General features: G+C 37.0%; 5 protein-coding genes across 5 annotated transcripts; 3 read left to right on the top strand and 2 right to left on the bottom strand.

The window, feature by feature from the left end:
• The first annotated feature begins 5670 nt into the window (after positions 1–5670).
• Positions 5671–45463, top strand: LOC137401470 (NEDD4-binding protein 1-like). The gene is made up of 19 exons (XM_068087824.1): positions 5671–5787; positions 11578–11784; positions 14147–14324; positions 15917–16077; positions 18566–18652; positions 19211–19259; positions 20307–20411; positions 23458–23555; positions 25729–25914; positions 27598–27690; positions 28801–28941; positions 30867–30969; positions 31408–31542; positions 36717–36996; positions 39552–39686; positions 41090–41206; positions 42781–42990; positions 43628–43661; positions 44435–45463. Exons 2-19 carry the CDS (start codon positions 11593–11595, stop codon positions 44654–44656), a joined length of 2526 nt encoding a protein of 841 aa, XP_067943925.1. The 5' UTR covers positions 5671–5787; positions 11578–11592; the 3' UTR covers positions 44657–45463.
• Positions 9713–10843, top strand: LOC137402561 (uncharacterized). The gene has a single exon (XM_068089064.1). The coding sequence runs from the start codon at positions 9719–9721 to the stop codon at positions 10841–10843; it is 1125 nt and encodes a 374-aa protein (XP_067945165.1). The 5' UTR covers positions 9713–9718.
• Positions 45464–58874: 13411 nt separating the features above from the next.
• Positions 58875–76316, bottom strand: LOC137402560 (uncharacterized). The gene is made up of 9 exons (XM_068089063.1): positions 76219–76316; positions 75545–75749; positions 73509–73767; positions 71700–71899; positions 69376–69530; positions 68384–68543; positions 62913–63125; positions 62021–62126; positions 58875–59111 (listed from the first exon to the last, which is right to left on the bottom strand). The coding sequence occupies exons 1-9, from the start codon at positions 76314–76316 to the stop codon at positions 58918–58920; spliced, it is 1590 nt and encodes a 529-aa protein (XP_067945164.1). The 3' UTR covers positions 58875–58917.
• LOC137401860 (mucin-6-like) lies at positions 60094–61609 on the top strand. The gene is made up of 2 exons (XM_068088335.1): positions 60094–61479; positions 61571–61609. Exons 1-2 carry the CDS (start codon positions 60094–60096, stop codon positions 61607–61609), a joined length of 1425 nt encoding a protein of 474 aa, XP_067944436.1.
• A 6668-nt stretch (positions 76317–82984) lies between the features above and the next one.
• LOC137402559 (E3 ubiquitin-protein ligase SH3RF1-like) lies at positions 82985–100412 on the bottom strand. Its single transcript, XM_068089062.1, has 6 exons — positions 100257–100412; positions 99372–99480; positions 97095–97304; positions 94171–94271; positions 84424–84531; positions 82985–83005 (listed from the first exon to the last, which is right to left on the bottom strand). The coding sequence occupies exons 1-6, from the start codon at positions 100410–100412 to the stop codon at positions 82985–82987; spliced, it is 705 nt and encodes a 234-aa protein (XP_067945163.1).
• Positions 100413–106406: the final 5994 nt, after the last annotated feature.

Genomic DNA, 106406 nt, shown 5'->3' with positions numbered 1-106406 from the left:
CTTGTATGTTAATTTGCTCGCATGTTGGTGCAATTTATTTATATATAGAACAATTAAATATATATTGATTGGTTTCCATACTCTAAAAATGCAAATAAAACACTCAACAAGATATTGTAACAGAAAGAACATGTTGGTTATTGTCCTAACTTACCACATGCTTTCAAAAAGCAACAACTAAAAATAATGCAAGGAAATGTGATGAATTAAAATGTAAAATTAAATACATACAATCGCAGCTACTACTAGCATTTGCCAGAGAGGGAGATATAAGTTATCCTTCATTACAACAGTTGACTTTGATAAATTTGGATTTTATCAATGTCTTAAAAGACAAACTTAGAGGCAAACATAAAAGCAAACTCGTATTTTTAACTTAACGTAATTAAAATTTCTTCGGCGTTCATAGTTTGAAGTTTCTCGCCGGTTAGCTAATTTTTCCTTTGTTTCACTTTCACGACTAGCCAGCCGTTTTAAGATAAACCTATCTAAGGACGTTTGCCTTTGTCGCCCTTTCAACATGTTGCAATTAGGACGAACACAGGTGTCATCACAAAGGGTTAATGCACGACCACTAGCCAACTTGTCCGAATGTCTACTTTTATAGTTTTGATAGATAAGCACCGGCCTTTTCACATAGCATCATTTCAGTACGCTGTCACCGGCCAATTGTTTATCTTTTATCCAATGCCTGAGCAGTCTCTCCATCAGCGGTCGTGAAGATCGCTGTGCCGTTTATAAAGTATGGTTAGTCCTTTTGCGAACTAAATGCCATGAATATAATCCTTCTGTTTGATAATTGTGGATGTATTTCTGTCAAATTGCTGAGCTAGCTCAATCACGCATACACATTTCGCATATTTTTCAATAATTTTCCGTTTAATATCAACTGTTATCATTTGCTTTTTCTTTGCATTATCTTTCATTTTACTGGCAAACTTTCGGTCAACGCACAGTACTTTTAATTCACATAATTTTGCACTGAAAATCGCGCACAAAAAACACGGTACAAAAGTATAACCTGAGCAGTTGAAAAATACAGAGTGATGCTGTTCTCATAAAACACCTCGGGCATACTTGGCAACTGACTCACGTGTTCGTATCTCAAACATGGCTCATATGTTAGTGCTAACACTTGCTTAAAAGCTGGCTCGTATCTCAAGTTTCTCGTACGTTGGAGCACTCGTAAGTTGAAGTATTACTGTATACTAAAAGAAATTTAAAGTAAAATAAAAAATGCTGGAAAACCACTCTGACTAGGAGTGCTATAGATGTCAAGGCAAAAGGTGACTTGCAGTTGATAAAAACCTGTCTAACAAAATGGAGGAAGAATATTATGATAAAATGCTAATAAATAATGAGAGTGGTGATTTAGAAAGGGCTGTATTTTATGAGCTGCTAAGTGAATGAAACGCCAGCACTCCAGCCATCCTATTGGAGCCAACAAATGAAAAAGAATCTCTGAATTTGTTTCATAATCTCCAAGATATGGACAAGTGAAACGGTGTAAACAATGCAGAGGTTACTGCGGTAGACAAATCTTTGAAGGAAAGTTGTTGAGAGAAATCAGTCCATAGCACCATAGCAAACTGACCTCAACTACTTGTTCAATCTTTCAGAGGATGAGAAGCGCCAAGGCCATTAGAAGGCCAATTAGAAGCGCCAACCGCTGCGTAAAATTTCAAAACTCTCGATTTAAAAAATTTAAACTATCAGGAGAAAACAAGCTTAGCATCAAATAAAAAAAGGTATGGAAAGTGTTCCAATTTAATAAGGTAACCTAATGTAAGATAAGGTTGCCCAATAGGTAACAAGCAGCAGTGTTAAAGAAATAAACATGGCAACTCCGAAATCACTATTTTCAGACAATAGTAAGCCTAATGTACAGCACAATGATTTAGCCTTATGCAGTCAATTGTTGCATTCTCGTTCTGTATGTAAATTTCAAATGCCATCAAATAGTTGGTCCACTACTTTTAACAATAATGTGCAAGTCTTCAGACAGCTGCTGGAAACTGTGGTCATTTTTTTAAGTCAAGTCAGGTCAAAAAATGCACTCATGTTTGAACCAATTATGATAGAAACAGCTCTTCGAATAACCTGAAATTTATGATTCTGACAAGAAAAGACTGCTTAACAATATAGTGTTAGCAGTTTGTTTTACCTGAACATGGTTAAGTAGGACCTACATGTTAATTGTACTCTTAACATCCCAAACTAACACTTTGTTAAGTGTGAGCCACTAAACGAATTTGAATTAAAATTCCCTTAAGAATTTGTGCATATTTATCTTCCAGTGTACTTTGGGGTCACCCAGACCCCAAGCATCACACCCAAATATGCTCACTGGCCCAATACAGTAGACACGTTCACACCATTCACATTATAGGTAAGTTATAAGAACAATACAATACATGTAAATTGCCTAATCTGTTCCTGCAAAAGGAACAACTTGACTTAACTATTTTAATTTGTGTGCTGTACCGTAACTGCAGCACTATTGGCTTGCATCGACAACTTTTCTCCTTTTTATGATCAATCCCACTGGTTTTATAGACCATGATTGCGATAATTTTACAACAAGTTGATGGACACTGCACATTTTCGACGTTCATTTACGATTTTCTTATTTTTTCTAAACAGCAAAGTCTATTCTGCAAAGTAAGACTAATAACAAATATTTTTTACCTTTACAATAAGGCAAAACAACTAAATATTTTATTACAAAAAGTGGTTCTACCTGGCCGTCGTCTATCTGTATCCAGAAAGGTCAAGGTTAGGATATAAGATCACTTTCGACGATACTCCAACTTGTGACATTCAGATTGGTAGACCGACGCTATAACACCTGCACCAATCGATCGCCTTTGTATTTATGAACAATTGCACAGCTATCCTACTCTCCTTTTTGTCGACTCATTTAACGATCTATTACGATGAACTAGAATGTCGCGAATGTTATATATAACGCTATACATGCAGTGGTTTTTCTTCTGCAAGTGCGATGAGATAAACTAACATTAAAATCGAATTCAAAAACTCACCCGATTTGACACTTTACCTTACATGTATATGGAAGTTTTTACGTAGTAGGAAGCAAAAACTTCTCATAAATCTTTTACGTTATCTGGAATTTACATTATCGGAGGTACACGTTATAGGAGCCTCTACTGTAGTTTTCAGTTTAATTTTCAAGATATGAGTTTTGACTATGCTCTGAGTTAAGGTACCCATTGATAATTATATATGGCATTATTATCTATATTAGATGGTATTTGCTTATGAACATAGGTTTTTGACTATACATAAATTCAACTAGTTCTACTTGGTGCAAGATTGAGCACAAACATGTGATGCCTCCAGTAAAGAACCCAGTCTGCCATCAATACAATGCAATCGTATGTGGAGGTAACAAACATATAATAGTAGTCAACATTGTATGCAGAATCTATATCCCACCAATTGTCACTGTCTGTGTGTCCAATGCACCTGCGTAAACGCTAGGTGGTTCCAGAGTATTTGGCTAATTTCATCCAAACCACACGTATATGCTTTGTGCCTTCCAGCAAATGCAAAAGGTATTTGGTTTCAAAACCCTGTCTGGTTTCTACGCACCTTAAACACCCTCCTGCAGGTAATTTGTTTAAAAAAGAAAGAAATCCTGGGCATCACCAACCTTATTGCATATAATATAACATGTCATACTAGGTAAAAGGCACACATATAAATACATCAACTTAAAATGGCTTCATTTTGTTAAAACATTATTTGATTGTTGCAGTAGCCTGCTGTATGACCAAATGTTGGGCAGAATAATTGCTAATAAGTGTTAAATGTTGGTACCAGGATGTGAACTATTGCTATAATAGAGTTTGCCTTGATTCATAGAGCTACTTTATTATCAGCTGCTGCTGGTAAAGCTGTACACTTAAACTTATGTCTAAGTTATGACTGCTGCTCCAGGTTGAGTATTTCGAGTCATAGACCTATTAACTGTACCTATTAACTACAGTTAGTAGGTCTATGATTTTGAGTATACTAACAGTTATTTGCTTTTTATTGGTTAATATAGGTACAAAGTCCTTACCAAATAATTGGGTGATTATGGCATTTAATAAATACTTGAAGGAATAAAGTGACAAACAAATACATATTTGTTAAACAAGGCAAAAGTTGTCAAAACACAAGTACTAGCTTAAGCGTGATTCAGCATTCAAGTTTGTTCGATTAAGCTTGAGTAGGTCACACGTGTACTGTAATAGTGTTTATGACGACTGAGATAGCTAAAGGAAGCACATCTAATCCCATACTATTCTAGAGAAATTATTACTGTAAGAGATGTATGGTTAATTATTTTGTTTGGATATACATGATGAGATATAGACTCTTTTTTCTTTAAGCACATACACATTGGGCTATATATGAGGTCAAGTTTGTTATGGTGCGTTTGGAGTCATGACTGACTGAGAAGCACACCAAGGCCTCCTACTAATGTTTTTTCATGTAACAGCATACACCTTTAAGCAGTAACTTTATTGTGAGCCCATGATCTCAGCAGTGTGGCTAATTTTGTTGAATATCACGAAATTACGTTTAGCAATTGGTTTTTGCTGCCAGTGCCTACGCCTATCGTTGAATGTGTCATAATAATTTGTGCCATCGACTTGTTTAAGCAGGTCTTTGTTTCATTGATAAACTTAATAAACAAACGAGGATACAACACACTGACCTGGGCGACGTAAATAATTATTTTAGTTAAATGTACAGTTATTACATGGTTTGCAAAACCCATAAGGGCAAAATGAGGTTAAATGATAATTGAAGGTTAAACACAATATTCTATATAGCCTAGAATAAATACTATTCAATTTTGCACGAAATTCAGTGAATATCTCGACAAAGAGGGCAATTCGAAAATAAGAAAAACATAGCGCTATCTATTTTTAAAAGGCTTTAAAATTTAAGTGCAGTAGCCATTCTGTTACAAATGGCCACAAATGAATTTGCTTTGGCTGGGAATTTATCCAGTAAGGATAATATAGTACAGGCACACTGCGAGTACAGCGTGGTTATCTTGAATATAGGTAGTCTGCCCAATCTGCGACAAGGAGGCTAGTACACAGGCTATCTCTGACCAGGCTATTTATTGGGAATTGACTAAGGTCAATAAAGCTCTCCGCTAAAGCTAGTACGTACTTAGGGTACGTATATGAATTTAAATAACTGGTCAGTTGAGCGACAGTCACTAGGGCGACCATCAATAAAGTGCCTGATGCTTCGGCAACACTTTTGGTTTAAAAGGCGAGAACTTCAAACGGAAAAGTGACACAGCAAACAGAAGAGCAACAATTTCAAACTAAAAACGTTAAGTAGGTTTGTTAGTTTAAGCTTAGTGTTAAAAATAGAAAACCTAGTACATGTATTATAACTGGCAAGTTCATGATTAATCTTTCAGTTCGTAGTTGTCGCATTTTTTCACCGTGTCGCTTTTCCGTTTAAATTTGTCGCCTTTTCATTCTAAAGTGGCTTTTAAGCGTCTGTCGCCCTATCACCTTTCGCCTAACTATCTATAAACCGTAAATTTCATCGTTGCGATGTGCGCTGGACCGCGGGCTACAACGTCATTTTGGAAACTTTACAACGAGTTTTCGAAATTATGTGATTCTAACAGTTGTAACTCCCACAGAAAACCAGCTTAGTAATAAAACTATGCGTGCTATAATTACTTATACATTCCCAAAAATCTACCGTACACGAAAATATCGCTATTAAAAACACTGCAGTCAGGTTTGTTGTTGAATATTTTGCAATATCCGCTATCAATTTGATCTTGACTATCTCCACTACATTAACTAGACTAATTCCGTGTAAAAACCCATCAACTTCCCTTACGTCATCTCTTTCACCAAGTTTGACCTCCACTTTTTAAACATATATGGAAGTGTGTTAAATAGCTGGTGTGCTTATCATACAATGATAAGCATCTATGAACATTGTGTATTACTGATTTGTTATAGGGCCTATTCAATTTAATCCCTGATGTTCTCTACGTGTATTAAGTAAGTATTGATCATCTTTCTAACATTAATGAATAAAATCCGCGCAATCATCACACATATCCAAATAAAAACCTACAAACTCAGTAGGAAAGATACAAAATTTCTGCAGCAGAAAGAAATCTTATGATGCCATGTTATTGTAACTAACAATGTTACTTAACAATTGTAAAGTAACAATTGTTAAGTAACAATGGGGCCATGTTGTTTGATTAATTAAACAAATTAAATTTTGCTCACTTTTTTTAGGTAATACATTGTAGAAAAAAGACGATGTGATTAGTCAAGAAAACGATTTCTGGTTTGTATAGTATGTACTTTGTGTTCCCAGGTCTAAAAAAGCCCTCATAGTTGTAACAGTTTTTAGTTTACAAACTTATATATTTACTTGTTACCATGGTGATGACATACACATGCTCAGTGAGGTATTTCCTGTATAGATTGCATATACATGTTCATTACTCACATCCGGCATTCTTGGTTTTGGCTTACTAAAAAACAGACGTATTGTTTCTCTTGTATCCTGGACTAAAATAAATGCTACTTGAACAATAATTCTAACTAAACTAATATATACAAAACACGATATGGCGTCGTAGGCGATGAACATTGCTTTGTTGGATGTATAGCTGGACTGAATACTACTTGAAGTGAGATTGTTGGAGTTTGAATAGGCCCGTTGTTTTTCAGCGTGTTTGTGCTGAATTGTGACTGACTTTTGGTGTTAGTCTGGTTTGGTGTCTTATTCAACAACATTATGGGTGACTTCAAGGTGTCTGCTCCGAAAGAGATGGATTTTTCTGCACCGCAGAGCTGGCCGGAATGGAAGAGGAGATTTTTGAGATATCGCAGTGCTTCTGGACTGAATGAAAGGAATGCTCAGCGTCAGGTAGACATGCTGCTGTACTGTATGGGCGAGGAGGCGGAGAGTATATATGGTCAGCTGAATGCGCCCTCCCCGTGTGGCTAATCCAGATGCCGGTATTGCAGCTGAGGACGCAGATCGTACGTTGTTTGATAGAACTGTGGAAGCTTTGGATAATTACTTCACTCCTCGTGATAATCACTTGCATTACGCAGTGCTGCTGGGTTCCCGAGTTCAACTTCCTGATGAGAGTAATGAGGAATTCATAAGGAACGTGCATGAACTGGCTGTGAAATGTAGCAATTGGGATGATAGACACCGACAGGATATGTTACGCACTCGACTTTTGGCAGGTATGAAGGATAAGGAGTTGAGTCGTGAGCTACAGTTACGTGCAGACATAACGCTTGAGCAGATAAAGCAGCAAAAGGCTGAACTAGATGGTGTTTGTTCAGTACAACCAGTAGGCTCGTTTCCATATAAGCCTAGAAACTATACACCGCAAAGCCAAAATAATGCAGCAGCTAATCACATGATCACAGATTGTTCATTCTGTGGCTATGATCATGTCAAAGGTAGATGCCCTGCTTTTAATAAGACATGTAACGGTTGTCACTTATGAGGGCATTTAAAAAAAAAGTGTACTGGTCTGAAGAAGAGTAATGCTACAACTCAGAGAGTGTCATTTCTACAAGCGGGTGATGGTGACGTTAGCTCAGATGATGACATGACGTTCAACGTGCACACACTGGATATGGCTGATGTCAGAACTAATGGTGTCCTTCATGAGAACAAGTGGCTACTGACAGTAAACATTCTAGATCATGAAGTGAGAACAAAGGTCGATACTGGTGCCCAAGTTAGTACTATGGCCATTTCCCTCTTCACTAAACTAGGAGGTAAGAAAGTTACTAGAACCAATACTAAGCTAACTGGGTACGGTAACAAAGAGATCACTGTAGTTGTTAGAGTAAAACTAGATGTGCAGCTACAAGATGGTAAAACCGCACTGGTCAAATTTTATGTCACCGATGATGATAATCAAACATTATTGGGCATGCCGGCTATCAAAGATTTAGGATTGTTGTCTAATGTTAAAGTTGTTGACCAAGTGAATGAAGTGCTAGGTGGCGAGTTCTCTGATGTTTTCACTGGTCTAGGAAAGGTGGGTGAACCAGTTACTTTAGAACTCAAACATGATGCTAAACCAAGGGCTGCACCTCCTTGTGTTGTACCCCACTGACTCAAACAACAACTAAAACGAGAACTAGATAAACTACTAGGTGAGGGTGTGATAGTAAAGGGTATATCACCAACAGAGTGGCTATCACCACTGGTACTGGTGAATAAACCTAATGGTGAGTTACGGCTAGTGTTAGATCCGCAGTACTTGAATACACAACTAGTAAGAGCTCAATGTGCAATACCGACCACCACTGAGATATTTTCAAGTATGTCTGGCTCGAAATATTTCACCACTACAGATGTCAAATCTTCGTTCTATCAGATTCCGCTTGATGAGCAGTCCTCTAAGCTATTGAGTTTTTTCACTCCATTTGGGAAGTTCAGATTTGTAAGACTTGGTATGGCTATCTGTAACGCCACAGAGATATTTCACCAGAGAATGGTTGACAGTTTCGCCGATATGCCATTCGTGAAGGTCTATGTAGATGATGTTGTCATCTACGCTCCATCGAAAGAGCTGCATGACAGGTTTCTGAGACAATTCCTACAGAGGTGTCGAGAGATTGGGTTGACTTTGAATCCTGATAAGACTGTGATTTGTAAGGACTCTGTGTCATATCTTGGTCATGAGTTAACAGCTGAGGGTATAAAACCTAGTCATTCAAAAGTCGAGGCTATCAAGGATATGGTTGCTCCGGTTGATAAGCAAGGTGTTCAGAGGTATCTTGGCTTTGTTAACTATCTTGCTAAGTTCATTCCAAATCTGAGTGAGCATGCTAAGCCTCTCCGAGATCTGTGTAAGAAGAATGTGCAGTTCATCTGGGAGGAGGCCCACATTCAGGCATTTGAAAAGCTCAAGAGCCTGATTATACATGCCCCTCCTCTGGCATATTACTCAGGAGGCGAGGTGACCCTGAGTACTGACGCATCATCGCACAGTATCGGCTCTGTAGTACTAGAAGATGGTAAACCCATCGATTTTGCTGCTAAGTCCCTGACAGAATGTCAATCAAGGTATAGTCAGATTGAGAAGGAGTTGCTTGCAGTGGTCTTCGCTTGTGAGAGATTCAAATATTACTGCCTTGGTCAGAAACGAGTGGTTGTTGAGACTGACCATCTCCCTCTGATTGGTCTTATGTCTAAGGATATCAATCAATTATCTCCAAGGTTAGCTGCCATGCGGATAAAACTGCTGGGCTATTCTATAGAGCTGTTGTACAAGCCTGGTCAATATATGGTCCTGGCAGACACATTAAGTCGATCATGTCCAGAGGGCGCGAACAGCTATGATGACCTGGGTGTAGATCCTCTCAGATCTGTGTGTTCTGTTGTAATTCGTAGTGATGGAGTTATGGACAAGTATCAAAACGCTACTTCTCAGGATGAGGAGTTGCAGGTAGTGCTAGAGTATGTAAGGAATGGTTGGCCCACACACAAAAAGTCGTGTGGTGCTCGTGGTCTGGCTTTCTGGAATCTGCGTAATCATCTCTGTGAACTGGATGGATTGTTGTTCTATGGTGAGAGATTGGTCATTCCTACACAGTTGAGGAATGATGTGTTGAACCAGCTGCATATGGCTCATCAAGGAGTCATGAAGACTCTACAGAAAGCTATGCAGTCTGTGTTCTGGCCTGGCCTCAGGCGTCGCATAGAGGACAAATGTCAGTCTTGTCAGGCGTGCCTCAAATCGGAAGGCTGTCAAAAGAAGGAGCCATTGCCTTTTCCTATTCCCAACACGCCATTTGAGATGATCGGTGTAGATTTGTTTCATCTGAATGGAAGTGATTATCTTCTGTTAGTTGACTATTTGTCAAAGTGGCCTGTAGTGAAACATTTGCCTAAGAGTACAAGTAGTGGTGTCGTTATCAAGTGCTTGAGAGAGATATTCGCTGATTTCGGTCAGGCAGATGTTATTGTATCGGACAACGGTCCTCAGTTTTCTGGTGATGAGTTCAAGAGATTCTGTACTGAGTTGAAAATATCTCATCAAGCAAGTTCACCTCTGCATCCATCAGGTAATGGTCAATCCGAGAGGACTATTGGTACAGTGAAATCAATGATGGCTAAGTGTGCAGATGAAGGTACTGATTGGTTAGGTGGTCTGGTAACGATACGTAATACACCAGTATGTGATAGCCTACCATCTCCGGCTGAGCTGCTTCAAGGTAGGCTGTTGAGAGATTCAATGCCAGTATCTACTGAGAGATACAAAGTCAACAGTTATGATTTGGAGCATGTTAGAAACAAGTTGGGTAGTATGAAGAGTTCTGATAAGTATTATCACGATAGACGGGCAGGTAGCGAGAAATCTCCCCTCGAACCAGAACAGTCCGTGTATTTCAGAGCTGCGTCAGGTGAGTGGAAACCAGGACGGATAATTGACATAGCAGGGGATCGCAGTTACCATTTATCGACAGGTAGTTGTACCGTAAGACGTAACCGTAAAGACATAAGGGTATCACAGCTTCCTGCGCCGCAGAATCAGAGTTATACCCTGGCTGACCATTTCCCAGAACAGGCTGAGAATCTTTGTACCCAGGCAAAAAAAAAACAGCCTAAGATAGTTCTCTATCAGCCTCAAACGACACTGTACCCATTCCCAACAACCCGCCAGAATCTCCACGTTCGTTACCATTATCTGAGCCAGCCTCTGATAGCAGTGTCCCGGACCAAACCCCTAGACGTGTTCTGCCTCCCCGGAATAGAAAACTCCCCTCTCGATACGCTGACTATCTGATGTTCTAACCAACTTAGAAGTCCAAACCAGTGACATTGTTACATGTTCACGTCATATTTCATACCATTGTACTTACCAATGATTTTGTGTTTGCTTTAATATTTCCATGGAAAAGGAGATGTAACAGTTTTTAGTTTACAAACTTATATATTTACTTGTTACCATGGTGATGACATACACATGCTCAGTGAGGTATTTCCTGTATAGATTGCATATACTTGTTCATTACTCACATCCGGCATTCTTGGTTTTGGCTTACTAAAAAACAGACATATTGTTTCTCTTGTATCCTGGACTAAAATAAATGCTACTTGGACAATAATTCTAACTAAACTAATATATACAAAACACGATAATAGTTTTATAAGAAGCTGAATTATTTTGTTGGCAATTTTTTACTCTATCACGCACAGTGACTCAATTTGTTCTTTAATAAGCATAATAAGCATTTTGAACAATCTCGACATGACTAGGGTTTTTCATGCTCATTTTTATTCAGTGGTATTTCCAATCTGCTCAGATTTTTACTGGAAGTTTTCATAACCAACTCAGACTGCTAAAATTTGCCTAAAATTTCTAACTCTTTCAAATGCCTTATGCACGGCTCTGTTTTTGATTCGGATGAATTCAAATTTTCAAATAAATTTTAAAAACTTGTATTTGCTGATCTATTAGGTTGTCTATTTTGGCTGCTTCAGTTGTTAGCATGGTAAGGCGGACACTCATATTTGTAGAGCGAACAACTGCCAATGGCTAGCACATCACAGCTGACACTAGAATCTATTCATGTTAACAAAGCAGTGAATGCACTGTTTGCAAGAAAAGATTCTATATCTATCAGATTTTCAGTCCAGCTTAATATAGAAAGACCAACAAAATCTCAAGGTGATGGCTGCTGGGTTAATATCTCAGGAGATCGTAACAAAGTCCAAGAGGCAAAGGTTTGTTTAAAATAGCACGTATGTAAAATTTGATTAAAATTGATTAAGATTCATTAAAATTGTCATTTTAATCAACCGTCATTGTTGTACTGTACTGCCACACAATACAGAACCATCAACGTTCCCAACCATCAACCATCATCAAGTTTCTCAACCATCAACCCTGGCTTCAAACACGGCTCTTACTTAACGATATATAGAGATATATAGACTATTATAGTAAAGGGTACTAATGTATAGTATAGAGATACTCTTATAAGTATGTTTACTCTCCTCAGAGCAACAAGAACGAAAACGATATTTTAAAGACTAGCCATATGATTTTCATTATGCTAATTGATCACGAAAATTCGCACCTAGTTGCGATTTACGCTCTATGGAATTATAATGTAATATGAGGCAAAAACTTTAAAGGTTGACTTGCAACAAAATTCACATTACAGTTATTTGGTATCATAAAATTTACCATGCCTTACTCTGTTGTGTTGTAAGTGCAAAATATATGGAAATGTGATTACAAGCTCTTAAAAGCTCAAAAACGAACAGTTAATCGCAGCCACACGAGACCGCCGTTTGGATTCGCTTTCCAAACGGCTCAAATTGGACGTAGTTGTTACAGGATGGTTTCTGTTTACACTTTCATGCAACCTCATTCGTCGAAATGTTTTCACAAATATACTTCACGCATTCAATAAAACCATGTCTATTGTTTTTACGCGTCTGTTTTATCGTCATTGTAATGCTGTCACTTTTAGCACTGATATCTTATAACTTACCGTAAAAAATCGTTAAACTTTTTAACCTTAGCTTGAAGGAGTGCATACCATTGTCTGATAATCATGACGAGCCTGTTGGTTATCTGTGATAATCGAAAAGAGCTGCAAAAATTATTTGCGAAGTATTGGGTCACGTGATCAGATTACGACTTGACGATTGAATAATGCCGAAAGAAAACTGTAAAGTAGCGAGCATCTATATTTGATACGGGGTCTTCGGTAAAACCCGAAGTGTTTGTCATAAACTAGTGCTATGATAAGTTTTACATTAAGCTTTTTATTGGCCAATTCACGTGAGAACATACGTGACAAGACGATAACCAAACTGGAATGACTACGTCAGATAAATAAACAGATTCCAATCTACGGCGGCTTTTCGTTTTTCAGCTTTCAAGAGCTGGCAATCACATTTCCACGTATTTGACACCTACAACACAACAGAGTAAGACATGGTGAATCTTTTGATACCAAATAACTGTAATGTGAATTTTGTTGCAAGTCAACCGTTAACATAAATTTTTTACGTTAACTGGAGTTTATGTTACGGGTGTATAAGAGGTTTACGTTATAGGAGCGTCTACTCTAGTGTATGGCAATAGTGTGAGTCCATATTTAACGTGAGCCAAGGGGAATCTCACACAGAATCTCACACAGCTAAACATCACAGTGTGAGGCTCAGCAGTTATATTTGCATATAAAGTAACATCACAAGGGATTTCATGCCCATGCTTCTACTGAATGCTATGATCATTTTGAAAATGGCTGTTCTTTACAAAACATATATATTGGTTTCTACATCCGCCTTGAGACATAAGCGAAAAGACATCAGTGATGATCTCAGAACGTCTTCACCTGTACAGCGCATTTTAACAGCATTTTGTCTGCAGCTTATCATGAGAATTGAACGAGCATTGAAAAAATAAAATTGAAAATTAATAAAGCATCCGAGGTATATATAATAACTAACCGAATGCCCGGCGTTGCATGGGTATTAAAAGACAGCTTATAAACAGTGGCAGGTAATGTAGTTGTCTGCCGCTTGCCATTAGCCTGGCACACTGCCAAGGACTAATTTGAGTAAGCTACTATCCGTATTGCCAAACTTACTAATAAGAGCCGTGACAGCAAGCATTAGTGACGTTGTGTAATGCAGAGTGCTATGCGTATTTTAACCGAGGTAATGACTCATATCGCCTAATGATTCCATTGTATCTAGCATAGCTCAATTGGTTAGATTTTTGCCTGGTGGATGAGAGGTTCTGAGATCAAATCCAGTATGAAGCAGATCTTTCATTCTTAGATTTCAATACCTATAGCTGGACAGACCGAACGACGACAGACTAAGATTTATATATATATATATAGATAGGTACTATATAATTATATAGTAATATATAATATACAATATTATATATAATATTGTATATACTATTATAATAATGTACAAGTAATATTTATCTCTGCATCTAGCGAGTAATTTTTGAGTGGATACATTATCCAAGCAATCTAAGTATCTCATTACTGACCTGCTGAGATGTGTCAAACTGGATCTAGACATGTATCATTTGCTGATGTCTAAATTTCAGACTTACATAAAATGCCTATGTGATCCGGAGGATATAGGTACAGCCCACTACCCTGGTGATCTACATGGATTTCTCTCAGACAGGTCCCTAGTGTGTAACCTTGAGCAGGAGTATAAGGTCATCATAGAGTTCAAGGATGGTGAGAAGGAGGATGACCCAGGGGAAGCAATCATCAAGGGTTAGCAAACCTATCTTTCAAATCCATCTTAGTAGACTGTCGCATTAGTTATCTTCAAACACTTCTAATCGCTTCATTTGGCACTAAAATTAGTTACAATTAATGTTGTGAGTTCTCAATGGCAACCGTGTTCTGGGTTTCCTGCGCTGCTGATGGAGAAATCTCAAGCCATGTATCCCAGCTCATCCGGAGTTGTCTGCTCCTAAATGTTCTTGAGCCAATCTTCAAATATTGTCAGTAGACCTGCACATGCTCTCACTCTTTCTTCTTCACTCATGCATCCTTGGCTACTTTATTCTCCAATTGTGATCGCTAACTTGTCATGTTCTTGAAATCTATTTTAATAGTAGAACAATTGACTAGAGTTAGTTTGTATCACATTCAAACAATGCTGACCGAAAATCCTCTTTCCAAATAGCCTTTATTTGACGAAAGATATTTTTATTCCTTTTTATTCATATTAATAAGGTTTTCATTGTTTAAATTCATTCCTCAATTCATTTAAACAAATTGTTTAAATTTCTGTTCATGTGAACTCGGTCTATGGTAATGATCATAGATTTATCTCTAACCACACCATGTTACATTCAGGGGTAAGATGTTGGGCTTTTTTAAATTTTTTTGGTCTGCACAAAACATTTTCTTCATGATATGAAGTTTGAAAGTTACAGTCGTTTGACAAAGTTTGAAAACCTACACAAAACACTTTTCTCATGATATGAAGTTTGAAAGTTAGAATGGCAAGTGTTGTTATGTGTTAAATACAAATAAAGTTTCTGTCCAAAGACTTTTATATTTTACTGGGTAACGTCGGGCATCCACCTAGTATCTATATATATATTATATAAAGTATATTTAAACTGTTCTAGAGCAGTGTGAAGTATAAAAATTGCTTGTTTAAATCTTGGAAATTTGGCTAAAGCAGCTTTTCGAGCTAACAACAAGCCAAGACAGCTGGTTTTCTTTGCTCAGACCACATAACATGTTTTCTTCAGTGAGGAAAGTTTCTTTTGTAACAACTTCACAAAAAGAGGACTGCTCTGTTTTTTAATGTTTTATCCTAAATTAACCAGTCAAAGTGCAAGTTTAAGTGTATTTATGTGACATTTTCATGATAAATAGGGAAAGATGATGCTGCTCAAGAAAAAAATGTGTTTTCTGCTTTTGCTGACATGGGTTACAATCTAGGACATTTGTATTGATAGAATTTCTGAACAAAATTTGTGTGTAGCCATTTTCTGACCGAGTTCTGATCATTTTGTAGCAATTTCTTTTAGTTATTCAATTTTTTATTATTACCATCATTTCATTTGTTTGTTTTATGTTTTAACTCGAAGACAATTATGCTACCGTGATAAGAGGGAACATCAGGTGGAGGGTATGCATAGTCATCATTTCAAACACTTCGAACAAGACATGTAGCTTTTTCAGAATATTTCATCCTTTGGTATCATCAGTTTATAAAGTTTACTTACCCATTTTTGTTGTGGAAGAAGATTGCAGTTTTTTTACAGTTTTATTGGCATGAATAGTATCCTGCCTCCTGATTTAGTCACATAGGCATAGCGTGAATGAGCTTTTACTTTACGCAGGAGAAACGCTGTCTGTCGCTTTGGCCTTGTCAGCCATTGAAGATCTTATAGCTAGCAATCAGCCTAAGAATGATCTCTCTGCCGTTGGCTCTAGTTCTCGCTCCTACTCTGACGAGACTAGCAACAAGTTGAACCACAGTCTAAAAGATATGTCAGATAAGGTAAGTACAGTTAGAGGATGACATTTATTGGTTAGTGCTTTAGATTTATGATTACTAAGAAGTAGTGGATATTTTGATGCAGGTACACTGTACATGGGCCTGGTAATAAAAGCTGGCTTGGATGTAGCAGGTACAGATGACGATTTAAGTGCAGCTGTCAATGCTAGTGAATGTTATTAGTTAAATGGTACATTAGAAGGTTGCAGTATGATAATTCGCGCAGTAATGACATGTGCCATAGCAATGACATGTGCCATAGCAATGACATGTGCCATAGCAATGACATGTGCCATAGCAATGAAAGGTGGCATAGTAGCGAAAAGTGTCACGATGACAGGTGTCATAATGACAGGTGTCATAACGGCAGATATCATAGTGATGAAATGTGTCATAGTAATGACAGCTGTCATTATAATAAAAAATGATTTGGCAATAAGAGGTAGCTAGACCTAAACCTAAGCACACGCTAGACCACACAGAGTGCTAGTTCTAACAAATGATTTTAATATTAGCCTAATATGACAGGGTTGAACCTCACAAGATATCAGTTTATAAATTTACTCTAGGTGAATGTCTGGCATTGCACGGGTATATGCTACACATTCATTAAATAAAATTTAAAACAGTTTATAGACAACGTAGACCAGCAACGTAGTTGTTATTGAGTAAGTTTCTTTACCCAATGAATTTGAGTAACTTACCGTAAGCTGTTCTAAATCTTTACTATAATAAGAGCCGTGTCTGAACCGTAGCTAAGGCTAGTCTGGCCTGCTCTGAAGCAAGCCAGCTTGCTTATAATTGTCACCTTGCGCTAGTAAGCTAATGCTGCATTCACATCAGCCGATTTGCAAACTGAGTTGTGGCCGATCTTTGAACTATTTTGTGGGATTTTATCAGATTTTTGTTATCCACATTGAGCCGAGTTTGAACCAAAAGAGTGTGATTTTATTTGCAGGGTCAGATGACTTTAGTTGATGTATTTTTAGTGAGTCATGTTCTGCATTTTGTTGCCTGTTTCCTACTGTTTTTTGTGGAAGTTTTTATCAAATTTTCTAATTATTTTGCACTGCCTAGCTCATCACTAGCGATGCGTAACTATAGGGAGGACGATCTTTTGCTAACATCATCTCAACTCATCAATAATGGTGGATAAATATAGGGAGGGCGATCTTTTGCTAACATAATATGCTTCAACTATTATAGCATTTCACATAATAATTGAAGCATCTGCTTCAATTATCATGACATCGCTGTAATAATTCCATTGATAGGGGCGTTGTCAATCTTCAGGGGTGTTATCAATGGAATTATTACTTGCGGTTGAAGCTATGACAAAAAACATGCACGAATGTGAGGACAAATATGGTGTTCTCTTTAAATGACAATGAGTGACCCGCTGTGAAAGTGATTTGATTGGCTACTCAAATTAAAAATTGGCCATCGATCAGGCACTGCCCGGTAAAATTTCTTTCCAGACAAAATCGGTCTCGGGCTCATTGGCTCTGTTCACGAAATGTGATTTTCAGTCAGTGGGAACGAAATTTGGGCAGAGAATCGGCCTGACATCGGCTGGTGTGAACTAAACTTAACATAGTAGGGGTACTAGTAATAACAATGGATATTTTTGCAAGCGCTACATAAGTATGTGCGTAATTATCTAGGATAATCGCAAGGTCAGCCTACTATAGTGGTTGAGCGTATCTGTCTGTAAAGTCAAAGGTTCCGAGTCCGAATCGACTGCGATGCAGATTTTCCATTCCTAAATTTTAGTCGTTATACACACATACAGACTCTGAGATTGATATATATATATATATATATATATATATACACATGTATATATATAGACTAGCTGAATGGCCTGCGTCGCCGGGGTAATAAAAAAGGCTTAGCACCGTAAATTTATTTGCATTTAACATATTATAACAGTTACCATTCAAACTTTCAAATTTCATATGAGAGATGTGCTTCGTGCACTTCAAATAACCTAGGAGAAAAAATAAAACAGCTGCAAAGGTTTTAAAATTTTTATAAACAACTCTAACCTTCAAACTTGAAATGACTAGCTGTGCCTCCCGGGTATTAAAAATCAGCTTATAAACAATAATAAGTGATGAGAGTTGCCTACCACTTGCTATTAGCCTGGCACATTGTCAATGGAAAAGAGTATTACAAATCAGCTTATAAACAATGAGAAGCGATGAGAGTTGCCTACCATTTGCTATTAGCCTGGCACATCGCCAATGGAAAATTCCAGTAAGCTTGCTGATACGCGCTAGGCTTGTAATGCCGGTACGCCATGACCGTTGCGTCAGCGTTGTCCAGCTACAGTTATTCTAATATTAGCTATAGCTGGACATACTGAAGGACAGACTTTTACATTTATATATATATAGATGTACAGGTAACCATTCTACCAATTTTACTATCTCACTTACATATGTGCTGCTATGACCCGCTGATAGTTCTGTAAAACTGCTTTTACCAGGGAGGTATCAAACTTGAGAATGAAGAAGTGGCTCACTACTCTGATGTCATGAAAAAGCTAGTTTTGTCATGGGCTGCAGGTGCTTCCGTGAGTATTCTCACCTTTTGCATGGGCTACAGGCATGCGCATACTTGTCAGTATTCCTTGTCATGGGAAGCAGGTGCTTTTGGGAGTATTCTTACTTTGGTACAGATCAGCAGGTCTTCATGTATTTAATGATGTCTTACGCTGCAGGTTTTTTTGTTTATCCATCATTTTGGAGCGTATTTGTGTGATTGAGTGCAGAAGCAAGACCTTGCTTCAGATAAACCCAATTGTTTAGTTAATATGTCGATGATCACAGTTTGTAGTAAATCAAAATAAATTCTTTCACACGAACCTGTAGACAGTAACAAGAGCTATTATTGATAATCCTGCCTGTAGTGTGTTGTTGGATATTTTTACTTCTGCTGCATTCTATGCCTTTTATGACAGTTTTATCTATAAAATATATGTGATAAGATAGAAGATAAAGAATTAGCCAAACATTCCCAGACGTATGCCCCTAGTTGATTTAGCATGTTAGACTAATGCTACCAGTAACTACCATGCTTTGAGACTATATTTGTTGTAGAGTATGAATGTCTATGCTTGTGTGTTGTACAGGGGGAGCAAGAGATCATAGACTTAGAGGCTCTAAACTCGGATTCAGAAGGTTTGTCCTTATGTGTTATGAAATTATCATAGACCTCTGAATGAAATTGTATTTCCATCTCATGTGACTCACTTACGACATATGGAAACTACAAACTATTTTGGTTTATTTATTAAATTTTTTGGCTACAGAAAGCCTTAATAACGGATGTATATCGTTCATTCTGCCCAAAATCCTTTATAGCAGCGCGAATATGTGACTGCATAAGCATTGATTATGGATCACGGCCTTATCAGATCAACCTTATATTTTGCCACAGTAAATTTTGGATCTTAGGCTATCATTTTGCAAAAAAATGGACCAGTTAGTTTATTTCACTCTGGATTCACAGTAGAATATCGCGATTTCTAAATTCTTCATCTTTCGGTTTAGGATGGATGAAAAAAGAAAAATGGAGAATGGTGGTCTGCGTTTTAGTCAAACTGAAAAACTGATAGTGTTTTTTGTTGCAGTCGGTTTCACTGAACTAAAAAAAATATTAAACGTGGTTTTTGTTTGTCAAATGCTTTGATTTCCTATGCACTACTTTCTGCTAGTTCCAAAAAACTTTAGCTTAAAGCTCTATGACAAAAACAGCAAAAATACCAAGTGTATATCAGCAAAAGATTTTTAAGCATAAATTAATTCCGTTAGAGCGATCAAAAAATTTGGCAGTGAACGCGGTTTGATGTCAGAAGAGTAGATGTGTTTTTATTGTTTACGCCGTTAGTTCACCGGAAATAAATGTTTCTTCTGTCTTCGCCATGTTTGTTAGTTTGCAGGTTAACATCCCTATTATATTGTTTGATAAGTACAGTTCTTTTGCTTTGCTCACAAATGAAGGATTAGTTCTTTTATAAACTGCTCCCTTTGAAACTAACAGGTCGTAGGGTTGAATTATCAGAGAACACGTTTAGGTATGTCACGGGCGCAACATCAGCGGTAATGGAGTAACAAATAAGCTCCTCTCAAGGAAAGGGATATCTGCTGTATCTTTTACTTCTTTCTCAAATTATACATCTGTCAATCGTTGAATTGATTGATGCCAGCTCTGTTATGGCATTCTAGAAAGTGCTTCGCTGACTGGGCCATCTGCCTCAAATTTCAAGTCGACTAATTCTCATGTGAAAGTAGAGCCAATCACTGCTCTTCCCCATACAAGTAAAAGATCAGGTAAGGCATTGACTCATCCCTGGTTGTTTGTTTGGGTACACAGACTGCATGTACAGAGGCTGCATGTACACAGGTTGCATGTACACAGGCTGCATGTGCATGGTCACTCCAAAAAACATTTGCGTATTTGTCAGTCTAAAAATAAGTAGGTAGTTATATTCGAGTGAGACTACAACTCATGGAAACATACTTGTATAAAGAACCATATAGAAACCGCTCCTTGATTTAACTTATTGAGTAGCCATATGAAAAGCATTACAATTGTTATCGTTTGTTTATATTCCTTCAACTACTGGAATAATCTGAAAAAAATATTATGTTTTAGAGCCGGAAAAGATAGCTTCATAGTTTGTACAATGTTAGTCGTTATCGTATCCCTCTGTCGTTATGAAAATAACTTTCATTGCGGTTCTTTTCAACAACTTCACATTTTAATATTAGTGCATCATAAAATGGCTGTAAGTTTTGTACAATACTAGCTGTGCCTCTCGGCATTGCCCGGGTGTTAAAAATCAGCTTATAAACAATGAGAAGTGATGAGATTCGCTTACCATTTGCTGGCAGGCAACTCTCCAGCAAGTGGCAGGCCATTGCCAAGTGGCCTGGCACATTGCCAATGGAAAATTCCACTAACCTAGTTAGTAAGCTTCAAATGCTGGTAGGCAATGACATTGCGTCAGCATTGTTGCCCAGCTAGGCTATTCTAATAATAGCTATAGCCAGAATGCAGACAAACATACGACACACGGACATACTTTGAGAAATATATATATATAGATTAGTGCATCATAAAATGGTTGTAAATCATGTGCAATATTAGTGCATCATAAAAATGGGTGTAAATCATATGCAATATTAGTGCATCATAAAATGGTTATAAATCATGTGCAATATGAGTGCATCATAAAAGGGTTGTAAGTCATGTACAATATTAGTACATCATAAAATGGTTGTAAGTCATATGCAATATTAGTACATTATAAAATGGCTGTAAATCATGTGCAATATTAGTGCATCATAAAATGGTTGTAAGTCATGTGCAATATTAGTGCATCATAAAATGGGTGGAAGTCATGTGCAATATTAGTGCACCATAAAATGGGTGTAAATCATGTGCAATATTAGTGCATGAAAAAAGGGTTGTAAGTCATGTGCAATATTAGGGCATCATAAAATGGTTGTAAGTCATATGCAATATTAGTGCATTATAAAATGGCTGTAAATCATGTGCAATATTAGTGCATCCTAAAATGGGTGTAAGTCATGTGCAATATTAGTGCTTCATAAAATGGGTGTAAGTCATGTGCAATATTAGTGCATCATAAAATGGTTGTAAGTCATGGGCATTATTAGTGCATCATAAAATGGGTGTAAATCATATGCAAGATTAGTGCATCATAAAATGGGTGTAAGTCATGTGCAGTATTAGTGCATCATAAAATGGTTGTAAGTCATGTGCAGTATTAGTGTATTACTTATATTACTTTGTTTGGTTCCTTCTCAAGCAATGATAAATTTTTTAGATACATGTAATTCAAATCTAAAATTATTAACTGGAACAGTTTTTTGGTTAATGGCCATTGAGACTGCAATTATCATTTGGGAAAATCACTTTATTCTATGCTAAAGAGCACATCAGAGATAAACATTTACTTTTAGTAATTTCACATGCGAGTCCCAGGGCATTTCGGTCAGTTTAGCATTTGATTAGCACGCACAAAAAACCAGGCTCTAATCATATACAATGTGTGAAGAATTATGTGTAAATAATAATATTGTGTGTAGTGCAGTCCTTCATGGGTAAAACTGTATTCTTGGTCTGTCTGTTTGGTTTTACCCTGTTCGCTAGTTTTACTGTACTCGCTGCGATATATTGACCTCAATGTTCTGGCTAGATTTGATACAAGTTTAACCAGGTTGGTTTATTGCATTGTCAGTTTAAGGCAAGATCACACCGTAAAGACATGAAACGGACAAAAATTGTTGACTTCATCGACCATTCTTCATCAACCATATCATATTTACTTGTTAACAACACCTATAGGAACCAAGCTTTAAATGGGTCTCTGTTGGAGCTCTCTTGTTGTAAGGATTCTATTTTTATCACTGTCATCAAGCAGCTTGTTGCTAGGGTACTTTTATATCAATAGGCTCTGCGCTTCACATTCATGTCTTGGAGACGAGACTGACATTACTATACGTAATGAATTAAAGGCCCCCCCAGCAGTGCAGAGAACACTCTAAAGTCACATAGTAACAATGAAGTGTACTATATTGTTGTACAACGTATTTACTCTATGTTTTCATTTGTAAGCAAATCTGATGTCAATCAGTTAACAGTGTGAAGCTGCCTGCCGTCAGGGCAACTATAATGAAGCAAATTTTGGAAAAAGCTGGATTGTTCAATTAGTTTAGATAGTTTTTGATTTACCAGTGAAATTGATTTTAATTTTTCATCACTGGTCGATCAGCAATTGGCCAACCAACTTATCTGTTAAAATTCAGATGACTTTTGTTCAACTTTTAGGCAATTATTTTGCTATGATAACCAATCAGATATGACTCCAATTATCAGAATTTCATTTAATCACAAACAACAAATGACTACACTCTAATTATTTCCTCGCGAGAAGGCTTTTATCGTTTAATTTTTTTTACAAAAATTGCCGGTCCGATTCCAAGTTGCTCGGTTGGGAGTTTTCAGTATGTTGGCTTCTCTGCTGTTTCATGTCTATAAAAAGTGATTATTAGTACCAGTCAACATCCTCATCCATTTTCTTACACATTCTTTTGCTAAACACAAACCCTTATCTTTAGTCAAGCATCTCATAATCTTTACTATAACAGTTGAATTCATTTGTCCTTCACCGTTGGAGGGAAAAAAGACTGCAAAAAGACTAACTTTGGGTTCAGTTCAGAGTTTCTTTGCATTATTTCATTTCACACAGTAACTTGATTTTGATTTTCGCTGTCACCTTCTATGTCGATTAGCCATTGATTAGCCTCAGAGTTGCTAGAGTTAGTTATCGTACTGTGTGTCCCTCAGGTGCAGCTTATGTTGACCTGACAGCCCCCGTTGACAAAGTCGAGTGGAGTGATAATGATGATGACTCGGTGCTATGTGTCAGAGCTCAGCAAGCTATAGTAAGTTTCCTTGCTACGTTTATTATGATGCTGACATGTTCTCACATATTTTATTTTTATTAGGCTTTGCCTCGTTATACGAATGACTATGGAGTTGATGCAATGTTGAAAATAAATTTTGATTTACAATATCAAGTCAATTTGCACTAGATATTTCCTTACCAGAATTGAGAAAGAAAAGTTACATCTCAGCAAGCAATTTATGTAAATGTGTATCAATTATTTATGAATATATATATATAGGGCCTAATATATATCATATATTTACGTATATCATTGTACAAGAGCTTTAGAGGTTGAAATGTATTTGTATGTTTAAGCTCAGTATAACATTGATTAGCTATAAATATGTCCACATGTACATGTGCATTTGATGCTATACATTGCACGCTCATTCTTTGTTTTATTCAGTAACGCGCATATCTAATTGGGAGTTGCCTACTCTAAACAAGAGAAACAACTTTTAAAACGTAGATGAGTGTTCATCCCATAGCTTGAATCTTAATTAAAGGTTGACTTGCAACAAAATTCACATTACGGTTATTTGATATCAACAGATTCACCATGTCTTAATCTGGTGTGTGGAAGGTACAAAATATGTGGAAATGTGATTACAAGTTCTTTAAAGCTCAAAAATGAATAGTTAATCGCAGCCATCACGGAAACACCATAGATTGGAATCTATTTCCAAAACGGCCCAAATAGGACGTAGTTGAACACGATGGCTTCTGTTTACGCTTTCATGCAACCTCATTCGTCGAAATATTTTCACATATATACTTCGCGTGTTCAATAAAACCATGTCTATTGTCCTTACACGTCTTTTTCGTCATAATTGTAAAACTGTTATTTGAGCACTGTTATGTGCAAAACCTACCGTAAAAATTTGTTTAACTTTTTAACCTTAGCTCAAAGGAGTGCATTTCATCTCTGATGAACATGAGGAGCCTGTTGGTCACCTGCGATAGTCGAAAAATGCTGCAGAAACTGTTCGCGCGATTTGGCAGAAAGTATGGGTCTCATGATCAGATTATGACTACATGTAGATGATTAGACCAGGCTATAACGATACTGTGAAGTAGCGAGCATTTATATTTGATACGGCTTTCCGGTAGAACTCGAAGTGTTTGTTATAAATTAGTGCTATGAGACGTGTTATATCGAGCCTTTTATTGGCCTTTAGTTTCATGTGATAACATCACTTGTCAAAACAATAATCAAATTGTTGGAGTATGTCAGCCAAATAAAGAGATTCCAAACTACAGCGTTTTTGTGATGGCTGTGATTAACTGTTCCTTTTTTAGCTTTCAAGAGCTTGTACTCACATTTCCACATATTTTGCACCTACAACACAGCAGAGTAAGACATGTTGAACCTTTTGATACCAAATAACTGTAATGTGAATTTGGTTGCAAGTCAACCTTTAAACGAAACTAAATGATGAACAAAATTCGATAGTGTAATTTGCCATAATGAAAAGTACTGAGATAAATTTTTATCTGACAAAAACATCTTATATGGCAGGCAATTTCGTTATCATCGGCTAATTTAAATAATTAGCCAATGACAAATTGGCTAATTTGAGTAACTTAAGCTAGCAACATAAGCTTGTCTAAATTTTTACTATAATAAGAGCCGTGAAGCTTGCTTGTAATCATTACGTTTGACATTATACATTATGATCTCTCTCGCATTCATGATTTTCAATCGTGCCAGTAATAAATATGACCACAATTATTCCATTGTATACCAATGTAGCGGCTTGGCCTAGTGGATGGAATGTTTGCCTGCAGGTCTGGAGGAAAACTTTGTTGCCAGAACTGGACACACAAATGACCAACAGACAAATGACAAACACTGAAATTTATAGATAAAATTCAAGCTATGAACATTTGGTACATAATAACTTATAAATAATAGTAACATAATAACTAATATATATATATATATATATATATATATATATGTACTTCAAGTAAAGAGATGATGTAACCATAAGTTTATGCCATGTAAATGGTATGCAAGCTAAAACTTCACTAGTCTTGTGAGGTATTAGTTGTCAGATTCTCCATAAAATTCAGTACACTACCCAGACAATTAACAGAAGGCTAGATTTGGAAATGTTTTATCTTCTTTAATAGCTGTTTCTATTTGCGATTTTACTAAATCGTAGTCAGGGGCCTCAAGGAAGGGATCAAGTCAGAGTGGGCCGAGCTATGTTTCCACCCCATCCTCTAGTAGCCCCTCCTACCCACGCTCTACTAACTATGACAGGATAACAAGGTCTAAAAGCAGTCCCACAACAGATATATCAACCATAACATTGGATGATGACACATCCGATATCACAGAACTCGAGGTTGGTGAGCTGATGTGATGAGGGTTGTGACATGTTATGATTCGGATGTGCATCTTGACATGTCATGATTCAGATGTGCATCTTAACATGTCATGATTCAGATGTTCATCCCGACATTACATGATTCAGATGTGCATCTTGACATGTCATGGTTCAGATGTTCATCCCGACATGTCATGACTCAGATGTGCATCTTGACATGTCATGATTCAGATGTGCATCTTGACATGTCATGATTCAGGTGTGCATCTTGACATGTCATGATTCAGATGTGCATCTTGACATGTCATGATTCAGATGTTCATTCCGACATGTCATGACTCAGATGTGCATCTTGACATGTCATGATTCAGATGTGCATCTTGACATGTCATGATTCAGATGTGCATCTTAACATGTCATGATTCAGATGTTCATCCCGACATTACATGATTCAGATGTGCATCTTGACATGTCATGATTCAGATGTTCATCCCGACATGTCATGACACATATGCGCATCTTGACATGTCATGATTCAGATGTGCATCTTGACATGTCATGATTCAGGTGTGCATCTTGACATGTCATGATTCAGATGTGCATCTTGACATGTCATGATTCAGATGTGCATCCTTACATGTACTTTACATAAAATCTTTACTTGAAGCATCTTGACATGAAATTGAGAAGATTCAATTGCTGGCAATGGAGTCTTCTTTTTAGTTTTGTGTTTCGATGTGACGATGCTTTTGCTCCAGACAACCTTTTATTTCATTTGGAAACATTAAAGTATTTGAATTTTTTAGAATTCTATTAATTAAGCAAATTTGGCGGTGGGTGTTGATATTACTAAAAGTAAATTAGTGTTGAAACGTCTCAGGAAAACTGATTTTAGTAAAAATACTAGCTGTATTGAGATGTCAGCTCCGCCTCATCAATTTTCCAACACAACATTTGATTATATGAGCATCTATTTTTGACAAGCTTTTGTGTTTACCTACATTACATTCACGTACAACACTCGTTGTTATAAATTAGCTGTGGATCCTTTGTAAAGGATAGAGCTTTCAAATTGTTTCACCTGTTTTACTGTTCAGTGCTGCTGCAAATAGAGTTCCTCAAGCACATAATTTTATTTTGTGTGTCAAAATACCCACAAGTAGTAGTATTTCAGATCAGCAATACAAGTACAGGTGAGCTCCCATATCTTTAACTGTATGACATTATACATACAGTCACATTATACATACATTCACGATGTCTCATCATGAGTCGTAACATATAGATAGGTTATTTTATGAAAGTTTCTTTGTGAGGAAGACAGGTTTTAAAATTTCAAAACCAAGTCTTGCAGCAAACAATAGATAAACTATTTAAATCACCAATCAGCATTTTAATATTTATGAAATCTCAAGACATATTATATCACCTTGCAACGACCTTCCATCATCAGGTCGTCATAGGTTCCGGAGAGGCACTTCGGCAATCAAACAGTTGGATTTGTGTTCTTTTGGTTCTGTTAGAGCAGTATTCCTACCATAGAGAACTAGTCTAGTTCGTCTTCTAGAATGTTCTATAATTGTTTTAAAGTCTTCGTTACAGCTTCTCCAATATTTAGCTTGGAAATGTATAAAGATTGGTAGTTAAAGTTCAAGGGATTGAACATACATCTGTGGAACAGAAACCAACTTTGTGTTGTAGAAATTTGCTTCTCCTCAACCAGTTTCTGGCCTGGAGAACAAGTTAGTTGGAATGGCCAAGTCCAAGGGGTACGATGAGATAGAGATAGCAATGGTGAGACATATCCTAATATATTGGCTCTGTATGCATCCCATTTGTACATCCATTGAAACGCTTATTGCAATAAATATTTCTACACACTTATCACCTGCAGCTCCGCTATTCCATCTGAGGTTTAATAACTCCGTGTTTTCGTTACAATTTGAGGCTAAGGATATAATATAAATGCTCTACTCATAGTAGCCGGTTTCTATTTATATCTTTTCAAGGCTTTTGGTTTTCAAGCAATAATCTATGTAGTTCTAGAAACTCTGATCATAAAAACTTGCTTGATACTGTCACACTGAAGAAACGATGCAGTTGGGATTTGAGTGTTTGATAAAAAATTTCCAGGTTTTGGGTTTCACACTCACGACATTAAGATTACAATACCAACACACAACCATCTTCGCTAAACTAGCCACCCTGTGGATTTGTAGAACTTTTGCTATAATAAGAGTGATATTCCGTTACATTAAAAATTTTTGTGGAAGGAAAGTGTTATAAGATCAGACTGACAGAGCTCCACGCACTATATACGGCTTATTTAATGTGCACACTTCAAGCAATGCTAAGCTCAATTGGTAATCCTGGAACTTTCATTTTCCGTTTTAAATGAGCCACGATATATCTGTTTAGAAACTTAAAAATTCGCCTGCGCTTAACTTACTCACAAATGCACCAATTACCCTGCAGTGTCGGTTAGTGATGAGCCAATCACCCTGCAGTGTCGGTTAGTGATGAGCCAATCACACTGCAGTGTCGGTTAGTGATGAGCCAATCACCCTGCAGTGTCGGTTAGTGATGAGCCAATCACCCTGCAGTGTCGGTTAGTGATGAGCCAATCACCCTGCAGTGTCGGTTAGTGATGAGCCAATCACACTGCAGTGTCGGTTAGTGATGAGCCAATCACACTGCAGTGTCGGTTAGTGATGAGCCAATCACACTGCAGTGTCGGTTAGTGATGAGCCAATCACACTGCAGTGTCGGTTAGTGATGAGCCAATCACACTGCAGTGTCAGTTAGTGATGAGCCAATCACACTGCAGTGTCGGTTAGTGATGAGCCAATCACACTGCAGTGTCAGTTAGTGATGAGCCAATCACACTGTAGATCGTGATTACAGGCACTGAGTGAGTGTGGGGCTGAGCTGCATGAAAGAAAGTTTGTCTCACTCCTGAATGCGATACGGGATAGAAGACCTTCTACTTCTACCTCCAGCGCTAAACAGGAGGCTAAACCCACCCCAGCTAGAAGAAACATTGCGGTTTGTAGCGCCCGATTAGGGCAACGATGTCATCACTTGGACAGTTTCAACTCTGTCAATTTGTTTATAGCCTCGTTTCAAGTCTTTACTTTCACCTTTAAATTTATCATTAAAATTACATTCCTGACCCAAGAATCACAGAGAAGCTGAGAATTTTATTGTTACTATATCACGGCGTCCTACAAATTTTATAATCTGCAGACGCAGAAACTTTTAGTGTGATTTTAAAGTACCAGCAGTAAACACGAAGATCTCTTTTCAGTCCTGATAGCATAAAATTGCTGAATTTTATTAATGTTTTTATCACAGTGTCGCTGATGGTTCAAGGAGTGTCAATGGTATGATGACGTGATCGATCATTGCTATTATATTGTACTCAAGTACCCCTTGTTTGTTGTACAGTCACACCTCTACATATGAGCTTAATGCGTTCTGAGACTAAGATCGTATGTCAGTTTTCTTGTATCTCAATGCAATATCTCCTATTTAAAATAATTAAATACAAATAAAGTCGTTCCCATGCTATAAAAAAAAACTAAAAACAGTATATTACGATGGAATTATTTCAAGACAGACTTAGCGGCTAACGGTGGTTTAAAAGAGACTAAACAGCGACGCTTTCGGTACACTAGATGTTTATGACGTAACATAGCGTAAACTTTAAATTTAACTTAAATGAATTTAGTTTACTAAACGCAAACTTCAAGCTAAGTTCTGATCTTTTACAAATCTTAACTCTTATTTTGCATTAGTTTTAATTTTTGTATTACCGTATCTTTTTTCTGGTTTGTCGCTTTTTGTCTCGCTTTCACTATAACTTTTAGCTTGCCTTTTTGAAACTTTTAAAACTGATTCAATGAGAAAGACCGAGCGATGTTTTACTGAAGGCGGCTTTTTTTATACTAAGCCACTTAGTGGTCGCATCGAAAACCAGCTTGTATCTCAAAGTTGATTCGCGTCTGGAGGCAGAAACTAGCTGGAAATTTTGCTTGTATTTCGATTTTCTCATATTTTGGGGCTCTCGTATGTCAAGGTACGACTGTACTTGGATTAATTTTTTATTTTATCACAAAATGAAAATTATGCGTTCTATGAACATTACTCCTCCCTCTGTGATTCTGGTACAAAACCATTGAGTGACACTCATAAGATTTGCTCCTAAATAATGAGGGAAGTTAAGGATGAAAAAGTTCAGTTAAAGCTCTCTTGAAGTTTCCTAGTTCACCAAAATTGATTTAATAGGGAAGAGGGGTTATTCAATTTAATTTAAGAGAGGTTAATTTAAGAGGGGTTATTCAGTATCTGCATGGGAAAAAAGTGTGAGATAATTAAACATCTTTCTTTTCATCATATTTTTGCATACATGCCGTGCGTCTCCTCGGATCACTTATCCATGGCAGCGCACTGGTGACATGCTATATTACCAACTTCTTGCTTGGCTCAAGAAGTCATTCTTGTCACATTGGAGTTATCTCCTTTGTCGATATGCAAATTGTGAGAAGTACATTTACAATGTCCAAAGAACTTTATGTTCGTTTTCACACAATGAAAAATTTTGAGTTTTTTGTTTTGAAATTCAGCAGGTATTTACTGTTCGAGTTTCAGGAAGTTTATTTCTTAGAATTGAGGTATTATGGTCACTCGGTTGAATTTTGTCACATGACACATTGGATTTTGTCATCACAGCCGCTTAGGAAATTCTTGCTGTTTTTACATTTGACTTGAAAATACTTATTCTGAAGTATGATGCAGCTACTATGTCTAGACAGACAGGAGGTAATCAGCGTGCAATGGTTACCCTGAGGAGATGGTAAGTTCTGACTCTAGTTTTAATTCAATCTGTTCATATATTAATGACTGTCTCTTGACAACCTGCTACTCCTGGTCATTTTTCTGAGCTCATTTTCTGTTGTCACTTCTGACAGATGGAGAGTATAAACAAGAGACAGATACAACCGAGCTCCCCGACTTCTAAAGCGGTCATGCCGACAGAGAAACGTGTCAAAACAGTACCTTCCGTTCCTGCTGGTATGCATCTCCGTTCGCTAATTTAAATTAGTTTATGGAAAAAATTGAAAATGAAAATAACTTGCATAATTTTGTAAAGGTTTGGTGGTAAGTGGGATGTCTCAATCCTTTCTCAACCTTACAGCACTGTCGGCATATTTTAGACTGTGGCCAGACTTAGTGTTCCAGGTACGTTTGCAAGTGCATAGTATCTGTATGTATGTTTATATATTTTTATACTATCAGGGTAGATATATACAGTAGGCACTCCTACAACATAAATTACAGATAATGTAAAGAATTTAAAAGAAAGAAATAAAGTTTTCGCTTCGCAATGCGTAAACAATCCCATACAACGTAGAGTGTCAAGCCAGGCAAGTTTTCCAGTTGGATTTTAATGGGAACATATTTTGCCGTACTTGCCGCAAAACTAAATTCATGTTTTCATTTTTCATGTAGCTTCTCCTCGATCAGCACCATTATCATCTTTTATTCAACACCAACAGCCCATTGAGCGATATACACAGGGTGTACATCCACAACCCAGTCACTATAATGCTTTGACAAATAACGGGAGTATGGCAACAGTAGCAGGTGAGTGTTAGGTTTAACAGTCTTCATTTGCTTTCTGACAGCAGTCACTCCATATGTCCGTTACTGTTCGCCTCACCTGCCTATCACTATCAGATATTCTACCAGCAACAGAGATTTCCATAAGCCGTGGTCACACGATGGCCGAACCGACTTAGGTTTAGTCCGGTTCGGAAGTTGGTTCGGTTCGGCTAAGCCATATGTCACACGGCATCCGAAGTCACTTTACTTCCTAGATACCATATGCATGGAGACAGGACACTGTTTCATTTGTGGTTTTTATGTGTTTGAGCTAAATATTTCTATTGTAAACAAAAAATCTTTGGGGAACAATTATTAATTATAATTACGCAGCAGATTTATCAGAAGATCGTTCAGCTGCTTAAAACAAATCACTCTATACAAAGATTTTGCCAACCCTTCCCATCACCAAAATTATATTTTTTATTAACATTTGAATGTTTTTCTATGCTGAGTACGTAACAAACAAAAACAGTCTTTTTCATAATTATATGGTTTTACATAAATAAATCAGTCAACGATTCTTTATTAGGATGAGTATGACACATTACTTCTACATATCTACTTTTATTCTACACGAAAGAAAACCACAACCATTCTCTTACATTTATGCAACCCAATCACAAGCTACATTGTGCCTGAGTAAAGCCCAGCAAAATCCTTTTACAATATACCGTCATATGACAATGGATGACGTCTCTTAATTATTTTACTTATTTACCACTGAATTCCATATAGTTTTGTGCTCTCATTTCATTCGAAATGAAAAACCAAATATTGTAAATGACGCCATATTTTTTGATGTAGTCCGGGTGAGCCTTGTCGTAAATTGCTTTATGGTGTTTTATGAATGAAGTAAAAAGATCATCCCATATCTTTAACTTTGCTCACACACGTAAAGAAAATTTGACGCGTGCTCGCTAGAATTTTAATCAGCCAATAAGATTTGGCCACGAAATTACGAGCAGGACCGAAATGGTTCGTTTCGGCCAGAAATATCTTCGGCCGAACAGTTTACAACTGACACCGACATCATTTTGTGTCGTTTAGTTCATTTCGGCTCTCGTGTGGCCACCCCTTTATGCAGTCATACCTTGATGTATCCATGTCCCAACATATAAAAAATTTGAGATAACAAGGAAAATTTATTCAACTAAATTTAAAGTTCATGTTGTGCTACCCAGCGTCACAAAAGTGTAGCGCACCAAATGTGTTACTGTCAAGTCTCTTTCACACCACCATTAGCTGCTACTTCTGTCTCGAAGGTAGAAACTCCATACAGGGATGTTCAGAATAGTGTTACATTTTATTGCAGGTCACTAAACAGATACTTGTTATTCTGCGAGTGTAGGTGTTGAGTTACAGCAATTAAAACATGTTTTTCCATCGTGATATCCTACGTTTAGGCGTTTTTCTTTTTTGGGTTGGAACTGATTAATTTATTTCTGTTTAGTTATTTTATAGAAGAGTAATTTATTTGCAATTGAGGAGATTTGAGATACGAGCTCATTTTTGGAACACTTAAAGCTCGGATGTTAAGGTAGTGTCAGAAATCGAAAATTCTGGTAGCTTTTCGATAATTCTGATGAGGTTGATTGTCTTGGCATTTGAGGCAAAAACCATCAGAACTTGTTGACGCTATACACTGAGCTGTTGCCAATCTCTCATTGACGATGGGATGTCTGCAAATTCGTCAAATCGGAAGATAATTTGCTTGGAAATATAGCTTTTTGTTGATTGTACAGTTTTTCACTGCGCTGGTGCCGACCTTTTCCTAGGCTTGAATCCTCTAACATAGAAAAATTGTTTTTACTAAAAGCGATGGTCGTTCATGTGAATTTTGAAATAGTAACTGTGTAGCAAGTAGTAAAAATTCTGTTGCTGTTTTTTAATATAGAGGGATATTAATATTATTAATAATATATAAAATTCTGATCTTGTTTCTTGGCTGAATTGGTGCTAAAAACATACGAAATGTGAATTAAAAAGTGACCGCAAACCGAAAGTGAGTTTACTTTAACAGGTACTGTTTTGAACATTAGATCGCTAGTCTTGGGAAAATCAAAAAGTGTATCTCCAAATCGTTGAAACGGCAGGGTGCGAGTTCATCGGCAGGGGACAACTCTAAATCCATTCGAAGCATGGAAACCCAGTGAAAAACTCTTCATCGGAAAGCATGCTGCGATGTGATGTATTCTCATAGCATGTGATTTCGTTGTTTATTTGACATGATATGCTTTCATAGTCTCTTCGTAACTTGCTGTAAAGTTGCTCCTTACTCACTAATCTTCAATGTATTCATTTGTACCTATACAAGCAGTGTCGATAAATATTTGTACCCATGCAAGCAGTGTCGATAAATATTTGTATCCATACAAGCAGTGTCGATAAGTATTTGTACCCATACAAGCAGTGTCGATAAATATTTGTACCCATACAAGAAGTGTCGATAAATATATGTATCCATACAAGCAGTGTCAATAAATATTTGTACCCATGCAAGCAGTGTCGATAAATATTTGTACCCATGCAAGCAATGTCGATAAATATTTGTATCCATACAAGCAGTGCCAATAAATATTTGTACCCATACAAGCAGTGTCGATAAATATTTGTACCCATGCAAGCAGTGTCGATAAATATTTGTACCCATACAAGCAGTGTCGATAAATATTTGTACCCATGCAAGCAGTGTCGATAAATATTTGTACCCATGCAAGCAGTGTCGATAAATGTTTGTATCCATACAAGCAGTGTCGATAAATATTTGTACTCATACAAGCAGTGTCGATAAATATTTGTACCCATACAAGCAGTGTCGATAAATATTTGTACCCATACAAGCAGTGTTGATAAATATTTGTACCCATACAAGCAGTGTCGATAAATATTTGTACCCATACAAGCAGTGTCGATAAATATTTGTATCCATACAAGCAGTGTCGATAAATATTTGTACCCATACAAGCAGTGTCGATAAATATTTGTACCCATACAAGCAGTGTCGATAAATATTTGTACCCATGCAAGCAGTGTCGATAAATATTTGTATCCATACAAGCAGTGTCAATAAATATTTGTACCCATGCAAGCAGTGTCGATAAATATTTGTACCCATACAAGCAGTGTCGATAAATATTTGTACCCATGCAAGCAGTGTCGATAAATATTTGTATCCATACAAGTAGTGTCGATAAATATTTGTACCCATACAAGCAGTGTCGATAAATATTTGTACCCATACAAGCAGTGTCGATAAATATTTGTACCCATACAAGCAGTGTCGATAAATATTTGTATCCATACAAGCAGTGTCGATAAATATTTGTACCCATACAAGCAGTGTCGATAAATATTTGTACCCATACAAGCAGTGTCGATAAATATTTGTATCCATACAAGCAGTGTCGATAAATATTTGTACCCATACAAGCAGTGTCGATAAATATTTGTACCCATACAAGAAGTGTCGATAAATTTTTTGTACCCATACAAGCAGTGTCGATAAATATTTGTACCCATGCAAGCAGTGTCGATAAATATTTGTACCCATACAAGCAGTCTCGATAAATATTTGTACCCATGCAAGTAGTGTCGATAAACATTTGTATCCATACAAGCAGTGTCAATAAATATTTGTACCCATACAAGCAGTGTTGATAAATATTTGTACCCATGCAAGCAGTGTCGATAAATATTTGTACCCATGCAAGCGGTGTCGATAAACATTTGTATCCATACAAGCAGTGTCAATAAATATTTGTACCCATACAAGCAGTGTCGATAAATATTTGTACCCATGCAAGCAGTGTCGATAAATATTTGTATCCATACAAGCAATGTCAATAAATATTTGTACCCATACAAGCAGTGTCGATAAATATTTGTACCCATGCAAGCAGTGTCGATAAATATTTGTATCCATACAAGCAGTGTCAATAAATATTTGTACCCATGCAAGCAGTGTCGATAAATATTTGTACCCATACAAGCAGTGTCGATAAATATTTGTACCCATACAAGCAGTGTCGATAAATATTTGTACCCATACAAGCAGTGTCGATAAATATTTGTACCCATACAAGCAGTGTCGATAAATATTTGTACCCATGCAAGCAGTGTCGATAAATATTTGTATCCATGCAAGCAGTGTCGATAAATATTTGTACCCATACAAGCAGTGTCGATAAATATTTGTATCCATACAAGCAGTGTCGATAAATATTTGTACCCATGCAAGCAGTGTCGATAAATATTTGTACCCATACAAGCAGTGTCGATAAATTTTTTGTACCCATACAAGCAGTGTCGATAAATATTTGTACCCATACAAGCAGTGTCGATAAATATTTGTATCCATACAAGCAGTATCGATAAATATTTGTACCCATACAAGCAGTGTCGATAAATATTTGTACCCATACAAGCAGTGTCGATAAATATTTGTATCCATACAAGCAGTGTCGATAAATATTTGTATCCATACAAGCAGTGTCGATAAATATTTGTACCCATACAAGCAGTGTCGATAAATATTTGTATCCATACAAGCAGTGTCGATGAATATTTTCAGAGCTGTAATTATCACTGGGAAAATCTTGGTAAAAACCCAGAAAAATTGGGTAACTTGAAACATTTTACATTTTGATTTATATGCAATGGAATCTGTTTACTTAACCCTTGAACTGCCATAAAATAAAGTCATTGATATTTTAACTAATTTAAAATGTGGTCTGTAACTATGATAACAAAGAATTTTGCTTTTTACATTTGATGACACAGCAGGTTATATAGCTAAATTATTCTGGAATTATTGTCTTTTTACTGAGTAATTAGTAACGGTGCATTCAAACCTATTTTATTCTCATTTTATTTTTAACATAATTATTATCATTTCTCACAATCATCAGCCTTGTTCACTGCAGCAACAAGGAGCCTTGCGAAACCTTGTTTGAATTCCATCAAAATTCCTTCCTTTGAACTCCTTTCAGTGCTGAGCAATCGGTGATTTCCGAGTGTAGTGAATCATTTTTGACAAACATAGCAAGCCTTTTATCATATGTATCATAAGATATTCAAAATTAATTAAAATATGAGAGTTATATACTTTTCTCCACCCGAGTATGCTGCAATAGTTGGATTTTCCCTCTGTTTAGGACCATCTCATTCACAAGCTCAGCGAATGCCATACAATAGCCAGCCAGTGAACCCTCCAGTTACGTATAATCAGCTCTCTATGCCCAACTACAATCCGGCAATTATTGGCCAGAGACCAGCTCATCCCGCAGAGATGATGGGAGCTGGTCAGTACAGACCACAACTTAATCAGCAGCCTCCAGTCCAGCAGCAATTTGAGTCACTTCCTCCGGAACTACCCAACAAGCCACCTCTTCAAACCCGAATGGTTGTGCTCGACGGATCAAATATTGCTTTTGCGTATGTTATTAATAATCTTGTACTACAGTGAAACCTCTACTTATGAAAAACTCTACATATGAGTTTTTTAGTTACAAAAGTCAATTTTTCAAAAGAAAATATTGCTTGGTCTTTAGAAATATATTTCTAAATACCAAAAGTCTGGATGACCTTTGACCTTTCATATTTGGGTCCGTTTTGTTTGTGTCGTATCTTGCCCAGTTGCTTCTCGTGGTAATGGCACATCTCACTCAGTTTCATTGGCTATCGAAGGTCAGTGAATGATAAGTGGTTCATTTTCGTTTGTTGTACGATTTGGAGTGTACATACAAAGTACGACGATTCTTGTTTCTAGCAATTAAAGTTTTGTGTGTTCTGTGTAATGGCATAGTTTTTCAGTTTTATGTAAATACGTCTTCATACTTACGTTCTTAAAAACATTTAATCTGAATGAAAAAAACTAAAACAACAATACAACACCCATCTCTTTTGACCGTCGTCATCCCACTTTGTGCGGTCTTTGCTCGTCAAACTGTTCCAAGTTTTTATTTGTAATTTCTTTTCCATGCATAGTTTTTCTACTTATTTTGTAGTAATATATTTTTAACTATTTTCAGTTCAGATTTTTACCATTGCATGTCTTTTTATTTATGTAAATGTTAGACGAGTTTTATGAAGGCTTTGAATGGATTAGGGCATTTTTATGACATAGCTAGATGAATGCCCGGCATTGCTCGGGTAATAAGAGTGTTTGCCCAGAACATTTTATTTCTTTTAACATATAACAACAATTACCTTTCTGGCTTTCAAACTTCATATCATAAGAAAAATGTTTTGTGCAGTTTAAATTAATTAAGAGAAAAAATAAAACAACTGTAAAGGTTTTCAAACTTTGTCAAACAACTGTAACTTTCAAACTTCATATTATGAGGCAAATGTTTTGTGCAGGTCAAATAAATTAAGAAACAACATAAACCAACTATTAAAGTGTTTAAATGTAAATGTGAAGTAAGCATGCAATAGCTAAATTAAGTCTGTTTTGCTACGATTACATTAAAAGATGATTTGGTAATGATGCAATTAATACAAACTGAGAAAACAAAATAAAAATCCTGAATATGTTGTATTAATAATAATAATTTTTGCATAGAAGTGTGTGTCTGTGTGTGGTGTGTGTGTATGTGGTGGGTGTGGTGTGTGTGTATGTGGTGGGTGTGGTGTGTGTGTATGTGGTGTGTGTGTGTGTATGTGGTGTGTGTGTATGTATGTGGTGTGTGTGTGTGGTGTGTGTGTATGTATGTGGTGTGTGTATGTATGTGGTGTGTGTGTGTTGTGTGTGTGTATGTGTTGTGTGTGTATGTATGTGGTGTGTGTGTGTGTATGTGGTGTGTGTGTGCGTGTGTATGTATGTGGTGTGTGTGTGTGTGTGTGTGTGTGTGTATGTATGTGGTGTGTGTGTGTGTATATATATATAAAACAAGGCTACTGTTCTAGCAGACACTATCCATCGAAACTTCGAATACGACGATACTGGTACCTCTTGATACTGGTGCCTCTCGATAATGGTACAAATATAAAAATGAGATATCAGACTGTCTTTGTCTGGTACTTTGTCTGACCGAACAGAGAGAGAATGTAGAGGCTATTCCTACTCGAGATAATACAATTGACCGCGTAAAAAATGTTTCCCTTTACCGATTTAGCAATCAAGCCTCATGAAAACTCAGAAGTAGAAGTGTAACCCACATTTGATCAAATTTGACAAAAGTTACAAATTATAAAAATAAGTAATGGCAGCAAAAATTAGTTTTTAAACAGTTTCTAAAAATAACATATGCAAAAGGTAAGATAAATTAATAATCAAAAGTGCACATTAGGTGTGCACTTTTGCGCTGCATGCATGTGCGTACAGTGCACACTATATGATAAGTGAAACATATTTATAAGGTCTGTATAGCTCAGTGGTTAAGCCCCTGGATTGGAAGGTTGGGGTTGTAATCACCGTGAGTTCAAATACAGCAAGCAGTGAGCTTTTAATCCTAGATTTTAATAGCTATAGCTGGACATACACTAACAGAAACACACACGCACTAACATTGAGAATTATAGATATATATATAGATAGGCTCGTACTTTTGAAATGTTCTACTTACAAAACGGCTTTTGAAACGCATTAATTAAATAAGTAGAGGTTACACTGCATTTCAAGTGATGTCTGTCACAGCAGCTTGTTTGCAGTACACTATAGCAGCTTGTTTGCAGTACACTATAGCAGCTTGTTTGCAGTACACTATAGCAACTTGTTTGCAGTACACTATAGCAGCTTGTTTGCAGTACACTATAGCAGCTTGTTTGCAGTACACTATAGCAGCTTGTTTGCAGTACACTATAGCAGCTTGTTTGCACTACCGAGCTTTGTGCAGCACTAGTAGCAGCACGAAGTAGCAGTACTACTCCATAGCAGCTTGTTTGTAGTACATCATAGCAGCTTGTTTGCAGTACACCATAGCAGCTTGTGTTTTGGGTAAATCTTTACTCCGTTCGGTTGAAGGTAATTTTTATATTGCACTTTTTAGTCACGGTAAGAAATTCTATGGGCATGAAAAGTTCTTCTCATCACAGGGAATCCTTTTGGCTATCAACTATTTACGAAGTACGTATGGCGCTACTTCTGAGAATATCAAAGCAATCGTGCCCAACTTTAGACGAAGGTATGTATATTTAGATGTAGAGGCATCCTTTCGTGTTTTGGGAGATAATTTTGTACAAGTTGATCAAATATATAAGGTTATTGTTCGAGATAAACCAACCTTTGACCCTAATGCGTCCCTGAATGACTGTGGAGCAAAATTTAGTTCTCTGAGCTCCTTGATTGATTATCGGTGATTATGTTATTGATTATCAGTTATGGATTGTCAAATATTGATTATCAGATATTGATTATCGGCTATTGACTATCAGATATTTTTTATTAAAACATCTAAAGATGAGTAACCTGATCGAATCATTACATGATTATTTGCCTAAGCTGACTAGGAGATGAATATTGTGTCGTCAAAATCAGACTGGTTTTCAGTTGCTCAGGTTTTAAAATAGTATTTTATAAATACCAAAGCACTAAAAAACATAAACAATACATGAGATACAATTGCACTACTCGGAATAATTACTGTATATCCTCGCATATAAGCTGACCATGAAAAAAATAGTATTAAAACAGTGAATTTATACAAATTCGTACATAGCTTCTTCAATAAATTGTAACACCCCGTATGCACCTATCTCAGCCAAAGGTTACTGAAGATAATTAAGGTAAATGATAATCGTTATTGTTATGTTCTCATTTTTATTAACAACGGTAAAATTCTTCTACTTTGCTAGTAGCCCCTAGAACTATTAGTACGGGCCCGTAGGTGCTAGGGACTACTAGTACGGGCCCGTAGGTGCCAGGGACCCCTAAGTTTGGTTAATGTGTTTGTTTTAAACTCAGGTTATGTGAGAGGATATATGGTAATAGCAGGACTATGTACACCTAGTGTTCGGCGTTTCTGCACCAATTTTGTTTCTTTTCCCTTGTCTGAAATTGAAAAATATAAATCACAGCTTAACTCAACACAATCATCTTCATTTAACATCTAAATAGCTCATACTTTGACATACGAGCATGTATGTCAATTCACTAGTATCTCAAATCAATTCTTCCTATATAAAATAACTAAATACAAATTAATCCGTCTCCATTCTCTAAAAAAGTCACCTAAAATGTGATAGTACAAATGGAAAACATGTTTTTAGTTTTTCTGATTCACCACCTACGCTCACAAGTAACAAATAACTGTCTGTTGGTTGTGAACTGCTTGTTATTAAAACTAGGGATTTTTAGTAGTCGTATGGCAGGGGTCAACAGTAATTGTATGGCAGGGTCCGCTGTAATCGTATGGGAGGTGTCAACTGTAATTGTATGGCGGGAGTCCACTGTAATTGTATGGCGGTGGACCACTGTATTTGTATGTTCAATATCAAACCTAGTTTTGTTGCAGCGAATGTCTTGGAATCCTATTCAAGCCTTTTTGTGGATATTGTTTTTGACCGGGGCCGTTGACTCTTATTTTAGTGACAGAATGACAAAAGACCCGCAACTTCTAGATCAAATGGAGACTTCGCAGTACTTAGTTTTTTCTCCCTGTAAGACGATGCCTGGAGGGAAAAAGATAGTGCCATATGATGACAGGTTGGCTGATCGTACACATATGAGCTAAATCATTGCTATCGGCTCCGCAGCATAACCTGTGGTAGCAACATAGCCTGTGGTAGCAACATAGTCTTTGGTAGCAACATAACCTGTCGTTGCAACGTAGCCTGTGGTAGCAACATAGTCTATGATAACAACATAGTCTATGATAACAACATAACCTGTGGTAGCAACATAGTCTATGATAACAACATAGTCTATGATAACAACATAACCTGTGGTAGCAACATAGTCTATGATAACAACATAGTCTATGATAACAACATAACCTGTGGTAGCAACATAGTCTATGATAACAACATAGTCTATGATAACAACATAGCCTGTGGTAGCAACATAGTCTATGATAACAACATAACCTGTAATAATGGGATGATTCTTTAAAGTTTAAACACTAAAATTGTGCATGGTGGATTACAGTGGTGGATTACAGTGGTGGATTGCAGTGGTGGATTACAGTGGTGGATTACAGTGGTAGATCACAGTGGTGGATTAGTGGTAGATTACAGTGGTGGATTACAGTGGTGAAGTGCAGTGGTGGAGTTCGGTGGTGAAGTGCGGTGGTGAAGTGTGGTGGTGGATTGCGGTGGTGGAGTTCGGTGGTGGATTACAGTGGTGGATCACAGTGGTGAAGTGCAGTGGTGGAGTTCAGTGGTGAAGTGTGGTGGTGGAGTGCGGTGGTAGGGTGCAGTGGTTGGGTGCGGTGGTGAATTACGGTGGTGGAGTGCGGTGGTGGAGTGCGGTGGTGGATTGCGGTGGTGGAGTTCGGTGGTGAAGTGCGGTGGTTAAGTGCGGCGGTGGGGTGCGGTGGTGGATCGCGGTGGTGGATTACAGATTGTAGAATAGAGAATTTCATGAACTTCTAGTACAGTCATCTTTCGTGTACTGCGAGAGTTGTTCCCAAAATAACCCATGATAAGTGAAATCTGTGAAGTATTCAGCTTTATTATTTTACAGTGCAATACTGTGCTATAGAATAAAATCATAAATCAAAACCCGTTTTAAGGCCCAAAATTTGTTCAGAAAACAATTTTAATATTTCTGCTGTCGTCCTTATATTATTTTCCTTTTCTGTAGAATGAACTGAAGATTAATTTATTCTGTAATGGTGCCCTACAGCCGCGTAACTTTTACCGTCTTTTAGCATGTTTAGAAGTGTAACTTATTCTTCAATAGTTAGCATCCTCTTCGGCCTCTATAGCGCATCCAGAGAAATCTTTGTTGGTGCAAAACGTTTCTTTGACATTGTGGCCTTTGTCTCGGAGAAACTGCGAAAAAAAAAACAAGATGGTACAACATCAATATTTTACTTCTAGACAACAGTAAAGCCCCTAAGCTAATCAGGATTCAGAGCACAGTGCACTGTAAAAGATCCGCGAAGCGGCGAAAGATATAGCGCTATAGAGCAAAGATTGACTGTATTACAGAGGGTGAAACTCACATGTTGGTGTGAATACTGTATATGATTAGAATAGCAGCAGGCAGCAGTGAGCTTTCTATCACTGCTGTATTCGTTTTCCTCAATTGTGAAATCTTTGCATTCTTCTTCACAGGTTTATCCTTGATCTCGCTGTGGCGACTAACGGAGTTGTCCTCTCTAATGATAAATATGCAGATCTTCTAACCGAGCAGGGGGGAAAGTACTTGGATGTTATCAACAACAGAGTGATTATGTTTATGTTTGTTAATGACTTGTTCATGATACCAGAGGACCCAATGGGCAGAAATGGACCATCACTTGACCAGCTCCTTCGACTACCCGGGTAACTAGGGACCGAATACTTGCATAGTAATTCTTTGAAAATGGTTTTGAATAGATTTTAATGGGTTATCCCCTATGGAGGGCTCATACGTAAATCGAAGCCTGATACCTGCGTCAAATTCATGGGAAGACAATAAAGAGAATGACCTATTGCCTTTTGGGATAAAATTCATTTTTAGCAAAAAATATCTTGTAAATATTTTCAGTTCCATATTTCATGATACCTTGTTTTGCTTCAATTTTTCTCTAATTAAATTAGGGTTATATTAGGTGTTCAGAGTGAGTGACGTTTTGCTTTCTAAATCTTCAATGATTTTGGAGAACGTTAAGAATGGCTGTAACATAAGGGTGAATTTTTAGAAGGTGCAGTGAGCAATGCTTATGCAATGTTTTGCTTGTCAAGTTTTTGCGCATCTCAATCAGGTTTTCTCATACGATTCTCAACTCGAAAACTACTCGAAAGAAGTTTAATGTGACATTTTTAGATTTGTAGCTTTTATTTTTATGAAAATATTTCAGCGCATAGAGTATTTATCTGACTGCTTACTTTGTACTTATAGCCAGTGCTTTGGTATTTATTGCCTATTCTCAGCGCTCTCTTCTATGTAGTTCTACCAACTGCCTTTCTGTTTCAACAGGCAAAAAGCAATATCCAAGCCAGCCAAACGGACAGTAAGTTGCGTTACATTTGTTTATCTCTACGTGTATGAACTAGTCACCTCCTGCCATCATGATATGCCACCCGGAGAGTGCGCCACTTTCCTTGCTGTGTTATATCGTTGATTAGCTGAATAACAGGACTTGTGCTGTAGTGCCTGTGTTATAAATGCACATGAGATAGGTGTCTATGTTTTTTTGTCAAACGACATATAAATCTGGTGTCTGATCAAGTCGTCAGGGTTGAGCGCACTTTTCACATTTTCACAAAGATCTATGGAGATGACATTGGCGCCGTGATAGATCCATTGTTTTAATAAGAGTAAGAACTTATATCAGATGACAGAGTAATTTTATTAGCCGATAATCAGCTTGCCCAAGTACTTACATAATGGTCTGTTTTTAATAATATGTGTGAATCTTCATATGTGTGATCGCTGTCTACTTCCTATTTCATAGGAAGTAGACAGCTGTCTCTAATGTGGTTCCCTAGCAACATACAATACCTGGCCAATCACAGGCTAGAGCGATAAGTACCCGCAGATCAGTTGATTGCTACAACATGCCTAGCCTAATGTTGGAGAGGCAAGCATTTTAGATGTCTTGATTTGAATGGGATGTCATCTGACACAGTTTCAAACTCTGTTGTATATGCATGTAACTTTTAATACAATACATGTATAGTAATTGCAGCGTAAACTTTATTTGCATACATATGTGTACAATTCTATAGTTTCTTTAGTATTAATATTTACCTGAAGTATAAGCTTGTATTCTTTTCTCTGTAGGTAATAGAGCCGATCAGTGTGCAGCCTCAGCCAAACCACAACCGATTCACTCCATTGTCTGTGACCTCACTTCTTGCTGAGGAACGAACACAGTCTGAGACATCTGCGTTAAAGACACAACTCCTCGAAATGTTTCCGAGGAAGGCACGGGACATTCAGCAACTCCTCAGTCGTCATCCGCATGAAAAAACTGCAGACATATTTGTCGATAAACTCGTGTAGATATATTTTACAGTCTCATCGACTGCTAATGTGTATTTACCGGTTGAACACATTTATTGATTTCAGAACTTATTCTAACAGGTTTTCCAATCTTAGAAAGTTGGTAAATCTTAAAAAATCCTGATATATTTTTGTAGCAAATATTTTTCGAAGTAATATGTTCAAAATTTGAAGTCAAAATGTATTTTATCATAAGCAATGATTTGTATTTAACTGATGTAGATAGCTTATTTGCTCTCATTTTTGGGATTTTGTAGCATGATAAGCTGGAATATTAAAACAATTGTTTGAGACAAAAACAAGAAGCAAATAGCAACTTTCATTATCCCAGAAGTTCTGTTTTGTAAATCTTTTCAAGCAATTAGATTGTATCATTATGATTTGTCTCATCCTACAACACGTTATGATAACTCCTTTGGTTTGATTCAAAAGCTCAAACATTAAGGTACTCTTGAAACTGGCTAACATTCACAATTCACCGCCAAGCTTTAGATTTTCATTTCCTAAGGTAATACATCATACAGTCATTAATCTGTATCTTTGCTTTCAATCTTTGTTGAGGTTCTGTCATATTCAGGTGTAACCATTTTGTGGTAGTTCTGTGTAATAGCGGGAACATTGCTTCAGCATACTAACTGTAAGGTATACGGTGTGAGCATGAAGGTTTCTCTAGCTTTTGTAAATATATCCTTTCTAATGGCTCATTCTGTAAAAGTTTTATGCTGTCAGTGTTGTGATTCAACAAAGTTGCATTTTAGAACTAAAGGTGCAAATATATTGGATCACGCAAAGACCTCAACCTTTATGTTGTCTTTGGCTAGTCACATGTGTCTGTTCCGTATGACTCTCATGCCCCCAACTATGAAAACTGACTTACAACTGAGAATTACAAGTAAAGTTTGTGACTTATTCACCGAATTGCTCTTAGACATTAAGTTTTGGACACCTGGATTGATTCTCTTGATACACCTTGATACCCTGTGTGAAAGGCACGCAGGATTTTTAGAATGTGTCTTAAACCTGGAAGCAATTGTGGTCGAATACCTTTCCTACTGCCACCTTTGGTAACTCAAACCACTGACCTACCGATCATAAGTTGAGTCACTAACCACGAATTTTATCTATAGCATTAGATTTATAGCCGACGTTTAGAAAATAACCCTATTAGCATAATCTGTACCATTCTTTTTGGCTGTGTATATGTGTTCAGTATCTATAAATCCTGTCGGTATACATTGTCTATACAGACTGTCTATATATGCTGCCTACACATACACAGTTTACATACATGAATTACACTGTCAGCAAGAGCCATCTACGCACTTCCATACGCATCATCCATACAAACTGCCTATATATACCGTCAGCACGTGTCGCCGGTATGAGCAGGTATTCTTTATTGTCAAAACTTGTTTGTCCTATTATGACTTAATTCTCACCCAACCTTTCAAGGAAAGAAATTTTGAACCTATGACACATCAGTTCAGGTACCTTTTTCAGCCATGCATAACAAGTTATGCCACATCTGCGAAGATATTATTATAGCGATGTTCAGGTTTTTGATTCCATCACTTACCAGTTTATGCAATAGATTGTGAAAGAAGACTGTGCATACCTGTGCTTATTTGGGGAAAGGTCACATTTGTGGGTGAGTCTGTCGGGGTATGGGTCCGTATTGTCCTAGTGTAGCATTGTCTATCCATAATCATCAAATTCTGTCAGTGCTGTTGCAGCTTGATGACTGCGCAAACTTACCCCAGTTGTGGTTTCATCTCTACTTAGTGATGTAACAGTTTAGAAAGCTAAACAATGGTTTAGTCTCAAGCCTTCTTACCGCCAAAATAGCTGCTGGGCTTACTCTTTGCATCTGTTACATTTTACTCTGCCCAAGATGGATAAAAATTTATTGTTAACACTCTCCTAGGTAGGTGACAGAGCTACTTTATACCCAACCATTAATATACGGCAATCTGTTTATGCCTGTTTATCTAATGCTTATTATAACTAGAATTATTCCTGATTCTGCATTATTATATACTTGTATCTTTGTTTGGCATTGTAGTTTCACCATGATATTCACTACACCATTAATTATCAGCAAATAAATGAAATACACTGCACCGTTCATAACATCAGTTGCAACATTCCACTGCATCATATTATTATCGAAAGGAGTTTTACAGATTTAGGTTGGGCTCAGTGATGTAGTGCTACCCTAACCCTACCTACCTAAGTTATGGTTAGAAAATTTGTGTGTTTTTCAAGTATAACTATAATTAGGGTTAAAAAGATTTTCGACTTTGCCAATTCTCAAGGTATATGATAGCTCTATTTCATTGATTAAAGTACACTAATGTCATTATAGTCAACATTCAATGGCCATTCAATATAAAAGCAGCATACAGTACAATACAGTGATGTAATGTTCATGTAACTTGACAAGATTGTGATCCTAATTGGTTGTCTACAACAAAGGCTGAGATCAGATTACAACAAACCAATGGCAGTCAGCATTTGTACTAAAGGACCATGGTCAAAGGCATTGATCCCAATTGGATGTCTCAATAAACAAATGACGGCAACCAATGGCAGCATATCTTATCAAGGACAAAGGTCAAGGCATTGAGGCTAATTTTATAATTACACCAATGACAGCAAACTAAAAGCAGCAGTTCAGATATGAGATATGCCAGCAACTTTCCTTATCCAGCAGCAATTGTAATTTTTCTTTGTTGTGAGAACGCCTCCCAAATCCTGCTGCCTGTAGACAATAGATGGCAAGAGAAAATCTCCAAATCCCCGGCCGCCAAAGCCCTGTAGGCTTTGGTGGGCGGGGCTTCGCCCTGGACCCCACTGGGGGATTACAGCACCCCCAGCTGTTCCAACCGCCACTACGTGGCGGTGGAGTCGCGTTTCGACTCTTGGTCGCCTACATCCACTTATGTTTACGTCTCAATTTTACAGTTATGGTTAAAAAAAGGTTAGCACTACATCACTGGTTGAGCTGTAGGTAAGTCTTCATCACTGAACTGCGCCTCACCTCTAATTACGTGTAACATTATTAGGCCATTCTATAGTGCTTTTTATTGACACCATTTTTAAAACTTACATTTCTGTGAAAGAAAACTCACCAAATGTAATGTTTGCAGCAAGGCTTTCATGGAAACACCTGGGCACCAAAACAAAATACGCTTATGTGTTATCAATTTGTGACACTGACTTTGACAGCTTATACTTGTCTGACTAACCTCCTTTATTCGACCTAAGCTTGATATCTAACATAAGCACAATGACCTCTCTCAAAGGCACCCTGCTTCAAGTCGGTTAACATTACAAAATTGACTCATCCCTGATGCGTTACACCTGTTCCAAGACGCCCTTGAAAATGACTTAGGATGTGCCAAGATGAGTGTTTAAATCTATTTTATATGAAATGCATTTCTCTTTTCTAACCTTTGATTACTGGCTAAATCTTTTCTTAAGAAATTATATTAGATCGGAGAAGACATTACAACTCAAACATAGTGAGGGCTGATGTTCACATTGACTTTTCACAAATGAATTTATGAGAGCCTTGACAAGATAAGTCATTAAATTTGAAATTGTCATTAGTCCAGCTTGCAACACAATCTTCATTACTTGATAGAAAGGTAGGCTCTTCGTTGGCCCAAGGTAGGGTGTCTATAGGAGCCTTTGTCTTGCCCTCCCATTGCCAGTTATCACCATGTCTTCTTCCACCGACCCAAAGATTGTTGTCTTTCCAAGCTGCAGAAAAAATAAAAATGCAAAATAGTTTCCTGATTATTTTTATACAAAAGTCTGGATACGCCTAGCCAAAATTACTGAGGTCTATCGGAACTTGAGTCAGACAACTCCAAAGTGTTTGCTACTATTTACTACTGCTGACTCAAATATGACTTGCTGAACTTTTATGCATATACATGGATTTTACAGACAGTACAATAGTAGTGCTACACCCAGTTATAGTACCTTTGTTTGTATCCGAATATACAAGGACCTGAAGCTCTAGTACCTTTGTTTATATCCTAATATACAAGGACCTGAAGCTCTAGTACCTTTGTTTATATCCTAATATACAATGACCTGAAGCTCTAGTACCTTTGTTTATATCCTAATATACAAGGACCTGAAGCTCTAGTACCTTTGTTTATATCCTAATATACAATGACCTGAAGCTCTATTACCTTTGTTTATATCCTAATATACAAGGACCTGAAGCTCTAGTACCTTTGTTTATATCCTAATATACAACGACCTGAAGCTTTAGTACCTTTGTTTATATCCTAATATACAAGGACCTAAAGCTCTAGTACCTTTGTTTATATCCTAATATACAACGACCTGAAGCTCTAGTACCTTTGTTTATATCCTAATATACAAGGACCTGAAGCTCTAGTACCTTTGTTTATATCCTAATATACAACGACCTGAAGCTCTAGTACCTTTGTTTATATCCTAATATACAAGGACCTAAAGTTCTAGTACCTTTGTTTATATCCTAATATACAACGACCTGAAGCTCTAGTACCTTTGTTTGTATCCTAATATTCAAGGACCTAAAGTTCTAATACCTTTGTTTATATCCTAATATACAAGGATCTAAAGTTCTAGTACTTTTGTTTGTATCCTAATATACAAGGACCCGAAACTCTAGTACCTTTGTTTGTATCTTAATATACAAGGACCTGAAGCTCTAGTACCTTTGTTTGTATCCTAATATACAAGGACCTAAAGTTCTAGAACTTTTGTTTGTATCCTAATATACAAGGACCCGAAACTCTAGTAACTTTGTTTGTATCTTAATATACAACGACCTGAAGCTCTAGTACCTTTGTTTATATCCTAATATAAAACGACTTGAAGTTCTAGTGCCTTTGTTTATATCCTAATATACAAGGACCTGAAGCTCTAGTACCTTTGTTTGTATCCTAATATACGACGACCTGAAGCTCTAGTACCTTTCTTTATATCCTAATATACAAGGACCTGAAGTTCTAGTACCTTTCTTTATATCCTAATATACAAGGACCCGAAACTCTAGTACCTTTCTTTATATCCTAATATACAACGACCTGAAGCTCTAGTACCTTTGTTTATATCCTAATATACAAGGACCTGAAGCTCTAGTACTCTTGTTTGGATCCTAATATACAAGTAGGTGAAGTTCTGGTACCTTTGTTTGTATCCGAATATACAAGGATCTATCGTTCTATTATCTTTGATTGTATCCTAATATACAAGGATCTAAAGTTCTATTACCTTTGTTCAACTTGCGGAGGTTGATGAGCCAGAAAGCAGACTCTAGTGTCTCAAAAGTAGCCAGGTTCTCTCCGCTGACAAAGCAGTGATTGTACGCATCTTGCCATTTCTTTGCTATGGTCACCAGTCTAATGCATGTGTTGGAATACGGGTTACGGATGTAATTCCCTGGGCATTCTACAGCTAGAATAAATGGAAAAGACACTTAAAATTTTATTGAATGGTTGCTCACAGATACATTCCCCCTCAATTGCAGCTCATAATTACTGTAGCTACCGGCTGCCAAGATCATAAACTTGTAAAATCAATATAAAAAATAGAAACACTCTTCTAGTGTCTGTAGTATTTTTTAAAATGTTTGGTTTTTAATGATATGAATAGAAAACAATTCCAAAAACTATTGAAGCTTTTCATCAGAACGACATTTAAAAAGTAAGAAATAAAAAGCATACCAGAACAATGTAGCATTTATCTCTAGCTGGAACTGGATCTGATCTAAACTCTACCAAGCAATGCAGATTGAGCAAGAACTATTAATTTTGCAAATAACCAATAATAGTCATTTGGTTTACAACGGAACCAATACTGATATGTCATAATTTACATATTACTTATTGTAATATGTAACTAACTAAATTTAGAGAATAAATTTAGAAAATTAATTATATTATTAAAATTTGGAGAATATTAAAAATATAAAGAATTATTAAATTTAGAAAACAAATATTACTAGTTTGTAACCTACATGTATTTTTACTATAATAAGAGCTGCATCCATCTGTTCTATGCCATGATTGGAGGTTTGGGAAAGTCCCCCTATATGCTTCATGTAGGATTACAACCGGCAACATGCAGCTTTACCACATCTTTAACTAAGCAAGATTTTAGAATTACTGTGCCTCTATGTAGTCTCTGTGTTCTATTGGCGCAGCTGATGACTTTTACTTGTACTCATAATAGAACACCTAGCTATATTTTAACAAGTATCTTTTACAATACCTTTAGGTTTCTCTGGCTGGCAGACTTGGCATATGTTACCTAAAAAATCAATCACCAAACATATTAACAGCTCTCACCACAGTTTGATCTAATCTCATCACAGCTTGACCTATTCTCACCACAGTTTGACCTATTCTCATCACAGCTTGACCTATTCTCATCACAGCTTGACCTATTCTCATCACAGTTTTACCTATTCTCCATACAGCTTAACCTATTATCATCACAGCTTGACCTAGTCTCACCACAGCTTGACCTATTCTCATCACAGCTTGACCTATTCTCACCACAGTTTGACCTATTCTCATCACAGCCTGACCTATTGTCATCACACTTTGACCTATTCTCACCACAGTTTGACCTAATCAAATAAGTTCCTTCTCCAATAAAATGAACTATATTTCATATGAGAGAACCAACTTTGTCATTCTCTGAACTTTTCATTAATAAATCTCATTGTTTGAATCTAATAAATCTCATTCCCATTGTAGCTGTCTGATTTAGTTTTGTTTAGCCAGCAGCTGCTATAAACTATATCTTCGCTGGCCCCTAAACTCAGTTCTTAGCAAATGCTTGGCTTCTAATAGTTGTTACAAGCTCCATCTGAAAATACTCTTCACAGAAGGTCACTACAGAGCACCATTTCGTTGGTTCAATCCAACAGATTGTTTTTCGAACAAACTGCAAAATTTTACTTTTTCCAATTTTTTATAGCTAGATTTCCATGCTAATCAAGAATTTTAACAAGTTTAAAATTTGTTTTTTCAAGATTGGTAAATTATCTAGTTTTATATCTTGCACCAAATTAATTTAAAGTATTACATATCATTTTTAATATATAATATTATATATATATTTACACACGTATATAACTTGTAGTCAGCATTAGTTGAAATAATTTGAGATTTGCTGGCTGATCTTTTAACATGCTCAACCTTAGTTGGTACATGTACTTAGTGTACGCATTCTCTATATAACCATAACTTCTGTACTTAGTGTACGCATTCTCTATATAACCATAACTTCTGTACTTAGTGTACGCATTCTCTATATAACCATAACTTTTGTACTTAGTGTACGCATTCTCTATATAACCATAACTTCTGTACTTAGTGTACGCATTCTCTATATAACCATAACTTCTGTACTTAGTGTACGCATCCTCTATATAACCATAACTTCTGTACTTAATGTACGCATTCTCTATTTAACCATAACTTCTGTACTTAGTGTACGCATTCTCTATACAACCATAAATTCTGTACTTAATGTACGCATTCTCTATAAAACCATAACTTCTGTACTTAGTGTACGCATTCTCTATATAACCATAACTTCTGCGAGTTCACATAGACTGGTAATCTTATATGTCATTGTATTTATCTGTGTTGACATAAAGGGCTCTAGATAACAAGCTTTTCCTCATGTTTAAATACAATATCAAAAATAAATAAAAGAAATTGACATACTGCACCTCAAAACTAATAAATAATATCAGATATCAGATCAGCATAGGATAAATACCAGCTGACAGTTTACATATTCAGAAAATGCTAATAAATTAAACAACAGGGTCAGTTATAAAAAAGTGACAGCGTTTAATTCTGAAGTTACAGTCAAGCGCAAAGCAGTTTTATACAAGTTCACCAATATAATTTCAAATAAACTATTGCTTGTACTAGGTTACATTCTTAATACTTTCTCACAGTTTTAATTTTTTGGCTAAAACTAATTGTACGGATATTTATTATTTAGAATAGATTTATAGCATCGAAATGACAAAGTAACGAGCATGATAATCAGCACAAGAACAATACTGCGGCAGCAATATCAATGCTGTCACAAGGACAATACTGTGGCAGCAATATCAATGCTGTCACAAGGACAATACTGCGGCAGCAATATCAATGCTGTCACAAGGAAAATACTGTAGCAGCAATATCAATGCTGTCACAAAGACAATACTGTGGCAGCAATATCAATGCTGTCACAAGGACAATACTGTGGCAGCAGTATCAACGCTGTCACAAGGACAATACTGTGGCAGCAATGTCAATGCTGTCACAAGGACAATAGTGTGGCAGCAATATCAATGCTGTCACAAGGACAATACTGCGGCAGCAATATCAATGCTGTCACAAGGAAAATACTGTAGCAGCAATATCAATGCTGTCACAAAGACAATACTGTGGCAGCAATATCAATGCTGTCACAAGGACAATACTGTGGCAGCAGTATCAACGCTGTCACAAGGACAATACTGTGGCAGCAATGTCAATGCTATCACAAGGACAATACTGTGGCAGCAATATCAATGCTGTCACAAGGACAATAGTGCGGCAGCAATATCAATGCTGTCACAAGGACAATAGTGCGGCAGCAGTATCAATGCTGTCACAAGGACAATAGAGCGGCAGCAGTATCAATGCTGTCACAAGGACAATACTGCGGCAGCAGTATCAATGCTGTCACAAGGACAATACTGTGGCAGCAATATCAATGCTGTCACACGGACAATAGTGTGGCAGCAATATCAATGCTGTCACAAGGACAATACTGCAGCAGCAATATCAATGCTGTCACAAGGAAAATACTGTAGCAGCAATATCAATGCTGTCACAAAGACAATACTGTGGCAGCAATATCAATGCTGTCACAAGGACAATAGTGTGGCAGCAATATCAATGCTGTCACAAGGAAAATACTGTAGCAGCAATATCAATGCTGTCACAAAGACAATACTGTGGCAGCAATATCAATGCTGTCACAAGGACAATAGTGCGGCAGCAATATCAATGCTGTCACAAGGACAATAGTGCGGCAGCAGTATCAATGCTGTCACAAGGACAATAGAGCGGCAGCAGTATCAATGCTGTCACAAGGACAATACTGTGGCAGCAGTATCAATGCTGTCACAAGGACAATACTGTGGCAGCAATATCAATGCTGTCACAAGGACAATACTGTGGCAGCAGTATCAATGCTGTCACAAGGACAATACTGTGGCAGCAATATCAATGCTGTCACAAGGACAATAGTGTGGCAGCAATATCAATGCTGTCACAAGGACAATACTGCGGCAGCAATATCAATGCTGTCACAAGGAAAATACTGTAGCAGCAATATCAATGCTGTCACAAAGACAATACTGTGGCAGCAATATCAATGCTGTCACAAGGACAATACTGTGGCAGCAGTATCAACGCTGTCACAAGGACAATACTGTGGCAGCAATGTCAATGCTGTCACAAGGACAATAGAGCGGCAGCAGTATCAATGCTGTCACAAGGACAATACTGCGGCAGCAGTATCAATGCTGTCACAAAGACAATACTGTGGCAGCAGTATCAATGCTGTCACAAGCAGCCTAGCACACATATTTAGTAAAAACTAAAAATCAACATCTAGTCTGTTTAAATATTTACAGTAAGTTAAAATATACAATACACACTATACCAAGTTAGACAATTGAAATATTTTTTAAAAATATATAAAAATTGTGTTTGCATATTTGTTATAGTCCTTAATTCAAACTGTGAGAATATGCCTTGATACAACATATTATGTCATATTACCTCTGACATCATATATCTATATGACCAGAGCTCTGCATTAACAACACTCACCGACAGCTCCCAATTGTATTTCTTGTTGGGAGATTATGAGCATTTTTGTATTACTTTATTGGCAATAAATTCATTTCAAACAGAACTTTTTTCCAAATCATGCCATACAACAATCATAAAACAAAATGAAAATAAAAGGGCAACAGTTAGCCACTAAAATGAATTATATGGTTTGACATGAAGTTTTTAAAACACCTTTTTCTGCTAAGAGAGTTGATAGTAGGCAGAAGACTGTTAAAAAAGCTAGCGATGATATTTGGACGTTTATGCTAATCTACATACAGCATTTCATTAAAGACTAAAGATTTTAAAAATGAATAAAATCAGATTCTAATTTTTCTGTAGATCATTTTTACGAATAAGAACTGCGCTGCCTACTGAAGAGACACGTTCAATAAGCAGGTAGCCTAATATAAGTGTAGGATGACCTGTTGCTTACCGTATGGATAATCATGGAAGTTAACAGGACTGATGACTTCTCGTTTGCTGGCATCGCTCCCCTCACTCCTTTCTAATTTTGGCTAAAGCATCAAGAGAAAGTTATAAAAGTTGAGAAAGTGGTCTTTGCTGCAGGCTATTTTTGCATAAATTACTCCAATTAGATTTAGAGCTTGGTATATAGTCCGGTACAGTTTCATGTATGAACCACTAGTTACAGTATATAGCAACCTTTATACTATATCGTCTTCTACCATGGTCACACTGATATGTTGTACTTTTATCATATTGTTTACAGATAACAGTGGGATATAGGAAGGTTTGTCAAAAAAGAATTTGAATTCTGGAACATCTGACAACTTATGCAACACTGAAAGAAAATTGAAAACAACTTTGATCAAACATTCCTAAGATTTTTAACACGTTTTAGCTTTGTTAAATTTTTATTGCTTTTAGAAAACAAAACTTTAAAAAATATTCACAATATAATATTTTTAAACACAATGTTGCATTTTATAGCAAATAGAGAAAAGGCACTCACCTAGAAACACTTATCAAAACATTAACTATGTGCTTGCAACCAAAAAACTTTCAAAATTAAGTGTTTTTTGACAACAAATAAAAAGATGGCAATCATTACTATAATAATAGCTATACCTGTCAGTCTGACCAAAGCCACCCTTAGAGATTAAGAAAAATAATTGATTTCAATATGATTTAAACTCACGACAACTAGCTTGCTAGACCGACACTTTACCACCTGAACCACCTGATTACCCAGAGGCATTCAAGAATACTTGTACGTATATTTATTACACCTGATGATCTGTCACGGCACACCAAGCTGTCAGTTTAATAGTAAAGTACCAGAAAATAAAAGCTGAAAGGGAATTTGTTACCAAATGAAGCGTTTCTGCCAGACAAGTAGACAAAACAGTCAGAGAGAAGAGAAGCAAAACTTGCATTATCAGTTTGTGAAGATCGTCAAGACTGGCTGTGTTGAATGATCTGTGACAAGTTACAGCAAGTGGCTGGGTTGACACTCAACAAAAAGGTGTGCTTAAGTTGCATATCTGATTGGCTATTCTGATTCAATGTGATTGAATGATTGGTCAGAAGTGGCCTGAGCACCAACTTGAAACGATTATAGAACATTACAATCACCATTTGACTTTTGACTTCAAATGCAACCAATTCAACTGCATGCAATCAAAGCTCCATACAAAATTGATTCATTCATACTTACAGCAGAAAGGGATATTTCTCTTACAGAAATCTTTTCTAAGACTTGTGTACTATTGATGAAGTATTCCAGCTCATCACTCTTCTACCAATCAAATCACACAATTTTTGAACATAACACATAATCACAAACTTGCTCTTTCTGTACTTGCGTTACAGGTTTGAAAATTCTGTGAAAACTATGCCGAGAATATTTGTTTTTATTTTTCCATACATGATAAACATTGTTTTCTATTCCGTGGCACCAGCGTACTTCATCCACCATCATATGTTTCAGCTCATGACTTTTCTGTTACTACAACCTTCAATTCACTATCCCTATTCCTCCGCATAGCTATTAGATTACTAACTTTCAAAACATTTTTGTTCAACTCAACCAATAATTTTTGATGTCTGACTTTTCATTTTTTGTTTCTGTTCTCATGTAATAAAAATCATCATTTTCTTGATGACTACCAATAAAAATTTATTCCATTCAAGATCTGCTTTGTGAGTTAAAGCAGATATTTTGAAGCAGATACTCGCAGTAAAACACAACATATTTGGTTGAATTTGTTTTTCATTCCATATTACAGGTTAAAACAAATACATCATAAAAAACCAAATCATAAATAAATAAATCACCATAGATAACCTTAGAGACAGGCAAGAATAATAGTAGGCTGTGCGCCGAATAGATTAGAAGTTATAATCGGCGCAAGAGATACATTGAAATCTCTAATTGAACACCACCTCTATTTGAACGCCATCTCCGATTGACCGCCACTATAGAGAAAGGGTGGAACAATAGAGCGTCATAGCATTCGACTAGAGGACTTACGGTACGTGTCATAATTTAATAGTATTTAAACTAGGAAAAGTTTAATCTAACTGTGTATATAACTTTGCATTTTTATTGTTTCAAAGTTTTATGAAGTTTATTTCTAAATTTAACCAGCCTTTTCACTTTCACATCCAAATAGAGTAATTGTTCCAAGTACACTTATTTATCAAAGGTTAAACCTGCCGCCTGCAGAACACTAATTGTCCGCACTCTGTTGCTGCCTAAAATGTTGCATCTTGTAATTGGTAAACAAAGAATAGTGTATGTGTGTGTCGGAGTTGAGATGCCTATCTCAAGTAGTATAATAGGCGTAATCATAAAACAAAATGGCCCATTGTTTACCAAAGTACCTTTTGGCATTCTCACAAAATAGCAAGGTATAGAAGAAGTAATATTTGTCGTATGTATCAGCAACAGCTGTCACGTAACAACAGCTGTCACCTAGCAGCAACCATAATTTAATAAAAGAGACTAATATTTAATAGATTATAGATGGTGTCAAATCAAATACTAAAATAGCTCATATTTATAGGCAGTTTTATATAGAAGACTTATAGAGAACAGCTTTAGAATTCGGCGCTAAAACTTGACAAATGTATAAACACAAATAGCTGTAATTTTCCATCGGTTTTCCATATAAGGTTTTCTAACTAAGACCAGGAAGAATACCGAATAGTTTAACAGAGAAACCAATTTAACCACTTGTTTATTAGACCATGTAGGTAACACACTTCTATGGATATTAGACCACGTAGGTAACACACTTCTATGGATATTAGACCACATAGGTAACACACTTCTATGGATATTAGACCACAGGTAACACACTTCTATGGATATTAGACCACGTAGGTAACACACTTCTATGGATATTAGACCACGTAGGTAACACACTTCTATGGATATTAGACCACCTAGGTAACACACTGCTATGGATATTAAACCACGTAGGTAACACACTCCTATGGATATTAAACCACGTAGGTAACACACTTCTATGGATATTAGACCAAGTAGGTAACACCCTTCTATAGATATTAGACCACCTAGGTAACACACTGCTATGGATATTAAACCACATAAGTAACACACCGCTATGGATATTAGACCAAGTAGGTAACACACTTCTATAGATATTAGACCACGTAGGTAACACATTTCTATAGATATTAGACCCCCTAGGTAACACACTGCTATGGATATTAGACCACATAGGTACCACACTCCTATGGATATTAGACCCCGTAGGTAACACACTTTTATGGATTGCTGGAACTAGCTGTGATTTCAAAACAGAGCAACTGGCATGCATCTGTTTATGTAAAAAGACTTGCTCCATGTTAGTGCAATTCTTATATTAAAATAATACATAAAATATCATCACTAAAATAAATTAAATAAATACACTTGTTATAATAATATAGTGAATTGCATAGCATGCAGTAAAGAACCAATACAGCGATTGAAAGCAAAAGACAGTGTGTAAAACGAAGTACATGTGCAAACAACACAAACTGAAGAGCCCTTCAGGAAGTGATGACACGAAATGAAAACTTCAAGAACAAAGCTTTAGTTCTATCAAGTAGTTTAGAAATACTAGATGAACAGTTTAGTTTATACCATTAGTCTGGCAGAAGGCAGCAGTTTTAATAGTAACTCTATAAATTTACTCCACAAACTACTCAAGGTAACACAACTTCTTTGAGTTTGTTAAGTTTTTAGTAGTTGTTCTACTAACAATTGTTCGCTAATTGTTGGTACTCAGACTATGTACCAGTCGTATGATCATATATATGTTCATACAGGAGACTATGATCGTATACATGAAGAGGAGTGGTATTTGTAGCCAGCCTTTATGCAGATGAGAGAATCTCCAGAAAGTGGGCAGCAGAAAAGAGGTCAAACCTATCGACTAGGTTGCTCTTGTTACCCTCAACACCAGCTTCAAAGCCTTTGTCATAACTCGGTGCTACGTATCTTACCGGTTCAATGTCATTTTTGTCACAGTAACGTGTAGTACCTGCGAACTTAACCACTGCGCTTTGACCTAAAATCAAAGCAGAAGGTAGGTAAGTATTACATGCTATCAAAATGCTGATTTACCAAACCAAAAACTGCATCCTTAAAGGCCTGATGCAACAGCGTAAAGCAAATATTTCTAGTTTTCATGATGGTAATAGTTAGCTAAATTTGTATAAATACCACTTTGTAGAATGGTACTACAGTACTACTGTAGTGGCACAGCTGATATCACTGAATACCACAGTGGTACTACTATAGGTATACACATGAGTAGACAACTCTCTATACATCAGGCTTATTCAATTATATACTGTTCAAACATAACTACCTGCAGTCTATATCCAAAGATTAATTTGTAACATCAGCATGTTGACCAACATGCTGATGAAACCTATGAAACTAAGATTAATATGATGATACATTTTATTTTAAATATAAAGTTTGCAAAAAATAGAAGCTAAATGTAGCAAAATTTTTTTTACTAGAATTAGTGATTTTACAACCCCACATAGCCTGCTACTAAAATCTTATGGGTAAAAGTTTAACAATATGCGAAGGAAATTTTACGGCACCACACCGATCTCCCCAACCACACCTTTCCGGCACCACACCAACCTCACCAACCACACCTTTACGGCACCACACCAATCTCACCAACCACACCTTTACGGCACCACACCAATCTCACCAACCACACCTTTACGGCACCACACCAATCTCACCAACCACACCTTTCCGGTGCCACACCAATCTCACCAACCACACCTTTACGGCACCACACCAATCTCACCAACCACACCTTTACGGCACCACACCAACCTCACCAACCACACCTTTCCGGCGCCACACCAACCTCACCAACCACACCTTTACAGCACCACACCAATCTCACCAACCACACCTTTCCGGTGCCACACCAACCTCACCAACCACACCTTTACGGCACCACACCAATCTCACCAACCACACCTTTACGGCACCACACCAACCTCACCAACCACACCTTTATGGCACCACACCAATCTCCCCAACCACACCTTTCCGGCACCACACCAATCCCACCAACCACACCTTTACGGCACCACACCAACCTCACCAACCACACCTTTACGGCACCACACCAATCTCACCAACCACACCTTTACGGCACCACACCAACCTCACCAACCACACCTTTATGGCACCACACCAATCTCCCCAACCACACCTTTCCGGCACCACACCAATCCCACCAACCACACCTTTACGGCACCACACCAACCTCACCAACCACACCTTTACGGCACCACACCAATCTCACCAACCACACCTTTACGGCACCACACCAACCTCACCAACCACACCTTTCCGGCGCCACACCAACCTCACCAACCACACCTTTACAGCACCACACCAATCTCACCAACCACACCTTTCCAGTGCCACACCAACCTCACCAACCACACCTTTACGGCACCACACCAATCTCACCAACCACACCTTTACGGCACCACACCAACCTCACCAACCACACCTTTATGGCACCACACCAATCTCCCCAACCACACCTTTCCGGCACCACACCAATCCCACCAACCACACCTTTACGGCACCACACCAACCTCACCAACCACACCTTTACGGCACCACACCAATCTCACCAACCACACCTTTACGGCACCACACCAACCTCACCAACCACACCTTTATGGCACCACACCAATCTCCCCAACCACACCTTTCCGGCACCACACCAATCCCACCAACCACACCTTTACAGCACCACACCAATCTCACCAACCACACCTTTCCGGTGCCACACCAACCTCACCAACCACACCTTTACGGCACCACACCAATCTCACCAACCACACCTTTACGGCACCACACCAACCTCACCAACCACACCTTTATGGCACCACACCAATCTCCCCAACCACACCTTTCCGGCACCACACCAATCCCACCAACCACACCTTTACGGCACCACACCAATCCCACCAACCACACCTTTCCGGTGCCACACCAACCTCACCAACCACACCTTTACGGCACCACACCAATCTCACCAACCACACCTTTCCGGCGCCACACCAACCTCACCAACCACACCTTTATGGCGCCACACCAACCTCACCAACCACACCTTTACGGCACCACACCAATCTCACCAACCACACCTTTACGGCACCACACCAATCTCACCAACCACACCTTTCCGGCGCCACACCAACCTCACCAACCACACCTTTATGGCGCCACACCAACCTCACCAACCACACCTTTACGACACCACACCAACCTCACCAACCACACCTTTACGGCACCACACCAATCTCACCAACCACACCTCTCCGGCACCACACCAATCTCACCAACCACACCTTTACGGCACCACACCAATCTCAGATCAAGTGCCCAGTGATAATCAAATATATGTATGTATTTGTATACAAGCCATATTCAAAGCAGCACATATATATATTGAAGGGGCTTCTTTTATAGGCACTCTGGCGAAGCAAGCTCTGCCCTCCGTTTCCTTAGCGCTTCCCTGCTTGATTCTATACATCTTTTGTTTTTATCTTACTCATGCTTCAAGGTTTTACCTAGGTAGATATTGTGTTTATAATTTATGGTTGACGAGCATTGGTATAAAGACATTAAGGGTTGTCTGCTCGCACTATGCTACATATGAGTCAAAGTTGTCTGTTTTTACGTTGTCACAAAGGAAGTCGCTAATTTCAAAAACTTTTTTATGTACTGCTTTGAGGTTTCTTTCTAGAAATGATGCCTATTACAAAATATTATTAATGTTTGTTTAAAATCTATTGACTAATTGTTACCCTTTTTGCTTCTTTTATGTCATTATTTAGAAAATATTTTGGTTTGAAAGGAAATTATAGCTAATAAAAAATATATAATCAAATGGAAACATCACTTATCATGTTTTCTTACTATAGGACCAGTCAGGATCATAATCTTCAATGTACTTGAACTCTCCGACCTCCTCATGAGTCATCCTCCCTCCGTAATCCTCAGCGCAGTCCACTGACAGCTTCATCTGGGTGAATATAAAATGATTAACATACAAATCTCTACAAAATTTAAATATCAAAAAAGGGTAAGGAATTACAAAATATGATGAGAGAGCAACCAAGTTTTGCTGGTGCACCGATTCACATGAATATTTCGAATGTAATTTTCGACTCAAAAATAACCACAGACAACCTTGGACTATGAGCATATCCTTTATGAAACGATCTGTAAGGTTGTTACACCTCGACCCACCTGTAAAGTGCTCTAAAAACATGTACTGCTGAACACTCCACCACATAGTGTGGAGTGTTCAGCAGTACATGCTTTCTTCTGTCAACCGATGTAACAAAATTGATTTCAAATGCTATTGTTAGTATTCAACACCAGATTTATCAATAATAAATGTTAGTCACTGTTATATTTATATCAGGGCTTTTTGATAGATTCAACATTCAACAGCTTCAACATCTCAGCTTTATAAGATGAAAACACAGTTTTGCCATATCTATGTGATTACCAGTCTGACAATAAAAAGCCGTTTACTTTACTCGCTGTTACATGGTGTATGTGTGTCTGATTGAAGACTCTCATCGACATACATGTAACTACTAAAATGATTGATTTTAATATTTGTTGGTTTATAATGTAATTACCAGATTGATTGATTTTAATTGTTTGCTAGTTTGAGGATGTTGTACAATTTTCAGATGAACCCTGAAGTACCACCGATAGTTTCCAACTAACGTTGAGTCTTCAGTCTCTAAGACTGATCAACTATAGAGAACTCAACCTGCCCTCTGCTGCTGCTTACCTGAACTTTCTCTCCCTCTTCCAATCTTAACACTGGTTCCAGATCACACGCAGCACCAATCCAGTCCTTGCACTCTGGAAACTTGACTGCGATTGTCTCACATCCTTCTCTTCCAGTCACAGTTACAACCGATCCAACAGAACTCCGGTTTATCCCTCCCCAACCTCTAGATGGCCTTGGGATGGATCTCCGAACTCGAACCTTCTGGCCAGGCTGCCAAAATTAAACAGTCAATGAACTCTGTTATTAATTTATTTTAAGGCTCAGCTATCACAGTTTCTCAAGTCTTAGGAGCTTACGTGGGCTAAAATACTATAGCTGTATGCTATATTACAGTCATGGCTGCATTGCCAATTTTTATCGCAGAAGACATAGATAATTTGAACACAGCTCCCTGAGCTAAAGTGACCTCTCATGGAGTTTGTTACCCTTTATTGAAATACTGCAGCAGATCTTGTGTAACCCAGTTTGTTCCTTAAAGAGGTTGTATAAAACGCACACTAAAATCGTGAAGCTATGAAACGGCCAATAAACTGTTACCAATCTATTTATAACTTCACCTAGCAGTCATTTCCAGAACCTTCGAGTGCTGAAACCAGCAAAAGTATTTTGCTCTTATGATAGATGAAAAAGTAGCATTATTAGTAGCCTAGTATCGATGTGGCGGCTGATGTGTTTGGCAACAGCTTCTGATGGCATGTCGCTGTTTGTTCAGACAAGAGAATTGCAGAATCAGACAGTGCAGCACCTGCACTTCATTGGCTAACTCTCGCCAAACCACAACGAGTTTTCTTTTTTTTTAAAGTTGCTCCAATTGTTAAAACATCTTTTTATAGGTGAAGCGATGCTAATGTCACCTGTATTTTACACTGTCTTCGGGCAAATAGACATTAATGCCATCCACCTCAGCATTTTACTCAACAGTTTTCCATGAGAAAACTATTGAGTAAAATGTATCAGACAGCGTTAAACAAGGAGCTATTTCGATTATAAAATATTAGCGTGGTCCTGTTATTAAGTATTTTGATAGTGTCGCTATCAAAGTTTTAAAGAAAAAAATCGTAAAGCTTTGGAGTTAGAAAACGGACGAAACGTTTTTAATTTTTAAAGAAGTTCATAACGTTTTTAAATTTGAATACGCCATAAAAATGGCTGCTATTACATACGATGTTCCTGAAGAGTATTCTCATCGTTTATCAAAACCTTTTAAAATCTTCATATAAGATTGTAAACCAAATTATGGATGAATCTGAAAACATTAGAAATGATTTAGACCTTAGTGATTTAAATCAGAGTGTAGTTCTGGTGATTGTAACGATCGATCTTCCCAAATACACCGTCACTAAAATCATGGCAACCACTACAGCAACAAAGAAAAGAATTAATTGTTATTGATGTAACCGAGTCATTATTATTAGTATTTTGAGGAAACTTTTCTACTTTTCTATTACGGCTTCATAAAGATCAAAACATGTCAAAGTGGCAGTCAAATAGAGGTGGTGCTCAATTAAAGGGTGGCGGCTCTATTTTTCAGACCTTCTTCTATAGTGGTGTTCCATTAAAGGTGGCGTTCAAATAAAGGCAGCATTTAAATAGAGGTTTTACGGTAGTTTTTCTACATGATGATCTCTCATGGCACACAGGACCATCAGTGGAATAGTTATAATAAAAGGATATCAGTATGCATAATCTGTCTGCGCAGAGACTAAGGCTATGCTTACTCTCACCTGCGGGTAGCATTTCCGTTTTTGTCATTAGATGCTTAGCGGTTGCGCATACCTACAATGTTTCAGACCCGTGATTTTCAATCCATGCGCTGCGGCACACTAGCGTGTCATGGAAGATCGTGAAAATCGTGTGTCGTAGAAAATGATCACCCTGCGTTGTATATTGTACTTTTCAAATTTCATCTATACATGTATTATCATCAGCCGTTTCCATCTATCCGTTCGTTATTTCAGTCAAAAAGCACAGAGATTTAGTATATCTAAGCTGCCTGACCATCCATTACATTCCTACTTTCTCAGAAAAACCACAACACCTGATACCGGACACCAACACATTGACAATTTACATTATAGAACATCTTTATGGCAAAAGAGCTTTTTTTCAATACACGTAATATACATGTACTTTACTATTTTTTGTTTTTGTCTCATGATTTAATTTGATTTATAGAGCATTGACCTGTGTAAATAAAGTTAGCAACTATCTACAAGATATCTTTTCTATATATTTGCACAATTATTCTGACATTTTACTATTTTAACCTTGCTTCCATTCTCAACCAGATATGTTTGGTTCTCAAGATTGCCTGTGATAAAAACTACAAACAGAGAAAGACTGAGAGCTGTTAAGCTTTTCTCCCTACCATTCCTATTGCTGCTAGGATACCCCTAATGCGTTCATCAAAACAGACCCAGGTTTCTCACTAAAGGATCAAATACATACATTGAAAAACTTATTAATTATATTTATGGTTCGCATTAGAGTGTCATTCTGTGTCATTTGGTTGGCGGTGTACACCAAGATTTTGTAAATGTGAAAAAAACATTAAAAATCCCTGCTGCAGATGACCAGTTTATACAAGAGTTTAGCATGAGCATATTCAATTAATTGCTCACAAATTAGCCAATAAGTAAGGAATTGATATTTAGTGTGGTTCTGCTTCCATTAAGCAAAGGCCGTCAGTATACCACTGTAGGCTTACATAACATTCATACAGTTTAATTAATCAGTAGCTCATGTGCTTTGGAGTTGTGCGAGTCTCCAGAAGATTAACTAGAGATGCTGCACTGTACGTTGATAGCGGCTCAGCCCAATAACCAATCGTTTCTTCTTTCTCACAAAATGCTGTTCAAGTTTATGATAACAAGTACACTCCGTTTTAAACTACTTGTCTATAAAATAAATTATAAATTGTAACGTTATAGTAAAATGTTATAACTTCTGTCATATTTTATGTAATAAACATTTGAGCTGAAACATATAATACAACAAGCTGAGGCAAAAAACACAAATAATTGCTGGGTTTTCATTCTTTGAACGGATTTGGAGTTGCTTCCACTCTGAATCATAGAAACGGTAAAATCCAAATGGATTCTCCGTCATTTTACTTCGCAGAATTAGTGCGAAGGCAATCGCTACGGGACTACTATTCGACGTCACAAAAATGCTCACTGCGGATGAATCTCTCACACAACATCAATAATACCCAGTAAAGCTCTCCCCAGTAGAGCTAAAAAATTCAGTGCATCTCATCACACCAATGCGCGAGTATATTCCAACTACTGCTGCCAACAATAATTGCTCATACGACAATGATGAGATAATTACCGTTTTATTTATTTTACTACCTTATGCATTAAATAACTTAACCTACTAACTGTACAGATTCACACTGCACTAGTGCTGACCTCTTCATAGGCTTAAGTTTTCTAGCATAAAAAAAGTTTTTCTTACTAAAAGTGATTGTCATTTATGCGACCTTCGAAGTAATAACTGTATAGCGTGTAGTAAATTCTGTGGCTTTTTTGTAATATAGAAGAATATTAATATTATTATTAATAAAGAGAAATCTGATCAGATTTGCTGGCTGAATTGGTGCTACAAATGTACAAAGTGTGAATTGAAAAGTGACCGTGACCCGAAAGTGAGTTTACTTTAACAGGTTTTGTCTTGAGGAGTACACCGCTAGTCTTGGAAAAATCAAAAGGTGCAACCGCAAATCGTTGAAAGGCAGGGTGCAAGTTCGTCAGCAGAGGTCAACTCTGAATCAATCGAAGCATGGAAACCCAGTAAATATGAACTGCAGTCATTATTAACACTTGGTAATGCAGGCTCTGTTTTTCCAGCAAGTTGCATGATTACATAGATAATGAACCTCAATTACACTGTGATTATTATAATAGCCAGTCATTGTAACTTATTACTTTTTATTATTTCAATATTGTTAACATTATAATCTATATATATAAATCCTAGTGTCTGTGATTTGGTCCGTGATTCAGTCCGTGGTTCGGTCCGTGGTTCGGGCTGTGATTCAGTCTGTGATTCGGTCCGTGATTCGGTCTGTCTTGCTAAAGCTAATAAAATCTTGGAATGAAGAATCCGTATCGCAAAAGATTTGATCCCCTACCTATCATTCACCAGGCGATGAACTATCCCATTGAGCTACGCGAGATGCTTGGATTTTTGGGGTGATATAAGTCACTAGATAGGTACGCATAGTGACTGCGTTATGTCATAACGTCACTAAAGCTTGCTCTCACTGCTCTTATTAGTAAATTCAGCAATACGGATACTAGCATGCTCAAATTAGCCATTGGCAATGTGCCAGGCTAATGGCAACTCGCTGGCAACTGCATTACCCGCCACTGTTTATAAGCTGTTTTTAATACCTGTGCAATGCTGGGTATTCCGCTAGTATTACAACAATAATTACAATTATCGTTTGTTATATATTATCGGTTCTACTTTACATATAGTTACTGCTCTCACTACCTACAACATAACAGTCATGGCAGACAACAGTGTATACTAATTTAGTCTTGGGTAAATTTTGAGGCTGCATTTGCAGTGCCATTTGTTCATTTGAATGTAAGATACTTGTTTACCAGAACTACCCGCGCTTAAAAGAGTATGTACGGATAATGTGAACTAAAGCTACTGGAGAAACTGGAAACTGTTAAACTACGTTTAGACGCTCAAATGAGACACTGTTTCATTTCTTACATCTTACAGCGCTGCAAGTGATTTTATGTGCAGAAGTCAGCAGAGCTAATTTTAAAGCTAAACCAGACCTGTGAAACAAAGTTAAACACAGACCTGTGAAAAAAAAACTCTAGCTAGGGTACACCAGTTCAAACTGCCCAGCGCCCTCCGTCAGGGCTCATAGCTTTGCAAGTTGATGATTTTTAGAATCTTAGTATTGCGCCTGCTGTTCCTTTTGTTATGCTTGGTGAGTTTTAAAATAAAAATGTTCATTTGGCTCTATGAGATAAGTAAATATGATAAAATTGATTGATGAACAAATGCATTTTCATAGCTTACATGTAGGTCATGTTTTCAATTGCGAAAAAAATGATAGAAAATAGTGCTAATGGCATCTGGTAGCCTGTAACAACTGAAGCAGTGTGCTAATCGGTATAACAGTTCAGTTAGGAACGTGTTATGTTTTAGAGTTATGTTACCTTAACTTTTGGAAATTCTATCACATGATGTTTGCAGTGCGTTTGTGATCGTATGAGTGATTATTTTTAGCTTGAGTAGAGAAGTTTAAAATATTTCGGTCAAGGATTTTGCTATTATATTTTCTCCTTGAAGTTCTTCGTAAATAAGAATAATAAAGACTAATATTGTCTCAAACACATTAAACCTTGAGAACTGAAATACTAAAGAGCTCTAACTACCAACTGGCGCATACACAATATTCACATAAATAATTTGCAGACATTAAAAGCCAAACTTACCATAAAAGGGCAGCCATCAACTAGGTCAACCTCCGTATAATCCCGGAGACAGACCCAACCATAAGAATCTTTAGGGAACTCAGCTGAGATTCTGTAGACCCACTTCCTTTGGAAAAATGTGAAATCTTGCTGTAGTTTAACTTGAGTCAGCACTCCAACTCTGGAAAACAGATGAATGAATAAGTTTGTCAAACAATAAATTTTTTTAAATGGATTTCATGGGCGCTTGGATTTACTAAAAGCGATCTAAATCTTGTATTTGTTTCATTTATTTTTCGATATAAAACTGGACAAGAATAATTAGCAACCACAGTGTGGGATTCGAACAGGCGCTAAAAGATTTATGCCGAATTGTACACACATTCTAGTATACATTCTAGTATGTCTTGTCTATTCTATCCTTCCACTAACACAATACGTAAAGATAGTCACCTGTTGATGTTGAATATCAAACGCTCGTTTATTTGCTAGCAATTTAACAACAAAATACTGTAGATACTCTACGAACATGTTTTTAGAAACGAGCCAGCTACGGTACATGGCGTTTAGCCATGGGACCAAAAACGAGATACCAACTGAAGGTGCCTTGGAGACGGACACCCTTTAAAGCAATTGTTTCCAAAAAGCAAGAGGAGCCACATCTACAACAACCTAAAATACTACAGTAACACTAACAAAGCTACAAGACTCCCTAAAACTGAGTAGTTTACCTGGTGAGCACACAACTCCAGATTTGGAATATAATAGAACTATTTATTTCCTAATCAACCTATGGTACTACCATTGGCCACCAGTGACCCTTTTGGTAGTTGAATACCAACCCTTTGTTCTCAAGTAAGCTCTCTAGACCTCAGCAGCTCTCTTACTAGCCCTCACAACATAACCATCAGCAACTAAATATGACTAACTGAAACTATTATAATTGAAGAACAAGTAATGTTACCCAGATTCAATTGTTTCCAGCATTATGAGCTGTACTGAAGAGGTCTTACCTGCCTTCTAAAGCATCTTCTGAGCAATCGCTCTTTGCTGTAGAATTGAACTTCACTTTATCTCCAATTATTGGCAGGCGGCGCTTGGTAAGTGCTTTTTCAAGGAACTTTGATGGGCTTTTCCAGTTGGTACACTCAGGGAAGTGAGCCAAATACTAGACAGAAATATTCATTAATAAATTAGGACCCTACAGATGAAGAAAAACTGGTGCTTCCAGTTAATGAAGTAACTATGACAACCACAAAACAGATTTGCAGGTGTCAGATTACTAGAACGTTTCAATGGTTCGCTGAGACAATGTTTACATAACCACAATAATTGCTGACTTCAGATGATGACAGCGTCATCAAGTTTTGCTTTTATCAGAAAGTAAACACAAAAATAAATAATAAATATAAAGAATATAAAAACACAGAATAAAATATTCAGCTCGCTTAAAATTTGTGGCTTATTATAAAAGTTGCTTGCTTTAGCCATGACATACATTACCAGGGCTGTATCCTCCTATACTGCAGCTACTGCCATGGCAGTACCATTTTTTGAGGCTCAAAATCCCGGAATTCACGTCATCATGCTTGGTTTTAACTTTTAACACTTTGGCTGGGGAAACGGCCAAACTGTCGTTTATCAGTTGTGTGGGGAAACGGCATTTATGTCGCTTTTAGTATAAAGCTGCCGTCTCATAACGTTAAACAAAGGATATGAATGCTAGTAAGTTTTAAATATCATCAACAAGATATTAGTCGATAAATTGAAATATGAAACGATTATCCGAAAGGTGTTGCTTTGTGCTAATGAAATCGCGCCTCCTCGGAAAAGAATCAAAGCTGGAAATACCAATCAACATCGGCTCGACTTTCAAAACGGTAAAATAAAATATTATTTGATTCTCCGATTGTAAGTGATTTTTGGTGTGATAAGAATAACAATAATTCAGATGATGGAAGTGATGTAAAACTTTTTAGACTTTTATAATACTTGGAATTTACAGAGAAAAACGATCGTTGGGGTAGCTCGCACGGCAACATTATAGCGTTGGACTCTACCAAAAGGAATGCTTCCAAGCATTTCATGCAGAGACAATTGTACATGGTTGTATTTTTTGTAGTGTAGTAGATATGTAAATGAATGTTTATGTACAAAAGATTTTGTTCATAGAAATAAATTAAGTTTGAGCTATGCATGTAACATGCATAGCTCAAACTTAAATCTACTACTACTCGCTCAGTATTATAGACTATAGTATAAGTACAGTATTTTTAACATGGTGCTCTATTAGCTCTACTTTTTAACTCTACAATATTATTTAATTAAATTATTTCATAGAAGACTACTCATCTCCTACACCATTCAGCATTGTACCCGGTGATAATTCTACCTCATGCTTGCTGTGGCCAACCCCTATAGCAGCTCCTATTCACATTATATTTTTAATAAGCTTTGTTAAAGACAATCTCAATAAACAGTTTTATATTTATAAAACTGGATTATAATGTCAAATTTTCTGTTAGAACATGTGCCCCATCAGGAGCCAAGTGTGCTAGATTTGCACCATTTTGAATAGTTATACTAAAAATTTTCCCGGGGGAGAACCCCCGAAAACCCCTCCCCCACCAAGAGGGCGCTCGGTACCCCTCTTGAACTCTCCCTGCAGTACCATTTTCAAACAGGCGGATACTGCCCTGTACATTACATACACTAAGTACTGAGTTATTGCTCTATAGTACAACTTACCTCTATTGTTTATTTTATTTTATCATGTTGGCAAATAATGACAAACTCAACAAGATTAATGTCTACAAAGTTTAAAGATGAACGTGGGCAAAATTTTATTACATTTCATCAGAAGTATCGTAATTTTTTATAATTTGTGATTGTTTTCCATGTTTGAGGTTATCTGACTACCAGGATGTTTCAAAATTAAAATCGACAACATTTGATCATGGTTAAAATGCTTCGAAAAAAAATGTGCTAAATGACATCACTAATTGCTATTATTGCTATAGTTGAGATTGGCTACAGAGTTCAAGTAGAAGCATTACGTATCTCTATTTTTTTGATCTCTTTGCTACTATAGACGACATAACTGCACTATCGCTTGATCTATGCGCTTTAATTATGAACAAGTTTTGTCGATTTTAATTTTGAAACATCCTGGCTGTCAGATAATCTCGAACAGCTAAAACCATCGCAAATAATAGAAAATTACCAATAATTTTCAATAAGATCTACCAATATTTTGTGCAAGTTCACCTTTAAGAGTGCCTAAATTCAGTCTAACGTTCTTATTTTAGTTTTCAAGGTTCACGAAGGTTTCAGGTACCGTCTTTTTTTTTAAATGAGGCATCCACCACAATGGTATGATAGGGTTGGGTAAATCCTCAAGCTCGATGCCATAGAACACTCCAATGCTCTTGTGGGACACTTTCTCTTTTAGGAATGCCTTCATATCTTTCCAACAATCAACTTTTAATGCTAGTCTCACAGAGTCTCCTTGCCAAAGGTGTGTATCTCCTTCCATGTCTGTAACAAAGATGAGATATAATGACATATGCTTTCACTCAATCTTGAGTTTTCTTCCTTAAGTTGAACCAGATGAAGTCTTTATATGCTATTTAGTTGCTATAATTTGCTAGTATTATTAGTGTGCCACGAGAGATCAACGAGTGTAATAAGTATATGTACAATCATTCTGCAAAGTAGTAGAGTGATCTGGTGGTGAAGGTGTTAGTGTGTTCGCTCGCTAAGTCAAATGTCTGGGTTTAAATCCTGTGTGGTACAATATTTTTTTCAACACCCACCCGTGGTTAATAAAACAGCTCTTATTATATATAGTAAAGATTTTTGCTGCTAAGACTTAAGAGTTGCTGACGATCCGCAGCAATTCCTGTTACATGAAGCAACTCTCTGTGTTTTATTCATCAAAAGTCATCAAAAGTAGTATACCCATCAAAAGTCAATTTTCATTGAGACTCATGGTGAGTTTTTAATGGTTTGACTATTTTGCACAAAGCAGCAAAACACATAGTCATTGTTAGGACAGCATCTGGCTGAAATGACAAGCCTGGAAATCTCATTATGTATTTACTATTGGCTAATCCAAATAATAAAATGTACGATTCTAGCTTCTGGTAATCTAACTGGCACAGTAAGTAAACAATTTTATTGTAAACGAAATAAATATAAATGCATTTGTTAGACAGCAATTGGTTATTATCTGCTCTTGGTCATGTTAGTAGAATGTTAATGCTTCAATTTATACTAGATGGTTTTTTGGTGTTATAGACAATAAATATGCTTCCATATTAGGTATTAAAATTCCCAGTTGCAAAACAGGCTTTGGCTTTAGTAGAAACCTTCTATACTAAGTATAAATGAGGAGTACATAGTTTTATAAACTCTACAGAGTGCAAGTCTTTTGTAGATTAAAATATGTATTTGCACTCCTATGCTGTACACTACTTATAAGCTAGTATTCCATGTATTTATAAGGACATTCATGTGTGTGTTCATGTGTGCATGTATGAATTCATGTGTATTCATGTGTATTTACATGTGCATGTGTGTAATCATGTGTGTATCTATGCGTGCATATTATGCGTATCTATGTGTGTATTCACGGGTGCATGTATGTATAATATGCATGTGTGTGTATGCATGTGTGTGTATGTGGATGCATGCTTAATCTGAGAATCAAAGCAAACAACATTCCTAGCATATTTACCACATAATAATGTGAACAGAGAAGTTGTCATTCATTTAAAGCCAGTTAAAGAGTGCTATATTAGTCCTTTCTTTCTGTGAGTCAAACCTGGTCACTTTAGTTGCAATCAGAATGCAGTTGTGTTTAAACAGTCGATAAAATGCTTGCTATAAAAGACGGAAGCTTTGAACCAGTTTTCAGGTGTACTGTTTGACTTCTATGACTTAAATTTCATAAAATATGTCAATGTGTTAAGATACGTAAAGGTGATAAGATATGTGAGTGCATTAAAATTCTTCTGGCAGCAAGAGTGTTAAACTGAACCATCTGACAGCAAAAGTGTTACACCAAACCTTGTGGCAGAAAAGGGTGCAGCTTTCATATTCAGACTACGTCAAAAGGTAAATTACATCGATGTTACCATCTCACCAAATTCCTGTCTCCTGACTTCATTGTTTAAGTCCTTTAACCGAAGGACGCAGTTCTGTGCCTCAACTATGCTGGCTGCTTCGGGGCACGCTTCTTCCTTTCCTGATATTCTTTTCCAACCATTAAAACTAATTCTCCTCAAACATTTCGAAGCATCTCTCACTGCTGTGTCCATCTTATCGACAAAAGGTTGAACTGACTTGAGATATGCACGTATTTCGGCCTCTTTGGACAAGAACGCTTGCTCAATGTCATCAAGCTGCAAATTAAAGAATTAGCAATAAACTGTCATATTATAGATTAGCCCTAGCCATATATCAGTGAATTGTTATAGTTCAGCTATAACATGCGGCCATGGCCTACTGGTCTAGAACATCTGGCATACAAGCAACAGGTTGATGTTTGATTCCCAGAAAAGCCCACGGATGGTCACAGGAATGACATCCAACCCTAAACTCCTAAAGTTGTTCTCTGCAACTAGGCAAGTGTCCAGTCATCAAGGTCCTCGTGCCACTGAACTCTGACATATCTAGCCAAGATCATATTGCCATTGTTTGTGCAAAAATTCTCTTAAACCTTTAAAAAACATGCACAGCCTTTTAGCTAAGCAGACATCATACATGATCTTTGAGGGACTGCTCACAGTTACTTCAATATTTACTTTATATGTACGCTAGCGGAATGACCGGCGTTGCACAGGTATAAAAATCAGTTTATAAACAGTGACAGGTAATGTAGTTGCCTACCACTTGCTATTAGCCTGCCACAATGCTGATAGTTAATTTGATTAAGCTGGTACTTTAACTAATAAGAGCCGCGAGAGCAAGCATAAAATTACATTGCGCCGTAGCGCATAACGGTATGGTATTTTCAACCACATTGTGACGTATATCGGCTTATGAACCTATTAATCGCGCATAGCTCAAAGGTTTAGCCTATCTTCTGGGTAATGGTAGGTTCTGATATCAAATATTTTGCGAGACCAATTCCTGATTTATAGATTTTAATAGCTATAGCTGAACAAACCGAATCACGTACCAACTTTCAGATATATATTGATGTATACTAATACTAGAATGCTATTTTGAATGAGTGGGTGAGCTATGGGATAAGGCAAAAGTCATGCGTAGTTTACAAACAAAAAGCACGCATACATACATATACATACTGTCTATCTAAAGTTGTAGTCCACACTTGCGCAGACATGTATATGTATGACCAACATACAATCACCTAACACAGTTACTGTACTTGAGAAAGTTACCTATTGTATATGTTTATGTTACTTACACTCAGAAAATAAGTGTTGAAGCTGAAGAGAGACTATTATTTCTAAGGAACAAATTGGAACTGGCAAGCCAAGCTGTATATAAGCTTTACGAACCTACTCACTGTTATTTGTGGGACTAGATGCATGTACCTTTATACTGTTATCTATGTACTATAGTACCTTTATACTGTTTTCTATGTACCTAGGTACCTTTATACTGTTATCTATGTACCTAGTTACCTTTATACTGTATCTATGCACCTAGGTACCTTTATACTGTTATCTATGTACCTAGGTACCTTTATACTGTTATCTATGTACCTAGTTACCTTTATACTGTATCTATGTACCTAAGTACCTTTATACTGTTATCTATGTACCTAGGTACCTTTATACTGTTATCTATGGACCTAGTTACCTTTATACTGTTATCTATGTACCTAGTTACCTTTATACTGTTATCTATGTACCTAGGTACCTTTATACTGTTATCTATGTACCTAGGTACCTTTATACTGTTATCAATGTACCTAGCTACCTTTATACTGTTATCTATGTACCTAGCTACCTTTATACTGTTATCTATGTACCTAGGTACCTTTATACTGTTATCTATGTTCCTAGTTACCTTTATACTGTTATCTATGTACCTAGTTACCTTTATACTGTTATCTATGTACCTAGCTACCTGTAAAGTTCTGCTGCCTCTGTTAAATTTCCTTATTTGATAGTGCACTGCAATATCTAGTCAAACTGTTTGATTCACTGCTCCTGCCCAGAATGAATGCCAGTTGATCTTGGGTGGTCTAATGGTCTTGTGTGGTCTGTCTGACTTGCCATACGTTTGATTAGGTGTGCTTAAAGTCATTGTTTTGTCAGCCTTTGAGCCAACAACATGTAGCTTTTCAGCCTTATTTTTTTGATGCTGATACTTTCTTTTACCTGTATAAGTTTCTTCATTACGCCCATATCTATTGCATACACATATAATCAAGAATTAAACAGAAGGAGAATCACATACTATTTAGCAATCTCCTGGGTGTGTTATTAAGGTAAATATTATATCTTTAATTTTATATGTTTTATTTTATATGTTACCAAATGGCTTTGCAGATGACTACCTGTATAATTAGCATACTTTCAATAATCTTTATCGACAATCGAGGTATTGTTTTATTGTAGTTTCACGGTGTTGAAAGCATACATAAACTTTTAATAGAATATACACTATGCCTCATCACCCGTATGTGACAATATAACTACGAACCAGGGGATTCGCTACAGTGAAACTTGAACACACTAACGGAAGTGAAATCGGACTGCCCGACGTATATAGGATGTACATATATATATATATATATATATATATATATATATATATATATATATGTATATATCAATGGACATTAATTTCGCCTCCAGCAGCCCAAGTGAAACTACGTTGATTTACAAAGAAAAAGTGGAGCCCAGGAGCCAGAGTCGAGCAGCCAGAGTCGAGCAGCCAGAGACATCTTGACTTCCAACTTGATAAGTCGCATTACCTTTTCCTTTTTTTTAAACAACAGTAATTGATTTTGTTTTGTGTTTTGTTTTTAATGATTTATATATCTTTTTACGCAGCTAGTCGAATTGTTCACTAAATAGTGTGTGTTAGCAATTAAGCAATTCTACTAGTGCAAATTCTGGCCATTGGGCAGTGAATCATATAAGGGTGATAGTCTCAATTAATTTCTCGCAGAGAAAATTTGTGGTATGAATTTCAAAATTAATCCTTTAGGGATTGCAGGCAGTAAAAACTACTGTAATTAAACCTAGTGCATCGCCTTAAAATTTTGGCATTTTTAGTAAGATAGCTGTAAACAAGTTAGAAATACAACAATTTTTAGCTGAAAATTCTTGACAGGTTTGGCCATAGTGCAAATCAGGTCGCCACATTTTTGGAGTTGTGTCCTCGAATTCATTGGGTTAATTCAATACGAGTAAAGTTCCAAGTTTTTTCTCCTAGGCTACGTCATGTCTGATAGCGAAGAACTCGCTTCTGTTCACAGTGAATGATCTACTAGTAGGAGGTTTTCACCAAGACTAAAAGTACAGTCAATTAAGTATGATTTACAAGCGACTATTGAAAATCTCAGTGTAAGTCACAAGGCTACATTAAATAACTTGCGAGATAACTCTATTGAACTTTCCTATGAACAGCTCAACAGCATGCATGGAGAAATCACATTAGGTACAGTTGATATCACAAAACTGCATAGTGTATACAAAGAAGCTCATGAAAGCGACTTACAACCTGACAAGGAAGACATTGTAGAAATAGATCGTGTGCTTGCTGATAACAGGAAGGCTATCGACCAGTTAGAAACTTGTAGGAATAAGTTGGTAACAAGAACCACGCACGCTGAGCCAGACATAGAAAGCATAAAATCTAAAAATTCATCCTTTCTTTCCTCTAGACAATCCAGGTCTAGCAAGTCAGGCTTGAGCAGACTTTCTCAGTCACTTAAAATCATGCAAGCCGAGGCAAAAGCTGAGGCTGCAACTAAACAAGCCCAGCTTCAAGCCGAGATAGAGTCTCAAAAACTTGAGGAAAGCCTCCAACTTCAGACACAAGTTCAAAGGAATAAAAGTCAGATAGCACAAGCTAAATTAGAAGCAGGGTTAGAAGCTGAGCGCCAAAGTGAGCAGATTTACGCACAAGCAATAGCAGAAGAATTGGAAGATAACATTGAGTCATTGTTGCGCCCTCCTGTCACCAATAAGTTAAATTCAGGACAAACACAGCTAGGAGGCTCAAATGAGTTATTCCGACAAGCATCACAACGGCCGGCCAATGATATGATCACACCACTGCGCCTTTCAAGAACTTCCCCAGATAGTTCTCCTGTCACGATTTCTAGTACCCGTACTACAGTCTTTGATCCTGTTGCTCTTGCTGACGCAATCAACACGGTTTGCCAGCGTCCTGATGAACCACCCATATTTAAGGGTGAGACACTCAAGTACCAGCAGTGGAAGGCCTCCTTTTTTAAAACCTTTGATTTCAGTTCATGCACACCAGGCAAAAAGTGGCTCAAACTGCAGCAATATGTTACAGGCAAGGCCTGGCAAAAAATAGAGGGCCTCAGCTTTAGAAAAACAGAAAGTGCATGGATGCTTGCCTGGAAGAAACTGGACACCAAATATGGCAAACCAGAAATAGTGGCGAAAGCCATGGAGGAAAGGTTACTCGGATGGCAAAAAATTGAAGCAAATAATGGCGAACAGTTAAAAAACTTCATTGACTTTCTTGAAGTTTGTTCAGAATGTGATAGTGATTTGAACTTTGGTTCCAAATCTGTAAACAAGCAGCTGATACAAGAACTTCCATTACATGTTGCTCACAGATGGACAGCAAAGGCCACAAAACTGGAGAAGAAATTGAGCATGTTTCCACAACTCCAAGAATTCATCGACTTCCTAGTTCATGAATCTGACACATTAAACACACATTGACTTAAGCGTATCAAGACTTTGGAAAAACAGATAAGTCAGTAAAAGGTAAAACCGACAAAAGCAACAAAGTCATGTCTTTTTCGACAGCAACCACAGCTGATGGTAAGTCTCATAAAAGTTACAATGCCAATGGTATGAAACAAAACAAATACCCATGCTTGAACTGCAACATGAACAATCATACGATGGGTACTTGTTTCAAGCTTGGTAAGCAAATACACTCCGAAATCGAAGGTTATTCATGAGACGTAACTTATGTTTTGCATGTTCTAAGCCTGGACACAGAATGACTGATTGTCGGTCTCCAGAGAAGTGCACAAAGAAAAATTGTGATTAACAGAACCTCACAGTATTTCATGAATACTACATAAAAGATAAAGACAACAAAAGTAAGACTACTATGGAAATAATACAAACAGACAGTGAGAAATCAGCAACAGCCCTAAACTGTTCTGACACCACACCAGCTAATATCATGTCATGGACAATACCAGTGTATACTTCAACCAAAAATAATCCTGAAAAAGAGGTTCTGGTGTTTGCCCTGCAAATCAGGTTTAAATTGAACCTTCATTACTCAAAGGACCCTTGACAAGCTCAATGTACAGACCTGTGATGCAGCTATAAAAATTAGTACACTTACTGATACTAAGGGCACTGATTCAATGCGCCAGGCGGCCTCAGGACTGCTGGTCCCTGGCTTCCATCAGAGCAGAGCAAGTAGACTTCCACCGTGCATAAGCACAAGCAAAATACCTTTCAACTCAGAAGAAATACCCAATGCCACATCAGTGCAAAACTGGCCGCACTTACAACATCTTGCCCCGTAGTTCATCTCTGCTCAAAAAGCAGCCAGCCTCGAACTCGGATTGTTGATTGGAAACAATCTTCCACATAAGTTTATATCTAGACAAGAAATCAGTAGAGAAGACCATGAGTCCTTTGCTCGTCTCACTGACTTGGGTTGGGTCTTGATGGGAAACGCCACAAACTCTGCACACAGCTACAACAGTTGCGCTCATACCATTCAATCTGAGACAATAGTAAACTTGGCAGTACAACAACCAACAACGACAACTAAAAGATGTATCTCCTTTAAAATCAAAACAGAAACTCCTGACTTCCTCAACACAGATAAATTCGAACAACAAATACTAAAAGTTCTCAGTTCTGACTTTCAAACAAATCACGCTGATGAGATAAAGACAATGTCAATCGATGATCTCAAATTCCTAAAAATTATGAAAGAACAAATTCATAAAGATAAGCAGGGTTACATAACAATGCCATTACCATTCAAGGCTAAACCGCTCAGCATTGACACAAAAACCACTGCAATGCACAGATTTCATCTTCTTGAAAAAAAGTTCAAAAAGATGCCATATATAAATTGCAATACCATGAATTTGTCTAACATCATCACAAAAGGGGAAGCATTTCTGGCAATCAATGACACTACCAACTCTTGGTGTATTCCTCATTTCGATGTCTTTCATCCTCGCAAGCCTGACCGTATTCGTGTTGTGTTTGATTGCGTTGCTAAAGTGGGAGGAGTCAGTTTAAATGACTTTCTACTACAAGGACCCGATCACATGAATGATCTTCAAGGCATTCTTCTTAGATTTCGTTTGAACCCTGTAGCCTTCATGGGTGAGATAGAACGGATGTTTTGCCAATTCAAGGTGAAACCAGAGCACCAAGACTATTTACGGTTTATTTGGTATGATTGTGATGGAAATCTAGCTACCTTCAAAATTACAGTGCATCTTTTCGGGGCTAGATTTTCCCCCACTTGCGCAACATATGGACTTCGATTTCTCGCCGATCAATATAATTCATCATTGTCTGGCCATTCTGCATCTCCTCAATTTGTTCACCGCAGCTTTTATGTTGATGACGGTCTCACAAGTGGCTTCAATGAGGCTGAAGCAGTTTTTCTTATTCATGAGACACATGACCTGCGCTGCCCGCCAGTTAAGACTTCACAAAATAGCGCCCAACAGCCGTGAAGTGATGTCACAACTTCCAAGAAGTGAGTGCGCCTGTGCCCTTGCTAGTCTTGACCTATCTTCTGATCCGCTTCCCCAAGAGCGATCACTTGGTATTCTATGGGACACTGAAAAGGATAATTTTACCTTTCACCATGACTCTGCTATAAAACCGGACATCTGACGGGGTGTACTATCTACGGTGGCCTCAATCTTTGACCCTCTTGGATTTCTCTCGCCATATATTTTAATAGGCAAAAACATTCTACAGGATATGTGTAGAAGTTTAGCTTCTTGGGATGATCCCATGACAGGTGATTTATTGTCACTATGGAAAGAATGGAAAGCTTCTATTCCAGACTTAACAAACATAAGCATCCAAAGATGTTATCAACCGACAGACTTTGGCGACATCTTTAAGGCTGAGCTACATCACCTCTGTGACGCAAGTACTCGTGGTTACAGTGAGGTTAAAAATATCTCAGACTAGTAAATGCACAAGGACGAGTATATTGTTCACTTGTAATGAGCAAGAGCAGAGTAGCACCAATCAAGCCAATAACCATTCCGCGCATGGAACTGCATGCAGCTAAAGTGTCTAGATTTATTAAATCTGAGCTAGAAATTGATACCGCAGAAACCTTTTGGACAGATTCTCAAATTGTTCTTGGATACATTAAAAACACAACTAAAAAGTTTCATCTCTATGTGACTAATAGAGTTCAGCAGGTGAGAGACAATTCAAGTCCTGAAAATTAGCGCTATGTCCCTACAGATCAAAACCTGCCGATCACGCTTCAAGAGGCCTGACTATTACTCAACTGTTAAAATCTAACTGGCTTACAGGTCCGGATTTTCTCTGGAAGGAACCTATGCAAATTCCTGATCAGTTGACACCTAAAGTAAAACCTGATGACCCTGAAGTCAAATCCCTTAGTGTCCAAACGATTTCTAGTCTCAGTCAAACTTTCTATCAGCGACTACAGCGATTCTCTAGTTGGAATAAAGCTATAAAAGTCACTAAATTCTTTCTCAATAGAGTAGCCAAGTTAAAGGGCACTCAACTGCTAATTAACGCACCACTCCTGTACATAGTTAAATGCATACAAGCTGAGCATTTTTCAGAGGCGCAATCTCTGACAAAAGAGCAGCCACTAAATCCAAAGAGTACAGTTTTCAACCTGAACCCTTCCCTGGATAAAAATGAAGTAATGAGAATAGGAGGCCGCCTCAATCGCAGCACAGCTTTCAGTTTTTCTAAGAAACATTCAATTCTACTGCCCAAAAGTGGGCATTTTACTCGCCTTCTTCTTCAGCATCTTCATGAGCAAGTGGTCCATCAAGGAAAATGCTTTACATTAGCCAAAATGAGATCTTCTGGTTACTGGATAATAGGTGCCAGAAGTCTAATAGCCTTTTTGATACACCAGTGTATTACTTGTCGATCCCACCGAGCTAAACCTCCAACACCCCAAATGACCTCACTTCCTCATGAAAGATCTAGCCAATCGCCTCCCTTCAGCTATTGTGGGATCGACTGTTTTGGACCATTTATGGTCAAAGACAGAAGGACAGAGCTAAAACGATATGGACTCATGATAACATGCCTCGCAAGCAGAGCACCTTGAAGTTTTGGACGATAGGAGCACAACAGCCTTTGTGAACGGACTTCGAAACGTTATAGCCATTTGCGGGCCTATTAGAAAAATCTGGTGTGACCAGGACACCAACTTTATTGGAGCTGTTCAAGATTTAACAGAAAAAAGCGTGCTTGAGTTTAAACTCAATCCTCCCAGTGCCAGTCACATGGGTGGCGTTTGGGAACGTATGATCCAAACTGCTAGAAATGTCCTTCAGTCTCTTCTGAAGTTTCATAGTGATAGGCTTGACACAAGCCACCTCCGCACCTTCATGTACGAAGTCATGGCCATCATAAACTCCAGACCACTATCTGTGGTTACTGAAGAATACATGCCTATAAGTCCTAATATGCTTTTGACTATGAAATCTGATGTTACCCTATCGCCCCCTGGAAGTTTTGATGAGTCCGATATGTACAGTCGCAAGTGCTGACGTGCGGTTCAACACATCGCTAATGTATTCTGGAAAAGATGGAAAACAGAATATTTTTAGCTCAACTGCATTCTCATCAAAAGTGGGTTCACAAGACAACATATAATATAGCAGTAGGTGACATCGTATTAATCAAAGATGACCAAACAACAAGAAATGCCTGGTTAAAAGGCCGAGTTTCTGATTGTTACACATCTGAAGACGGACAAATATACTCAGCTAAAGTACTGTTAGGCAACTGCGTACAGGCAAACAACTTTGGAAAATTTCTAATCAGGCACCTTTATACTGTTATCTATGTACCTAGTTACCTTTATACTGTTATCTATGTACCTAGTTACCTTTATACTGTTTTCTATGTACTTGGCTACCTTTATACTGTTATCTATGTACCTAGTTACCTTTATACTGTTTTCTATGTACTTAGCTACCTTTATACTGTTATCTATGCACCTATTTACCTTTATACTGCTATCTATGTACCTAGTTACCGTTATATTGTTATCTATGTATCTAGTCACTTTTATACTGTTATTTATGTATCTAGTTACCTTTATACTGTCATCTAGACAAATTGACCCAAGTACTGATACAATGTTAAAAAAAAAGAAAACAAAGCTGTAACTTCCACCAATATAACAGTTATTGGTTCAAATGTTAACTATTATGGTCTGCAAACAGCAAATAATGACATAAATATAATAAGTTTACAACAATGTTTCATAAAGACATCTACCTTTCCACAGCACAAGTATATTGCAGGCAATGCCTCAACCTGACTGAAACTGTTAGGTAGATGCTAGGTGAAAACCAACATCTCTTATGTATAGAATGACTAACCACACCGGAAAACTGCTTCACCAATCAGTTTCACCTACTAATAAGATTTTGAAAATTTAACACTCTGAGCGTGAAAGTAGCGATGGAACAAATTCTTGAACAAAAGCGTATACAAAACATCTCCTGCCATGATTAAACATGTCCTGCCATGATAAAACATGTTCTGCCGTGATAAAACATGTCCTGCCGTGATAAAACATGCCCTGCCGTGATAAAACATGTCCTACCGTGATAAAACATGTCCTGCCGTGATAAAACATGTCCTGCCATGATAAAACATGTCCTGCCGTGATAAAACATGTCCTGCCGTGATAAAACATGTCCTGCCGTGATAAAACACATCCTGCCGTGATAAAACACGTCCTGCCGTGATAAAACACGTCCTGCCGTGATAAAACATGTCCTGCCATGATAAAACATGTCCTGCCGTGATAAAACATGTCCTGTCGTGATAAAACATGTCTTGCCGTGATAAAACATGTCCTGCCGTGATAAAACATGTCCTGCCGTGATAAAACATGTCCTGCCGTGATAAAACATGTCCTGTTACGATGAAACATGTCCTGCCATGATAAAACATGTCCTGCTATGATAAAACGTGTCCTACCATGTTAAAACATGTCCTGCGATGATAACGTAGTGATCAGCATTTTAGGTAGTGTGATTTTTCATGCTGTCTAAAGTCAGAAGATTTAATAGAAAAATACCTTATGACAGCAAAATGCTATATGTTTGTTGATTTTACATGCCAATCACATTTCAAAAATATCTTGCTACAGGTCGTTGTACTTTATTATGACAGAGTATAACTTATTATGACAAAGTATACCTTATTATGACAGAGTATGCCTTATTATGACAGAGTATACCGTATTATGACAGAGTATAACTTATTATGACAGAGTATATCTTATTATAACAGAGGTTACCTTATTATGACAGTGTATACCTTATTGTGACATAGTATACCTTATTATGACAGTGTATACCTTATTATGACAGATTATACCTTATTATAACAAAGTATACCTTATTATGACAGAGTATACCTTATTATAACAGAGTATACCTTATTATAACAGAGTATACCTTATTATGACAGTGTATACCTTCTTATGACAGAGTATACCTTATTATAACAGAGTATACCTTATTATGACAGAGTATACCTTATTATAACAGAGTATACCTTATTATGACAGAGTATACCTTATTATGACAGTGTATACCTTATTATCACTGAGGTTACCTTGTTATGGCAGAGCTTGCTTGTTTCCTTTTGATACTTTTGGATTTTATCCTTCTCTCCTTCCACCTGTTCTTCATTGCATGACTGCATTTTAGTTAGAAATTCCTCCTACAAGCAGCACAGGAATGGGCTATATTTAGACCTTTTTTGTATACATATTATATATATATATATACACATTATATATATACATGTACATATTATTATATATACATGTACATGTATATACATTTTGTATATACACATGTACATATATATACATATTATATATACATGTATTCATATAGTTTTTTTAATTGATACTACCTTTTGCATTTGCTTTTTTAAAAGTTTTTTAAAACCTTCTATAAATTGCCTATTTTTTATCTTGTCATTTTTCAATGTGCCGCTTCAATTTAAATGCCTTCACAAACATCCCACTATTGATTTGACTTTCTGATGCACTGATGAGACTCAGTTGCTAGCGGGCTGTCGGCCCAAAATCACTGATACAGTTACCCAGTTCCTGCAGTAGTCTGCATTAAGGCTAGCTTTCTAAAGAAGCCTTCCAAAGGCTAGTACCATTATGTTGTAACTATTATTTTGCAATATATCTCTGTTTAGTTCATGATTCTCATTGAATCTCATCTGTATCATTATTGTTTGCTATAGCGCTATGGAATCTGTAAAGTGTACTTGCAAGGCAATATGATTAAATAATCACCTAGGAAAGTACCTAGTTACTGAAGAGCGGTTGGTTAGACTTTGACTCAGGCGGATTCCATTTTACGATCAACAAATGCCAAGGTCAATCACTAAAACTGTCGGCATTCACCTACTAAAACCTTGGTTTTTTGCATGAAAATGAACAACTGTATGTTGCATTATCTCGAATAGGCAGTAAAAATGGCCTATACATTCTCTTTACACTCGATCAGCCAAAGATTGCATATATACATACAATATGTATAATACAATATGTATATATATTCATATTGTATATATATTGTCTCAATATATACCGTAAAACCTCTAATTGAACGTCGCCTTTATTTGAACACCGCCTCCAATTGACCGTCACCCTGAGAGAAGGGTTGAAATATAGACCACCACTCTCCAATTGAACGCCACCTCCATTTGACCACCACTTTGACATTATTTGATATTTACGAGCCCATAATATCAACTGATCAGTAGAAAAGTGTCCGCAAAATCGCATTAATAACGAATCGTTTATATAATTTATATCAATAACAATTAATTCTCCCATTATCCAATTCCAAAGATTTTAGTTGTTTTTTCGTTAAAACTTGGAAAGCGGACACCATAGAAATACTCAATAATGGTCTCAGGCTAGTAGTAGTTCTCTGTTTAACACGGTCTTTCTACCTCGAAGAAACCTACATATAAAAACGGCTTAAATTTACGATGATAGATGAACTTTCAAAGCAACACTATATAAATAATCACTGTCTCAAGCTAATAGTGGTTCCTTTTTTAACACCGGTCATGCTTCTTTGAAGTACATGTAGGCCTACATATACAAAAACAGTTTAAATTTATGATGGTAGATGAACTTTGAAAGCAACGCCATAAAAATAACTACTAACTGTCTCAGGCTAATAGTTTCTTGTTTAACGACGTCCTAATACTTCGAAGGACATGCGTATAAAATCCGGTTCGCAAGTTTTGCATCAAGTTTACTAAGCAAACTTTAATGCTTTGCGTTCGTGCTAAATGCAGCACGTGAAAGCTATGTTAAAAATGTTTGGAAGATAATATTGACTAGCTCAGCAGCGCAAAAGAAGAGTTTAAGTCAGAAGATATTCTGGAAGATATTGGACAACGAAAAGATGTTTGTTCTATCGAAAGCAACAATCAGAGGCAGCTATCCGAGCAAACGATAGAAATATTTTTGTGTTATAACGTTAATTTTTGTTTCTGCATGTAACATTTCTTGATTCGTTTATGTCACTTGTTCATATATATAAATATTTGTATCATTTGATGTATTATTATTGTATAATTTATAAATAGGCAGATTTATAGCATGTTATTTAATTAACAGCGTCCTTGCGATTAGCAGCTATCCTAAATCAGCTTACGATGGATCGATGCTCATAACTCCACTTCTATTGCACATAAAAAGCTAGTTTTGGCTGTAAACTGTAGCAAACATATCAAAGCGTGCAATGAGCTTTTATTCAACAATGTCAAATACAAATATAAAATAAAAATGTCTTTAAATTTAGAATGAAATGAAAACTCAAGCGAATTGCGAAGAAGAACACAGGCTATAATATCAGGGCAGGTCAATTGCAAGCAATAGATATCAACTAATAGAGATATTTTTTAGTTCATCGATGCATATTTATTAAGAGATCTTTGACAAGTTAAAGGTAAGTTAGCAGATTTATTGCATCCAAAAGATTTAATATCGCACCACCGAAGAAAGAGAGCGAAATATAGGCGACATTCGTTTCGCCCGTAATAGTGTTAAATTTGCCTTCCGAAAAATCTGACGAGCCATTTGAAAAATACACCACCAGTCTCTATTTGAACGCCGCCTCCAATTGACCGCCACTATCGAGGAAGGGTTGAAAAATAGAGCGCCATGGCTTTCAATTAGAGGTTTTATGGTATACCTTATACATATATTGTATCAAAATATATACATTGTATACATCATATATATATGTATTGTATCTATATGTATATATATTTATTTTCTACCTCTATATATATATCTATTTGTCTGTCTATATATTTATATATACAGTATACATAATTAATGCATATATGGTATATATATATATATATATATACATATTGTATTGTAACAACACAATATGTATTGTTACAGGTGTCCTAGAACAATGCCACAAATCCCTGCCACAAATCAACTAAGGCAACTTGGTTGTTTCATGGCAGAAGTCAACTGTCATTGACAATGGGAGTTATTTCCCTTGCCGGCTTTGAGCCGCACTGATGAGGCTTCAATAGCCTGTCTGTAGCATGAGTATACGCTCCCTTACTTTGGTTCGGTTTGGTTAAGATCTCTGTGAGAGGTGTGGCACTATTAGCCTTTATGCAAAGCTCATCACTTTTGTGATTTGAGCACTCTGGTGATTTGAGCACCTGATTATTTCTCGGTTTGTCGATGCATATTCATTAAGAGATTTTTGACAAGTTGGAAATAAGTTAGCAGATTTATTGCATTCAAAAGATTTAATATCACTCCATCAAAAAAAGAGCAAAATATAGGTGACATTCGCTTCGCTAGTAATAGGGCTAAATTTAGCTTCCCAAAATTCTGACGAGCCATTGAAAAAATACACTGCCAGCCTCTATTTGAACACTGCCTCTAATTGACCGCCACCATCAAAGAAGGGTTGAAAAATAGAGTGCCATGGCGTTCAATTAGAGGTTTTACGATATATGCATGCATATACTATATACTGTAAAACCTCTAATTGAACGCCATGGCGCTCTGTTTTTCAACCCTCCTTCTATAGTGGGCAGTCAATTGCAGGTCGCGTTCAAATAGAGTCTGGCGTTGTATTTTTCAAATGACTCATCAGAATTTTGAGAAGATAAATTAAGCTCTTTTACGGGCAAAGCGAATGTCGCCTATATTTGGGCCTTTTTCCTCGGTAGTATAAAACTTTGTGGATGCAATCAATCTGCTAACTCACTCCAACTTGTCAAAGATCTCTTAATGAAGATGCATCGACAAACCGAGAAATATCTCTAACAGTTGATATTTATTGTTTGCAGTTGTTCTGCGATGATATTATAGCCTGTGTTCTTTGCAATTTGTTGCATTTTCAATTTTTATTTTATTCTAAATTTGAAGAAATATTTTTATTTTGTATCTATATTTAACAATGTTGCATAAAAAGCTCATTGCACTCATTGATATGTTTGCTACAGTTTGCAGCCAAAACTAGCTTTTTATGTGCAATAGAAGGGGAGTTATGAGCATCAATCCATTGTAAGCTGAGTTAAGATAGCCGCAAGGATGCTATTAAATAACATGCTATAAACATGCATATTTATCTACTATATAAACGGCAATCATTGTCTGTGTATGTATGTATGTGTGTGTCCACCTTATAGAGCGGTCTTTCCTTTTTTCGTCGTACGAATTTCGGTCGTACGAAGGAAACTGCATTGATATGAGAACTGTTTTGATATTATAGAGCGGTCTTTCTTTTTCCATACAGTCGTACGAGGCCAACTGAATTAATATGAGTAGTAAATATCGTAATTTCGAACTTTTAGCCGCTACTTTTGTTTGATGATTTGAGCCAAGGGGCTTATATAAAGGTGCGGCGATTCCGTTGTTTTTCTTTCACCGCTAAGGCGCATTAACCAAAATCTCCGGCTAGCACGCCTCTTTACAGTGCCCAACGACACTGTTCTGTTTTAAACAGCAAAATTGTTGCTGTGTTAAAAAGCACCGTTCTGAGTTCTGCGGCCTATACTAAAGTGTCTATACAGCTATACAAATGTACTACTCATTAAATAAAATAAATTAATGAGTAGTTATTTACATGCAATTAATATTTACTGCCAACGTGTACTGAGAAGGTCACGTAAACGTTTGTTTCCTGCGGCTACTAGAAAAAACGCAGTTTTCACCTACTAAATTTCCACATCAAAAAGGTAAGTGCTTCTTATTCAATGTTGTATTGTCTATGAATTGCCACACTTTCAATACATAACCCTTCCACTTGCGTCCATGTACAAATTTAGCTATCGGCCTACTGCCAACCATTTTGCCGATACTGCTTCATATGTATACAATATTTTTTTCCATTTCAAACTCCATCTAGAACACTTGTTTTGGTTATATATTTCCTTTTGCCAACATGTTAAAAAGCACTGCTATGCAAAAAATTCATTGTATCTATACTTTGTGCATTGATAAAGCGATGTGAATCTACAAAGCTAAAACGATCCTCTACAATGTTCCTTATTCTTACAAAACCATTACTTTTACCACCATCAGAGTCAGTGCTGTTATTGCTATTTTAATTATCTGTGTAATCACAAAAATCTCAATCGGCTTTAATATCATCAACATAAGTAGTTAGTTGTTTTTTAACTCGGACGCATTTAATGAACTTGCACAAAAAATCTTCGTTTTTAAGTTGGAAATTCTCAAAGAAAGATTTAAAATTAAACTTTAGGCTAATTTTATAGAGAAATCTTAGGACAACACGCTCACTACCCTAAAAGTCCTAAAGACCGTTGGTTATGTTATCAACAAATAATAAAATTCAGTTACTAGCAATTGCTGGTAAAATCGCAAAATGAGTCTACACGGTCGACCATAGAAAATGCATAAATGAGTCTAGTTCAATGAAAGGGTTAAAAACGTTGGATTTGCCACTGTTTGTGATAGTAAACATGTTCATTTCCTTCCGCAGCCGAGTTACTTTTACTTTTTTTCAGCTACGAGTACACAGAACTACAGCTACTACAGAACTTGCACGAGTACTCCGAGGGTTGTGATAGGCGGTGGTGAAAAGAAAGAGCAGCTGGTATCGACTTACTGTCACCCTGCTTTAACCATGACCAGCTGTACATCGCCTGCTCAAAGGTAAGCACAAGCCGAAAACTGTTTGTTCATACACCCGACAGAAAAACAAAAAATACTGTCTATCCGCAAGTGTTGCGTTGAACTAACATTGTGTTATTGTTATGTCATGATATGTTCTTCGTGTTCTGCTATACCGCATGCAGCATTTTCTAACATATTTTTCAGTATATATATATACTAGCTGCATTACCCGCCTACAGTAACAGATTCACGGGCAGCATAAGGTTTATTGAGAGTTGGCTTTCATACTGTAAAACAACTCCAAATATGCAGTTACATCTCCCTCTCTCCATCTCTCCTTTTCTCCCTCTTTCCCCTCTCTCCCTCTTTCCCCTCTCTCCCTCTTTCCCCTCTCTCCCCTCTCTCTGTCTCTCCCCTCTCTCTCTCCCCTCTCTCTCTCCCCTCCCTCTTCCCCCTCTCCCTCTTTCTCTCCCTCTCCCCCCTCTCTCCCTCTCCCCCCCCTCTCCCCCTCTCTCCCCCTCTTTCTCTCCCTCTTTCTCTCCCTCTCTCTCTCTCCCCCCCCCCCTTCTCCTCCTCGCTCTCCCTCTCTCTCCCCTTCTCTTCCTCCCTCTCTCCCCCCTCTCCCTTTCTCTCCCTCTTCCTCCCTCTCTCTCCCCCCTCTCCTCCTCGCTCTCTCCCTCTCTCTCCCCTTCTCTCCCTCTCTCTCCCTTTCCCCCCTCTCCCTCTCTCCCCCCTCTCCCTTTCTCCCCCCTCTCTCTCCCTTTCTCTCCCTCTCTCTCCCTTAGTTCAACGCAACACTTGCGGATAGACAACATTTTTGGTTTTTCTGTCGGGCGTATGAAGAAACAGTTTTCGGCGTGTGCCTACTTTTGAGCAGGCGACGTATAGCTGGTCATGGCTGATGCAGGGTGACAGTAAGTTGATAGCAGCTGCTCTCTTTCTTTTCACAATAGCGTATCGCAACCCTCGGAGTACTCGTGAAAGTTCTGTAATAGTAAGTTACAGTAGGCCTACTCGTAGCTGGAAAAAAATTAGTAACTCGGCTGCTGAAGGAAATGAACATGACCCACTATCACGAACAGCGGCAAATCCAACGTTATTAAGTAGTGGAGATGTGGCAATTCATATACAATACAACATCGTATAAGAAACACTTACCTTTTTGATGTGGAAATTTAGTAGGTGAGAAATGCGTTTTTCCAGTGGCTCCAAGAAACAAACGTTTACGTGACCTTCTCGGTACACGTTGGCAGTAAATATTAATTGCATGTAAATAACTACTCGTTAATTTATTTTATTTAATAAATAGTACATTTGTATAGCTGTATAGACACCTTTGTATAGGCCGCAGAACTCAGGAAGGCGCTTTTTAACACGGCAGAAAATTTGTTGTTTAAAAAGCGCGCTAACCGGGGATTTCGGTTAATGCGCCCGAGCGGTGAAAGAAAAACAACAGAATCGCCACACCTTTATATAAGCCGCTTGGCTCAAATCGTCAGAGAAAAGTAGCGGCTAATAGTCCATATTACGAAATTACGATATTTAGTATTGATATTAGTTCGGTTGGCTTCGTTCGACCGAATGGAAAAAGAAAGACCGCTCTATAATTTATTTACTGTTACTACACATATTAATTCAGTTCGCTTCGTACGACCCGAAATTCGTACGACGATAAAAGGAAAGACCGCTCTATAAGGCGGACACTCAATCAAACAGACAGACAATGATTGCCGTTTATATAGTAGATAAAGAACAGCGTTTTTCTAGTGGTTGCAAGAAACAAATGTTCACATGACCTTCCCGGTACACGTTGGCAGTAAATATTAATTAGATGTAATTTACTACTCATTAATTTATTTAAAGAGTAGTAAATTTTATTTAATTCACTACTAATATTTACTACTAATTTAATTTTATTACTTACTCATATTAATTAAGTTTGCTTCGTACGATCGAATCGAAAAAAAAGACCGCCATATAATTTATTTATACTGCTCATATTTGGGAGTTATCGGTGACTCAATATATCGAGAAGACAACTCATACTATTAGCATATCAGTATTTATTGTCCATTCCTACGATGAATAGCGGGTTACGTATTATAATAGAGGCGTGTACTAACCGGAGATTCCCGTTAATGCGCCCTAGCGGTGAAAAAAAACCACAGAATAGACACGCCTTTATATAAAAGTAGCGGCTAATAGTCCGAAAAGTACGGTACTCTATAAAGCGGACAGACAGACAACGATTGCCGTTTATATAGTAGATATTTTCATGCATTTGTTTTTCTTATTGTATCTCATCTAAAGGCTATCATGTTGGCGCTATGTTTTATTATTGTAAGGTGCTAATGCTGTATCTGCCTTGGCATCATACTGTCTGTGCTGTTATACATATAAATTTTATCAACACAACCTCATTACTGTTTGTATATACCATGTCAAAATACAGGCTATAGACGAAAAACTGGTGAGCTATGATTAGTGTTTTAAGCATGTAGAAGTCTCCATTCAATAAATGCTGGCGATACCAAAGTATTTTGTATAACTTTTTAAAAGATGCAAAACTTTTCAATACTGCCAGTTTGAAAAACTTCAGTTTGCCTAGCAATGTCAATTTCATTATCAGTTCTCTGTACACAAATAGGGCAACTCCGTTTTGAGTGGTTTGAGACTGATGCATTGTAGACTAGCTGTAAAACGTGTTGCAGATTTCCATTGTTCTCCAGAACATTATTGACATATATGACTGCATATGTGCATGCATAGTGTGATTAGAGCAAAAAATTTCAGTAAACTGCATATTTGGAGTTGTTTTACAGTATGAAAGATAACTCTCGATAAACCTCTTGCTGTACATGAATCTGTTCTCGTGGACGGGTAATGCAGCTAGCGGTTTGGGGCCGTGGCATCACTCGGGGATGCGCGGGAGACCTTTTTCGCCCTGAGTGCAGCGAGAGTATCCAGGCGCGGCTTTCCAGATGAATGAGTTGGCGAGTGCGAGGCGATTGATTGCAAGGCGAGTGCAAGGCAATTGATTGCGAGACAATTGATTGCGAGGCAATTTATTGTGAGGCGATTGATTGCGAGGCGAGTGCAAGGCAATTGAATGCGAGGCGGGTGCGGGCCAATTGATTGCGAGTGCGAAGCAACTGATTGCGAGGCGAGTGCAAGAGCCCGATGGTCAACTGCTCGGCGGGTAAAGACTGGTAAGCCAAGGCGGGGGCTCGGCGGCAGAAGTGCGCGATTGTCAACTGCAAATATAGATGGGTATGAACGGATGCATGAATCTAGACACATAAATCTAGAATATTTACTTGATTTTACACGCATCTAGCTGTAAAACACATTGCAGATTTCCATTGTTTTCCCCAACATTATTGACATGTATATGTGTATATTCAGGGCAACAATTTCAGTAGACAATTTACATCATAATAAATCAGGGCAACAATTTCAGTAGACTGCATATTTGGAGTTGTTTTACAGTATGAAAGACAACTCTCAATAAACCTTATGCTGCACGTGAATCTGTTCCTGTAAGCGGGTAATGCAGCTAGTTAGTTATATAATGATAATCTATCAAATGATACAAATATACATATATTCATAAACAAGTGACATAAACGAACCATACTTATATTACATGCAGAAACAAAAATTAACGTCTTTAAAACAAAAATATTTGCATCGTTTGCCGGGATAGCTGCGTTCTGATTGTTGCTTCTGATGGAACAAACTTGTTCTGGTTGTCTAATACCTTTCACAATGTCTTCTGACCGCAACTCTTTTTTTGCACAGCTGAACTAATCAATATTGGCGTTTTAACAAATTTTGGCAGAACAAAACTTTTACGTGATGCATTTAGCATAAATGCAACGCGTAAAAGTTATGCTCTGTAAAAGTTAACCTTTATTTGCATTTATGCTATTTGCATTTAGCATAAATGCAAATAGAGGTTCAAATAGAGGTTTTACGGTAAGTGAATTTTTTAAAATTTTCTCAGCAGTTACTTGAGGATTGAATCAATTAAATTCAAGGTTTAAAGTGTTACCAAAAAGTTGAACTGACTTTTTATTTAATATTTTTGTGATTGAGCTTTCTTTGGAAAATGTCAGCATCAAAAAATATTTTTAAATTATACTAGAAACAACATTGAAATAAAAACAACGAGAGGAAATACATGTAGAGACGAATACCTGGAAAGTGGCCTTTATGAAGAATTCTTCTGCTTGTTCGTGAGCTGCTTCGAGTGCTCTTCTTAGTCTCTCTACTTCCTCCTTTTTAGGCAGAGACTCTTCTGTAGAGAAAATGTTATATTTCACAGCTTTATAGAGTATTCATGTGTCTTTATTCTGTCGGTCTTTTTGCAACTGTAGACGTCATAATCACAGCTTCGATTGATCTGAGCATTTTACCAGCGATAAAATTTCTTGCATATAAATTGGTTATTTTATATCTAGCTCTCTACGATGCATGTTTCAGATTGTAGGTGATCTATATTGCTAAGTTTCAGGTTGTAGGTGACATATATTGCGAAGTTTCAGGTTGTAGGTGACATATATTGCTAAGTTTCAGGTTGTAGGTGACATATATTGCTAAGTTTCAGGTTGTAGGTGACATATATTGCTAAGTTTCAGGTTGTAGGTGACATATATTGCTAAGTTTCAGGTTGTAGGTGACATATATTGCTAAGTTTCAGGCTGTAGGTGACATATATTGCTAAGTTTCAGGTTGTAGGTGACATATATTGCTAAGTTTAAGGCTGTAGGTGACATATATTGCTAAGTTTCAGGTTGTAGGTGACATATATTGCTAAGTTTCAGGTTGTAGGTGACATATATTGCTAAGTTTCAGGCTGTAGGTGACATATATTGCTAAGTTTCAGGCTGTAGGTGACATATATTGCTAAGTTTCAGGTTGTAGGTGACATATATCGCTAAGTTTCAGGCTGTAGGTGACATATAATGCTAAGTTTCAGGTTGTAGGTGACATATATTGCTAAGTTTCAGGCTGTAGGTGACATATATTGCTAAGTTTCAGGCTGTAGGTGACATATATTGCTAAGTTTCAGGTTGTAGGTGACATATATTGCTAAGTTTCAGGTTGTAGGTGACATATATTGCTAAGTTTCAGGCTTGAGGTGACATATATTGCTGGGTTTTGGCTCCTACATATGACAGTTTGACAGAAAAAAAATCTGAATACTAGTTAACCTTTCGTGTCGAAGTTTTGACTGTCAATTCAGACTCATAAACTTGATGAGGCGCTGAGGATTTGAATCCTTTACGGATGTCAACACTTCAGCACACTGAAAAAAAGTCTATGTCACTGTACCGCAGTCCCGTCCTTCTACTGAATTGGGTCAATAAACTGGGTCAATCGGTATAACATTGATGAACATTGCGTTCAAAATAAGGTCACTTTAGATCTTGGGCCAACTTTCACTTGCTGGAGTGGTAAACATGACGCCGTGAGAGAAATATTAAAATAACTCATGTTTTTTATATCGGCTTTCTTCCATGGAGAGACTGAGACCTTACAATACATCCTTGACACTAAGAATGTTACAATGGCTAAACTTCAACTGAATGACAACCAACATCTTTCTATGGAGTTTATTATGTTGGTCCAACACAATCTCATAACCAAACCGTCGATGAGGCTTAAGGAAAACAGGGTGATGAAAGAAATCAGTTTACAAGTCTACACATTCTCTAATTTTATTAGAATATGACACATTTGGTTTCAGATGCTATCAAATCTATCATTAGCTATCATTAGCTTATCATTTGCTATCAATAGCTATATTAGCTATATTAGTTAATGTATTGTATCTGCAATATGATGGACTATTGGAATTGTAAACAGCTTTTTATCGCCGATTGTCAGATTTTGTTCTAATCATTTTAAAGGTTGACTTGCAACAAAATTCACATTACAGTTAGTTGGTATCAAAAGATTCACCATGTATTACTCTGCTGTATTGTAGGTGCAAAATATGTGATCACAAGCTATTAAAAGCTCAAAAACAAACAGTTAATCGCAGCCATTAGAAAACGGCGTAGTTTGGAATCCCTTTATTTCAACGATATACTCAACTCAATATGGTTATCGTTTTGACACGTCATGTTATCCCATAAAATGAAAGGTCAATAAAAGACTCCATGTTTAACCCTTTGAGCCCTGACCATCCTCATTAGTGTGTTCCAGTATTCTTAAGCAATTTACCAAAAAGTAGGACATTTTGAAACATTTATTAAATATGTCTAAATCTGCTCTTAATTTAATGATATTTGATGAAACATTGAAAAAATATTTCAACAACACAAAGCAAATTTCATCGAATGAAAAATCTGTTCACAATTTTTTGAGCTAAAACTGTCGAAATTCATACAAAATTAACCAATTCTGAAAATGCTTGCAGTATCATCATATCCATCGCAAACACGTTCAAACGATTTGTTTACAAGTCAAAGTCATCAGCAAAATTATAGTTCTCATTTGTCTCACTTAAATTTTCGTCTGCATCATTAGGATCACATACCAACATTCATACCATTTTTTTACTACAATTCATCCCACTAAAATTGTTAGAATAATAAAGGAAGTTGGTAAAGATATTCAAAAATGCTAAAATTGGATTTAAAATTTTCGGTGTAACGCTTTATGTAAGAACTAATCTGATTGGTTCGCTTTGTTACTTAGAAACAGTATTTGTAAACGAAACTATGCGAATGCCTAAAAACCGCCCGCCAGTTCTCAAAGTTTAGAGGGGGTAGTTAGTTAGTGCATACTTACAGTTCTTAAAGTTTAGAGGGGGTAGTTAGTGCATACTTACAGTTCTCAAAGTTTAGAGGGGGTAGTTAGTGCCCACTTACAGTTCTCAAAGTTTAGAGGGGTAGTTAGTGCATACTTACAGTTCTCAAAGTTTAGAAGGGTAGTTAGTGCATACTTACAGTTCTCAAAGTTTAGAGGGGGTAGTTAGTGCATACTTACAGTTCTAAAAATTTAGAGGGGGTAGTTAGTGCATACTTACAGTTCTCAAAGTTTAGAGGGGGTAGTTAGTGCACACTTACAGTTCTCAAAGTTTAGAGGGGGTGGTAAGTTAGTGCATACTTACTTCCATCAACTTTTTTACCATTCCCTTTGTTAGTCATTTTTGCTGATGGCTTCTTAGGTCTTACATCTGGTGCAGTCGCTGATGATGAGGCACTTTGACTAGTAGAAGTGCCAGACTGGTTTTTAATGGGCACAAAACCAAATCCGCCTCCGGAAGTTAAAGCTGACACGGGATTGGTTTGTGATGAAAGTTTTGTTTCCTTGTGAGCTGCTGAGATAGATAGAAGCACAATCAGTAGACCAGCTATATCGATATCAGAGCTAACACAACGAATCTGTGTTGCAGCAATCATGTAATGAGTAGAATGTAACAACTAGGGTTAAAACAAATAATTTACTAACGATTAACCTGCTTACCTGTTGCCAGGATATGAAAATGTTGATATATTGCTAGAATAGAAAAGCTTAGGTAAAGCTAACTTTGCGCTATATACGTATCTAATAAATAAATGCTTTGTTTAGCTATTCATTAAATAGCCATAACTAGTGGTTATACAAACTAGGTTTTGAAGGCAACAGTTCATTACATATTGCGACAGTGAATAAACTACATTTGGTAGTTTGAGGCTACTTGAAGGTTGACTTGCAACAAAATTCCCATTACAGTTATTTGATATAAAAAGATTCACCATGTCTTACTTTGCTGTGTTGTAGGTGCAAAACATGTGGAAACGTGATTACAAGCTCTTAGAAACTCAAACTAACAGGTAATCACAGATTTGAATCCCTTTGAATCCTTTCCAAAACGGCTCAAATGGGACGTAGTTGAACACGATGGCTTCTTTTTACATTTACATGCAACCTCATTTGTCGGAATATTTTCACAAATATATTTCACGCATTCAATAAAATCATGTCTGTTGTCTTTACGCACCTGTTTCACCATCATTGTAATAATGGCGCTTTGGGCAATGCTTTGATCACTATCTCAAAACCTACCGTAAAAATTCATTCAATTTTTTAACCTAAACTTGAAGGAGTGCATATCATCCTCTGATAAATATGACGAGTCTCTTGGTTACCTGTGATAGTCAAAAAATGCTGCAGATATTGTTCGCGCTATTTGACAGGAAGTATGGGTCACATGATCAGATTACGACTAGATGATTAGACCAGGCTGAAATGAAACTGTAAAGTAGCGAGCATCTATATTTGATAAGGGCTTTTCAGTAGACCCCGGAAGTGTTTGTCATAAACTAGTGCAACAAAACATTTTATATTGAGCGTTTTATTGGCCTTAAATTTAACGTGATAACATCGTGTCAAAACAATAACCACAATGTTTGAGTACATCACCTAAATAAAGAGATTCCAAACTATGGCGGTTTCGTGATGGCTGCGATTAACTGTTCATTTTTTAGCTTTTAAAAGCTTGTAATCACATTTCCACATATTTTGCACCTACAACACAGCAGAGTAAGACATGGTGAATCTTTTTATATCAAATAACTGTAGTGTGAATTTCGTTGCAAGTCAATCTTTGAAGCATTCCTTCATTGAAAGAGTGGGAAAAAAATCAATCTATTTAATTTAGTTTTTTTCCTTCAGTTTAAAGATTGGAGCTTTGAAGTAATATTAGTTCGAACTGCTTTCACAGTCCAAGGAAATTTATTAATATTGGATCAGGAGACCTGCTTGTGTGTACAAAATTAGTGGAATGTCCGGCGTTGCATGGGTATAAAAAATCAACTTATAAACAGTGACAGGTAATGTAGTGGCCTGCCACTTGCCATTAGCCCGACACATTGCCAAAGACTAATTTGAAGCTAGCTAATGAACTTATTAGTAAACTTACTAATAAGAGCCTTGAGAGCAAGCATAAAATGACTTGCGCAAAGCGGTATGCGTATTTTCACCCACATAGTGACATATATCGCCCAATAAATCCCTTGATCTTGTGTAGCTTAATTGGTAAATTATTTGCTGGGCGAGCAAAACATTCCGAGATAAAATCCAGCATGAAACGGATATTTCATTCTTAAATGAGCTATAGTTGGACAAATTGAAGTACACACAAACTTTGATAATTATATATATAGTAGATTAGAATTCAAAGCGTTAAGCAGGCTGATGACCAACACAAAGAATCTATACGTAACCTAGTAGCAGCAACGAGTCATTTATAATATCCACTCTATACTATTAGCAGGAGTGTGGATGTCAAAGTCAGCGCACATGTTTGGGCAGTTATCGGTGAGCAGCCTTGGAATCCTGAATATTAAATGATATAATTTAACATAAAATAAATATGTCAGGATACATACATAAAATTACATACCTGCAGCCTTTCTTTTCACTTCTTTTTCTTTCTTTAAGATATCTGCTATTTGCTTTGTCACCAAGCTTACAGGAAGCTGGTCAAAACCTCCATTTGGAATTGTGTGCTCCTGCAAACATAAAACTATACATTATCTGTTGAGCTGTAAGCAGTTTCTAGGATTAGGATGAAAAAATTTGTAAACAGTACATTGCATACTAGTTGCTCTGGTATTTAGTGCCAACTGTCACTACAGTGTGAGACCAGAAGGATGATATGAATAGTATCAAGACATCCCATGTGTGAGATAATATTGAGCGTTGCTTCTGTTTGCATCAATAGCAATTATAAAAATAACTTACTGTCTGTTAGTGCAACAATTAGTTATGCTGAAAGATCTTATATGTTGTTGTCATGTGCAAACGTTAGACTTTCCAATAACATGGAAAGCTTTCCATGGAGCCTTTTTGTTTTAATCAAAACAAGGGGGTACGGAGGTTGCCCCGTCAGTCGTAGGGTGTTAGACGAAATCTAGTAGGGAAACGCTGATATAGAGAGATATGATCGCCTACTGCTCTATGACATCATCCCAATCACAGCAAAAACTACCACAATTTTTCTACAACTTTGATGAGTACATATTCGATATCTTGACGCCATACACACGCCATACAAATACAATGTACCTACTTAAATGGTGTATAACAATTAGGAGTCGCCCTCTCTTGTAATATTTACATTAAAATGTAAATTCTATTAACATGTGAGCAATTAACAGTTAGCATCTACTATAGCACTGATGACCTGAATTAACACATAATAAGAAACATTAAGCTAAATATCACATAAAAGCACAGGCTGTAAAAGCATGGACATAGAGTGAACATGACTAAATAGCCTGTGTACCTTGTTGCAAGTCGGGCACTTGAACCTGCCTTCTCTAACTGTAAGCTGTGTCACACACGACAAGCATATTGTATGCTGACATGGCAGCACTCGGAGTTGTTCCACGTGCTCCAGACAGACAACGCATTTAAGCAGCTCAAGAAGAGATACCTCCATTTTCTGTCAGCAGGTTGGATGCACCGTCTCTCACATGGCAAGTTTTGAAATCATTTACATGTAGTGTCGCTTTCTGTAATGTTAAAATGATTTTGGAGCATTGTTATAACTGAGCCGATGAAAAGAGGAAATGAGGTGATACGTAATAAGTCGTTGCTGCGGTAGAAGTATCTTTTTGATTACCAGCTTTTCGTGCAGTTGAAAGAAAATAGTGGGTAGTGTTTATGTTTCGTTTGAGTGCGTGTGACGGAAAAAATATATTTTAAAAGGCAATTTCTTCATGGAACAGCTTGTAGTCAATTACAAATGAGAACTGTTTATATTACAGCTTTGTAGAACTCATCCCACTCAGATAACTGACAACCCTTTCATTATGGGCACGGTTTACATATTCAACCCTGTGGTGAAATATTTTCTATTTGTCATATATTTGTCATAAAAACAAAAGTTACAGGCGATATAATTAAATAGAACATTTTTTGTCCCGCTCTTCTTGAGAGTTAACCCTTTTACAGGTGGTGCGACATTAATGTCGTTTTGCGATATCGATCCTAGTGGGTGGTGCGACATTAATGTCGATATCGTACGCACTACGTATTAAGACTTACTACTAGTCTGTGTTCATTTTTCTATTCAATTAAATACTTTATACAGTAAAAGAACACATGTGACGACTTGAATAACTACATTTTAGACATGTATCTTCTCATTTTAACTTGTTTTGGGGCGATCGTTATCAAACGTCCTTCAATGTTTTTTTTTACTCAGTAAGATACTAAGCCTTTTTCCCCGAATCGCATTTTATGCTTTTATGTGAACAAAAGAACTTGCTATTGGTCTGTGTTCGTCTTTCTATCAAATTAAATACTTTTAAAGTAAAAGAACACATGTGAGGACTTGAATAACTACATTTTAGACATGTATCTTTTCATTTCAACTCGTTTTGGGCGATCGTTATCAATATCGATAGGTTTTTTTACTCAGTAAGATACTAAGCCTTTTTCCCCCGAAATGATTTTTATGCTTTGCGATCGTTGTCGATGCCCTTTCTTTGTGCCTTTTTTACTTAGTGAGATCCAAGCATTGATCTTTTGAGAACACAAAAACATTTTATAATCATGGCTTCATCTTCCCAACGACCTGCTAGATCAACTCGAAAGGCCCAGTTTGTTTTGGCAGATTCTATAGTTGATGACTCAGACAATGACTCAAATTTTTTCTGATGTCAATCTAATGGATTTTGATATAAGTGATGAGTCTAGTAATGACGATGTTTCTGTTATCACTTATCACAATTAGACAATATTGACTATAGACCACAAATAGACTGTATGGACTATGGATATGTGCTATGGACTAAGTCTAAACAGTGGCTAATATGCATTACAAAGTGTGGTTCTACTTGTAAAATGCTTTATTTGTAATATAAATACAGGATATGTATTATTCAACAATATAACATTATCGCAACAACAATCAAATTTTTCAAATTTCTTAAAAATTTACATGTGTAAGGGTAGTTTAAATAGCTCAAATAGGCACAAAGGGTGTAAAACTGTTTGTACAATGCCTTGTTATATGATACAAACCTATCATACAACTATAGTGTAGCAAAAAAATTTCCTTTCAATAAAGTTTCAAAATTTTCATATTTTTGAAAAATTAATTCACCCAAGACGAGCTGATATAGACTCAAAAACTCACCTGCAAAAGGGTTAAGTCTTATACGTGTCGCTGTCTTACAGTAGAATATTATATCACAAATGCAAAAGTTTAAAAGTGCAAAATTTATTTAGCTTGTTCTTTAACTTTGTTTTTATCAAACTGGTTTTAGTATTTCAAAAACCGCATATAGGCCTGCAAACTTTCTCACTCTTTGCTTCACTCGAATAGTAAAAACAGCCCATTTACTGAAGCTCTCACTTAGGTAAAGTATTGTCTAGATAACAATGAAATATTCCAAAGTATAACTGGGCAGACAGGGGAAAGAGGTCATATGTAGTAAGTTTTATGTTTTATGTAAAGCTATGTTTATCCGTTTTCAGAGTAAATCAAAATATGTAAATATTATTTCTCTGTAAATATTATAGAGCTTACGGTGTATGTTACACCTTCCAAGCAGCCCTACTAGAGTCTATGTTCACATGAGCATGAGCACAAAGGCCATAATCAAAAGACACTGAATGTGAAAATAAACACACAGTGCAGTTGACTGAGACAGCGACTGACATCTTGTTATGGCAGTTCAAGCAGGTGGCTGTAGAAATCACTAATCATTAGTAGAAACTGTACATTGGTCAAGTTAGTAGAATAGGAACAATGACAGCCCGGCTAAGAGGGTCAAATACTGGAACTCTTTCCTAGTAGTTATACTTATTGTAAAGCATAATGGACCACAATATGATGCCTAATGACAACTTTTAGGTTCAAGCTATTGATTATAGATAGTCTGGGTTTGCATCATTTAAACGATAGGGGATTCCATGAAGTATGCGAGGTTTTAGGGAACTTTATCATAAAGAAAATTTGGATAGAGGGAACTTTATGTAGGTGAAGCATTCATAATAGAAATTATAATACATGTACTTGTTTTCAATATGCTCTACTATACAACCTAAAAATGTAAAAATGAATGAGGCCCTACAATTGCATTTTATAACGTAACTAGAAAACTTACAATTATGGTTACGTGTTGTCATCGTTGCCAACAGGGAATTTTTCGCATATTTTCCGACGAATCAAATATATTTTAGTATAGATATATACATAAATAATATCACAACAAAGATGTAGAAGAAATATGGTTGTTCAGCTTCAACTACTATCTTACATACATGCGAGTATATGCTTCTCTTGTAAGTTTGTTAAACTTTTCGCACCTATCAAACTAATTTAAAGCGTTGAATACGATTGGTTTAGGGTAAAAACTTGTGATGAGCTGACAATAAATGAGGTAGTTGAGTGATGAAATGTGAAAAAGGTTAGTCTTACCTGCAGACCATTGTTGCAGCTTGTAATGGAGCTCACTCTCATACATGTACATACTCTGGTATATTGCGTAATGACTGGCGTCAGAGTCGTCTGACTACCTACTGAAGGAGAATACCGGCTGTGTATATATATATTGCTAGATAACTTTTACTTGGCTGATAACAAACTATAAAATACTTACATTATAAATTAATTGTTTGTATTTATAACGTAAATATTATAAAAGCATGTTAAACAACAGTTTATACATAAACTACAAGCTTTTAGGCAATTACTATAATTTTTTCTCGTAGTAGGTTTATCGCTATCGATATCCTTTTGGGGATTCCCCAATAAAAAATTAACCCGGTACGGGCTCGCAGTCGTACCAACTCAACGCCTGAGCTGCAAAGTACTGTAAAAAATGGCCGTGATACTAGAACGTACACGTAAAAATCAGCGATTTCGACAATATGATGTGCTGCATTATTCAAGGGTAGCAGTGCAGCTGGTGAAATGCGATGGATTTACTAAGTTGAGCTGCTTTAATTACCATAAGTGTTCAGCCATTCACAGATTAGCCCTGTAATTTAAAAGTCAGCTTGAGTGGAAGGCCCGTAGATTAACACTCAGCCCTTGCTATATAAGCAAAGGTGCTCTAGTGTTAAGGGGAGAACAAAGAGCACAGACTAAGTGATACAGACTACGAATGACCAAACGAAAAACTGGGAACTATAAAGAGTTACGAATCATTAAAACCAGCGTGGTAACATTAACTTATCTCTATGCAGCTTTGTGTATATATATCTATACCTTGACATTCTTGCATTCACAGAACAACTGTTTGAGTATTTATTATTTGTGGAACTCAATTCAGCATTACGCTTGACTGTATTGAATTGCATCTAATTGTTCTATATTTTCATGCTTATAGAGCTTGTGTAAATAAAGAGCCATTATTCACCAAACACCTTGCTTACAGCAGTTACAGTTGTGCATGAGAGCTATTACTCATTTGGTATAAGACAACTTGTACGCAAAACTTGCAAGTGGCTAGTCAGCGCTGACTTCCACAACAGAACTATGAAGTGCTGTTAAACAGGTTGGAGCGCTTAAAAAACCTGTTGACTGGTCGTGTTGCGTCAAATTACTATGCATCAGCGAGCCGTTGGCATCACTGGTTGTCAAACGCCTTTCGTAAGAGTTAGCTTCTCATGGAATCTTGCAAAGTTATTGATAGCCTGGATGCCGCACTTGTTTGTCAACTATAAGCAATTACATTACGTTATTATTTATGAATATCAGCTAATAAAACACTATGGTTAGGGTGATTCGAAAATTGCTTACTTGTTTAATTTTTTTAAGAAAAAGCCGATGCGTTAAAAAGAGTGCGGAGTTTTCAGTAACATATAGCTCCTCTCCACAAAGTCTTGGAGGCACTACGGTATATACGGTAGAAAAGTTCTTGTTTTTTATTCTAAAAGTTCTTTTCTCAAACTGGCTACAACCTGCGTGTTGTTTTCTACCTTGCAAGAACATGTACATGAATGCGAAAGTAACAAATAACAATCATACATAATGATCATAACAAATACATAAGGCATAATCTTTATTGTTGATTAAGAGTGTTATATTGTTGACTTATAGTGGTAGATCTTTCAATGGTATAATATTGTAAAGGAGTTTGCCGGCCTGAACTTAGGCACGATCTAGAATGTTGCATAAAGAAGAGAGAATGAGTATCATGGCTTTCATCGCTTTATTTATGAAGGAAAATCAATTAGTCGAGGAGCTTACGACTACTGCTCTGACTCTCTTATCGAGTCTGCTCCCTTTATATATAATCATGTTACCCGTTCTGGATGAACGAGTAAGAAAAACAGTATAACAATAAATATAAATGGAGTCGCTAATGGGTTGGCACGATTATAATACATTACAACAGCGATATAACATGACCGAAGGCAAAACATAATAGCGATATAGTATAGCAAACAAGTTATTAACGATATAACAAAAAAGCAAACATAACATGCAAGAAATATACATATAGGAATAGTTACAAGAATTAGAAAGTCATGGCCTGGTGTCCACCACAATATATAATCATTTCGCCACCAGCCCGAGCTGAGTAGTTGTTTAGTGGAACATTGTTGTGAGTCGATTGAACAACAACCAGTGCTTTACTAGCTTCTATATAAGTTCGGCAACAAATGTTATCAAACTTTGCATTTTCCTTATGTGATGGGCTGGTTTTTTCTAGGTGTTCTTGTTTATTATGCCTATTTATTATAAAAATTAATGTTATTATGAAGTATCAGGTTAGCATCTCAAACCCTACCTTTCATTTTCCTCGTTAATATTATCGCTTGTTGTGACAGGTCGATCGTGATGATAAACTTTCAACTGTGACTGCGTAGATTTACGAAGCCTGATAGTGTGCCCATATTGTGCCGACTCCCTATACATGTTATAAATAAATTGGCACATCATTTGTGCATTACTTATTGTAGCAGCGAGAGTTCAAAGGCACTAGAGCCCGCTATCAACTGCTGGTGCACCTGTGTAATCTTTTTGCTTATCGTTAAGAATTAGCCTGCTATGATCAAGCAGTTTACATGCAGCTGTCTTTTGTATTTTTCTAATCCATTGTAAGCATAAGGATTAGCGGTTTGCAAAAGCAAACAGCTAATCCTGGTGCTTAATATTTTGAAATAGTATATAAATTATGACAAATTTTACAGAGGTCATTCAATAGTAGATGGAGCTACAGATATATTATAGAGCACAGCCTGAAATTAGTGGCGAACCAGCTCAACATTTTGGTGTTCACATTGGACATATACTAGTTAGACAGTCTACTAGGTATTCAGCGAATGCCTGAAAACAGGTACTGTAACAAAACTTTTGTACTATTGTGTAAAGTTTAAACTTTGAAACATAGTTTTGTATGGGTTGCTGTTGACAATTTTGGATACATTTAAATGTCGTTGGAAATGCTGCTGTAGTGAATAGTTTGTATTG

Source organism: Watersipora subatra, chromosome 8 (genome assembly GCF_963576615.1).
Source record: "Watersipora subatra chromosome 8, tzWatSuba1.1, whole genome shotgun sequence".
In the NCBI taxonomy this organism is placed as follows: Eukaryota; Metazoa; Bryozoa; class Gymnolaemata; order Cheilostomatida; family Watersiporidae; genus Watersipora; species Watersipora subatra.
This window is presented reverse-complemented; position numbering and strand designations above follow the sequence as displayed.

Excerpts from the sequence above, each read along its gene's own strand:
- LOC137402559 (XM_068089062.1), bottom strand. The coding sequence starts at position 100,412 with ATGGAGGTATCTCTTCTTGAGCTGCTTAAATGCGTTGTCTGTCTGGAG. Across the intron at positions 99,481-100,256 it reads AGTGCCCGACTTGCAACAAG|GAGCACACAATTCCAAATGG; the intron begins GTACACAGGCTA and ends TTATGTTTGCAG. Across the intron at positions 97,305-99,371 it reads AGTGAAAAGAAAGGCTGCAG|CAGCTCACAAGGAAACAAAA; the intron begins GTATGTAATTTT and ends TATCTATCTCAG.
- LOC137401860 (XM_068088335.1), top strand. The coding sequence starts at position 60,094 with ATGGCACCACACCAATCTCCCCAACCACACCTTTCCGGCACCACACCA. Across the intron at positions 61,480-61,570 it reads CCACACCAATCTCAGATCAA|GCACTCTGGCGAAGCAAGCT; the intron begins GTGCCCAGTGAT and ends CTTCTTTTATAG.
- LOC137402560 (XM_068089063.1), bottom strand. The coding sequence starts at position 76,316 with ATGCGACTTATCAAGTTGGAAGTCAAGATGTCTCTGGCTGCTCGACTC. Across the intron at positions 75,750-76,218 it reads CTTTTTCTTTGTAAATCAAC|ATATGGGCGTAATGAAGAAA; the intron begins GTAGTTTCACTT and ends TGTATGCAATAG. Across the intron at positions 63,126-68,383 it reads TTGATGGCTGCCCTTTTATG|CCTGGCCAGAAGGTTCGAGT; the intron begins GTAAGTTTGGCT and ends TAATTTTGGCAG.
- LOC137401470 (XM_068087824.1), top strand. The coding sequence starts at position 11,593 with ATGGCTAGCACATCACAGCTGACACTAGAATCTATTCATGTTAACAAA. Across the intron at positions 23,556-25,728 it reads TCAGAGCTCAGCAAGCTATA|TCAGGGGCCTCAAGGAAGGG; the intron begins GTAAGTTTCCTT and ends ACTAAATCGTAG. Across the intron at positions 41,207-42,780 it reads ATAGTGCCATATGATGACAG|GTTTATCCTTGATCTCGCTG; the intron begins GTTGGCTGATCG and ends TCTTCTTCACAG.
- LOC137402561 (XM_068089064.1), top strand. The coding sequence starts at position 9,719 with ATGCAGTCTGTGTTCTGGCCTGGCCTCAGGCGTCGCATAGAGGACAAA.